Source organism: Clarias gariepinus, chromosome 22 (assembly GCF_024256425.1).
Source record: "Clarias gariepinus isolate MV-2021 ecotype Netherlands chromosome 22, CGAR_prim_01v2, whole genome shotgun sequence".
Taxonomy (NCBI): Eukaryota; Metazoa; Chordata; class Actinopteri; order Siluriformes; family Clariidae; genus Clarias; species Clarias gariepinus.
This window is the reverse complement of record NC_071121.1, coordinates 1,770,641-1,914,819: the sequence shown is the minus strand read 5'-3', so window position 1 is coordinate 1,914,819 and position 144,179 is coordinate 1,770,641. Positions and strand designations below refer to the sequence as shown.

General features: G+C 38.8%; 6 protein-coding genes across 14 annotated transcripts in view; 5 read left to right on the top strand and 1 right to left on the bottom strand.

Moving 5' to 3' along the window:
* Positions 1–2,745, top strand: part of ncoa6 (nuclear receptor coactivator 6) — a 15,271-nt gene extending 12,526 nt beyond the window's left edge. For 5 of the 6 annotated variants that reach the window (XM_053482414.1, XM_053482415.1, XM_053482409.1 and 2 more), the window contains 2 exons: positions 1–145; positions 2,120–2,745. The exon at positions 1–145 is cut by the window's left edge and continues 7 nt beyond it. In XM_053482414.1, coding sequence (XP_053338389.1) covers positions 1–145; positions 2,120–2,172 — 198 coding nt within the window. In that variant the 3' untranslated portion in view covers positions 2,173–2,745. The remainder of the gene's footprint in view (positions 146–2,119) is intronic. The other variant, XM_053482413.1, reaches the window with a different exon arrangement.
* A 2,445-nt stretch (positions 2,746–5,190) lies between these two features.
* Positions 5,191–18,406, top strand: zgc:114123 (uncharacterized protein LOC569174 homolog). Of its 4 annotated transcripts, none has more exons than XM_053483120.1 (16): positions 5,191–5,552; positions 7,071–7,102; positions 7,180–7,359; positions 8,089–8,214; positions 8,906–8,971; positions 9,084–9,248; positions 10,359–10,445; positions 11,559–11,697; positions 12,148–12,293; positions 12,382–12,430; positions 13,593–13,729; positions 13,817–13,921; positions 15,241–15,308; positions 15,400–15,427; positions 17,442–17,569; positions 17,837–18,406. In XM_053483120.1, the coding sequence occupies exons 1-16, from the start codon at positions 5,297–5,299 to the stop codon at positions 18,006–18,008; spliced, it is 1,884 nt and encodes a 627-aa protein (XP_053339095.1). In that variant the 5' UTR covers positions 5,191–5,296; the 3' UTR covers positions 18,009–18,406. The 4 variants fall into 4 exon arrangements, with proteins under 4 accessions (XP_053339095.1, XP_053339096.1, XP_053339094.1 ...); XM_053483121.1 differs by having other exon boundaries at positions 8,906–8,986; positions 12,178–12,293; XM_053483119.1 differs by having other exon boundaries at positions 8,906–8,986; positions 13,596–13,729.
* Positions 18,407–24,902: 6,496 nt separating this feature from the next.
* Positions 24,903–49,190, top strand: top1b (DNA topoisomerase Ib). The gene is made up of 21 exons (XM_053482788.1): positions 24,903–25,066; positions 25,357–25,381; positions 32,829–32,919; positions 35,596–35,698; positions 37,711–37,769; positions 38,376–38,459; positions 39,573–39,669; positions 39,771–39,865; positions 40,007–40,122; positions 40,379–40,500; positions 40,619–40,741; positions 40,885–41,072; positions 41,806–41,950; positions 42,046–42,189; positions 42,493–42,678; positions 43,804–43,872; positions 44,266–44,380; positions 44,908–45,035; positions 45,130–45,224; positions 45,385–45,534; positions 47,081–49,190. The coding sequence occupies exons 1-21, from the start codon at positions 25,040–25,042 to the stop codon at positions 47,181–47,183; spliced, it is 2,265 nt and encodes a 754-aa protein (XP_053338763.1). The 5' UTR covers positions 24,903–25,039; the 3' UTR covers positions 47,184–49,190.
* A 6,768-nt stretch (positions 49,191–55,958) lies between these two features.
* plcg1 (phospholipase C, gamma 1) lies at positions 55,959–113,837 on the top strand. Its single transcript, XM_053481814.1, has 33 exons — positions 55,959–56,278; positions 57,183–57,478; positions 77,174–77,326; positions 77,530–77,623; positions 78,057–78,104; positions 81,247–81,331; positions 82,108–82,191; positions 85,442–85,464; positions 85,560–85,629; positions 86,968–87,069; positions 88,827–88,945; positions 92,626–92,711; positions 93,669–93,789; positions 94,711–94,879; positions 95,718–95,840; positions 95,939–96,040; positions 96,826–97,013; positions 98,756–98,956; positions 99,161–99,280; positions 99,693–99,873; positions 100,974–101,051; positions 101,170–101,273; positions 102,959–103,052; positions 103,303–103,369; positions 103,747–103,910; positions 104,309–104,405; positions 107,099–107,323; positions 107,503–107,651; positions 108,686–108,800; positions 108,881–109,042; positions 110,336–110,424; positions 110,937–111,190; positions 111,491–113,837. The coding sequence occupies exons 2-33, from the start codon at positions 57,262–57,264 to the stop codon at positions 111,534–111,536; spliced, it is 3,930 nt and encodes a 1,309-aa protein (XP_053337789.1). The 5' UTR covers positions 55,959–56,278; positions 57,183–57,261; the 3' UTR covers positions 111,537–113,837.
* A 54-nt stretch (positions 113,838–113,891) lies between these two features.
* Positions 113,892–129,670, bottom strand: zhx3b (zinc fingers and homeoboxes 3b). Its single transcript, XM_053481815.1, has 3 exons — positions 129,432–129,670; positions 117,085–120,625; positions 113,892–114,545 (listed from the first exon to the last, which is right to left on the bottom strand). Exons 2-3 carry the CDS (start codon positions 120,452–120,454, stop codon positions 114,532–114,534), a joined length of 3,384 nt encoding a protein of 1,127 aa, XP_053337790.1. The 5' UTR covers positions 120,455–120,625; positions 129,432–129,670; the 3' UTR covers positions 113,892–114,531.
* Positions 129,671–136,764: 7,094 nt separating this feature from the next.
* Positions 136,765–142,335, top strand: rab5if (RAB5 interacting factor). The gene is made up of 4 exons (XM_053481927.1): positions 136,765–137,000; positions 139,185–139,288; positions 140,137–140,266; positions 141,385–142,335. The coding sequence occupies exons 1-4, from the start codon at positions 136,890–136,892 to the stop codon at positions 141,424–141,426; spliced, it is 387 nt and encodes a 128-aa protein (XP_053337902.1). The 5' UTR covers positions 136,765–136,889; the 3' UTR covers positions 141,427–142,335.
* Positions 142,336–144,179: the final 1,844 nt, after the last annotated feature.

Below are 144,179 nucleotides of genomic sequence, written 5' to 3'. Positions count from 1 at the left end.
AGAGGCCACACCGAAAAGGCAAAAGGCCCCAGCCGAAGGAGCTCACGGGCTGAGAAGGACACTGAAGACGACGTGCCTGACAATGGACAGAGAAAGCGAGCAGCAAGACCAGGGTCGGCTTCTTCCCACCCAGGCAAAGCAGCGGGTACGGATTTACAGGGTTACAATATGACGTTATATTTCTGCCACAATTCTGAGTTTGCCATTTTGAGAGCAGACAAAGCACTCAGCAGCTCGATTATGTGCGTGCAGAGTCTTCCCTGCTCGCTCAACATGTTCTCCGCACACATGCGCCTTCTCAATTCTGTGCGCGCTCGACTCTGCTTGTATGCTTGCTCAACTTTGTCCAGTGTTACAAAACTGCCACAAAACTAGCCCATCACAGACATCCACACAGTACTTCTGATTGGCTGTTCCTTCTCAGCTGGCAATATCGACCGCATAATACAACGAAAGCGTTATAAATAAAGGTTTATAAGTAAAGCGACCAAGTTGTCCGATTTAAATTTTAGTCGATGTAGTCTAACAATGAGCTACATGTATAATTATATAAGTAAATAAACACAATGAACAAATGAAACTGGTATATACTAAATACTTCATTGAATAAAAAAATAAATACTATAATATTTGTTTATAATATTTATAAATAAATACAACTTTATTTATAATTCTTCCCCTATATAATAACTTTTTATTTGTATTCTTATTATATACAATATGATTTTAATTTCTTAATTTTTTTTTTTTTTGGAAAGCTGCTTTGAGACAATGACCATTTTAAAAGCACTATACAAATTATAGTATGCGTCATGCAGTCGATATTGCCAGCTGATAGAGAAGGAACAGCCAATCAGAAGGAGTGTGTGGATGTCTGTGATTGTCCAGTGTTACAAAATTGCCACAAAACCAGCCAAAGTTGAGCGAGCGTACAGGCAGAGTCAGAAAATAAATTTTGCACGCGCATGCAGGTAGAATCGAGAAGTCGCGCATGCACGGAGAACATGTTGAGCTCGCAGGAAAGATGCTGCACATGCACAATCGAGCTGTTGAGCTCGCAGTGGGGACACTGCACGCGCATAGAGTGCTTTGTCTGCTCTCAAAATGTCAAACCCGCGCTCAGAATTGTGGCAGGAATGTAACGCCATATTACAACACCGAGCTGTTGGTTAATGAATTCTGGTTGACAGTTTAAGTTTTCTGACGGCTCAAGATGACAGTTATTAAACTGTTATCGTTTCTCATTTATAAGGTCTTGGACAACGGACGATGCACTGATGTATAAATAGTCTTACGAAAATAAGCATTGATAAGGCGAAGTTTGGTGAACCTTTGTTTAGGATTTATGAAAGGCCTTCACTTTTGGTCTGTGGTTTCTACGAAAGTTTAGATTTATTTTCTACATTCTAAAACAATAATGGATTATTTTTTTTAACTGTATAGTAACACAGCAGCAACATCAACAGTCAGCTGTTCTGGAACAGTTCTCGCAAGAACAGTATTGTCGAGTGCATTTTTTTTTTGCAAAACCCATCAAGCTCCATGATAAAACTGTCTCTCATGAACACCTTCCCAGGAAAGCAAGACCACAACTTTCCTCTGCTGGAGGAAAGGAGAAGTTAATTTAGAGTCACCAGCCTCAGAAATCACCAATAAACAAACAGCACCTCAGATTAGAGCCATTATGAAGCTTTACAGAGCAGTATTAGCAAATACATCTTAATATCAACTGTTCAAAGATGATTATTGTGTACTTTTTTTTAGAAGGTGTGTGCATGACTGGTAGTGTATGTAGAAATGGGATAAGGTGCGTTTTATTTCGTTGGAGAGGCCTGTGTGAGGGAGAATAGGAGTTGTAAGTGTTAGGGTTAGAGTTATGACATGATGTCATATGGATAAAATATTTTTGATAAATGTAACCCTTGTTGTTGGAATATTGAGAATTTTTTTTTGGGGGGGGGTAAAAATTATTATGCATATAATATGAAAAAGCAGGGATTAAACAGTTTTTAGTTTACATATTTTTAACGTTTTTTTTTTATCGTACAGTTTATTGTTAAAAAGGTAAACTTGATCTCAATGTTTGCTCTAGATAACCAATGTTTTTTGTTTTGTTTAGAATCAAACACTGGAGTGAGTCCCACGCAGGCAAAGCGAAGGAAGTCGAAGTGATCATGAAGCTTAACACACCTGTGAAATGTACATTTCTCTCTTGAATCGTTTTATCTGCTGTTTTTCCTGTAATCATTTTGTGTGTGTGTGTGTGTGTGTGTGTGTAGTAGCCATGTACAGAAATGTGTTTTTAAAAAGAAATTAATGGTTTTGTTCCCTTATACTAAGTGATATCCTATTTACAACTCTGTGTGTGAGGGTGTGTGTGTGTGTGTGAGAGAGAGAGAAAGACGTGTTCTGTTTTTATATATATGCTGGATTAATCATGAAGCCTGATGATGGATTGTATAATAATGTTACAAAAATGAATTTACATGTTTTTTTTTTCTTCTCCCTAGACATGGGTTAGTAATTGTCAGCGCACTTCTCACCTCCTTGTTACTTGACTACATTTTTTTTTTTTTTTTTTTAAATATGGAATTTTTTTTTTTTCTTATTCTTTATCTTCTGTTCATTTGGGCAGCTAATTTTTTTTTTTTTCTGTACCATCCTCTCTCACACACCTTCCCCATCCCACAAACAAGAATCTCAATCATAAACCTGAAATTTAAAATAAAAGCTTGATTTGAACAATGTTTATTGTGATTTTAATTTAGATCCTGGTGTTCAAGTCAAAGAGGACATGTGCTGAAATTATTCTTAGAAAATCAAACATCTTAGCTGCAGTAAAAACATTCGAATGGTGCAAAAAGAAGGTCGTACGTCCGTGAATGACGATCCTGCTCGACACGGCTAAGAGACCACTAAAGTCATTACTGTGAACACTCAGCGAGCGTCTGAGCCTTTAAAATCGACGGATAACTTGTGGGAATCAATCTGTGCGAACTGTACACACGTTCACTCACCAACACCATTCGCACATTACAGGAACTTGGCTGGGAGTCATTGCCACATCCCCTGTACGGTCCTGACCTCGCTCCAAGCTGTTTCCACATGTTCCACTAGTGAAACACTGGGATAAGTGCATTAGTATAGCAGAGGATTATATAGATTGGATTGGATTAGATTAAACTTTGTTACTGCACATGTACAGTCGTGGCCAAAAGTTTTAAGAATGACACAAATATTAGTTTTCACAAAGTTTGCTGCTAAACTGCTTTTAGATCTTTGTTTAAAATTTTTCTGTGATGTACTGAAATATAATTACAAGCACTTCATACGTTTCAAAGGCTTTTTATCTGAGAAAATGACTTTGCCCCAGTCCTCAGCAGTCCATTCAACATATTTTCTGCAGAAGATTAATCTGTCCCTGATGTTTTTTTTTTTGGAGAGATGTGGCTTCTTTGCTGCCCTTCTTGACACCAGGCCATTTTCCAAAAGTTTTCGCCTCACTGTGCGTGCAGATGCACTCACACCTGCCTGCTGCCATTCCTGAGCAAGCTATGCACTGGTGGCACTCCGATCCCGCAGCCGAATCCTCTTTAGGAGACGATACTGGCGCTTGATGGACTTTCATGGACGCCCTGAAGCCTTCTTAACAAGAATTGAACCTCTTTCCTTGAAGTCCTTGATGATCCTATAAATTGTTGATTTAGGTCTTAGTAGCCACAATATCCTTGCCTGTGAAGCCATTTTTATGCAACGCAATGATGATTGCACGCGTTTCTTTGCAGGTCACTATGGTTAACAATGGAAGAACAATGATTTCAAGCATCACCCTCCTTTTAACATGTCACGTCTGCCATTCTAACCCAATCAGCCTGAAATACTGATCTCCAGCCTTGTGCTCGTCAACATTTTCACCCGAGTTAACATGACGATTACTGAAATGATCTCAGCAGGTCCTTTAATGACAGCAAAGAAATGCAGTAGAAAGGTTTTTTGGGGATTAAGTTAATTTTGATGGCAAAGAAAGACTATGCACTTCATCTGATCACTCTTTATAACATTCTGGAGTACATGCAAATTGCTATTATAAAAACTTAAGCAGCAACTTTTCCAATTTCCAATATTTATGTATTTCTCAAAACTTTTGGCCACGACTGTAAGTACAAGGCAACCAAATCCACTTAGCATCAAACCAGAAGTGCATTTTTGCAGTGCAGAATAATTTACATACAAAAAAAACAGTATACAGTGAGAGAGGTAAATACAATAAGTGCAATAAAGAAGGTATTGTAAACCATGATAAATTATTTGCATATGTTAAGTGTATACAGAAACGGTTATATACAGAAAGGCTTATATAGACACTGAGTGTCATGAAGCAACATATTGTATACCATGGTTATGACATTGTGGTTGAAAACATTTTGATTCATACATTCACATTTATTTTATTAAACATTTTTTTATTAATAACTTTTAATTGTGTAAAGCTGCTTTGCGACAATGACAATTGGTATAAGCGCTATACAAATAAAATTGAATTAAATTAAATGTGTGTGCAACTTGTTGAGAATGAAATGAGAGAAGTCATGATATACAATATACATACAGTATTTGTGCGACAGTTATAAATAATGCAGTCCTGAGTGTTTAAGTTTATGTGCAGTTGTGAGTTGTGAGCAGCAGTTATGGGTAGTGTAAGTATATTTACAATGTCTGTATAGCAGTTTTTTATGAGTAGTGAAAAGAAAACATGGTTAAACAGAGTGAAGTAGAAAAATAGAGAACTAGTTCAAGTCCAACCATTTTCAGTTCAGTACACGGTGAAACAAAAGAACGCTCCTCCACGACCAAAGTGCTACATACAACATAATTTAACAAAACTAAGATACATAATTAGCTGACTAGCCGAGACAAAACTAATTACTACCACAAATTAGCAGAACTATCTGAGAACTGTCAAAAAGTGGAATGAACACTTTGCTGTTTTAATGGCACGCTACTGTAGGGAAACAATCAGTGTCTGGGTGATGTTACCAGTTCTCAGGGAATCCTTGTGCCTTTGACGAGCCTACCTGCTCCAACACACCTGAGTCACCTCGTTAACTAATTAAGAAGTCACATGATCAAACAAGTCCGCCAAGAGAGAAGCAGAAAGCTTCCTGATTGATCTTGTGATTAAGCCTGAGGAAGACTGGACTAGCCTGAATTTCAGGAGTTGTGATTAATCAAAAGTTTCTACACTGATCTAAGATAAGAATTATTGATTGTTGTCGTGGTTGATGAATCGAAGGCGATGGAGCAGGGTGTGTTTCCTCTAAGCCGCTGTCAGCTCTCTCTGAGGAACATCCTGTCTGTACACAACCAACCGGTGTGTGAGGAGCAGGCCTGGGCGCTGTGCTATCAGCTCTGCTCACTGCTGGAGAGGAACTTCAGTCTGGATGACGAGCAGAGTTACAGCTCCTGGAGGAGTTTCAGACTCCCCGGACCCGAGGGGATTTTTCTCTCTCAAGATGGAAACGTCTCTCTGAGAATAGAGCACGGCAGAGTGGGTAAGAGGTCCAGGGTCCTGGGAAAATACGTTTAAAAAAAAAAAAAAAAGTGTACAAGATGCATTTTAAAAAATCTATTTCTTTAATGTTATAGAAAAACAATAAACATACTCAAATATCTTTGAACTCTGGTGTGTACCCCATGGTTTCCGGGAGGAAACCAACGTGGAAGAACGTCCAAACTCCTCCATACACAACGAGTGGAGATCAGGTTTGAACCCCTGACCCTGGAGGTGCAGGGTAGCTGTAATGACCCCTAAGACAAATTCCCACCCGTTTTATATATTTAAAAGAGCACCTCAAATCAGTTATCCTTTTCTAGTTACATTTGATGCCGTGGAACGTTCCTGAATCAAGTTAGTTCCTGTTCTCACTTGTGCTCTAGCAGCTGTATGCTGCCATTCCCTTAGTATCGTAATGATTTTTTTGCATATATCTTTTTATGGTACTTCAGACATTACCATGATAGGCACCAAGGAACTTTATAGATTACCAGGGTATTATGGCATTTCACTGGGTACCATGGTACCACTATGGTGTATACCACGATACTTTTGTGCATACCACGATACTTATTGAGTACCACAGCGTCTGTAAAAGTTTGTACACACTGTATTATATTACAAGTAGATATGTTAGTACATACAACTGGAATGGCATAGTACAGGCAGTACCATATTGTTGTATATAATACTAGAGGTTACCCTCTAGTATACCTTTTAGGAGTGCGTTTATGGGAATTTTTGACCATTCTTCCAGCAGAGCATTTGTGAGGTCAGACAAACACATTTTGCAAGAGAAGGCGTGGGTCACAGTCTCCGCTCTAATTCATCCCAAAGGTGATCTATCGGGTTGAGGTCAGGACTTCCACGCCAAACTCACTCATACGCATTATGGACCTCGCTTCGTGCACTGGTGCACGGTCATGTTGGAACTGGTGTGGGATTGTGTTTCAGGAGTTGGTCTTGGAGGAGGGTGCCCTTACTTCTAGTGAAAGGAACTCTCAATGCTTCAGCATGCCAAGACATATTGGACAATTTCATTCTCCCAACTTGGTCAGTGTCTGACCTCGCAAATGCGCTTCTGGAAGAATGGTCAAAAATTCGCATAAACACACTTCTACACCTTGTGGAAAGCCTTCCCAGAAGAGATGAAGCTGTTAAAGCTGCAGAGGGGGTGGGGCCAACATCATATTAAACCCAATGGATTAAGAATTGGGTGTTCTTCAAGTTCATATGCATGTGAAGGCAGGTGAGCCAATACTTTTGCCAATATGGTGTATGTACCATGGTAGAACCATGTTGTGCATGTATTCTATCAGGAAATTAGTACCATGGCACCATCTATCATGATACAGGTACCATCAGACTAACATGGTGTCTATACCACGGTAAAATCTCTTATCAACAAAACCTGAATAAATAGAAATCTAGTGAAGCATATCGTATATCCTAAAGATACTCAAGCACTGTGATGATGTCACTCACCTGGCTTTCCCCTCTTCTTCTCTCCATGCAGAACACCAGTTTGTAATCGAGACAGAGGATCAGGTAAGCATCAGATGTCACCTCATGAATATCCCCCCCTACCTTACTGTGTGCACCTCAGTGTTGGTGTGTTTGTGCAGACGGTCGACTACGTGGGTCGTCTGATGTACTCGTGTCTGGACTGGGGTCTTGGTGCAGACGTAGAGCGAGAGCTGGACGAGACGCTGGAGCTGCTGGTGGATCAGATGACCAGGGTGGACATCAGACTGGGTGCCGAACGTTGCCTCCAGCCCATAGGGACCATCTCGGAGGTCCTGCAGGTGCAGATCATCACTTTTGTGTCCAACTGTGCTTTATTTTTAAGAGTTTGGTGATGGTTGAAAGCAGGTTAAATAGAACAGTGAAATTACGGTAATGTGATTTTTTTTCCTTTTTGACTTGACTAATATCCACTCCAGGGAAATGAATTCTCGATTCTGATTGATCAAAAATAATGCAGTTGAAAATGACAGGTTTATTTTGATGCACTCGCTTTAAAACATTATCGTTTCTTTAGTAACAGCTCACACAATCTGATTAAATGTAAGGTGCAATTTTATGTAACGTTGATGAAAGGAGTCTCCAGTCTGAGTGATTTATTGGTGATGTGACATGCTGCAGTTTTATGTTTTTGGTCATAACTTTGAACTAGCTGCTCTAATGTAAGTAAGAACATGAACTGATTTCTTTTATAGGCGTTAATTGGAACCATAAAACGTTCTGTTCTTGAATAAGCAGAAACTTTTTCCTTTTTTGTCATTTTTGTTAAATTGCTGTAGAATTAGAGGAATAAAACACTTGTGGTGGTTATGGTGCTTCCGCTTCATTGCACCACCGTGTCGCTGATGATTTTCCTCTAACAGCAGGACATGGAGTGTTTTATACCTTACACACAGTATATTGTTTCCTCACTCTTGATGTTTGTGGTTGTGTGTAGATTCTGTATGATCTGGTTGAGGAACACAGGAGTAACATTAACGTTTCATTAAACACACTTGATCTCCGGTCAGGTTTGTGAAGAGCGGCTTTATAACCCGAGTCAGGCGGCTCAGCATTACAGGAGTGTGTGCGCTACGCTTTACTCACACACCATCGAGCTGTGCAACTATCTACAGATTATCCAGCAAACCCAGGAGGTGAGAAACACACGGCTAACTGTTAGTTTAAAGCTTCAACGTGTTTCTGAAATAAACACAAGCTTTCGGAGTTGAGCGTTACGTTTTACCAGAGTTAGGATCCTGTACTAAATCCTAAATCTGATCACTTGTTTTTTTTTTTTTTTAGAATGAATGTTTGAACAAATTTTAGGCTTCTGTGTTTATCAATTAAACATGAAGTTGGCAAAGTTCTAATTTGGGCTGATTTACAGAATATCAGATGTGGTTTTAATTAATACACATGTTTTCCTTTCAAGTGAACCAGTATCCACATAAAAATACCTTTAAATTATTATTTTTTTTTAAATATTTGGCATGTAGCATGGAAGGAGTCTCCAGTTTTAGTGCCCTTTTTTGTGTAATAGTCATAGGTGAAGCTGTAACTGTTTAATTATATATAGATAGATATAGATATATATAGATATGTATGTGTGTGTGTGTATGTGTGTGTGTGTATGTATGTATATATATATATATATATATATATATTATATTATATTACAGATATTGACCTGTATAATATATATATATATATATATATATATATATATATATATATATATATATATATATATACAGAGAGAGAGAGTATAGTATTTAATAGAATAGAATATAAAGCTTCATCCTGTGTATTGAATTAACATCACAATTTCTTTTTTCCCCCAAACAGAGTTTGCAGAACCTGATCATGGAATCGGAGAACAGTCTGGTGCCGCCGGACATGACGGCTAACTGGGTGAAGAAAAATAAAGTGAAAAATCATGCTTTGTGACTTTATACTTTTTTTTTAATCAAGTCCCACTTGAGTATGATCTCTGCATGACTGCGCTGTAATCATTTCCATGCAGGAGTTCACCTGGAAGCACCTGATGGACGAGTTGAGCAGAGGCGTTGTCCTGCGTCCTCCGAGGGACAACCTGAACCCCAGCGTCCCTCTGTCGGTCGACACGTCTCCTTTTACCCAACTCCTGCAAGACATCCAGCTCAGACGCTACACGCTGCGCAAAGTCAAGGTCACGTTACAAGAAACAAAACCCTGATGAGCTGTAGTGATCTAAAAGGGCAGAGCACCGAAGTACACACGTTCATTTTGTAATGCATGTAATTTAAGGAACAAACTGTAATTAACAAATATTATTTGTTATTAGAGAGGACATGTTTCTGATACCCGGGCTTGGTACTAGCAAAAAAAAAAACAACAACGTTGGATCAGATATCTGAGAAAAAGTATCAGATATCGGATCCTGTAACGGATAAGATTATAATTGGATTTGGAAAAGGAAAAAAAAAGATTGTCCTAGATTTTACTTCCCCTGTTGTGACCTCATAAATACTAAGGCCACACCCAGGCTCAGTACTTAGCTCCGCCCAGTTCTGCTGTTCTCTAGCCGCCCTTTTTAAAAGGTACATTAGAAGTTTGAGATCCTGTGACCAGAACCTCATCTTAATCCCACATTCCAGACTTAAGGGTAGAGGTGACCGTGCTTTTTCGGTTATTGGTCCGCGTCTTTGGAATGACTTGCCAATTAATATACGAATGGCTCCTAGTTTACATATTTTTAAATCCCTTTTAAAAACCTATTTGTTTTCCCTGGCCTACTAGGTGCTACTGTGCCTATAAGTTTTGTTAGTTTTGTGTGTATCGTGTACTTTTAGCCTTGTTATGATGTGGACGTACAGCACTTTGGTCAGTCTCGTGGCTGTTTTAAATGTGCTATATAAATAAACTAAACCTACATTAAATAAGGCTAGGCTAGGGGGTTAGAGCCTAATGGCTAACCTCTTTATCTGTTCGGGGGAAGCTCATGCTTCTGAAGACACTAAAAGGGCGCGTTTGGGAAAGGAGTGAAACTGAATGAAAACTAAACATGCCAGAGTGCAGGATCGGAGTTGTATTTAAACTAGAACATTAACAAATATGTTTTACTTAAATTTTTCATCTTTATTTATTTATAAAAACGTTTCACTGTGAAGGCATGCAAGGGCTGATTTCTAAGTAGTTTTTTGTGATAGTTGTGGCTGCTGATTGTATTACACCTGCAATAATATGAAATGTGAACATGTTGTACAGTTAAGGTAACTATTTGTGAAATTATCTTGATTACTGTTGGTTTGGTTTGCAGGCGTTGGAGAACGGTGGTGGAGAGCAAAGAGCCGATCCTCACCAAGCGCTGCTGGATGTTATACGGTCGGGGCCTAAACTGCGGCCGGTCAGTGTCTCAATTCCTGGATATTTGATCATAATAACTTGCCATTTTATACGGAGTGCATAAAAGATGTGCAGCAGAACCACGGTATATGAATTTAATTTATTCCCAGAGTCAATTTCTCAAGGCAAAAGTTGGTATTGTAATAAGAAATAAGAATTTTCAAATGAGAAGTAATGTAAATGCAGATAATCTGTTCCAACTGCCCAGAAATATTACCAATATTACCAATTTCCAAAACTATAATAATTTGCGCATGTAATTAAAACATTTAGAAAATGTAAATTAAGTAAAAATATGAAATAAATGGACATTAAGCCACACTTAACCTAAATTTATGATTCCTCTTTAAAAACCAAACTGAAAGTGCTTCCCTTTTCTTCTTGCTACCGTCCTTGATAACATTCTCGCGACCCATGGTGCCATGCCTTCACTAAATCTTGCACAAAATGCAAAAATCCCATGAAAAAATAAACTCACTTCGCTTGTTTTTTACTGACGCAAACAGGTTTTGAATGGCTCCTGGACGTATGGGCAACTTGTCGTTCGGTTTGGTTCAAATGGCAATTCAAAATTAAGATTTTTAGGCAAAGATTTTTAAGGGAGAGCATTTGTATGCCGAGGTTCCACTGTAATTGGCAGTCTGTTTTGGGTTGTTGTTGTATGCTTATATTCTACAGTGCAAAAAATTACCTCTTGGCATGTAAAAATATTTTGAAACTAGTCAAATTAAACAACTATTTATTATGCTTATAAGAAACAAAATGTAAGACTTTTTTAAAGCATAAATTTCTTATTTTATTGGCAGATAATTTTGCTTCTTTTTATAAACAAATGCTTAAATATAGCGAAGCACTTTACACTAAAATAGGGGGAAAAAATAATCATAAATTTGATATGGATATTAACAGTATATGGTTAATCTTAAATTAAGAAACTGTAGATAATTTGAGATACTGTAGATGATTTTGAGATAATTTGACTAGATTTGAGATACTTTCACTTGCCAAGATGTCTTATTGTTTTTTCCCTCTCCAAGTTATCGCACTGAAATAAACTGAATCTGTGTTAGAAAATACTGGATTCCTTCTCCAGAAGTCTCTCCCTGTTGTTCAGGTCTCGGAGCGAAAACTTAAACCGAGAGTCCAGAACCTGAAACACGAGGTCAGTCTGCATGAGCTGCTGATGCAGGAGATCCGCTCCACTGACCCGGTGAAGCTCCTGTCCTCGTGTCAAAGGAGACGGCCATGCAAAGGTTCCGTTGTCTGTGTATTTCTGATTCCTAGAGCTCATAACTTAAAATTTTAAAAGCAAAACCCAACTTGGAATTTCTGGTAGGAAACTTGTTTACTCTTCTGTCCCACGGACAGAAAAGTGAACTCGATGGTGTTTAGTTTTAAGTCAATCAACATACAGTACGAGACCTTGACTGTTCGGGTAGCTATATGACGGTGATTAGATGCACTATTTTGTTTCCTAGCCCTGTGTTTCTTGATGATGTATGTTGGTTAGGTTTAAATGCAATGCATTATGGGTAGAACATGCAGAATCTTGCAGAATAAGTCTAAAACAGTCTTGTTGGAAATGTTATTCTGGTGTTCGATTAAGAAACGCTAAAAATTATCTTTTGGAGTCGGAACATGAACAAGACGTAGATTAAAGTAGGGGGGGAAAACAGGAATGATGTTTTTATTTTGATTTGTAGAAACAGTAACTAGGTCTCCAAATCTGTCAGGGGACAACGGCACGTCGCCTGTGAAATCCCTGACGTCGGTCTGTGAAGATTCAAATGAATACATGTCCTTTCTGAATGCAGTACACAACTCCAGCCAGGAGGGGGCATCATGTCGAGTAAGGCCCAGAGAGTGCTTTCTTTTTTTTTAAACAATATGTTCAGTATTACCATTAAGTAACACTGTAGCTTCTGTTTTTTAAATAGGAAATGTTGTGTAAAGATGGTTCGGCTCCACAAGAGGACAGTTATACAGGTAAAACACACACGGCTCATTTTGGCCTTAATTAGCTTCCGAGTTAACGTCTCATTTACTGTTTCAGCTAGCCGTACTATTAGATCTACAAAAGATGATGTATTGTTCATATATTTTCTCAAATATTTAGGATTTTTTTCAAAATCCAGAAGAAAAAAAAATCCGGTTTCTTGTGATTGGTTTAAAGTGGGCGTGGTTACTTTAAAATCGTAACCTAATGATGTCATAGGAAGGTAAATAAAAGTTCAGCAAGTATATAAATGTAAATAAAAAAGGAGTGAATAAAGAACGGTAACTGTACTTTTGGCATTGGTTTTAAACACAGTACTCAAGTTAATCATGAACACCGTCTGGAATAAATATTTCGTTGGGGTTTTACCCCCGTCCGTAACATTCTCATTTTATTAGCACTTGTCAGTGGATGAGATTTGTACATTAGGCAGCAAGTGAACAGACAGTTCTTGAAGTTGATGTGTTGGAAGCAGGAAAAATGGGCAAGCGTAAGGATTTGAGTGACGAGGGTCAAGTTGTGATATCCAGACAACTGGGTCAGGGCAACTCCAAAACGCCAGGTCCTTGGGGGATGTTCCGTGTATGCAGGGGTTGGGATCTATTAAAAGTGCTCCAAGGAAGAATGCCTCGGGGCCCCGGGGCAGCAAGGGCATGGTCATCCAAGTGCCCATGCTGGCCCGTGTCCACCACTGATGGGCAGGTTAGCATCAGTAGTAACACTTTTGAGAAAATCTGAAGGCTATCTGCCCTCGTCCCCAGAGCGTGGATGCCTACAATTGGCAGGGGAGAGATCGTATGCACCTCTTTCCCAGGGTGCACCATTTTAGCGCTCTTGGCTCCCTCCAAAGGATTTCTGGGATTTGTACTTTTGATCGCATGCACTTTTCTATTGCATCACTCCGGAGTCTACTAAAAAGTTTTGGCTGTTTGTAGGAAGTTTTAATTTCACCTCAAATTCAGGACAAACACCTCTCCAAAGGGGACAGAGCAAAATCGCTTCAGGATCCTCTTTAATTTATTCATCTTTTCATGAGAATGTACCGTGGGTTCATTTTAAAACTATTACACCCGTGACACCATGAGGTAAATAAAATTGAAATTGACTTGAGAAGCAGGAGTGTTGATCTCACAGTGGTTTGATGTTCTTCAGCAGGTTCATGTGTGAAGAATCTCAGTTTCTCTCCTGTCCTGTCCTCCACACCTCTGAGTCTTCCTGAAGAGTGCGGGCTCTACCGGGGGAAACGGCGTGCATGCTCCTTGCCCGGCAACCTGGAAGTCCGCCAGCCAGTAAGTGAGAAAAGTGTGTGTGTGCACGTGAGTGTTCTTGCGGTGTAAGACGGTTTAAAAGTTGATCTCGTCTTTGTTTCTAAAAAGGCACCGAAGAACAAAGTTTCTGTTCCTACAACGATTGCTGATGTCATCAAAACACATTACAGGAAGAAGGGGAAGGCGTCGGGTGAGCTGTACAGGAACTGGCGGGTGAGTCGGGGTTTTCGATTCAGGACGGACGTTCTGCGTTTAAGCTTCTTCTCTTTTACGGGAAAGATTAAAGTGAAACCGACTTTCTGTGGCTTTTCATATCGGCACTTGTTGTGTACTGCTAATAATAATTTATGCTAATTCTCACTGATTATACGGATTTGTAGTTTGATTTATGAACATGAAATAAAGTAAATATAAATAAAGTGTCCAGTATTTTGACATGTGAATCATTTTGAGATTTTGAAATCTAAACTAAAATAAGCTTTATGAATAAATTGCACAATGTCAGGAAGTTCTGAAATGCTGGAAGCTGATTTGGTCAGATTCATACATGAATACATATGAGGCCCTGTTTTTCCAGCGCATGGCTGCAAGAGATGGGAATTTTGCCTTTTTTTTCCCCCAACGAGTCAACTGACTTGATTTAGGGATACTGAAAGAGTCGACTTCTAAACTCTGTCTCACTCGAGCACAGGGAGAACATGCAGACTCCCTCATCGTTATAGTGCTTTATCCTGTATACATGGTCGCGAGAGATTTAAAGCCTAAACCACGTGGGGCATGGGGCGGGGTACACCCTGGATGGGATGCCAGTCCTTTGCAGCACACACACACGTATACATATATACACTATGGCGAATTTGGGAACGCCAATTAGCCTAATCTGGATGTCGTCCCACCACACATGGCGAGAACATGCAAACTTTATGCACACAGACCCCGAGATAGGAATCAAACCTGAACCCTTGCGGTGCGGGTGACGGTGCTAACCACTAAGCCACTGTACCGCCTCTATTCAAAGAAAGACTGAAATTTGGAAATGAACCCTTTTTTAATTTATTACTTCATAAATTGAATAAAGTAAAGTCTTTAAAAGTAAATGCAAGTTTATTGCTTTAAAATGCACTATGCAGTGACGAGTACATTCACAACAAGTCAGACATTTCCTTTGTGTAAATTCCGTACTGTTCCTTCATTGAAGGGGAAGCGTTGGGCTCGGTGTTGTCCTTCCAAAATCTGCATAAGGCTAAACTTTTCAGAAATGATCGACACAGAGCGATGCTAAATGCTAACACGGTGACGCCAAGTTTCCAACTCGGCTTAATTCGTTTAATCAAAGATCTCCTTAATGTTGAGATTTGAATTTTCTGCCAGTCTTCATTAGATGAATATTTATATATTTTTTTTTATTGCAAAATAATTGCCAGATATTTAGCTGATACTGTGCTGGCTAGCAAATCTCTGTAACTGTAAGCCATTAAAACATAATGACTGGGGTTTTCTCTCTCTCTCTCTCTCTCTCTCTCTCTCTACAGATTTGTTCATGCTGCGCAAAGAGAAGTTTGTTTTTCACCTGGCACAACTTCTGCTCTCTGTGCAGTAGGTATGGTTTTCCCTTCCTGTATCTGATTTTAGCAGCGTCGCATGAGGCAGTGTGAGGGAATTTAATGATCTCTGTTTTTATCTTTCCACAGGGTTGTGTGTCCTGAGTGCTGTTTAGAGGTAGGATGTTAGGCATTGGGGGGGACAGTTAAATAATTTGTCACTTATTAACCCAAATGTACTTAAATAGCCAAAACGTCTGGTGTATGAAGTTTGCTTCGTTAGTTTTGGAGGCTAATGTAGCCAGTGTAATGAAACACGTTAAACACGTTAGTACTAACTCGAGCCCTTGCTGTAACGGGTGATGCTGTGACCTCTCGCAGCCGGAGGTCTAGAGAGCTGATTGGCCGAGCTCTCTCACAGGGAGGGATGAGAGGTACTTGGTGCTCCCACATTGATCACGGCTCTACAGCCAATCAGAGGCATTTGTGAGCTCGCGCACGCGAAAGGAGCGAATAGTGCTGTCCTTCGAGTGTGGCAGTTTGAAAAGATGCGGTCGGCTGCCAGGTGGTTTAGAGGAAACACATGATGGTCTTCGGCCCTCCCGACTTGGTGGTAGTAGTAGTCTTAATGTGGGAGCCGCCTAGTGACGGGGAGGAATTGGACATGACTAAATTAGGGAGAAAATCGGAAAAATAAATCCAAAAATAAAAAATACTAACTCGTGGTGGTGGTGATTTATAATAATTATTATCAATGTGTTTTGCTTGCCTACTCTCAATAATCCTCGGCAGACGTGGAGGACATTTCGCACGCACAAAATAAAATGAACAGCGCATCCATGGGCGAACCTGAGAGAAATTCTTTTAGGTCGAGACTACTAAAGGTGACGTTTCCATGTTTTTAGATTTCCTTTCCAAACCCTGTTGTAAACCACGCTTTTAGGAATTTAGCCTCTAATTTAAAGAAACAAGGGAAGTGTTTGGTTTTATGCTAGCAAAGGTTAGCCCTTGAGCAAGAAAGGTTAGCTAGCCATAATCGGGAATAATTTGTGAGCTACATAAAGTACAGTATAAAGAGTTGTGAGGAGATAAAATGGTTTGAAAATGCTCACTACTGAATACTTCAGTGTTGAAAATGAACATCTTGGCAAACTAATCAATTCTGAATCTAGTCAAAGCCATCTACAATTTCTTAAAGTAAGATTTAATTACAAATCAAACGTGAGTAACTTATTTCTAGTTGAAGTTTTATGCGAAAAATGTATTGTTCTTTTGGATTAAGATTAAGAATTTATTTTAATACAACATTCTCTGGCAATAGAACAACAAACTGTTCACTTAAAATTTTAGTAACTTTTGACTAGAAATAAGCTTAATAGTCTTATGTTTGATTAGTTGTAAACTTATTTCAAGAAATTATGCATAGGTTTAGCTAGATTTCGGAATACCTCATTTGCTAAGAGGTCATTAAAATGCTGAATTCTAAATATCTGGGAAGTGAAATGTTGTAACTCTGAATTAAGTAGGAATTCCCAATTTGGCTTGTTTTGGCTTGTTGCTTTCTCCCTCATGTCTGGCATGGAAACTCTGCTCCCTATAAACATTCACAAAACCTCACCCGAGAGCTAGAGGCTGGAATCGTACACATGGAGCCATTTTGGATAACTGGTCTCCGCCCTCTGGTTTAGGCCCCGCCTCCCAAAGTTGTAAGTGAATGGTAATAAAGTTCCACTTTGAACTTCAATGTGTAAAAACAAGTCAAAAAGTATTTGTTTTTATTTTTATAGCTAGAAAAGGTTTCCAATTAGTTTGATTATTACTTGTCCTCCAAAATAAGTGTTAAGTTAAGCTGAAGTTAAACCTATACATGGACTATATACATAGACACTGCTGCACAGTGAAATTCTTTCCTCGCACATCCCAGCTTGAAGGAAGCTGGTGTCAGAGTGCCGGGGGAGCCGTGATACAGGGCCCATGGAGCTGTGGAAGCTGGGGCTTGAACCGTCAACCTTCTGATCAGTAACTCAGAAGCTCTCACTGCACCTGTCGCATCAGTCTAAAACCAAACCACCGATCCGCACCATGCCTGTACTGGCTGCTCGATTGCGTTGGCCTAAATGTATTCATTTTCTATTTCTTCATAATTTGCATGGACATCAATGTTGTTTTGTGTTTGTTTTCCCCAACAAAAGCTGCGTCTACCATTTAAATGGTGCATCAACCTCCCCATAAGCTTCTTCAAGAAGATTGTGCTGAGAAAAGAATCAGAGGAAAGTCAGAGGGACTTCTGGAACGAACGATGGACGTGGGATCCGTCCCGGTAAGTCAGTAATAAAACACACACTAAAGCACATTTTTATCTTTCATGTTTCCTGTTATTTATACACCTTGATTTAACCTTGATGAAAGAGATTATTTGAACTGAAATCTGATCAGTTTGTGTGTGTGTGTGTGCATATGTACCTGATGTTAAACCGATTACTCTGGGTTTATTAAAATCAATATGGAGCATTTCGTTGTCGGGTTTGCATTGTGTCTGCACCAGAGTGATGAATGAATGAATGAATGTAAATGTTGTGGTGTTCAGGATTCCTCTGGTTCTGACATCGTCCCATGTATCCGCTTCCGTCGCTCCTCACACTCTGGCTATGAGAGACTGGCATAATCAGGACATGTGTGTCGGATGTCAGGGGCTTCTTCTGGAGGCGTGCGACTCACCGGCGCCACCTTTCAGGATCAGAGCTCCTCAAGAGGTTTAATCAACGTCTGTCTTTCTCTTTGTGCTCCACCTTCAGCCTTTAATGTATGTACGATATTCCAAATGCAGGACGCTGCGTGATGTGTGTTAGCTGATGTTGTGTATTTATGGGGTATTTTTTTTTTTTTCTTTTTTTCCTCTTTCCACGTCCGACGTTGGCGCTTTTAAGCCCTCTTCCACACTGTTCCTTTAGCCACCTGTCACTGTGGAGGTGTGTGTGTGTGTTGCGTTTATTTATTTATCTATATTTATTTATTTATTTATTTATTTATTTTCTTGATGTTCTGGGCTGCTAAAGCACAGAGGCATTTAATATCACCAGTGTCCTCGCTGTACAGAATATTTAACATTTTTATACCATTTTTAATATCGTAATGGAAATAAATATAGATTTTTTTTTTCATATTTGATATTGTGTCTTGTTTGTTCTCTTGCTGAGGTTCTGTTCACACAAGCACAAAAATGATCAAATAAATAAGTTTTAACACACTACCTTAATCACAAATACTAATATTTTACTGGACGGCCTTTTGCTTTGATTACGGCCATGGCGCTGTCTCGATAAGCTTTTTCAACGTCACATCATTTATTTCTCTCCGAGATCTGATGATGAGAGAGTCGGATCGCTGTGTAAAGCCTCCATCCAGCACATCCCAAAGATTCCCACTGGGGTTAAGGTCTAAAAATTCAGGTTGTCCGCTGACTACAGTATGTATTGAACATCTACTCCAGATTTATTCCTCCTTTTACTGTTAGGATTCCTTCCACTCTTTTCTTCTATGAAGGCTTTCCACTGGATGTTGGAGCGTAGCTGTGGGGATTTAAGGGTTGGTGAGCTCAGGTGCTGATGTCGGAGTTTTAAGGAAGCTCCAGTTCATGGTAAAGTTGATGGAGTTCAGGCAGGGCTCTGTGCAGGACACTCGAGGTCTTCCTCTCCAAAACACACTTAATAACCCATGGAGCTGGTTTTGTGGATCTCGCAGGATTGTCACAGTGGATAAGTGTTTGGGCCTCTTAGTTCTATAGGAAACTGTAACATTGGAGTGAGAAGAGGCATTCTGTATAATTGTGTGCTTTTAACGTTGTGGCAGCATTTTGGAGAAGCAGCCCAAATGTAGATGGTCAGGTGTCCACATACTTTTAAGCATAGATTGTATCTATATTTAGTGCACTCTTAGAAAGGCATTCAATGTTTTTTAATTAATGTATTTTATTTTTATTTTAAAGAGTTCTTTGTATAGATAAGGGTTCCTAAACAGTTGTAACCTTTTCTAAAACATCTGGGTTCCTGGAAGGAACAACAATAAAAAATGTGTTTGAAAACCTTTTATTCTAAGTATCCTATGATTCTTGACCACATGTTTGGATAAATAAGGCGTTCAGAGCTTCATACATGGGTTCTACTCATAATCCTGTCAGACACACTTTTTAAAAGGGGCGTTCAAGTCAAACTGGGATTTTTAATTGTGCAGGATAACTGAATGTAATAAAACAGATAATGTAATGTATGAGAGTAAAAACACCCTTTATTACTCTATATAATCCCCTAAATCACTAATGCACTCATCCCAGTGTTTCACTAGTGCAATAACTCCCAACCGAGTTCCTGTAATGTGCAAGTGGTGTTGGTGAATGATCATGTGGACAGATGCGTCTCTTTCACGGAATGTTCATGGAAACGACTGAGCCATCTCAGCCGGGATCGTCATTCACGGACATACGGTTGCCTTTAAAACGTTTACACCGTTTAAATGTTTTACCGCGACTAAGAGTCTCATCACCGTACTGTGCTTGAAGTCTTCTGTAAATGTCAATCACTTTTACACCTTCATTCTTATGATCATGATTCTTCAAGTCCCAAAGTATTTGTTTGTTTACCTTCAATTCTTTCCTTAATCTTAAAAGGAAAATCATCGCTTTAGATAATTAAGAACCATGTTTTGCGAAAAGAAAGAGTTGGTTAGCCATAAATGCTGATCACAGCTGCTATGACAATTACAGTATATTTCCTTCACCATTACGTAGATCCATTACACATTATAGACGAGACTAATATGGTCATGTTAAAGTTTAGCACTGCAAAAGATTTTTTTGGAAGGTTTTAATCAGACACCTTGTTTCTATTCTACTTTCTATTATAAAAATTTCCTTTATAATAGTTTTCACAGAATGACCTCATTACCTCCACCACATTCTTACACGCGTGTAGACCGAAGGGGATTTTAAAACCATTTTAACACCTACGCGACAGCACTAGTAAAGCGCGGTTCCTCTGTCCTGTTCCAAATCCATTACCAAAATGACAATAAAAATTGTACCTTTAAAGACATTTTGTTATTTGTACTGGATATTTTAGATTGCTCGTAAACTATATCAAAATATACCAGATTATTTATTATCTGATGGGGTATTACAGTACAAATGTTGATGGAGAGATCTTTGTACTACTGTGCTGTTGAATTCTGGTTTCTGATTGGTCAGGTGTTAATTTTTCTATAACGGCTTTACAGTAGCATATTTATGTTAATGTGTTATTTTATTACATTTATCTGTAAGAAAAAAAATAGACACTGCTGAGATAAACAACTGATTACAGCTACTATGACATAAGTGAGAAACTTCAGGAACTGACTTGTCTCACACGTTATACACGTAACGGTACATTAATGTTGTGTAGATGTGGTGTCCTTTTAATAAATTGGTAAATTACTAAAAATCTGGAGGTGTTAGACGTAAATAATGAACTTCAGGATGGTAACAGTAACTTTTTTAAAGATATTGATGAAACCACCACCACATTTATGAAACCTTTATAAATTATTGTACGTCTCAACTCATAAAGGATTAACACCATTCAAACCAGTTTAAAAATTCCAACAGTATAAAATAATTATTATATATATATATATACACACACACACACACACACACACACACGGGCGGACTGGGACCAAAAAGTGGCCCTGGTCTTCCTGGCCCACAGCAGCCCACATCATAATACATTGGCTCATTAATGTAAAGATACATTTTGAACACTAGTTACTAGTATAAAAATATAACACAATACAGAAATCAATGCTATTTAAACATATTATTTGAACATATATTGGGTCATATTAGTAAAACAAAGGAACGAACATCAAGACAAACATCATATAAATCTATGAAGACAATATTTTAAAAAGAATGGCAATAAAACTGAACTGGTAAGCTGAAATAAAATCCGTAGCAGCAATAGCTCACGCTAGTAAACTAGTTACTTATTTGAATTATTATGGTAGTCAATATTAATTTGATATAATGCTGAGAAACATTATTTTTAAATGTTATTGACTATAATATTTACTAGCACAAGTTAATGCTGCTACTCATTTTATTCCAGCTTACCTGTTCAGTTTGATTGTGATTCTTTTCACTTGGCCGTGGCACTGCACATGTAGAAAGAATTGTTCCACTGGGATGAAACTGTGGCAGGTGGAGTTAGAGCACTAAATCATACTAACTTTACACTGATCTGAATAACTGTGAATGATGAATGCTTTTAAACACCCTTGTGACTCATTAAGAGACAATGCACAGAATATTTTCTAACAGCCTGTAAATGATAAATTTTTGCAGTATTGTCTTGCATCTTTTGAAATAAATAAATAAATAAACAATCACAATACTGCCAAAATGTCTCTGTCAAACTGTTTATAAGGGTCCTGGGTCTCTGTAAGACTGGCGCTACTGGTCACTAAAAAAAAAAACTGTCTTTATACGTAGTTTAATATGTTGTTTGACTTATTGTTCTTTCCTTTGTTTCTTTGTTTTATAAATATGACCCAATATACAGTCTGTTCAGTGATACTTTTTTATTTACGTTTTTGTATTGTGTTATATTTTTATACTAGTATGTGGTTTTAAAAATTAATTTCCACTTTAACGAGCCAATGTATTATTTCTGGGTAACTTTTAGCTCCACCTTTTTATTCATAGAAATTATTATTAATTTGCACAGAGAAATTTGCTGCATCAAGAAAAGATCGATATCTCTCCCTCCGTAAATTAAAAGTGAAGGGGTCGGTTCCGTCATTTTTTTATATGTTTGCGTACTGACTGGGTCGAGCCACTCCAGCGGGAAAACTCCTGCTGCTCCAGGTGGCCAGTCCGCCACTGTATGTATATATATTACATTAACTAATTCATTTCTGTAGTTTCATTAAAACTTTGCATTTTGGTTCTACTAATCATGACATAATTAGTATCTCACCCTGAGTTTAAAATAAAAAACATGGAAATTTGTGAAAGTAAAAGACAAATCACAAATACATCATTAAAAAGATAATTAATTAATAAAACAAAGTATAAACCTAAATCCTTGTCACTGGTCGGGGAGTTAGTGTGATTTCTTTCTTTCTTTTTTGCTTTATGGCTCTGTGGTCTATTTAACAATCCTACTGGTTTGGACTTGGCCATGTGCGAGCTCTTTCTTTTTCTTTTTTTTTCCCCCTTTCTTTCTTTCTCTTTTTTTCAAACTGGTAACGCTGATATGCAATACGAGAAAGAATCGACTCGTTTTGAACGACTCCAGAATCGATTCATGAAGAACAAAAGATTCAATGTGAATTTTAAATAAAAATGTGGCTACATTATATTAAATTTCACACACATTAATTTCTTATAAAATAAAAAGACACAAAGTGGGTTACTATTTCACTTTTTATTTCATTATTATTATTAATGTGAAAAGAAATGAACCCCATCCTGGCTGTGTATTTTCCATCTGCAAATTTTATGAGATCAGCTTGAGACTTTGCATTATTTTACAATGATTAATAATATTTTTGGATTTTCATTTAAGTCATAATGATTAATTTCTTGTTTTTATTATTGCATCAATTAATTTTTTTTTATTTCAAAATCAACACACTGTACTATGTAAAGAATGAAGGCGCAAAATTAGATTTTAGAGGTAATATCCCTAAGCAGGGGATCTTCATTCTCTCATCGTCTAACCCTAATCCTAACCCTGGGCTGCAGCCTATCCCAGGAGAATGAATCCATTGCAGAACACACACATATTTCCTCATTCATACCAATTAGCCTGATCTGCATGTCTTTGGACTGTCTAAGTAAACCCGAGGATCCTGAGGAAACCCACCAAACACAGGGAGAACATGTAAACTTTATGCACACAAACCCAAAGGTGAAAATCGAAGCCTGACCGTAGAGGTGCGAGGCGACAGTGCTAACCACTAACCACTGGTTTCCTCCATAAGGTAGGTTAATATTTTACTTATTAGGGCCCAAGCACTATAATGTGTGCAGGACTCCCTTGTTTTCTGGATTTTTCCCCCACCCTTTTGGACTTTTTGGGTGTCTTAACATGCTCAGAATCTCATGAAAATTGGCAGACAGGTTGAAATCTGCTGCCACTAGGATGTCTGAGAGTCACGTGGCCCAGGGCCCCCAGGGGCCCCCACATGAGATTTTGCTGAATAGCTCATGCACACTTTCACATAGGCATACGAATCTCGGTACACATTTAGAGCTCTGCTTGTCCTGGGGTTAACTCAACTGGAGGCCGATGGATTTTTATATACTGCTCCTAGGGAATTTATACGATCGTCACCAAACCGGGCCAATGTGATCTAAAGACACTGAGGATGCAAAATTGCGGAGGGATTTTTGATGTCTCAAACGAGTCAGCCGTGATAATGTCTTAAACTTACACCGAAAAATTATTAATAACTTGTGCTGTGTGGCATTATATTGAGTGACATTATATTCAGTGACACGTCCAGTGACATCACATTGAGGAACATCATAGTGTGAGGTTTATTTTTCAGCATCTGTGGCCTATTGAACACTCATACACATCACAAATGTTAACACTCACACACACACACACACACACACAAACACACTCATACATCACACACATTAAAGTGTAACAAATGTTAACACTCACACGTACACACAAACACACTCATACTCATGTATATCACACATCACAAATTTTAACACTCACACACACACACATCTCTGGCTCATCTCTGGTAAAGAATGAAGGTGCAAAAATGGTTTTAGAAGTAGAATCATTAAGCAGATCTGCACTACAGTATTATCGACTAACATTTAGTGCATAGAGTTTACATGTTCTCCCTGTGCTTGGTGGGTTTCCTCCCACAAGTCCAAAGACATGCAAATTAGGCTAATTGGCGTTCCCAAATTGTCTGTAGTGGAGGTTCCAGATAGATGGATAGGAATAATCTTAATAGCTAAAATTAGTCATAATTATTTATTTAATTCTTATTTTTATTGTTGCATCGCTTACATTTTTATTTTAATCAAAAGATTTTCATGTAAAGAATTTTACAAAGTTAATTGTAGTGCATAGAGTTTGCATGTTCTTCATGTTCTACAGTACAAAGTCATGCAGATTAGGCTAACTGGCGTCCCAAATTGCCTGCAGTGTGTGAATGCATGTGAATGTTCATTAAAGGTCCTATCATAGTTGTTAAAATGGGAATAAATCCAATAGCAATCACCATTGGCCAGGTTCTAGATGGATGGATGGGCATAATCTAAGTAGGCGAGGTCATAATGAATTATTTAATTCTTATTTTTATTATTGCATAGTTGAGATTCTTTTTTTTTTTTTTATCAAAACATATTTCTATGTAAAGAATGAATGCACAAAAATTGATGTTAGGAGTTAAATCCCTAAGCAGATCTGCACTACACTACACTACACTACACTACAGTACTACCATTACACTGGATAATCCCAACTCTGAATCAGAATCTGAGTCGATTCTCTTCAACCGACTCTTTTTTTTTATTTTTTGAAAGATTCGACTCGGTGAAGGGACTTGTTCCGCGCATGCGCAGTATCGCCAAAGCAGGACTTCGTGTCTGAGACTCGATTGCTCAAGTCTCAATTCTGCCGAGCTTTTTCTCGATACCGGCATCTTCTTTTTTCTCTCTCCCTCTCTCTTGTCTCGCTTTTATTTCTTTCCTTGAGCTTTTAGAAGAACTCACGGCACAATGACCGGAGATCACGGACACCACCAGGTGATTTATATCCACATTAAAACTCGATAAAGCCCGAGAATGCTGTATATTCGATGATATTTCCCTTTTTGTTTGGCAGATCAGCTTTGGAAATGTTCAGTTTGGGCTTTGCGGAAAAATAATAATAATATCTGATCAGGAATGAAGTAGACCCCAGTGTTAGTTAATTTTATTGAGGTTTGGTGTAAATCGAATCCATATTGTAGGTGACATTTTTGATTTCTTGTCTGTGTGATAATGTACATGTGGGGAAAAAAACAAGATAATCAAGTTATTAACTCTGTTTGCAGGTGCAGACTGCCTCTCGACTAAACGGTAAGTGCGAAATAACACGAATTATCGAATTAAAAGGCGTTTTGGTGTTGATTTCGAGCCGTATTTCCCTGAACAAGGCGGTGAGACTGTTAGGTTTTTCGAGCAGCGAAATGGCGTCCCAGAGACTAAGTCCCCTCACCCTCACTCACAGCCGCCTATTGTTCAAAACCAGGGCTCAAAAACACACCTTAACAACAAGCATTTCTCAATTAGGATCGCTATTTTGATAGAACTGTAGATTATTTTCACAATCCTGATTGTTAAATCGTCCATTTACGACTCTAACCGGCCTTAATTTAGTGTTAAAAGTGGCAAATGGGGGGTTGAGGACTTAGTCTCTGCGCCATTTTCTTTTCCTTTCCACGAGCCGTGTCTCAATCCGCCGCCTCTTCTGCTAGCTAGTGTGCACCATTTCTAGCACACTAGCTCTCCGGGTAAGCTTCCAGCCCGCTCCCTGCAATCCAAACCGCCTCGGCGTATCAGTATTTCATTACACCTGAAATATTACAATCTCATTTTTACATTTTTCTTAAACATTCCAAGGTTTTAGCTCAAATTAAGCACTGTGGCTCGCGTCCTATTTAGTGGAGTAGTGCGCGATTTGGGACGCAGCCCCCCTCTCTCTGTGTGTGTTATGGAGGCGCTGCAGGGGGAAATGGCTTTCTGTTTAAATGTCTCTGTTAAATTCCTTTTTCAGCAACTCTGTTTAAAAGCAGTTTCCTTCATTTATTTTACTCCCTACAAACTAATACACGTGAACAAGAAAGGATAATAACAGAAAATATTAACTTAATTTGGATATCTGTACACTTTATTCACTGACTCAGAGCTTTAAAAGCATTTTTAAATAAAAAAAACTGGATTTGTGTAAAGTTTCACTAAATATTTTGATAGTTTTAGGTTTTAAACTAGTTCTCACTTCTAGTTTTACATCATTAACAAATGGAAAGTTAAAGCCGGTAACGATACTTAAGCAAATGTGAGGGAATCTTAACATTTAGATTTTCTGTTTCTTTAGTTAAGGTGGTAGTTTTATCCAAAGAAAAAGTTCATCGTGTTAACTTTTTCTGTAAAAAGGTAAACATTTTAGGTAATTTTTGTTTTTTAACTTTTCTTCAGACATTAATAGTTCCCGTAGGCCGAGCTCCAGATGTGCTGCTTTCTGTAATGAGAGTGTACCGCCAATGAAAAGTTTGCTGTACGCGTTCACTTTATTGCGCGTACCATAATGATGCTATGGTTTAAAAGCTACGTTTTTTTTTTTTTTTTTTGGACACAATGTATGTAACTGACAGAAGGACGTTTGACCTTGAATAAATGCCCACTGGATTCCTGTAGTCCGATATCTCTACTTGGGCACGGACATTCTGTTTATTTATCTTTTAAAAATAAATATCCTAAGTCTTAAGCGTTCCCCCGCGAACACGGAAAATCGACAACCTTGAGTTTTTCGTTGTTTCAACACTTAACACATATCGTGAATTAAAGTTGATGAACTGATGTAGATAAAGACATGCAACTTATGTTCATGACACAAAACCTGTGATATTAAAATAAGCGATGTTTAAATTACAATTATTGCAATTCTAGTTTTATAGGATGTGAAGCTCCGGAGCAACCGTCTGATCCCGTAGCCCATCTGATATGACGTTTCTTCGTCAGTTTATTGTTCAAGACTCAAGGTTATAATGTTAAAAGTGTATAGAGGTTAAGATGAAAATACTCAAGTTTGAAAGAAAGATGTGGAGATCGTCTGTTCCAGTAGCAGAGTTGCTAGTACAGACAGCTCGGTTTGCTTATCTGCTGACGAAGTTAATACGGAGCTAGGCGTGGCTGTGACGTGTAATTCTAACACTGCTTGGTTTTCGCTAGTTTCGTTTTAAAAGCTATAGCATTTACCTAATCTGTAGTAACAATTTAAAAAACGACATGAACTCATTAAAGGTCGTGTGTTCAGTTGGAAAATGTTCTCGCAAATATACTTCATCCCATTTAATATATATAATATTTGAGCTTCCATAATGTATCTGCGATTCCGGTCAAATCCGCCACCTTGAACCATTCCTAACATCTACATAAAAAAAAAAGAATGCATGACTATCTTGTAAAGTTTGTCTTTAAACTTTGATCCTTTATTTGCAGGAGATTAAAGTATTGGCACCCTCGGCTGTGCTTGAGTGCAGGAATCGCCTTTTAAACCTAATCGCCATGTCTCGTGCTGCAACACCGCCAAGGGCGCCAATACTTTAATCTTCAGTCAAGGGTTACATCAAAGCTCGGGCTCGAACATCACCTTGCATTTCTTCTTTAAACTTTGATGCCCCCCTACCCCCAAATAAAAAATAAAGTAAATAAATAGAACGTTTTGGCACCTTGCCCCTGTGCCCTCCAGGGACTCCGGTTTACCCGTAACCGTGTCGTCTGGTACGTGACACTGCTTTTACTTTGACAGAAGTCTATTTTGACGGAAGAATTTGCACAGAAACTTGACCTGTCTGTGAATAAATTTGGGTTTAAATTTTGTTAAAGTCTGAAGAGCAAACGTCCCTGGTCATGTGTGTAGAGGCGGTAAAAACCGTCATTGCTAGGCAACTAAGAAATTATAATACGCGGGAGGACATAGCTAGAGTCGCAAGCAAGAGAAACCCATTAGGAATGTCGGCGTTTAATTAATAAATATCCAAATTTAAATTATACCCCAAGACATGCCACATCCCCCACCCCGCCCCCCCCCGTTTAGCATATTGCTAAACAAATTTTTTAGAGTATTATTTTGTATCTTAGCAAAAAAGTATCTTGAATATAGTTGTTTATCTGTGCTTTTTAAAAAATAAGGTTTCAATAAAGTAAATATACAATCATTAAAGTTTTTACTAGGTAGATATACCTAAAATTTAAAGCTAATTTTTTTTTTTGGTTTTAGGACTTTAAAAATTCTTGTTTATTTCTTTAGTTATAAGAATTTCTTTTTAACAACTTAAATATTATATTTTAAATAAGTAAAAAAGAAAAACTCATGGCGTGTAATGATTACTTAGTATTTTACAAAAATATATATCTTACCCCTTAAATATTCTGCATCACTTTATATTTTCATCTCTAGTTACGTTCATGTCCCGCTCCAATTTACTCGCACCGTTACTATAAGTATGTTTATCTACTCTTTTAAAAAAATAAAAAATAAAAAAAAAAAAATATATATATATCACAACAAAGTCTAGCCAAATATTACTACATTTTCAAGTGAAAATTTCTTGTTTTATCAGCGGATAATTTTGCTAGTAATTAAAATTTCTTTGTTGAAATCTTAGAAAGTAACCTGAAAATATTACGCACTCAAGAGTTAAGAACAAACACATATCATGTAATCATTTAGTATTTTATTTAAAGAATCTAAATAAATAAAATTGTGTCACGGTAGCTTTATCATCTGTGGTTACGTTACCTTTACATTGTTTTTGCACGTCCAGTTATATAAATATATTAATATATAGACATCAGCATAGTCACTATAAGCTGTTTATTATTTTTAAGGATATAAGCTAGATTTGTTTGCATTTGGGATTAAGTCTTTCTCTTTGCTCAGTCCTGTGTGTGTGTGTGTGTGTGTTTCAGTAAAGCAGCACTGAGTGTCTCACACTTTCATGGTTCAGTGTGATAAGACATAGATAAAGCTCACATACAAGGAAACTAAAGTACAGCAGTTAGATCTCCAGGCGTTCGGTTCCTCCCTTTTTCAAACAGTAGAGGGCCATTACGGTGTAAATATTATCATCGTCATAAGCACGTCAGAGCCTATGACATCATAATCATCATGGTTTTAGCTTTGTGAAACTGAAACGTTTGCTGTGACACTCTTACATCACCACTGCAGTAACACACTTCCTCATGTCACATCGTGTTGCTTTAATGTGAGGTTGTGCAATTAAACACAACAGTGTTTAATTCTATCACACCAAGCAGTTTCTAGGTGCTGAACAAAAGTGCAAAATGTGGAGTAAATTTGTTAAATGAAGCAGTAAAATCCTTGAAATTAACAGATATGTATCAGTCTGAATTTTTTTTTTCTACAATAGCACGTGATAAAATTTTAGTTTTATTCCTGCTATGTCATTGTGATGTGTCAGCACTATGACATCATACTTTTTTTTGTACTTTAGTTTTAGATCCTACGCTAGCCATAAGCGATTATTACCTCGTTAGCCTCTAATAAAGCAGGTCTTGCTGGAAAAACCTAAAGTTACAGCTTTTTCTAACTCTTACAAAGCTCTGAAACTGGAGACTCCTTCCCAAACTTAATGCTAGACTTTGCTGTTTTAACAAATACACAGTCTTCCAGTCTTCACGCTCTTTCTGTAAACCTTTTATCATCAGCGCCACTCGCCGATTGGATATAAATCAGCCAATCAGAATCCATTCCGGTGTCGAAGTTTGTCGTGATGTGGGGTGCACTTACTTTTGCTTCTCAGAGATAAAAACGAGTGATTACATGAGATCATGAATTTGTAAATGTGGCACTGAAGGATCGGATTGTCAGGTTAGTGTAGATGTTAAAGTACACACACTTACTCAAGGCCTGCATGTTTAGTCATAATCGTTGTCTGAATCTCGCGAGTCAGGACTGAACATGTGGAATTTCATTATGGAGTCTGTGAGGAAGTGATTTGGAAAAATTCATGCAGCGGTGATGGAAAAAAGAAAAGATAAAAATGTCGGGCATGTTTCTTTCCATAAAAAAATGCCTTCAAAATGTCATGATCATCAAATTTAATGACAATTGTATTAAAATAAAAAATAATAGATTTTAAGTTTCCAGACTTTGCGTAAGAGTGTAGTAGATTCGTCTGATTGGTTAACCTTGTGCTCTCTACCAACCAATCAGAGTCCAGCGTTACCGTTCTGCATATCGTGTGAGGAAACTTTTTATTTTTTAAATATTTATGTTTTCAGTATTTTATTTTTTTCAACATTTTTACCTCCCGTCAAGCATCACAACAGCAAGAACCCCCAAACCACACCGTATATTTAAAGAAAAAAGGCTTGTATGTAAAGCCAGTCAATCTGAAAACCCGTTATAAATCAACATAAAGTTCACCAAATATACCTGTGATGCAGTGCGTGTGGGAAACTTTCTGACGTGCAAAACTGCACAGTGACATTTCGAACTTCTAAATATTATTTCTACAGTTTTATACCTTAAAGTAAGAAGTTATTATTGACGTTATAAATATTGTTAATTTACCTTTCATCATGTTTTTGTTCTTGATCCCATTGGATCTGAAGGATTGAAAAAATATAAACCATTACATTTTTGTTACTCATTTCATGTATTTCTGAATGTTTAACTTCTATACTGTAGTGTATATATTACTCAGTTTTAGTGGGAAGAGCATTAAAAAGTCCTGTAGCGTTTATTGAATAGAGCTTTGACTAAAGCAGCGTGAGGTGTAATATTACTAAGTACAGTTTACTCTGTATGTTACACTGTTTATTAGTGTTAGTTACTATAATATACATATTGTCTTTAGTCTTATATTTCACTTGTATTAGAAAATACTTTCATTTCTACTGTGATTATTTTTGTGTATTTAATAATAGTTTTTGTTTTGTATATTGGTGATGATTCTTTGGTGTAAATTATTTGCTAAGTTTGTTTAGAGATATTAATAACGGCGAGTGATGTCTATAGTCTCGGGTTCTGATTCTTATCTCGGTTACTTGTTTATTTCTGCAGTACTCATTATTACTCATCACACTGTAGTACAAACTGTTTATCAGTACCAGCGTTACTACTCAGACTTATTGTTTTATATTACTTCAGTTCCTTATAACGTTTATTACGTCTGCTTTATTTTCATATCCTACTCCAGTTACAGTTACTCCTGTAGTTCCTCGCCACGTCATAGCGATTGTTTTCGCACTCTAGTACGCTTTTTTTTTTTTCATTTCTGCTCACTCGTGTGTGTGTGTGTGTGTGTGTGTGTGTGTGTGTGTGTGTATATGAATAATTTACATAAGATATTTATATTTAGCATTTTATTATGAAACATGTTCAGCGTTAGGACAACTCTGTGCTAATCCAAGCGTTCTGAGCATGCTTATGTCAGGCTAAGCTAGATCTTTATTAACAATTAAATTCATTAATTACAGACTTCCAGCTTACTGAGGGTTAATTATGACATGATGTTGTTGTCGCTGATGTGACTCTAGTCACCTAATATTTTTACATCTATTTTATTATTTGTGTTACAGCTACTTGTTTTGTTAAGTAATAATTACTACTTACTCTCGTGTGATTAATCAGTCATGCGTTTCTCTGGCATTGTGTTTCTCGGTTCTTTAGTTTGAGTTTTGTTTCAGGGTCAATTTGAACTTTCCAAGTTACTTATCGTTTAATTTAACTTAGGAATGTTGATCTAAAAATCGATTCCTTAACATACCACAGTTTTGTTCTTTTCTCCTAGAAAATACAAATCGGTAAAACATTTTTCAAGATTTTAGTGTTCCAGATTATTGCTTGCTTATGGATATTTGTATTATTTTTATTTATTTATTATTTTTTTATGGGCAGTTGAAGGGTAAAAATGCTGCCACCTCCTGGACTGGAGTGTGGAGCAGAAAATTGGGTGTAAAAAAATAAAAATAGAAAGTTGCCAGATCTAAACAATTAAAAACATCTTGCATAGCATTTCAGTCTTTAATAAATAGTTTTGTTTGTTTTTACGAAATTTTAAGGTGTGTGTGTGTGTGTATATATGTTGCTGTTGAAACAAATTAAATGATAAACTTTTTTATGCTACTTGAGTACTTAAAAAATCTATTTAATTCAGTAGCGTTAACGATTAATTTAAATTAATTTAATTTTAATTTACTGTAAGTTAAGGTAAGATAGTAGTAGGAGTAATAATTACTACTTAAAACAAATTAAACAAGCTTTTTAATGCTATTGAATCACATAGATTTTTGATGAAGTGCAATTTTCAATTTGATTCAGTCAATTTTTATTTTTTTTTAAGGACCTGAATAAAAAAAAGTTATAAAATAACTCTACACATGATTTACATTTACACAGCGTTAGATACTACATTGGGATCTGAATTTTCATAGTGTATATTTTATATTCCTATAATTTTTACAGTTATTGTCCCACTTGGATTACTTATTATTATTGATTTTACTTTTATGTTATTTTATTTGTTTATATTTCGTTCCTCTTAAGGTTTATTACCCCTGACATTACTAATAATAGTGTACACTACTGTTCCTAGCGATGCCGTGACGGGTATGACATTCTAGCAGTTATTAACAGATTGTGTTATAGCTTTATCTTTGCTCACGTTAGCATGCAGTGTTAATAGCAGCCAGTAACATTGACGCTGCTGGAGTTCCTCATCACTTACTGTTTTTGTTCTGTTTTTCTTTCTCTCTCTCTCTCTCTCTCTCACAGATTCATACAAACTTAAGCATAAAGACAAAGAACACAGGCACAAAGACCACAAAAAAGACAAAGAGCGTGAAAGGTCCAAGTACACTAACAGGTAAACGTCCGCTCGTTATTCACTTCTTCTTTGTCTCACAGCTTTTTTTATCTTTTTTTTTTATGCAACATTTAAAATAAATCCGGAGTTATTTTTCTTGTTTAAAAAGAAACAGATCACATGTGTGCAGTTTAATTATTATTATTATTATTATCCAGGTTAAGAACTTGTTTCTATAAAACTTGTGATTTCCAATTAATTTTTTTTTTTTAAACTGTGATGTCCAGGATTATGTACAAGTACGTCACACTTTTTTTTATTCATTTATTTTTTTTTTTACTGAAATGTTTAAATATAAATAGTGATGTTCTAATCATATGCCCTCTTGCTCTCTCTCTCTCACCTCGTGTGCTAATGAAGTCCTTTTGTCTGAATTGGCTCTCGATTGCCCTCTCGCGGTGCTCTTTTCTCTCGCCAATGGCTGTTAATCACAGCTTCCTCGACACGTCTGAACCTGACCTCGGAAGTGTCTGATCGTCTCCCTTTGTAGTCCTAACTGTCGGCCCGTTTGGTGTCGAGGCTTTATTCCGGTTCTCCGGTGCCGCGTTCACACCAGGGTGTGGACATCTTTATATACTGATAATCACTGAGAGAGACGAGGGCAAAAACTAACAAAACAAAAAGAAAATAAAGGCTGTTAGTGGTGCTAACTGCAGCTGTTATCTTTTATATAAACCTGTAAGGAAACTTCAGTAGTGAATAAAGTCAGAGAGAGAGAGATTAAAGAAGACAAACCTCTTTGAGTGAGACTTTAGGTATGGTTAAGTGATGTTTTTTTTTGTAGAAATGTAAAGAATGCACAAAAAGGAAATCTGAACTAAATAATAAGTCACACAAATAAATACACTGATTTATTCAAAACGCTCGGTTCCTGAGCTCTCCATGTGCTTTATACATTTACAATAACACAATACCAGAACAAAAGAGAGTAATTAAATTTCTTTGTGTAAATATTTAGTTTTAATAAAATATTAAAAGTTTAAAACTTTCGAATAGAATAAGATTAGTTAGGAGTAGAAACGTGACGAACATAAAAACTACCACAAACTAAACAAAAACTAGTTTAAAAACTAAATAATAAACATTTAAAGGGGGAAAAAACTAAATTGCAAACTTATATTGAAATACAAACTATTTGTTAAACAAAATTTGTTGATTGAAAATAAGACTTCTTGAGCCACGAGAACAATGAAAATAATTTCAATATGTTCTTTATTGTTATTTTTTAAAATCAAATGCATTTCTTTTAAAATGTTTAGTTTATATTTATATACAAAATTTCTTTCGGAACATTGTTTGCTTATATACCGTATATATTATTTCAAATTGTTTTGTTTATATATACACTATTTCAAAACTTTAAATTTTTATATATATATACACAAATATAATATATATAAAATCATTTAAACAAGAATCATGCATGCAATGTTATAAATGTTAATTACATCTAAATAATAAAAACACTATAGTTTAGTAAGTATTTATTCATCTAAAGCAGCTTTATGTATGAACTTAAGTGCTGTACTACTTCCTGGTTTTCCAACCAATCAGAACGCAGTGGGCGTGTCCTAGCGCGTCATGATCAGCAGACTGCAGCATTTTTAAAAAGTGAGCGGGAGTGACTGAGAGGGGTCGCACCGCGCTCCAGGTTTTATTACACAAGTTGTGATTTTGGGTGGAGGAGGAGGTGAGGGGGAGATCAGAGATTGGATTTGTATTGGTGGTGGGTTTGATCGGACATGGACATGGACATGTCGCTCTCAGGAAGCAGTGCTATCAGGTAAGGACATGGTCTGTGAGTAAGTTAGTTGGAAAAAGCTGCGATCTAAACAATTTCTGGTGAAGAAAGAAGAACTGAGAGGACATGTGCATTTGCGAACGGATGTGCGGTTGTTTTAGCGTAACGTGCGTGCATGGAGCGTGTGCGTGAAAAAGTTTGTGTTAAACAAAGTTTTACTAGAATAGTAATAGTTGGTTGTGACCATAAATGTTGAAGCTAACAGGGTGAAGATATCTCGGTTGTAAATGTTTTTACATGCACATATTGACATTTATTAATGAGTTTATTTGTTGTAATTGTTTCAGCAAGCATGTGTTACACATCGTTGACCTTTGGTTATTTATCTGTGTGATTTTTATAAACTTCAAATCACAACACACAACTCTAAAAATAAACAATGACTATCGTAGTCTTTTAAATCCTATAGCTTTGCTTTATTACTTTTGGTTCCTTATTAATTGTAAATAGAAGCGTTTTATGGGAATTTTAAGCCTAATTACAAAATTTTATAAATAATGATAAACTTTGGTTTAAAACCTTTTGTCATCGATGACCTCTCATAACCTCATCCCATCTGCAGTACTCTTGTAGTCCACTAGGGGGCCAGCCAACACTACAGCCAGGAACACTGTTTTGGACAAATACTGCACGCTCACACATAAGCTAGAACACGGTTAAATTTCAGGTTTACTTTAAAAAAAAAAGTTGTAGTAATAAATAATACACTGTTCCTACAAATTATTTGTACTTTTTGTAAAGAATATTTTTATTACCTATTAAAAAACAATTCTGTACATGAATTAAAAATCTAAATAAGAGAAACGATCTTGTTCTTCAGTATCACACTTTGTTCCCCTCACGCGGCTCATCGTGGGATTTTTTTCCCCTTGCAGTGAGCACAGAGACTCATCGGAGAAGAAGCACAAGGACCGCGAGAAAGAGCGCGTGAAACACCGAGAGGACAGCACCGAGAGACACAAAGACAAGAAGAGAGAGGTGTGGTGTTAAGTTTTTTTTTTTTTTTTTAGTGTTTAAGGTTTTTTTCCCTTCTCTTCTTTCTTCTTCCACACTCCCAGTCTGGACCTCCAGGCCAAATCAGGCTCAGGTTTCATTCCCGTATCTGGTTGCTGTGCTATTTTTAATATTAGGCTAAACCTGTGCTCACCTGCTGCACAGCATACACACACACGCGCGCGTGCATGTTAGGGGTCGTCAGAGCGTCTCACTGAGGGGAAAAATATAAAGTAAAAGATCCTGATGCTCGAAATCCTTAAAGCGTCATTTGATAAAGATATACAAGATAAATCTTTTAAAAGGATTTCGAGCATCAGGATCTTTTACTTTGACGCAGGACTCGAGTGTTTAATCAGAACTGAACAACTTCTAAAATGTTCTGTGTCGGATCTGCAGGAATGTGTGTTTTTGTTCTTCAACTTTTATGCTTTGGTTAGTCTTCCTGTCTTTTCCGTTAAATCCCGCCTTCTGCACTGTGATAGGTTCCTCAGCCCGAGTAAAAGTAAAGACAGAACGGAGAGACGTGTTTCAGTTTACTGATCGGGAACTTGAAACAGAAACTGGTCACGTCACCTAATGTCACCCTGACGCGGGGCAAATGTGCAGGAAGAGTTTACACAGAGTCAGACAAACATGTATACACACTTCAGGACGAGAAAAACTTGTATCAATGTTTTAATAATAAATTTATTGCTATACGCTGTATATTCATAAACATGATGATTATAAAGTGATAATATGAATATTTTGTTTATAATATACATTGTACTGTTTTTCTTTTCCTGACGTGTGTATGCGTTTTTTTTTTTTTTTTTGGCTGACTCTGTATGTCCTGATTAAAGCTGATCAAAGGGGCCAATCATCTTTCCGGATTGGGTCAGATTTTGGTCACATGACGCATGTTTACTCGGATTTACGACTGTTGTAAGGGTTAGGTCGGGGTAGCGCGGTTGTTAAGGTGCTGGACCGCTGATCAGAAGGTTCCTGGTTCGAGTCCCAGTCCCACAAGCTACCGGGGCTCAAGCTGGATAACCTCACGGATCCGTACCACATTGTATGTATCACATGAGTGTGTGTTAAACCGGCTACTGACGGCTCTACCAAGCTGCCCTGCTCTAATCTAAGGAAGTTTCACACCATGATTATTCTTGAAGCCCCTCCCAAAAACTAGATTGGTTAATGACCGAAACGCTCCTCCCACAACTGCTCCGTAGTGTTGAGCTCTAAGGAGCCATCTACGACTTTATTCTCTGCCCTTTGCCTTGTCTTAATCACTTCCGTTTGTTATCTGCTCTCAGACAGGACCTTTGCAACGCTTCTTATAGTCGAGGTCGGTATTCAATTCGGATTACACTTGCAGGTTTTTTTTAACAAATACTGTTTAAACTATCTAAAAATGCTGAATTGCTTAAAATATATCATGCAGAAAACGCAAACTCATCCCATCTTCTGCAAGCACTTAAATTTTCCAAGCTTCTTCTTTTTGAGTTTTCGGGAGGTTGGTGAAATACTGCCATCTACTGGACGGGTACATGAAACAGACAGACATGCAGGAGGAAACAAAAGAAAAAAAGTTTAAGTCACGTCTCTGTCAAAACTATCAACACCACCAAACGATACCTGACGTTTCAGTGTTTATTATAGTATGCGAGTTATTAAAGGACATGATTTTATTTTATTTTTTCTTCAACACAGGTTCACGGGACAAAATCAGGCGCTAAACATTAGTGCTATTGAATCAGAATGAAGGCCACACCGCTGTCCCTTCTTTAAAAAGCCGTCAGGTTTATTCTGCTGTTTTTGAGTCTGGTGTTTGTAAATCACTCGGCTTACCTAAAGACCACTTTTATTACTTTTTTGTTCAGCGCAACGCATATGTGCTTTAAGAAAAAGAAGGAAAAAAACGTGCGCCTCAACACTGTGCCTGGTTCATCATGGGTTTGTATACGTGTGTGTATTGTGTGCTTATCATTTTTATCTTTTTTTGTCCACAGATTAAATCCCACAGCTCTAACGGGAAGCATAAGAGGGAGAAGGAGAACGGTTTCGTCAGGTACGGCGACACATTTCCCCTCATGTCCATCCTAATGCTGTGTCTCAGTGCAGAATCTATTGATAACATGTCGTATATATTACAAGATGAATTAATATTATTTTAACACATAGTTTTACAGATTTGGGGGGAGATCGATCCGGTTATGGATCACAATTATTATTTTCTTTATTTATAAATGTTGGCATTTGAGATGGTCAATGTTACAGTTGCTCCAGACACATGACGTCATAGCAAGCGAAATATTTCTGAATCAAACCAATACAAACATTTATAAATTAAAATTACAACAAACCTAATATCAGATGATTATTTTTGGTCAGACGGTAATTAAAAATTTAAGTAAAAAAATCTTATAAAATTTTTTTTATCAAATTGAGACATTTATAAAGCAATGTTTAAAGAATCACAATAAAAATCAAATCCAACTATCGTATCGACTGGTGCGTCCTCCAGTGAGTCCAAGGAATCAGATACTACATGTGATCTTTATTACACTCATTATAACATCAAAAACAATATATTTGTATATAATTGTCTATACTGCAAATATGAATTATTCTAGAACAATCCAGTGTGTGAACTCTTGAACTCTGTCGTCCACAGTCTCATCAAGAAGGAGGAGGAAGACTTCTTTTACACTCCGAAACCAGAGACAAAGACGGTGAAGAGAGAGCGGGACGATGACGAGTGCGTGATCCGTGCTTTACATCCTTTTTTTTAAAATTATTATTATTATTTTTTATTATTTTCCCTCCCACCCCATCGGGTCTATTAAGTATTGCGTAACCAAAGTGCTTGCGTGTTTTGTTTTTCTTATGACACTTGAGTAGTTTCACATTAATGTTTATTAAATCCTTGCGTCCATGACGCTGATGTGTAATGATATCGTATCGTTATATTTCTTAGGATAAAAAAAATTAATAAAAAAAACTAGCATTAAACACAACTGGATTTATCATCAAATCTATTTAGCTGCAGAATCGGCACAGTCATGGAAAAAAAAAATGAAAGATTTTCAAAAGACATTTTTTGTCTTTTATATCAGAATTTGGCCGTCTTTATTAAAAGATTCTTTTTGTCCTATTGAATTTTTTTTTCACATGAAATAAGCCGTGTCAATGTACAAAATAAACACCATGCAGCGTGTTTTTTTTTTTTTCACAAAACTATTTTTGGAATTATTGCTGAAAGTTGATGTATGCAAAGTGTGTAAAAGTCGTCTTTCAGCCTGCCGTCCGTGTGACCTCGGGTCTGATTTAAAAAAAAGACATTAACGCATTAGCGTGATACATTTTATCTGTTCATTGCTTTGATTTTGTTAGTATTCGGAGTTTTATCTTGATTTATAACTAAACTATAGATTTTCCAGTCGAGAGCGGTAAGACGTAAACAAAACGACATGCTGTCTGTTAAAGTCTCGCACGGTTCACTGTTTAAGACACCGCATGAGCTAAACGCATTAAACATAGTTTTGTTTAAACAGTTTTATTATCTGGGTTTAAAAGTTTTTACACGATTAAGCATTTAAATTCACGTTTAAACACTGGGGCTTTAAAATATTATTTATTTTATCAGTGAAACTTTAACGTAAAGGATGTGACACGCCGTCTTTTAGAGTTCTCACCGCCGACTGTAAAATGGAGATAAACTTTAAATAGTAACAAAATCAGCACAATAAACAGATGACATTTAACGCATTAGTGTAATAAAGTTTCATGAATTGTGTTTAGAGTGAACAGTCGTTCCAGTTCTTATTAGTCACGCTTTATTTATTGTTTTTATTTTTATTTCTAAAAACAGAGCCGAGTACAAACCCAAAAAGATCAAAGTGGAAAAGGAGAATAAAGTGAAAAAGCGCAAGCAGGAGGAAGACTTCTTGGACTTCGGAGAGGAATTGGTGATGATTTAAGTCCGGATTTAAAGGTTTTTTTATTATAGTTACTATAAATTATATCCATGTGTTTATAAATATTTTCTTTACTTCATAAAAAAAAAAAGGCCATAAAGCCGAAAAAGAAATTGAAAGACAAGAAAGACGAAACGGCTGGAGGGAAGAAGAAAGGCAAGAAGGAGCCGGAAGAGAAGTGGAAATGGTGAGGAGTTGAGGGACGTTGCTTTAATATCAGACTTTTTAAAACCTAAAGCTGGACAAAAATTTTTTGGGCCGACCCTTTTAAACTTCTGTCTCTCTCTCTCTCTCTCTCTCTCTCTCTCTCTCTCTCTCTCCGGCTCAGGTGGGAGGAAGAGCGATACACAGACGGGTCCAAGTGGAGATTCCTCGAGCACAAAGGTCCCGTGTTCGCTCCTCCGTACGAGCGACTCCCCGAAAATGTTCGCTTTTATTACGACGGTGAGTCCTCTATAGTGTTTTAAAAAATACAATAATAAAAATAATAAAACACCTGTTGTAATGAAGAAGTGACATCACCAGAGTTAGTTACATCGGGTTAAAGTCGATATTCTTTTACTCTTCTAAAGTCTATTATTTTCACCTTTTGACCAATCAGAATCCAGAGTTAAACGCCACTCCCAGTTTTTTAAACCGTTTTCTCCCACGTTTAATCCGATTTCATCATCCAGTCTCCCTCCTCCCTGTGTTTGTGCAGGAAAGACCATGAAGCTGAGCGAGTCGGCGGAGGAAGTGGCGACGTTCTTCGCCAAAATGATCGACCACGAATACACAACCAAGGATATCTTTAGGAAAAACTTCTTCAAAGACTGGAGGAAGGTAAACCAAGATGACGTCAGAGCTCGAGCAGGATGTTTCTCCTTGTCGTGCTTTTTTCCTCCCCCGCCTATTTCTTTAGATTAATGCATGATTTTTTTTTTCTTCTTCTTCTGCACAGGAAATGACCTCAGAGGAGAAGTCGAAAATCTCTGATCTGAACAAGTGCGACTTCACCGAGATGAGCGAGTACTTCAAGGCGCAGTCGGAGGCTCGGAAACAGATGACCAAGGAGGAGAAACAGGTGAGACGTTACCTACCGCTCGGGGAATATAAACACGGGCTCGAAGTGAAGTCGCGTGTCCGTCTGGGAGCCGTTTAAAACTGTGAAGGCCGTGTGTGTGTTAGGGTAAAACGTATTGTACCTAACTGACACTTTTTCTGCAGAAAATCAAAGAGGAGAACGAGCGGCTGGTGGAGGAGTACGGATACTGCCTGATGGACAACCACAAAGAACGCATCGGAAACTTCCGGATCGAACCTCCCGGGCTGTTCCGGGGTCGAGGAGACCACCCGAAGATGGGCATGCTGAAACGACGCATTCGCCCCGAGGACATCATCATCAACTGCAGCAAGTAATAATAACCGAGACGCGCGTGCAGAACTTAACCGACTGAATGATTCACTAATAAAAAAAAAAACATGTAGATTAAGACGAAAAGCCAAAGTTTACTATCAAGCAGGAATGGAAACGAGTCCAGGAAGTGTGTTTCTCAGCTGTGTGTGAGATTCATTCAGGAATTTCTAACAGCGCTGAGTCAGAGAAGGATCGTCCTGCTAGAATTGACACTTTACACTTTATGTATATATATATATATTTTTTTTTTATATATATATATATATATATATATATTTAACTCGTACTTGCGCACTGCTACCACAAGCGGTCAGTGTTTCCTAATGTTTCTGCCTGTATGAAGCGGTTTATTCATTTGTATCGTCTGAGAATAATTCACTCTCTCATCTTGTATAAGAATAAGATTTTTTTTTTTTTTTTAAGATACAGCCTTAACATTTCAGCCAGTACGTCACATCTCTGTTGCTTCTTTTTTAGTTAATAACACACACAAACACGCACGCTTGGGTCTGATCGGCCCAGGGAAAGACAGAACTGTGACACTCGGCCTGATTTATTTATTTATTTTTAGTAACTAAATGATCTGGTTGTGGGTGTGGTTAATTATGCTCCACCCACTTTTTAATTCAGAACTGGAGTTAAAAAGCAGTTTGTCATATTTTAAAGAAAGAAAATCACACTGATGTATATTATCTCTCTCTCTCTCTCTCTCTCTCTCTTTCTCTCTGCAGGGACTCGAAACAGCCCAAACCCCCTCCAGGCTCTAGGTGGAAGGAGGTCCGTCACGATAACAAGGTCACATGGTTGGCGTCGTGGACGGAGAACATCCAGGGCTCGATTAAATACATCATGCTCAACCCCAGTTCACGGATCAAGGTGTGTGTGTGTGTCGCCCCTCTAGACCTTGTGAACTGTCCGTGGTAGACTTAATGTTAAGAGACTTACTCTGAGTGTGTGTGTGTGTGTGACAGGGAGAGAAGGACTGGCAGAAGTACGAGACGGCTCGCAGACTGAAGAAGTGTGTGGAGAAGATCCGTTCGCAGTACCGCGAAGACTGGAAGAGCAAAGAGATGCGAATCCGACAGAGAGCGGTCGCTCTGTACTTTATCGACAAGGTACACACACACAATGCTGTACAGCAGTACCTCAACATACGAAGAATATCAAAACTCATTTTTATGTCCGGGAAAGCCAATCTATACAGGTTACCTTTTTTTATTTTTTGCATTGTGTCCCAAGAATGTTAACACGGGTGTTAATAGTTTTGGACGGCAGGAACGGATTATCTGCATTTACATTATTTCTTATGGGAAAATGTGTTTTAAAATTTTTCCCCCACCTTAGAAACATTATGTCACCACAGTGCTGTGTAAATTGTCTTGTTCACCGCTCGTCTCATGTCCTCCTGTCCCCCCCAGCTGGCCCTGAGGGCGGGTAACGAGAAGGAGGAGGGTGAGAGTGCGGACACGGTGGGCTGCTGCTCTCTCAGGGTGGAGCACATCAACCTGCACCCCGAGATGGACGGACAGGAGTTTGTGGTGGAGCTCGACTTCCTGGGGAAAGACTCCATCCGCTACTACAACAAGATCCCTGTGGAGAAGAGGGTGAGACACAAACACACACACACACACACACACTTGTCTGACTCTCTTTCTGTTCATCCATCATCACAGCAGCTCGATGTTGCCATCTTGGTTAAAGGTGAAGTGGGCGTGGCCAGTCACACCATTACATCGTCACTTACAGTGTACCCAACGCCCTCGTCCCAAATCTCATTTCTTTTTTCTGTATATTTTTTTTCTTTATTTCTTTTATTTCCCTTGTCCTTGCATTGCGTTTCTCTTCTTGCTTTTATTTCTTTTTTCAAATAATTTTTTTCCCTCACATTCTTTTTCTTCCTCTCTCTCTTGCAGTTATAATTCGTTCATGTTAATGACTTTTATTTTGCTGTTCCTTTTCCCGCCGCCTTTCATTACTTCTGCTTTTATTTTTCCTTTTTTTCTTTTTTTGTCTTTTATTCTTTCTTTCCTTGAATTTTTTTTCCGTGCTTCTATTATTCTATTTTGATTTTTGTTTCTTTTTTGGCATTCACTTTTTTCCTTGTTTTCGGCTTTATTATTTTTATTTTTCTTCACATAAATAGCTTTATTCTAAATAATCTTCTCGATCAGTGTGTGTGTGGGATGTTTGCACAGACAGGTGATCTTGGCCAGTAAGGTTTCCCTCTGCTTTGTCTTAAGGAAGATCTGTTTCCTGCTTTTCATGACACAAACACACACACTCTGAGAGGGTAGCAGCATTTTTATAACTTGACAAACAAGACTCTGGTGTCGAACACAAAAGTGATGACGCATCGGTGAGCACGGCCACTCCTGCATGCGGGGAACACACACTCGCACACAAACTCGCACACAATTGTACACAATCTGCACCTTCCTATTAAACACCTGGTGTCAGAGTTAAGCACCGGAAGGATAAACCACCTGGCTGTGGAATGTACACACACACACACACACTCTCTCTCTCTCTCTTGCTCACATCAGATCCATGTTGCAGCTCCAGCTTGGCTCCTTAGAGTATTTTTATGTCAGTGTGATGATGTTGGTCGTGGTGATGATTGATGAAGGTTATGATGGTGGTGATGAACATCACCGTCATGACCACCACCACCAATGGTCATGATATTGGTGGTGATGATGGTGAAGATAATGGTGTTTTCTCTCCTGTAGGTCTTTAAGAACCTGCAGCTGTTCCTGGAGAACAAGCAGCCGGAGGACGACGTCTTCGACAGACTCAATGTAAATACTCCCGCTCTTCTCTTCCTGCAGCGTACGGAGCGCCTAAAGGGTCATGACAGAATCTATAAATAAAAATGTAGCGTGTACAATATATATATATTTAAACAGAGTGTGTTTCGTACAGATCAGGTCAGTAGACAGTAAATAAACTACAGGAGTGAGATGGTCCTCATTTATAAGTCACTAAAAATTATTTACAAGAACAATTAATAAACAGCTCATGACGTGCAGTTAGCAAAACAGTGCTAAAAACACACAGATTTGAGTCCCGTGGTTGTGCTCTAGATCTCCAACCAATCAGAACTCAGGGGGCGGGGTTTCATAACACCGAGATTTGTGGTGGTGTTTTTGTCTCGAGTGTTTAACCCGTCGTCTCTCTGTGACTTTTTGCAGACGTCCATTTTAAACAAACATCTCCAGGAGCTGATGGACGGATTAACGGCCAAAGTGTTCCGTACCTACAACGCGTCCATCACCCTGCAGCAGCAACTCCACCAGCTCACCTGCCGTCAGTCTCACTCTTACTCTCTCACTGTCTGTCTCGCGCTGTCTCACTCCTGCTCTTACTCTCAGACTCACTCTCATCACTTCCATTCTTACTGTCTGTCTTACTGTCTGTTACTCTCAGTCTCACTCTTATTGTCCCACTCCCACTTTCTCACTCTTTCTGTCTGTCTTAAATTCACTGTCTCAATCCCACTCTCACTCTTCCTGTCTGTCTCACTCACCATTTCTTTATCTGTCGCTTTCTATTTTCACTTTGTTTCTCTCTCCCCGTCTGTCTGTCTCACTCTTCCAGTCTCTCTCATGGACTCTTTGTGACTGACTTATAGTCCTGTCTTGCTGTCTCTTTGCCCTCCTCTGTCTGTCTCACTGTCTTGCACTCTCCGTATGTGTCTCTCGCTTTCTGTTCCCGTGACTGTTTGTTTTTCTCTCTCACCCTTTCTGTCACGTGCTCTCTATCTCTCTCCTCTTCATGTTGTGATGTTTGTTCTCATTCACCTTATTAAAATCTCTCTCTCCCTCTCTCTCTAGCTGACGATAACGTACCGGCGAAGATTCTCTCCTATAACCGAGCGAACCGCGCCGTGGCGATCCTGTGTAACCACCAGAGGGCGCCACCCAAAACCTTCGAGAAGTCCATGCAGAACCTGCAGGCCAAAGTATGCCAGTGATCCCTCTAAACCCTGTCGCTCCTTCACCCTCTCACTTCTTCCCTCCTAATGACTCGGTGTCTGTGTTCTCTCGTTCCTGCAGATCGATGCGAAGAAGGAGCAGATCTCTGCAGCCAAGAAAGAGCTGAAGTCGGCCAAAGCAGACGCCAAGGCCATGCACGACGAGAAAAGCAAAAAGTAAGATGTGTGTGTGTGTGCGCGTTTTCTCTAATGGTGCTTAAGAGACTCTTTACTTCTCTTTAATCACGTTATGTCATCAGTGTTTTTTTTACTTTCTATTATTGTTATCACTTTGGTTCTTGCATTAATAAGGTTGTGTGTTGCTGGTTTGTTTCAGGGTAGTGGAGACGAAGAAGAAGGCGGTCCAGAGGCTCTCTGAGCAGCTGATGAAGCTGGAGGTTCAGGCCACGGACCGCGAGGAGAACAAACAGATCGCTCTGGGAACGTCCAAGCTCAACTACCTGGACCCGCGCATCTCCGTCGCCTGGTAACGTCTCCGCCTAAACATCACAACTTCCTGTCCATAATTAGCTCTGTGTATGACGGAGAGACTCTTACTGAACACTTAAGTTTAACGCTATAACCTGCTGATCCTGAAGGTTAGCGTCGCTCACTCTGTGTGTGCGTGCGTGTGTGTGTGTGTGCGTGCCTGTTGAGCAAGCGGATAAGAATCAGAACCTCTGCGTATCTCAAACACGCGTGTCTTATTTACCGCCACCGACTCAGCATTGTATTCAAATGAGCCGTGAAGCGCTTGAGACACGCGAGCTCCAGAGAGGGAAAGTCCTCGCCGTGCATTGTGGGAAATGTAGAACGCAGCCCCGGTGTCGAGCAGCTGGAGGGAGGGAGGGAGCGCCAACAATAGGCTCGTTTACTGTGCCAGAGAGCAGGCCACGTCACACACACACACACACACACACACACACACACACACACACACTCTGTGGGAAATGACTAACTGAAAAATATTTGTAGCTCTGTCTTCACACGCTCGAGCACCTGAACACTGAGACCCTGAACACTGATCTGTGTGTTTTATTTTAACCCTTTTATGGAAAAATGAGTTTTTAATTAAAATCATTTAAATATTATTAAACCTCGTTAGTGCAGATATATCAATAATAATAATAATAATATAGTAAATAAAGCTCTAATAATACATTATTTTTATAATGTATAGAACTATATAGTAAAAAGTTTTACAGATAATCATCTCTGATTTAAAAAAGTTAATTGTTAATACAACAATAATAATAATTATTATTATAATTAAAAAAAATAATGCTAAAAGAATGACTAAAATATCATTTTTTCATAATTATGGCAGCAATATTAGTAATACAAATGTTAATAGTTTATCAATTATTATTATTATATACACATTTCAGGTATAAAATTATTTACAAAAAAGTACAATATTGTGCAACTTTTGGGGAAAAAAGTGTGAGTTTACGCTACTGCAGACACACAGTCTGGGTAAAAGCACAAAATTTAATTATATATTTTACGAATTTACAGGTTTTAATTAGATAAGATTTTTATAGATTTTCAAGTAAATAAAACTTGGAAAAAAATAAGTTTTTTATGTATTTATTAATTTATTTTGGATGATTTTATTTATTTATTGTTTGTGTCTAAAGTCAGTAGAGCAAAAGAGAGAGAAAGTGACAGATCCAGGCGGATAGAGAGCTATAGGAGACGAAATGACTGATGATTTGGGGACGTCTGTCTGTGTGTGTGTGTGTGTGTGTGTGTGTGTGTGTGTGTGTGAGACCAGACCAGGGCTGCCTTCAGGTTTATTTTGGGAGAAATGTTCTCCTGATGACACAATGGCTACAGTAACTCCCTAAACCTAGTCTATACACACACACACACACACACTCGGGAGGGGTGTTCTGTTTTGGAGAGTTTGTTGTGGAAGATGTTTTATTTGTCCCCTCCTTTTGAACTTTCCTCCAGTATATCCATTGTGTATATATGTGTGTGTGTGTGAACAGGATAAACAGTCATGTTGTTTTTTGTCTCCTCTCCAGGTGTAAGAAGTGGGAAATCCCCATCGAAAAGATCTACAACAAAACGCAGCGGGAGAAGTTCGCCTGGGCGATCGACATGGCCGACGACGACTACGAGTTCTAGTGGGCGGAGCTTCAGAGCGCCGACGGTTCACCGTTTTAAACGAGCGTTAGTGTGTTAATCCACCGTGTGAGGAGAACAGTCAGGAAACCAAACTGGACCATTTCAAATCAAATCACACACACACATATACACACACACAACAAAACTGTTCCCTATACATCTGAGTCCTAAAGGTGAAATGGAACCCTGATGAGCCCCTCTCTCACACACACACTAGGCTTTACTCTTGCGTTCGTGGTTTTTAACGTCTAGTTGGGTCTTGGCGCCGGGGTTTATCAATGAATTCTATATTTTAATATAAGAAATAAATCAGAGCTGTTTTAAGAGGATCATCACCAGGAGGGAACTAAACTACAGAAAGTGTGTGTGTGTGTGTGCGCGCGCGCGCAATTTTAAACTTGAGCAAGATGTAGAAATCCATCACACGGATCCACGGCACAGGGATGCACCAATCCAGTCCCCCCCCAAACTCATACACACACGTGTTACCTAACCCCCCCCCCCCCCCCCCTTCTCGCATCGTTTCGTCTCGTTCTGTTTAATTTTTTTTCCTTTTAATGAATTATATTTTATTGTGAATCTCTGAGCCAGAACTCGACGTGGATGAAATGGAATTTAACTCCATTCAGTTTTAAAAATCTTAATTCTTGAGTTAATTTTTTTTAAACCCCTTCAAAAAAGAAAAAAAACATGGTTTTAAACATTTCTATATTACATTAATGCAAGGAATAATGTAATATAGAAATTACTGTTGTTTTTTTTATGATGAATGATACAAAAGGTTAAGAAAATATTTTTTAATCATGGAGTTTAGCTTTTCAATGCAATAAACTCCATACTGTATTATAATTAAATATATATTATATATATATACAGTTACAGTAATTGAACATAAATTATACAACGCTTTCCTTCTCATTTTTAGTTCCTATATAATCAATAAAATTAAGTTTGTTTTTCCTTTATATTTTAATGTAAATGTAGTTGTAAGAAAGCGCAGACAAGTAGCAGATTTTCTTTTCCTTTTTCCTTTTATTTTTAAAACTTGAAACAAAAAAAAAATCTTTGTTACACAATGTTTTTTTTTCTTTTTTTTTTCTGTAAACGCAGCAGTGTTTTCTTAACGCTTTATTGTGTTTTTAACAAACCTTAACAACAGGGGGAAGAGAAAATTCTCGGATAAAAAAAAAAAAAATCAGTCCATTATATCGGATTGGTGCATCTCTACTTTTAGGGTTTTTTTTTTTTTTTTTTCCGAGGGGAAATAAAAAAAAATTCTATATGTATTTTATTTTTTTTTTGTTTCTATCAGGGATGTACATTTTTCTTTCATTATTTTTGCGAATATGTGAAAAGGGTAGGAGCTCCGTGCGTTAACGCTGACATCGTAGTGAATTTTACTTTGTGTTTTATTTTTCTCTTCTTTTTTTTCTTTAAAATTGTGCACAATGATGATTTTTATTTTTTTCCTTGGGCAGTACAGTTACAACACTCTGACTTGAAACATGGCTGGGTGAGATGTACGTATATATTTACATATATATACAGTATATATAATATACACACACACACATGGTGATAAGCCTAACATGAAGAACTGGTTTCTCTATATATGTGAGATGCAATTTTTCTTTTTTTTTCTTTTTTTTTTTTTGCCAAATGATTTAGACAGATGTGTATGATGAACTACAGTGTACATGCAGAAGATTCGGGGTCTTCTTTGTAAAGAATTAGGAACAAAAGTGTCCGAAGTTAACTTTTTAATGTGAGGCTCTGCACTTATTTATAGCTGTTAGAAAGTGTGCTAAAGCTAACTTCAACATTTTTACCACATTTAGCCTTAAGCAATCATGTGTTTATTATTTTTAAATATCAATATCAGTTTTTTTACAAATAATAAATCATGCCACTTATTCTCTCCTTTTGTTTCACATCCTTGCATTCATCCTGACGTCCTGCTTTTGTGTATTTTCTGTTTTCAGAATTTAAATAAACTTTGTATTGCAATATTTTTTTTCTTGGTGTTTCAGTGGCTTTTAAAACAATAAAAACAAAAAGTTGATACACACTTCAGGGGGAAAAAAACTTAAATGTAAATATTTAATACTAAATTTAATGATGTTTATATATTTATATTATATTAATAATATGCATCATACTATTTTTCTTTGCCTGAAGCGTGATGGTTTTTTTTTTTTTGGCTGACTCTGTTTATACAATTACTAAAAATTTGACTAAATAGTTGGAATTATTTTGTGATTTCAATTGTTTCACTAGTTGTTTTTTGTATTAAGCCCCACTTCCAAAAGTTTCAATTCTACATTGTGTAGTTTTACTCAGGCTCCTGGAAGCTGCTTTAAAATTAGTGACTGAGATAATAACCAAGCACACGCTGGCGAAGGGAATGTTTACAGCAGTACTAGATAAAGTTTTTATTATTTTATTTTTTTTACTCCCACCCTTTCTTCAAAACATTTTCTTTACTGGCTGACTTGTTACTTCTCCCATTTTTTTTTTTCTAAAGCAAATTAATCATGTAACCAAATTTGACCCGAATGGCTTCCCATAATTTCAGCGCGGCTACCTGGCACGTTTAACGTGGATAATAAAATGACTGAGGGAAGATCACCAGGTGTACTGAACTGCATGTTTCATTATAAAAAGCTTTTAGATGGGAGTTTGGATAAAAACCAAAGTCGTGTTCTCGAGCTGCCTTCGAGTGGAACCATTTTTACAAGAATACATCAAATGTAAGACACTGCAAAGGCTGTGAAATTGAGACAGTTGGCAGAAGCTACTTTTATGGCACTTACTGGAGACCACTGGAGACCAGTAACTAACCTAAACCACCTCGATGTAACCATGTCTAATCAATGATCCATTCACTCTGCCCATGTTAAACACAGAAAAAAGACATTGTGTCGAAGCACATGCTAAAATTAATCGGAATTATTCAGACTGTGATTATTTAGATAAAAAACTTTAATCGCTTTACAGCACTAATATACAGCGTCAGCTAAAAAATAAATCAGGAAAAGAGAAATTCTTTAGAAGTTGTTCTGGTACTGGTTTCAAAACCACTTAAAGTATAAAAGTTAAAAGTAACGTGAGGGGGGGGGGGGGGGGGGGAGCATTAAGGATAAAAGCTTAGGCTGTGCCACGGGCCTATATACTGCACTAACACCTCATAAAAAAAAAAAAGAAAAATGTGGGTTTTTTTCGGGGTTTTTTTTAACGGCCATAGTGATTTGGGATACTGTATATGGCAATTAAAAAGAATGCATTTTAGTACAATGCAAATACATTAAAGAAGCATATATGTGTACTACTGAGCATTAACATGTTTTATGGAGAAGAAGATAGCTAGAAGATGATAACTAGTTGCCTATAAGTATTTTAATGGTGCCAAAATTTAAACTTCAGAGGCGTGTCATTAGTAACCTTTATTGGAATGTAAATGTACAACCAAGCTCAGCTGCAGGAATCTGTGAGGGCAACATACAAGAAAATTAGTGTACCCAGGGCAGGCTTAGTAACAATTACCCGTGTATGGTTGTCTACAATAAACATTAGTGCTGTCAGAATGAATGATTAATCCAAGTGATTCATCAAAAAATAAATTATATATATATATCCAACCACAATCAAATTCGCTCCATCCGGATGGCGCGATTTATCCAGATGTTTTTTTTGTTTGTTTTTTGAATGACAAGCTGAAATAAAATAGGAGTAACGAGGCTATTTTTAAAATGTAAGGAGTGGAAAGTACAGATAACTGCGTGAAAATGTAAGGAGTAGAAGTAAAAAGTCGGCTGAAAAATAATTATTCCAGTAAAGTATAGATACCCAAAATTTCTACTTAAGTAAGGTAAGGAAGTAATTGTACTTCGTAACTTGACACCTCTGTATATATATATATATATATATACAACCCTAACCCTATATATATACTAAGCAAAATAAGAAACGTCCTCTGACTTTCATCTGTTTTTACTTTCAGTAAACTTAATGTGTAAATATTTGTATGAACACTAAAAGAGTCGACACCATAAGACATAAACTAAAAATGTTTCCCAATGTGTCCCTGAATGAAGGGAGGCTCAAAAGTACCAGTCAGTATCTGGTGGCCACCAGCTGCTTGAAGTACTGCAGTGCATCTCCTCCTCATGGACTGCCTATTGCGGACAGTCTGAGCACTGATGGAGGGATTGTGTGTTCCTGGTGTGACTCGGGCAGTTGTTGTGGCCATCCTGTACCTGTCACGCAGGTGTGATATTCGGATATACCGATCCTGTGCAGGTGTTGTTACACGTGGTCTTCCACCGCGAGGATGATCAGCCGTCCTTCCCGTCTCCCTGTAGCACCCATCTTTCTTTGGGTGTTTTTCACAGTCGGTAGACAAGTCTCTTTAGTGTCCTGCGTTTTTCGAACTGTGACCTTTAATGCCTACTTTCTGTAAGCTGTTAAGGTCTTAACGACCATTCCACAGGTGCATGTTAATTAATAGTTAGGGTTAATTGAACATGCATGGAAAACATTGTTTAGTCCCTTTACAATGAAGATCTGTAAGGTTATTTGGATTTTTACAACAGTATTGTTGAAATACACAGTCCTGAAAAAGGGACTGAAACGCCCCTTTTTTTGCTAAGTATATAGCAAAAAATATAATGTATATATATATAACTGCCAGGCAGAAGATCTAGAGGAAGACCAAAGATATATATATATATATATATCTTTGGTCTTCCTCTAGATCTCCTGCCTGGCAGTTCCAACCTCAGCATCCTTCTACCGATATATTCACCATCTCTCCTTTGAACATGCCCAAACTACCTCAATCTGGCCTCTCTGACTATCTCCAAAACATCTAACATGGGTTGTCCCTCTGATGAACTTATTCTTGATCCTATCCATTCTTTTCACTCCCAAGGAGAACCTCAACATCTTCAGCTCTGCTACCTCCAACTCTGCCTTCTGTCTTTTCATTCAGTGCGACTGTCTCAGTGCGACAATGCGTCTGGCAGCTCTTGCAGTTGAAGGTAGGTGGGCATCGCTTTCCTCCGATGGTGTTACGCTGACCCGTGGCACTGCAGAAGGAGTGGTTTGGAAAGAAAGTTTAGCCGGTTCACACGTCCACGAAAGAACTTAGTTACTGATCTAACCTGCGGTAATCCAGCTTTATGTTTGACTCTTACAACGCACTGACACTAGAGACTCCTTCCGTTAAACGTCACAGTATCGACAGTGTCTATGAATGTGCATTGGTTTGCAAATTTGGGACACACCCTCATGTTCCTACATTTACATTTATATGTCATTTGGCAGACGCCTTTATCCAGAGTGACTTACGTTTAACTCATTATAAAACTGAACGGTTTGAGGTTAAGGGCCTTGCTCAAGGGCCCAACAGTGGCTGTTCCCAATCTGGAAGTGCTGGAGTTTGAACCTGCAATCTTCCAATCAGCACTTTCACCACAGCGCTACATCTGTTCTGACATCACAAACCACCCAAAGTTACCAACAGATGAACATCGTCATTCGTGTCATTCATCACTGTTAGAACGCTCTGATACTGGAGACTCCTTCCAGACATGTTAATAAACACGTTTTAGTTTGCCAAATAATTAATTCCACTTTCTATCATCTTTACACATGGTTTTATAATAAGTTTATGTAAAGTTCTTGCGAATAAGCTGTTGCTATAGAAACAATAACAGTGCAGATGCAGTATTGTACTGGAGAATAAATCAACATCTTCTGACTGAACAGATCCAGAATTCCACAGCGACGAACCCCCAGTTTGGTAACGCAGCAATACAGTGTGTCTTGCACTCAGAACCTAAACAAGACTCCCTTACTGCACCTTTAACGGAATGTGATGATTTACAGTAGCACAGTGTCAGTACAAAAAAAAAAAAAATCCTGATCGTGCATCTGGCTTTAGTTAAGAGGCCCTTCTTACCCCGAACATGAGATTTTCTCGAGTCTGATATTGAAAACGTCACTCTGTGGCTTCACTCCAGACGTTTTTTATTGAGCAGATCACACACAGGACATGATACAGATGGGAACCATCTTTTTTCCCTGAATCTTTTTTCATTTTTTTCTCTCTTCTCTCTCTCATCTGCTCGAGTTTCTATTCCTCCGTTTTATATCTGTCTTTACGACAGGGCGAGGACGTGAGTGAGTAAGAGACGCCTCACATTCTTTCCTGTGCAGGTTCCTCACTGCACATTTTTGCAAACAGTTCTCACAAGAAGCAAAAACCAAACCACAACCGCCGCAGCTTTTCGGCTTGAAGTTAGTTTCTGCAGAGAAGTGGCACAGATAACACCGAAACATCTTATCACATTATAAGGTGTCACGTGGCCGTACATTTATCTAATATCACGCTAGCTTCCTGGACCACAGGGATCCTGAACTCTGGATACTAATTCATCTGTTTAGTCACTTGTTTTCTATCAATTTATACGTAAAAAATTTTACCGTTTTTATAGCAACGGCTTATTCACAGCGACTACTACAGCGGAGGCTTCGCATGAGAAGATAAAAAAATATCATTAATAACATTAATGAAAGGAGTCTCCAGTGTCAGCGCTTTGTAGCATTTGTGAAAACTGGGACTGATGCTAAAAAAAAAATTATTATTTTTTTTTTATGAGCAACATGCTAGCATGCACAATAGTTCATGATGATGTCATGGCATCATAGTGGGGGGTGTTTTAAATGACGTATTCATACGTATTCATAAATCCATGCATTTTATGTTAAGAATTTTTTTTATACATTTTACTTTTTTTAAATAACTGCAGAAATGCATATTTTGCTACAGATTATTTATTTTTTAAAAATGACACTGGGACATGGTTTAACAGCGAACACAATAGCGTGTTTTCATTCTGCAGAGGAACATTGCAGAGTTAGTGGGGAATTCCAGAATACAATCATTCTAGAACCTCCTTCGGTTAATGTACAAGGCCATGTGGAGGTTTAAGAACATGATACTTTTAGAACATGACAAAGAATTAGATCTAATTTTGAATCTTTAAAGTACATGTAGATTACCGTAGAATTGTTTGCAGGGACGCATCTGAATGGACAACTAATAATTTGTATAGTTCTAGAATAAAACCCGTTAATAGAACCTCTATCAGTGTTATGTGTGTCGTGTCTCTGTAGACTCTGGGTTAGAGCTGAATTTAACCCAGACGAGTTGCAGTGCTTGTGGTTTGGCTTTGGTTCTTATAAGAACTGTAAAACTGTAAAGTAGGCGTGTCTGTACATTAAAAATATTTGTGGAAAAATAATTTGGTAAGATGAGTAATAGAACACATCAAGATGTTTTTTGGAATTTTTGACTGTCTGTTTGTCTGTTCGTTTGTGCACACATCATGTAAAAACTACTGAATGAATGTTAATGTGATTTTCACAGGTGTATTTGGACAAGTTTAAGGTTTAGATTTATCGCAATAGAGAGTGAGATAGGAGAAGAGAAGATATGCTACTTTAAAATTTAAATGGAAAACGTCCTTATATCATAAAAAAAGACCTTGAAAAAATCATTAGTTCATCTCGAAATTCAACAGATGGCACTGTACATTTTTTAATACGCCCTTTTGTGTGTGCAATTAAATTTCAGGCAAACAAAGTCCAGCTAATTCTAGAATAAAATGTTTTTTAGGTAAAATGCTTTTAAAAGTAAAATATCATTTGAAACGTTCATATTATTTAATTCTAGAATATATTAAGGGACGAATAAATGTTTTAGAGACAATATTATTAATCCACAATTTAATGTATAATTTAAACAATTAATTAAAACTAATTTAGAATTGAATCATTATGTTTCAGAACCATCATAATCTCCAATGTCCAAGGTCATTCTAAAACTTGTGTTTGTGCGAGTGCATGTGTGCACGTTTGCATCTAGACATTCTAGAGCAAGAACATTTTATTAAATATGATGTTTTTAAAACAATTATTAGCTCTTTATTTAAAAAAAAATCCAGAATGTTAGCACCTCTAGACTATGATGGTTATGTGGGGTGTTCTAGTGTGGACGCTCTACATTTACATTTAAGCATTTGGCAGACGCTCTTATCCAGAGCGACTTACATTTTTATCTAGAACCCGAACTTGTCATCAGAACACTTAAGAATATGATGCACCAGAACTTATGATCTGGAAGCTCTGGAATAGGACAGTTCTGGAACAAACATTTTTTTCAGAGTAAAAATTTTTAGGTCATGATCGTCTTGTGTTCTAGAGTTGACACTCAATAACATGACAGTTGACATTCTGTCAATGGGATGCTCTAGGACATAATACACACTTTTTAAATGTTCTTTTCAGAATATGGTGCGCCATAACTCATTTTTTGGAAAGCTCTTTTGGAAAATGACAGTTCTGGAGAAAAATCTTCAGAGTAAAACAGACAGTTGACACTCTGTAATATGACAGTTATGCAGTTTACACTCGAACGAGAACCCGCCATCGGAGCGCTCTAGAACATGATGCTGATGCAGACTGTGCCACACTGGAGATTCAAGAACCAGAACTCATCATCAGGAAACTCTGGAATATGACGGTTTTAGAACACGAGTAACATTTTTCCCCGCGTGTGTGTGTGTGTGTGTTCCAGGTACAGTAGGTGTTTTATACAGTAATGGGTGCTCTGCGCCTTTAAGAGGCCGCTTTGTTGGAAGTGAAGGGGACTCGGATGGGGGAAGGGCCGCAGCGGCCGCGTCTCAATCCGAGCAGCTCAGGTTTTTTTTTTTTTTGCTTCTGGGCGCAAACGCGGAGGAAGCAGCGAGCAGAGAGCGGCAGGAGCGGAGACGGAGAACCGAGGGAGAGGGAGAGAGAGAACCGGCTGGAACCCGGGCCTGAGACGCCTCGCCCTGCGCAGGAGACATGTTGTGATTACTGGACGGAGCGTGACAGAGAGAGATAGATAGAGAGAAATTTATATATAGAGAGAGAAATAAAAAGAGAGAGAGAAGAGCGATGTGCGGCGGCTCCGGAGATGTGCAGCGGGACTGAGATTGCGCCGAGACTCCGCCGCGTCTGTCCGCCTCCCCGCGCTTCATTACCGCACGGTAAACACCGGAGCCTTTCTGCTCTTTATTCTCTCTATATATACATAAAATGCAGTCAGGTCTCCCTGTCCCTAGCTCTCTCTCTCTTTCTTTCTTTCTGTCTCTCTGTCTTTCTGTCTCTCTCCTTCAGCCATACTCCTGTGCGTGCGCTCGGCTTCTTTGAAATGTAACAGCGCGCGCGGCCTACACGCAGTACCAGAGTTACTTTGTATCCATTCGCGTTTTCAAAGAAAAACAAACAAACAAATCAGATCAAAGCGAGCAGAAGCAGGTCCCGGGTTAGAAAGGGAACTTCTCAGGAGGTAATGTGGACCTGGAGCTCATCCAGACAGGCTGGGATCAGGTTAGCTGTTAGCTTAGCAGAGTGTCGGCTTTCACACAAAAAAGCAAACAAACTAAATGATTATTATAATTATAGCAATGATAATTAAAATGCTGATCATTGTCATTAGTATAATATCATTAAAGTGACGTGTTTGACTTTACAGATAACGAACAACAGGGTGGCTGTTCTCTCTTTGTGTTTGTATTTGCGTGAGTGTGATTTCAGGTTCGAGTGTGTGTGTTTTTCTTTTTCTTTCTCACAAACCTGATCTTTTTTCATGTTTCTGGAGATTGGGAGGTGTTAAATACCTATGACTTTACTTTCCATACACCACCCAAAATAATGCAGCTCAGACACGCAAAGAGACAAAAAATCTTTTTGTTTGTTTTTTTTTTTAACAAAAAAAAATGTAGGTGTTGTCCAGGCTGGCTGTATTCCTTCTTCTTGTCCTTCTTCTTCTTGTTCGTAATACCTTCTTGTTGTGTTTGTGTAAGAGAGAAACAGACCCAGGAGGCCGTGAGTTTAATTTCGGCCCTCTCCCCTCCCGGCCTGGGTTTTTTTTTTTTTTTTTTTTGGTAGGTGTCCCATTCAGGAGGAGGTGCAGGAGCCACTAAATTGTTCTGAAAGGGGAAAAGGAGAACAAACAGGGGAAGTGGCCATGGCTACAGCTGCCTCCTTCTTTTCTAACGGACCCGGGCCGTGGACGCCGAGTGACACAGAGATGAACAACGTCTACCGAGACCTGGAGCTCGGCACTGTGCTCACGCTGTTCTACTCGAAGAAATCTCAGAGGCCCGAGAGGAGGACGTTTCAGGTGAAGCTTGAGACGAGGCAGATCATATGGACGAGAGGCACGGACAAAATTGAAGGAGAAAGTGAGTAGTAAGCGGTTTGTGTGTGTGGGGTGCTTGTTGGAGAGCAGGGCTGGATATGATATGACGTTATATCAATATTGTGATTTATTAACGTCATGATATGGTTACAGCAGATATCTAAATGCTGTCAGTAAAAGGCTGGATGATTCCATAAGATTTGCTGTATCTCGATACTGATCTCTCAATAAAAGTTACCATGAGCACATGTACCATAATAATTGTTTGACAGGTGTGAGCTTGGATGTAATTAGATTTGACACAGTGAATGAACTTTTTTGACATTCTACATCTAGTAGAATTGATGTTGCATATTGTATATATATAATTCTTTGCATTTTAATGGATCACACTACAGAGTGAATTGGATGTTACAGAATGGAGGTTGGATTTTGTAGATTAGACCTGAGAGATTGGAAATTATAAATAAAATGTCACAGAACTGAATCAGAGAATGGATTGGATGTTTTTATACAATAGACAGTAGAGATTAGTTGTTTTAAGATTGATGATGCCACTGAATTGATGTTGGAGATTGGGTGTTAATGTTAACAATGGATATTAGAGATTGGACTTTATATTGGAGATTACAAAATAGATGTTTGATATTGTGGATTAGTCATTATGTAATAGACACTGAAGATATTTATATTATAAAATTTATGTCACAAATTAGATTGTTTGTTCTATGATGGATTATATATTTATTTTAACAATGGATGTTCGGACATTAAAATAGATGTTACAGAATGGATCTCAGACATTGGACATGCACAATTTAAAGAGATTGGATATTAAATGTTAGTCCTAATTTTTTAATAATGGATTAGATGTTAGGGAAGAGATTTGTTGTTACTCAATGGACAAAGGTTAGACATTAGATATTACTGAACTGATGGGATGTTAAAGGTTGGACGCTGCTTAGTGGAAAATAGAGGGATTAATGAATGAAGATCAGATATCAGACCATAAAGAAGAGACTAGATGTTTCAGGTCAGACGCCAACGAACAGACATTAAGGAATAGATATCTGATCATGGATGTTTGAGATTTGACATAATGGGTCAGATATTCCAGGCTTAACATTAAAGGTTTGGCGCTAATGATTGTGTATCGCTGAATAGATTGGACGTATATATATATTTTTTTTAATTCATTTATTTATTTATTTACATATGTTAAATAATAGAGGCTACAGATTGGATGCTAGAGATTAGACAATTTAGAATTGGCATCAGGGAGAATGCATTGCAGAATGGCTGTAAGAGATTAGACATTGCAGAATGGCTGTAAGAGATTAGACGTTGCGAAGCTGGTGTCCGAGATTAGACGTTGCGGAGCTGGTGTCCGAGATTAGACGTTGCGGAGCGGGTGTCCGAGATTAGACGTTGCGGAGCGGGTGTCCGAGATTAGACGTTGCGGAGCGGGTGTCCGAGATTAGACGTTGCGGAGCGGGTGTCCGAGATTAGACGTTGCGGAGCGGGTGTCCGAGATTAGACGTTGCGGAGCGGGTGTCCGAGATTAGACGTTAAAGAACATGATACTTTTTAGAAAATTTTGTTTTAGAGCTTAGACTGGAAAATTATTTTTTAAAATGAAAGATCACAGATTGGACATTAAAGAATTTGCATTGGAGATTGGTCATTGTTTCCCTTCCTGGATTTGTGCTCAGTGTTTAACAACTTCGCTTTGGAGTTGCTTCTTTGCTAGGTAACTGTTACAGCAGTAAGGTAGGAGATCAGATAGACAATAGGTCATTAAAACCATTTAAAAAAAAAACTTTTGCCTGTTTCTAGCTAAATCTTAAAATTACCAGTTTCATTTAGCACAATAGTTTGACAAAATCTGAATAATTTGTGTCATAAGTGTGTAAGTAATTTAATGTAGTACTTTTCAAAAAAAATCATTAAAAAGCATAAAATCGCTGATGTGAAATAAGCGTCTTGTTAAAGCCTCAGGGTTTGATTAGCTGAACTCGGGCCTGTCTGTGTTTCAGTGGTGTATTTTTCTCACTTGGGTTTTGTCTTTCTTTGTTGTGTATGTGTGGCTTTATTTGCTCATTAGCAAGTGAGGTTTAACACACACAGAGGTGATGATGATGATGATGATGATTGAATGTCTGTCTTTCATTGAAAAGTTTCCACTTGTGCGCGTCAGACTGATCTGGTTAAAAGTATGCCTTTAAAATGTCTTTAGTTAGTGTAGAGTTTAGTTTAGTTTTTTAAAGAAGAGTCAGGTAAAGAAAAGTTTTATAGAAATAAGTGTTAAATACTAAATACTGAAATTAATGAGTAAAGAATAAAAAAATAATAGAAACTAGAAGAAATGAGAGGACATGAAGACATCGTTAGTTCAGTGAACAGTGAAGTGAAGTGGTGGCATGTGTCTGTATGTCCTCATTGTTCTTCTTATGTCCAGATGTGTTGATGTGGAGGACATTAGAGTGAAAACCGTGTAAAATATACAAAAACATACAGAGAACAAAGGCTAAGTTGTTTGGGAGATCACAGCACCAGCTGCCTTTGTGGTGATTTGTGCTATTATTCTGTTAAAGGAAGTGTGGCAATAAAATGTGGCAATTCATACATCATCACAAATTAGATTAACTATTTCGTAATTTGTATGTGTCTTTAAATTTGTGGTGATAAAATATTGCAGTTCCTCTATAATCTTACAGGTGGCGTACGCTAAACTATTGGCAGGCAGCACAGGGTTCGGTGCAGTAAGAGTGAATTATGTGCTAACTTTGTTTAGAATTCGGGCTGTTTAGAAAACACTGATGCAGACAGAATCGCAAAACAAATCATATCGGCAGATCGCGGGAATCACGATGACGCCTAAGCGGCCAGTTCCTGGAGTCCCGTCACTACATTCCATAAATTGGACATCTATATATTTCTGTATCATTGTCTGTACTGATGGTACTGATCCGATACCCAGGATTGCAGTCAGGACAACAACAAAACTGCAGGACTGGATATCGGGGAGGAAGAAATCATTTGTTCCGGAAGTCAATGCAAAAGAACAAGAATTTAATTTGGAAAATTAGAAGCTGTAAATATTTAAAGTTGAACAAGCGGGATGGTTTTATTATATTTGTTGTATTTAAACTTTGTCATACGTTGCAATTTAATTCATTCGATAATTTCAATAAAGTCGTGTTTTCAGCTGCTGAATTTTTTGGTTATTAAAATCCCACCAGAGCTGAACAGTTTTTAAAGAAATACTTGTTTAACCAACAGCTGATACTCGGCGTTTCATTAGCGCTGTATAAAGGTAGGGAGCTGATACTATGGAGACGCTGTGATCATGCATTTTCTACTTTTACATCTCAATAGAAATTGGGGTAAAATCCATTCAGTATCGCTGTTTTTTGTGTATTGATACATGTTTAAAATTGTAATAAAATCTAAAAAACAACTAAAAAAATCATGATAAAATCTTGACGCAACCTCTGAACCCGCGCTGTGTTTAATTCTTGCTTGTGTGTCGCTTCTCTCGATCCAACATGGCCGACGGTGACGCGTGAATGGCGTCTTGGTTACTCGCACGTCCTGTTCGAATTTGTTCTTTTTAAAAGAAGACGTCTGACACGATTATTGTATGTGATAAAAAAAAATGTATACAGCATATCAGAAAAGACAAAAAGTTAAGAACTAATCATTTTATATGATAAAGTTTATTTATTTTATATCGTACAGACCATGAGGCGTCTGTGCTGGGAAGAATAAATGAAAGTAATTTATAAGAAATAAGAGAAAATTCTGAATTTTGACCATTTGAGCTATTTATTTATTTTTTTGCTCTTGAAAAATAAACAAGTTTTCTTTGAATATCAGCTTTTGTTTTGTAGTTGTTTATAATTTTTTTTAATTGCTAAGAAACTCTGTGTATCTATAGATGGGCAAATTGGTATTTTTGGAGACCAGGACAAAATCTGTAATATTTTAAACCTAAACCTTTAGAACTTTAGAAATTTTTTACTTGAAGTTGTCAACTTCAGCTACTATTTATTATTTAATAAATTAAATTAAAATAAAATTTTTTTTTTTTAAATGTAATCTAAGTTTATGTTGAGTTTTCTTTAAAACAATTGAAGCTAGTTGTTTGGTAATAATTTGTTATTACAAATTTAAAGACGAAAAGGTTTAATGCATATATAGAAAAATTTATAATAATTATGAAAATTGGGATAATTGATAACGAACAGAGATCAACCTAAGATGATAAGATAATTATTTCTTCTTTATTTTTTCTATTTAATTGCTGTTAGATGTGAGTTTATGTATATCGTAAGAGATGTTACTGTAGCCGTAATGTAGGATTTAAAAATTCGTTTAAGAAGTTCAGTAGTTTAGAGCGGCGACAGAAATCCGAGTCATTAAAACGCACATCGCTCAAATTTCATTTTGTTTCTATTCGATGTGACAGAAACAAGTGTTTTCATTCACTCTTTCTATCATGACATTTTTTTGGTGTACCGCGTGTAACCACGCTGCTGTTGGAGCTCGACTCTGTACCGCGCAGGCAGTGAACGTCATGTGGGCCTTTGTGTAGCAGCTGTCTGTCCACACACACACACACACACACACACACACACACACACACACACACACACACACACACACAGAAAGCAGGATGCCTCACACACAGCTGCACTCTGCTCCGGATGCAGCAGCCGAGCAGGAAAATTGGCCCGCGCGAGATTTTCTTTCCCTCCTTTCTCTCGGCTCACGGCGCTCGGCGAACGCTGGGGTCACGTGGTTTTTAAAAAGATCATTTAAAGTGAAATAAAGCAGAGCCGCGCTGAGCGTCTGTGTAGCACGTGGCCTCACCAGGCTGGATCAGTCTCATGAGACAAGACGTTACAGAGAGAGAGAGAGACGCCTTGTCCCTCATTCACAAGGGCATTTTATTTTAAGGTTCCTTATGTATGTGAGCTCTTGGTCAAAAAAATCGAATTATTTTCTTTTTCTTTTTATGTTTTCATGTTATATTATTTATATATAAAGCGTCACTCTACAACCTGTCGATTTAAAATTACATCAAAATAAAAAGTAAATCTTTTGAACCAATCTGGAATGATTGACACTTGCATAAAAACCTTTTGGAAGCTTCGCCCCTTCCTCCCTCTATTTTTTTATTCATTTATTTTTTAAAACATAGGAGGAATGAGTAGAGAGCACTGACAGAGTGGTTAGCACTGTCGCCTTGCACAGGGTCGAAATTCGGTTCCGTCCTCGGGGTCTGTGTGCATGGAGTTTGTATCTGCTCCCCGTGTTTGGTGGGTTTCCTCTGGGTACTCTGGTTTCCTCCCACAGTCCAAAGACCTGCAGATTACGCTAACTGGGGTTCCCAAATTGCCCATTGTGTGTGTGTGTGTGTGTGTGTGTGTGTTCTGTAGTAGATCAACACCCTCCTTCCAGGGTGTGTACCCTGCCTTATTCCCTGAGGTCCCTGAAATGGGCTCTAGACCTCCCGCGACCCTCTTTCACTAACGTCGTGTACCTTAGGGAACGGTAAATAGGGAAACGTTTCAAGGTCTTTACCATGAAGTAAAATCTATTAGCACACATTTAGTACTGATAACATTAAAATCATAGATCTATACCTAACATCAGTATGTTTATATTTATTTAGCTGGAAAATTATTAAAAAAAGGCACTTTTTATTTATTTGTTTATTTATTTTTTTTATTTAATCAGAAGGAGAACGAGGGATAATGGTGTTCACCTAAAACCTCCAGTCTGGCATTTCATGAATAACCAATAAGGGGGATGAGGAATGGTTAATTCCCTTTAATTTTTATTTTTGTAACTGAAAACGAAAAAACACCTAAAATTCATCAACTAGCTTGTTTTTTTTTAACCACGGCTCCACAGCTGGTAATATTATCAGGCCCCGCCCGCCGCACCCAACCCTCTCCCCCCGTCAACCTGAAATGGTGGAAATGCTCACTTTCCTGTCTCAGTCTCTCTCTGTCTTTTGTTTTTAAATTTTAGACTAAAATTGTTTAGCATAATTACTTAAAAGGGAAAATCACCAGCACGGGGAAAACTCCATATCACACAGAGCGCTCGCACCACCTCGACACTTTCACACGCACATTATTTATTAACACGTCTGACTTCTTTACACGTTTGTAACGGCACGTTGATGTGGTCTTAAACATGTATTACTCATATGGTATTAGCACATGTTTAACAGTGCTGAGTTTAAAGAAAGGAGAAAGTGTTATAATGTAGGTGCGTAAAAATAAGTGTAATAAAATAAATGATAAAAAAGCATTTATACAAAAATCTTTTAGAAAAAATTTAAGTAAAAGAGGTAAAGTTCTTGAAAAATTTAACTTAAAAAAAGCGTTGATTCATTGTTAGGTATTCGTTTATTTAAGTATTTTTTTCATTATACGTGTATATATGTGTGTAATATATTACACACATACATGTACACTCATACATACAAAATATCTGTATTTAAAAAGTGTAAACACAACAATGATACAGTAGTGTTACGGTAATCTGACAGTTTTATACACACACACACACACACAATACCACAGCAGTATAAAGTTATTAAACGGTGCGTGAGCTCTAATTTTCGCGCGCCGCAGAAGGAACCCGACCGTGTGGTGTTCCTGCGTGTATGTGGAAAGCTACGCGTCACTGTTCTTTATTCGGTGTTTGTGGCTCGCTCGGTCCTGAGGATATGAAAGGAGAAGTGTTACAGCGATGGCTAGTTGAGGAAAATGCGCTGTGTACAGGAGCGCTGCGTCTCACACGGAGCTGTGTTTTTAAAAAAAAAAAAAAAAAAACGTGTTTGTTTATCCTGGCAGCTTTAGACATGGCAGAATGTCAGACGAAGTTAAATAAATAAGTAAATAAATAACGAGGTAATGGATGGAAAAAAGGTTTTGGTCCGTGCACCTTTTAGTCATTTAGAAAGTCGCTACTTGTACAGACAGGACTTAAAATAGCTTAGCATGCGCGAGGTGCGTGCTAGCAAACAGTTATTCACTAATATTACTTGTAGTTTGTCTGCTGTGTAGCATTTGCTAGCGACGTACATTCTCCAGATAGCGCACACTGACAATCTACTGCTGCTACTTCTTCCCAGGTTTTTTAATGAATTTTTTTATACTCGTAACTTCTCCGCCCATTTTTGTTCATCATTTTTGTTTGTTAGTTTGTTTATTTATTTATTTATTTGTTGATTGATTTAAACAGTAAACAGGAAGTGGAGTTATAGAAGGAAATCTGAAATCCGGAGGAATTGTTCGAACTGATCGTTTTAAATCTGATTATAAAAGGATGCGTGTTGTTCGTATCGCGTCTCCGTATCGCAAAAGTATAAAAGTATGAACCCTTTTGTCTTTCACTGGTTTCTAGCAGATTCTTCTTCATGTTTGCCCTCTGGTTTTGTGATTTTGATAGATTTCTTGTAATATTTGTACATTACGTTCTTGCAAATCTCCACAAGTAGTGGCCTGAGTTTTGGACTGAAATGTGCCCCCTACAGGACACATGATGCACCGATGTTTATAAATAGCGCTGATTCGAGGCGTTAGCAGGTTCGTCCCTCGCTGTCTGTGTTAGCCACGGCTTCTGTTTTTCTTTCTGTTTGTTTTAGTTTTTGTCGGTAAATAGCCGTTCCTCCTTGTCATTGGCACACGGCGAGCTGGCGGGGTTAGTGACACTTTGCTCCTAGTGCTAATGTAGTAACAGGAAGTGGCATTTCCCGACAAAAACTCCCCGAACTAAGCGGGTGGAGTCACAAGGTGTTTAAAAGTGAATCCTGCTGTGTGTTTGTGTGTGTGTGTGTGTGTGTTAAGGATTATTGTAAAATTATTGTAAAATAGTGCCACAACAAAAAACAATGTAGAATGACTTTGATATTAATATGGCAATAAACATTATCTTAAATACGGTTCAAAAATTGTTTGGCTAATTGACTCATAAACACGTTTTATATAATAAATATAAGTATTTATATAAATATTTAAGTGCTTTGTTTGATAAATATTAAGATTTCTCAGGTTTATTTTAATGTTTTATTTATAAGAGATAAGATAAGATAAACCTTTATTAGTCCCACAAGTGGAAAATTTGTTAATAAAAGGAAAATAAGAAAGAAGCTCGGAAACGAGCAGAGCTGCCGTTGCAGGCTGCCACACAGGGGGGCGCCGCAAGTAGAACACATTATTTAGAAATATATAATGTATTTATAGTGCAGAAATGTAATTTTTTTTTTTTTTTTTTAGGGAATAATAATTTTTTATATGTAAAAACTTTATGGTTCAGAGTTTTTTTTTTTTAAATCAGAGGCCTGTATATGAATGTCAAAAACTTTACAAATTGAGACTTTTTTAGGATGCTTTCTTAAAAGATTTTTGCATTCTATTATGTAAAAAAAAAAAAAAAAGCAGGATTTTTGATTGTGCTGAATAACAGAACCCAGTTCTAGGAGTAAAATCTCCCTTTATTTTTCTATATAATTCTCTGCTACACTAATGCACTTATCCAAGTGTTTCACTAGTGCTTGGACACCATCAAGGTCGAAAGTTTTCTTCCAGAGTCATGATCATACAGCCTGCGTCACATCTTAAACCCTGGCCTCCCAGGAACTCCTTAATGACCCAAACATGTGGAAATGTGTTGGAGCGAGGTCAGGACTGTATGGGTCATGTGACAAGTTGGCGATGTTGAACCAGGCATTTCACTCACTAAATGTTCACAGTGTTCATAAGTGTAGTGGGCTTTAAGCCAGTTCTGATGGGATCGTCATTCACTGATGTACAGCCTCCTTTTTAAAAGTTTGCACCTCATCACTGGTGCGAAGTCTCATCACTGTACTGTGATTAAAGTCTCCTGTACATGCCTGTTTGACACCTTTTGTTCACCATAAATTTCAGCACCAGTCCCGTTTTGACTTGAACACCCCCCTGTATTCCGGTACCTCGAGTTTCTTTCCCATATTAACGACACGGTCACAGTAACCGTAACAGGACTGTTTTTTCTTCCTGATTATTAAGAAATATTTTTTCAGAGCGATGCTGGTCACATGGCAACCGTACTGTAAATGACAGACATGATCCTCGCACGCGTGGTTGCTATGGTACCTGCGTGCTATTAGCTACGGCTAATCTAATGAAATAGTTTTGTGGCACGGACACGAGGCAACAAAACCCAAAACATAGTACTGAGTCATGCTTGAAAATGGTGAAGTTCATTTGAAATAGAAAAACCATGAGTGGAGTTCCCTTCAAGCAGAAGTTGGCTTAAAACCACATGAACCTGTGTGTGTGTGTGTGTGTGTGTGTGTGTGTGTGTGTGTGTGTGTGTGTGTGTGTGTGTGTGTGTATGAGAGGACGGGGTGGTGGTGGTGTCTCTGGATGGTACCCAGGTCAGAGTGTTCAGTAGAGTACAGGTGTACGTCTCTCCGCGCTCGGGTCGCGCTGCTCTCTGATCTCGCTGTTGTTCTGCCAGGTTCAGCTCGACTAATCGTGATCAGCAAATGAAGGCTGTAGTTTTACTAAAGAAAAGTAAAACACGGACACGTTCTTGATACGGATATCTCTGGGTGACGTTCAATGTTTCGCACTAGGAAGAAACAAATCTAAGCTTTGGATTGGTTGCATCTTGCATGGGTCAAGGTGGAATTGCCTTATAATTAGGTTAGAACAAGATCATTATAGTCCATATGGAATAAGAACACATCTGTGTTTGAGATCTTTTCTGTCGAGTCAGAGTAACACTACGTCAAGGGGTCTAGGACGCGGACTCGAGCGAAATATTCAGAGTTTGTGTTTGTTTCCAGTTGTGTCTTCTATGATGAGCAATAAAACAGCATCTGTTATAAGCCTGGACATTACAGGAGTGTCAGTCTGTTATTGTACGTGACTATTGTAAGTCTCGCCCTTTCCAAGATGGTGGACTTGGGACCCATAGAAGTTGGAAGCCCTGACCAATATGGACGCGCTGTTACAGAACTGTGCTGGTGAAGAGCCGTGTGTGTGTGTATCAGTTAGCTAGACGTGTGTGTGTGTGTATCAGTTAGCTAGACGTGTGTGTGTGTGTGTCAGTTAGCGGGACGGCTGTGTGTGTCAGTTAGCGGGACGGCTGTGTGTGTCAGTTAGCGGGACGGCTGTGTGTGTTAGTTAGCGGGACGGCTGTGTGTGTGTGTCAGTTAGCGGGACGGCTGTGTGTGTGTGTCAGTTAGCGGGACGGCTGTGTGTGTGTGTCAGTTAGCGGGACGGCTGTGTGTGTGTGTGTCAGTTAGCGGGACGGCTGTGTGTGTGTGTGTCAGTTAGCGGGACGGCTGTGTGTGTGTGTGTCAGTTAGCGGGACGGCTGTGTGTGTGTGTGTCAGTTAGCGGGACGGCTGTGTGTGTGTGTGTCAGTTAGCGGGACGGCTGTGTGTGTGTGTGTGTCAGTTAGCGGGACGGCTGTGTGTGTGTGTGTGTCAGTTAGCGGGACGGCTGTGTGTGTGTGTGTGTCAGTTAGCGGGACGGCTGTGTGTGTGTGTGTGTCAGTTAGCGGGACGGCTGTGTGTGTGTGTGTGTCAGTTAGCGGGACGGCTGTGTGTGTGTGTGTGTCAGTTAGCGGGACGGCTGTGTGTGTGTGTGTGTCAGTTAGCGGGACGGCTGTGTGTGTGTGTGTGTCAGTTAGCGGGACGGCTGTGTGTGTGTGTGTGTCAGTTAGCGGGACGGCTGTGTGTGTGTGTGTGTGTCAGTTAGCGGGACGGCTGTGTGTGTGTGTGTGTCAGTTAGCGGGACGGCTGTGTCAGTTAGCGGGACGGCTGTGTCAGTTAGCGGGACGGCTGTGTGTGTGTCAGTTAGCGGGACGGCTGTGTGTGTGTCAGTTAGCGGGACGGCTGTGTGTGTGTCAGTTAGCGGGACGGCTGTGTGTGTGTCAGTTAGCGGGACGGCTGTGTGTGTGTCTGTGTCAGTTAGCGGGACGGCTGTGTGTGTGTCTGTGTCAGTTAGCGGGACGGCTGTGTGTGTGTCTGTGTCAGTTAGCGGGACGGCTGTGTGTGTGTCTGTGTCAGTTAGCGGGACGGCTGTGTGTGTGTCTGTGTCAGTTAGCGGGACGGCTGTGTGTGTGTCTGTGTCAGTTAGCGGGACGGCTGTGTGTGTGTCTGTGTCAGTTAGCGGGACGGCTGTGTGTGTGTCTGTGTCAGTTAGCGGGACGGCTGTGTGTGTGTCTGTGTCAGTTAGCGGGACGGCTGTGTGTGTGTCTGTGTCAGTTAGCGGGACGGCTGTGTGTGTGTCTGTGTCAGTTAGCGGGACGGCTGTGTGTGTGTCTGTGTCAGTTAGCGGGACGGCTGTGTGTGTGTCCCGCTGATGCTTGCCTACAAAGCCAAAAATGGCCCAGCACCCACTTACCTCTCTGCGCTAATTACACCACGCACTGCACCACGTTCCCTCCGATCCTCCAGCACTGCTCGCCTCATCCCACCATCTCTCAGGGATCGAGGGCGGCATTCATCCAGGCTCTTTTCTGTTCTGGCACCTAGATGGTGGAATGAACTTCCTCTAGATGTCCGTACATCAGAGACTTTGACTATCTTTAAACGACGACTCAAGACGCATCTGTTTCTCCAGTACTTGGACTAACCCCCCCCCCCCCCCCAAAAAAAAAAAAAAAAAAACTCTTCTCAGTTGTGTTGGACTAATGGTACTTAGTTATTAACCTAGTTAACCCAGTGTAAGTATGTATCCAATGTTGTAAACATTAAAGCACTTTTTGTAAGTCGCTCTGGATAAGAGCGTCTGCCAAATGCCTAAATGTAAATGTAATGTAAATGTGTCTGTGTCAGTTAGCGGGACGGCTGTGTGTGTGTCTGTGTCAGTTAGCGGGACGGCTGTGTGTGTGTCTGTGTCAGTTAGCGGGACGGCTGTGTGTGTGTCTGTGTCAGTTAGCGGGACGGCTGTGTGTGTGTCTGTGTCAGTTAGCGGGACGGCTGTGTGTGTGTCTGTGTCAGTTAGCGGGACGGCTGTGTGTGTGTCTGTGTCAGTTAGCGGGACGGCTGTGTGTCTGTGTGAGAGAGAGACAGGAAAGGCCTCAGCTGCACTGTGCAGTTTTGTTTCCTGCTTTTCCCTGCTCCGACTGGTCAGTTCACCCGCAGACTCTGTGTGTGTGTGTGTGAGATGGAGAGTGGTTTCCTCCCAATTTAACTCAGAACATTTAACAGGAGTGTACTGCATTTTTCTCTAAATTTTCACTATAGTTAGCTGCAGGGTTTAGAGAAAAAAATAAATGTGGTGTCCCGTTTAACGTTCACTGTGGCTTTATGAGAGGAGGAAGTGTGTGTTTGTGTGTTTCAATGAAGAAAGAAAAGGAGACAGGAAAAGCGTTATTAGCTTTACACTTTCTTTAGCCAGCGAGTTTGGAAAGTCGCTCACCCATGTGTATCCACACACACACACCCACCCTGCCCTCCCCCACCCCCCATTCAGACAAGAATTAACTAAAAACAACATGTGAATAAAGTTATTTTGGTAGGTTTGCAGACTTTTTCAGACAAACCTAGCAAAACGTTTAGTTTGTGTTAAAAGGAAGCTCTGTTCTGTTCTCACAAAAATATAAGATTTTTTTTCGTCACAAATCAGAAAGAAATTTCAGGATTGATTATGACGCACCAGAGTTATGATGATCACTTCTAATTCCTGATTAGATGAAATGCAGTCCTTTTGTGTTCTCTCTCTGTGTGCGCGGTCCTTTAGTCAGTAAGAAGCCGCTTGGGTCCGAGAGCGTCTGGGCTAAGTGGTGTTGGTCAACCGCAGTACGAAATCGATTCAACTCTGAATCAACTAACCTAAAGGAAGTGAATCAGAAAATCAGATACGCTGTGTGTTATGGATTTTGGTGTTTTTTTGCTTATATTTTTTACACAAGGTGCTAAACTGAACCAGAGTACAGAGCTGTAGTGCTGCAGAAATGCAAAACGCTACGATGTTAAACTAGTGCAAGCCAAAGAGCAAACGGTCCAAAAGTATCAATTTCACTCTGATTCAGACCTAACACGCACATAAAAAGGTGTGAAAACACACTGAAAGTTGTCAGTTTGTCAGCAGGCCATTACCCTAACTTTAGAACGGTTAAATTTGTGGTCATTGCTATAAAAAAAAGTTTGCATGATAATTTTTAGAAGAGGTTAATATTGTGAGTCTGTGCGGTGTGTGTGCATGTGTGAAGCTGACACAAACACATCTGTATGTTGAATGTGATGAAATGTACCACTCGCACCTCTCAAGACTCCAGATGTGGTTCATCATGTTTTTATGCTTCTTTAAAAAGTACAATTATTTTACTTTTACACTGGAAATACAATGCTAATGTAGTAAACACGTTAAGTTTAGCCTTAAGTGACCTAATCACATAACTCTCACACATACGTTTTTAGTTTAGCTTTATACTAGTATTATAAATTAGTTTAATTTTACACTTTTTGTGTAGATTTAAACTTTTTGTTTAGTGTTTAGCTTTACACACAAGCCTTACTTTTGCATTTAAGTTTTTATTTTGACTGTAGTACAGATCTAAATACATTTATTAAAAGTATACTTTACTTTTTAGAGGTTTTTGTTTCGTTTACACCTTACACTTTAGTTTGTGTTTATTTTGCTTTTGCCTAGTTTAGCTCTACACTTTGTAGTTTAGTTTTACAAATTTTATAGTTTTATGCTTTGTTCTAACTTTTGGTTGTATGGTTTAACTTTACAATTTCATTTCTAGTTTGGTTTTACACACTTAGTACCTACACTTTACACTTGTAGTTAAATTTTGCATAGTTTTGTTCAGATTTTTTTAGTGGAGTTTTATACCCCGCTACAATTGGTATTGTGTAGTACACTTACACTAAACCAAGACATGGTTTAGTCTTTTGTCTACACTTTGTTTCACTTTTCTACATGCAGTTTAGCCCTAAATTTTAGGTTGTAAATTAGTTTTACACATTTGTTCAGCTTTTGTTTGTTGTTTAGTTTAACCGCAAACTAATTTGTAGTCTTATACTTTGTTCTTGTTTATGGTTTTAGTGTTCTGGTTTGTGTTGTAGTTTCTAGTATAGTTTAACACCTTGGCTTAGTTCAATTTATCTTTAAATTAGTTAATAGCTTAGGCTTTTAAGTTCTTTTAGCTTTTGTTTGTTGCTCTTTAGTTTTAACACTGTTTTTGTTTAGGTTAGGTTTACACTTGGGTTTGCAGTTCAGGTTTATACTTTGATTCGGCTTTTGTTTGTTGTTTAGTTAACTTTACACTTTAGTTTGTAGGTTAATTTAACTTTTTTCTTAACTTGTGTTTGTGTGGTTAATGTTCTTGCTTTAGTTTGTAGTTTTTGTACTTTAACTTTTTAGTTGAGTGTTAGTAATGAAATGACATCACATTTATACTTATTTAAAAACAGTGAGGGAACAATAACAGATTTTATTGAGCAGACTTGGTCTTTTCCCTTCTTGTTTATTAGATTATTCTGTATGTGTGTGTATATGTGTGTGTGCCGTACATAATCCCACATGTAATCTGATATGTAGCAGTTGCTGGCTTTCTGCTCGGTCCTGAACCCAGCTGACAGCGTCGACTTTCAGTTTCTTTGATGCGACTTGATGAGATTTCGATTGCGCCTTTTGCTTTCCAAAGTACAGAAATGAAAACTAAAGCCACGGCGCTGTGCATGCACGTGGCTGCATATTATAGCCCTGTGCAAGTTTGCTCTAAGCCTTATTTGGAAGAGGTTTAAAAAACACACTTGCACTTTAATGCAGTAAAACTCTTGTTAACTTTCTGACCTTTAGTGGACATTCAATCTGGCTACACGGATAACCAGTTTTTTTTTTTTTTAAACCAATAAATAAATAAATAAATAGGTAGATATGTAAAAATTAATTTATAGATAAATAAAATAGATAAATAAATAGATAAATAAATTTATAGATAATAAATGACCTGTTCTAAAACAACGCTTGTGGTGTTTGTGGTTGTCGTCAGGCGGTTAGTAAGGTGTCGCTCATCAGTGAATTGGCTCTGGTTGTTTTTATGGAATGTTAAGTGTTGACTCTTGTATGAAGTTAGACCGAGCAACTCAGAAACTAATACTCTTCCCACTGTGGTGTGTTTATGTGCTGGCCTCTTAAAAACAACCTTGTCCGTAAACGACGAGGACAAACAAAAACTCCAAAACAATCTTTATTTAATCATAATCGAGGTAGAACGTTCAATTAATCGTGATATTGATTTGTGGTCAAATTGATTGATTGATTGATTTTTATTGAACGTATTGTTTTATTGTTTGCTATTTTGTGCTATTTGCTTCGGTCTAAGAGAAATAAAGTCCACTGTTGGTGTTCTAGCAAACTTCACAAGGTTCCAAATCTTTTTGCACAAGGTGTATGCATGTGTGTGTTTGTGTATGTGTGTAGATAGATAGATGGATGGATAGATAGATAGATATTTCCTGTTTACAAATTCAAAGTCTGCTTATCGGATGAACTGAGACAAACGCAATATTTTGTGGCGTTTGGATGTTGGAGAGAATTGAATTTTGTTTAAGGAAACCGTTTTGATTTCTAAGATTTCTGTTTTATTTTGGATTTAGAGGTGAACAGGGAATTCTGGAAAAAATTGGGTTGGGTTATTTTATTGGCTTCTTTGTGCACACACACACACAACTTGTTTATCTCGGGGCCATCAAGATGCCAGTTTTCGTTTGCACCTATGTGTTATCTATTGATCTTGCTAATTTAAATGTTTTTTCTGTTTCTATGGAAGACTCTTTACTTAGCTGTGATGGCTTTCTTAAATACGCTCACTCACACACATACTGGTCTGTGGTTGTAGGTGTTGAAGTGCAGGAAGTGTGGTTAGAGCGGCAGGTGAAAGAAGGAATAAGGAAGAAATGACACTTTATCTGCAGTTTACAGTTTAATATAAAAAGTTGAAAGTGTTCTATCCAGCAGCCTTTAACACGTGTACGCTTTTTTTGTTTTTTCCCCCCAAAACACACTTTCTCCGTGCGTCTGGTTTCAGAAGGCGTGACTGTGTTAATCACAAGCTCAGTTAGTAATGTCACAGTTTGATCCGATCACATCGGTAAATAGTACGGTAAAGTACCTAACTTATATGATGTAATATAAGTAAATTAGAAGACATTGTAGTTATGGTTACGCTATATTTTGACAGGATTGGCTGACGAGATCTTTAAATGAAAGTTTTATACTGGTGGACATCTTTTGGCCATATTTACACAACAAAAGCCCTGAGCTTAAGTTACAGCCAGTCAGCATTAGTGTGTGCACGCATACACACGCATACACACGCATACACACGCATACACACGCATACACACGCATACACACGCATACACACGCATACACACGCATACACACGCATACACACGCATACACACGCATACACAGGCAGACTTGAGGTCAGATCAGGTCATGGTTTTCATGTTAAACTGCTTTCTATATGAGGCCTACCTACCTGTATTCAGACAGAACCCCTTTGTGACACACACACACACACACACACACACACACACACACACACCTTTCTCAAGATGATGTGTTTCTTCTATGGGACACTTGCTGAAAGGCAGGCTGTGTGTGTGGCACTTTTGCTGCCAGATGTGTGTTAACACCTCAGCACTGAGGGACACACACACACACACACACACACACGCACACCCTACTTTTCTCTTAAGTGCTTTATTGAAACTGTATAGTCCTCAATCATATACTGTTTTATTCTAGTATATTATTTCATTGGTACTATACTTGCAGTTTACCTACTGCTAGCTATCTAGCGTTAGCGATAAAATTCAGAATTTCTATAAATGTAACAAAAATCCTGTCAGAAAACATTACCTCATGTCTCATAGCATTATTAGCGGTAAAGATTATGATCAGTTGTAAATATTGCGTTTAGGAATCCTGTTCAGTTTTTGCGTTTTAAACTGCAAGCTAGTATTAGCTGTGAAGAATACTGTTGTCTACAAATGTAGTGGTAAAATCTCCCATCAGCCAACTAACTTAATTTATATATATTAGCATTAACAGGGAAGAGTAATGACATCTATGATTATGGCTTGAAAATCTTAAGTCAAGGTTTGCTCATGTTGAACAGCTAACTAGCATTAGCAGTAAACAGTGTTTGAAATTCCGGTCAGCAATTAAATCTGGTTAGGTCTTGACTGTGAGGTAACTAGTAAAGGAGATAGGGTTACAAACATCTCTGCAATCTGACGTCCCAGGGCGGGAAATTGTTTGTTAACAAACAAGCATTATTAGAGATGATTAAAATCCTGTCAGGAATCCTGTCTGGTTAGGTATAAGATAGGAATTTAGATGTTATGAACATTTTTAGAAACGTTTCTGTCAGAAAAACTGGCAAGAACCTGACATATAACTGGCTCAGCTAGCATTAGCTTTGATAATTACCACTATCAATTAATATTGCTTAGAAATGTTATAATGTTAGCTTATGCTAGATAGTTCGGTACACTTGGGAAGGAAGTTAAAGGACATAAATATGGCCTAAAAATTCATTCAGCTTATCTTAGCTTGTTAGCTAGCCAGGTAGTTTTTTAAACATTTTGCAAGATTTTAGATCTAGTTACACTAGCTCGCATTCCTCAAAGTAAACTATTTTATTTAGAATTAACAGTAAAAAAAAAGGTAATATAAAATAAAATGTATAATATAGAAATAAAAGAAAAGTATAAATACAGATCAAGAAAATCCTGAAGTATGAAGTGATGTCAGGAATGCTCATGTTAGCTTGCTCCCTAGCATTAAAAATAAAAGATAAAGATGGTATCTTGTGTGTTTGCTAATACTCATAGTGAATTAATGCTGTCAGGTTAGCTTAGATTAGCCATATCATTAGCATTTGTTCAGTGAAAAGCTAATGAATAATGTTTGTTAGTTAGTATAATTGATGTCTTTTATTAACATATTTCAGAATTCCTGTCAGCTAATGTTTGCTAGCTAGCATATTATTGTATTATTTTCAGTTGTCCATTAACATTAAGTTGTTATTTTAGTGTCTAGAATGTGTGGTGTAATAAGAATGTCTGCAAGATCTGATTTAATCTAGAATATTTAAAAAGAATGTGTAACAAAACCATATAGCGTATGTACTGACGTTGTTTAAAGGTTCTTTCTTATTCATTGTGGCTCATTTGGCTTATTAGTTCTTTGCATGATGAATGGAAAAAATGTTTTTGGTGTGTGCTAGTTCAGTGTGTCCTAGTGTTCAAGAACAGCATGATGTGTCTGAAACAGACTCATCTTCTCTTGTTTCTATGTTTCAGTAATTTCAAATAAATTCTTGTACTCCAACAAGACCCGCTCACTTTCTCTCACCATTGTTTGTGGTACACCAAAACAATTCGCCAGAAAGTGGCAAAGAGACTCAGTCACACAGAAACCTTACTGCCAACTAGAGGTTTGTCGGTGTCGTTGCGGAGTGACAGGCTCTGCATAGACTAGACACAGAAGTATAAATCAGGCTTAACTATGGTGCTTGTTCTGATAGTTTAATATTTCTATGGTAACAAGTTATAACGACGTAACCGCAAATTAATAATAAACTGCTTCACAAAACATTGTTGTTTAACATTAAGTTAATTTTGTAATGTCTGATGTGTTGCTATTGTTTTCCATTTTTAGGAAACGTTTATAGAAGTCTCTGTTGTTAGTGTAAGTTTCTTAGCATGGGAAAGTGTTCAAGAAGGGTGAAGTTTACACCTTCTGGTTTCTCAGGAAAATGAAAAGGTTGCATCTTTTTTAGTGAGTGATCTGATCGAAAGAGCGATAGATGGAGAGATAAAGAGAGTGAAAGGTTGGCGATGGAATAGACGTGTGAATCACAGGTAAACTGTTGATTGGATTCGGTTCAGTTTTTGAGAATTGCAAGTTCCGGTTGTTTGATTTTGTAGCACTAACTTCTGCTGTCCCTGATTTGTTTCAACCAGCTCTATTTTACTGTTTTTCAATTAGTTAAAAGTATTTGAGCAGTTAATAACTTTGAAATGCTGTGTAACTTGACGAGGTGGTGGTGTTATACCAACAACACATAAACTTCAAAGATGAAAATGAGATACTCTTGCAAAATTCGAGTATTTACACAGGATGTATACATTCATTTGTTTTTGATCATTTAACATTTTGTAAATGTACCTAAATAATTTTAAGAGTGTGAACTTCTAAATCAAAAACAAAAGATAGATTAAATCAACAGCCCTATAAGGTACTAGGGAATGACGTTAGCAGATATAGAGCAACTGAGCTTAAATAACTAATTATAAACCACATAAATAAGCAACTTGGAATTTGGTAATAAATTAAACGTTGTAATTATTGGTTAAATGGAATGACACCCGTCAGACTGTGCTATTGTACACAATTAGCGCATCTGGGGTGAGAGGGTGGGGTTATATTAACACGCCTGTTCTAATAGTATATGGTTTGTCTGGTGCACTATACGAATGCAGTTTGAAATAACGCACACCATTGTTTCTGCCTGTAAGAAGGTATTTATAGAACATAGGCACTTCGGAACTCAGGGGTCTAAAACTTTTATTTCTAGAACCTAATAGGCTGTGAGATTTAAGTACATATAGCTAAAAAGGCAACTTGTTACCTTTAAGTATTAAACCTGTGCTATTTTTTATTTTTTTTCTCTTCTATCTTGTGCAGTTGATATTCGGGAGATTAAGGAGATCCGGACGGGACAGAAGTCTCGGGATTTCGAGCGTTATGTGGAGGATTCGGCCGCCAGACCGGACCAGGCACACTGCTTCGTCATTCTTTATGGCACGGAGTTCCGCCTTAAATCACTCAGTCTGGCAGGTAGAGACACACACACACACACACACACACACACACACACACACACACACACACACACACACACACACACACACACACAAACAAAACTGTCAGACATTTTTGTGAGGACATTTGGTTCTTGCTAAGTCTAAAAACACGTCTTCCTGCTGATCATAAGCAGTGAATGTGTGTAACACCTGTGTGTGTTTGTGCGTTTGTTTTAGCCACGTCAGACGAGGAGATGTCCATGTGGGTAAAGGGTCTGAACTGGCTTGTGGCTGACACTCTGCGCTCCCCCACTCCTCTTCAGATAGAACGGTCTGTACTACCTACTGACGTCTGACCTCCAATCATTTATTCATCTTTAAAAGGAGTAGTTCAGCCAGTCATGAGATTTTACGAATGCGCACACACACACACACACACACAAAAAAGGACATTTGTTTGCAGTTTCCACCTTTAGTGTTGAATTAGTGCAGACTGCTCTCGATAAGGAGGCAATTCATGTATTTTGAAGCTAGATTTAGTGTATTTATATATTTTTTTCACATTTATTGATTGTTTAATAAAAGATTGTGCCGATAAGTAACTTTTGAGGAGAATGTGTGATGCTAAACTGGTTCCTTTACTTGTTAGTTAGATTCGCCTTAAAGCACCTGTGCAAACTTAAGAAATGTAATTATGTTTCTTAATATTTAGTACATGGATATAATGGCTATATAATGCATTTTCTTTTTCCCCACCCATTCAGCTGGTTAAGGAAGCAGTTCTACGCCGTCGATCGCAACAAAGAAGACAAGTAAGTTCTGTCTCCAGCTCTTGAATTATTCACTCCAGTGCTTTTAAAGCTAAAGATTATTTGGCCATCAGGTTTATTAATCTGAACGTGTTTAGTAGACCAGAATAAATCAGACGATTCTTTATTGCCAGTGTAAGACGTTTGGCCATCTCTCTCTCACTCTCTCCCCCTGTCCAAAGAGCTTAGTGCTGTCTCATTTTATTCATAATTCATAACTTTAAGTGAATCCCCTCCTGAGTGACATATGGTTCGATCTCCTGGGTTTTGATTATGTTTCTCGATACATAAGCACAAATTTCATCCTCATGTGCTTTGATGCATTATTAAGGAGCTGCTGTTAATGTGTGTGTGTTTTGAGGGTGATGGGGTTAAATTACACATGGCTCACAGGATCATTCACTCATCACTAGACAGCGTACGAGAACTTATCCTGGTTAAAGCAGAGGAGATATTTCTTCATCACTGCTCAGTTCAGTATTCGAATAATGTCAGTAGTTTTTGTTTCTATCCAGAGAGGAATGAGGGTTCTCCGGTGTTCCTTAGCCTTTCTCCGCAGTCCTTAGTGCTCCTTAGAACCATACAATGATTTTTAATGCTTCTTAGCATTCCTTAGTGCAGTTCCTTAAAACCATATAATGGTGTTGCTAAGGAACACCTTTATGGTGCATTATTAAGGAGCTACAGTAGCATTGAATTGGGGTTCTTAACATTTCTTAGGGTTCCTTGTCGTTATCCAGTGTTACTCTGTGTTCCTTATTCTTCCACAATGTACCTTAGCATAGTTTCTCAACCATACAATGATTGTTAGTGTTGCGTTCCTTAAAGTCCCCTATTGCAGTTCCTTAGAACCACATAATGATGTTGCTAAGGAACCATTATGGTGCATTATTAAGAAGCTACAGTAGTTTTAAATTGGTGTTCCTGACCCTTCTTGTATCCTTCGCATCTCTTCGTGTTCTTCACACTTCCTCAGTGTTCCTTAGTGTAGGTCCTTAAAAAAAATACAATGATCTGATTCTCAGTGTTCCTTATCCCTCTTCATCCTTCCGTAGTGTTCCTTAGCATTGCTTGGCATAAGTTCCTTAGAATGTTTCTCAGTGTTCTTTAGCAGTTGGCAGTGTTCCATGGAGTTTCTTAGCATTTCTCAGCGTTCCTCATGAAATTCCTCATGCTGTGTGTCTGTGGTTGCTGATGTGCTGCAGTGTCTGAGCTGTGTTAATTAAACTCCCCTTTTGTGGAGTTTTGTAGGTGTGGCTAAAAAAAATCTGTTTGATAAAAAAAAGGTCATCAAAGGTCATCGGTACAGACACGAATGTGTATAAAGACGATGTTGGAGTTAAGTGTGTGTGTGTGTAGTGTTACTCTACAGCTCATTCCTCATCAAGGTCACATCTCTCGGGTGAAATTATTCATGCTTTACTCCCATGTGAACATACTGTATTTACCTGATGATTAATGTTAATGTTGTGTAATAACGGTTGTCATGGTTACGTTCCATCGTGCTTACTTGGTAGCAATGTTGATTTATTACTTTTGATCGATGTTTGTTTATTAAAATATCAGTTTCCAGGAACCAATCAGAAGCAAGTATTTCCTATGGTGTTGATATAAAATCTTTAATAGGCAAATTTCAGGGGAGTGTGTGTGTGTGTGTGTGTGTGTATGTTTCCTGTCTTCATGAAGCCTTTTTGTACTATGTTAAGCTTTTGCACTGCGAGGAGGTAAACTTGCTGACTCGGTGCTGAGGCCTTATCAGCTTTGTCTACACACACACGCAAACACGAACACACACATGCACACACTCAGACCTGTCGGGGGAGAGAGGTAGAGTGCAGATTCTCAGCTGGGGGCCGTGAGCAGCTCCACATCCTGCGACAGGAAGTAAGGCTTAGAGAAACGAGCGTGCACCTTCCTCTCGCTCATCAGCACAACAACACAGCCGGAGAGGAAAGAAAGGAAGGCAGGAAGAAAGGAAGAGCGTCGCAGGGCCGGTCCTCAGGGGGTTCAGTTTGTCTTGGTCTTCCTGGTTTAATGTCAATAAACACATGCGGTGTCCGCTGCCTCTTTGTCTCTCTGTGTGTGTGTGTGTGTGTGTGTGTGTGTGTGTGTGTGGTGATATAGTATAAATCAAATAAACTCTGTAAACTTTAATTGTTTTAAAGTAGCTCAGAAAATTATTTTAAACAGAACAACACTGACCGTAAATATATCTCGCACAAATAAATCTGATCTAAAAGACAAAAATGTTTATTTTTGTAAAAACATTTTTTACATAACCATTTGAATTGTACTTTTATAATAAAAAAAAACATTAAACTATATTGTATACAATTATCTGTATTTTTTTTTATTAAATGATATTTTTATAGATTAAATGAAATAAAAAATAGAATAAAGTATTTTTTTGCTTTACAAGCAATTTCATTAGGTATTTTGTATTTGGAAATAAATATAACAATATAACTTTTATTTTTTCAGCATTCTTTGTAGTGATTTAAGTACATCTATGTTTATAGCTGCGTTTTATTTTTTTTAATTAGTAATTTTTTTAATTAATAAGAAATGTATAAATATTAACTGTGTTAACATAATAAGCAACTTTATAATTTAAATTTCTTCGATAGTAAATTTAAATTATGAAATATTTTCTAAATGGTTTATTTAATATTTATGTTGGGGTATTTTTTGTAGAAAATTTGAAAGACTTGTCTGCATTACATGTGTGTGTATATAGATCTATAGGTGTGTGTGTGTGTGTGTGTGCGCACCATACCAATAAAGCCACCTAAGGTTTTGGGTTTCCCCTGTGCCCCCAGGCGGCTCTGGCCCCTCGGGTCGTGGCTAACAGGGCCTCTGGGGGGCGCTGTGGTTTCTGGCAGGATGTCTACAGTGGATCCCTTGGGTGCTGTGGGTTGCAGGGCGGGGCCGCTGTGAATTAGACTTGATTGTGCAGAGCGTCCACTGGGTGTTCTGGTGGCTTTCTATCGCACCAAGCTTTGACTTTATTTGGCGATTATTAGTCCAGGTGTATAAAAAGTCATTATTTTACATAAATGTTCCCCATGCTTATGAGTAAAGAAATGAATTGAATGCAATTGTTTTATTTATTTATCTATTTATTTGGTTGGTCGTTTTTTTACAGAATTTCCTGTAAGGATCTGAAAAACATGCTGAGCCAAGTCAACTACCGAGTCCCTAACATGAAGTTTCTACGAGAGAGGCTTCCGGTAAAACCACGCACACACACGCGCACACACACACGCAGTAGTTGAGTTGATTGTTTTTCAGTAAGTGTGCATCCAATAAAAAAACACACTCAATAAGTGTTTTATTCCCCTTATAATATTAGGATTTTTGTTAGATTTTATTTTACTTGTGTTATTTACGTGTTAAGCTGCATGTTTGTTGTTCTCGACGCTTCCGTTACAGCAGCTGTACACACTCGTTCCCTCAGCAGCCTCTCTTTATCTCTCTTCACCTTAACAAAAGGAAAAAACAGAACAGCTTGTGATGTTACATATACACACACACACAGAGCACCTTTTCCCATCCTGACTGTTCCAAATGTTCCTCTGCAGCTCACTTTATATCTGCTCGGTGTTTACATTTACATTTAGGCATTTGGCAGACGCTCTTATCCAGAGCGACTTACATTTTTATCTCATTACACATCTGAGCAGTTGAGGGTTAAGGGCCTTGCTCAAGGGCGCCACAGTGGCAACTTGGTGGTTGTGGGGTTTGAACCTGGGATCTTCCGAACCGTAGTCCAATGCCTTAACCACTGAGCTACCCCTGGCCCAAAATTTTTATATTTGAGTCTGTATTTGTTTGTTTTTTAAATGAAAATGTTAAAATGATGCGAGCAGCGAAAGCTTTCAAAAGTGATTTACGGTTAGAACAATGCTTCTTTTATTTGTTTAAACAGTAATTAGCTAAATAATTGTTAAATTGTAAAACCTTTCTACAGTTGTTGTTGTTTACCGTGCTGTGTGTTGTGTTTCAGGACGGCGAATTGAGAAGCGGCGATGTCTCGTATAGTCAGTTTGCGCAGCTCTACCGTAACCTGATGTTCGACGCACAGAAATCTGTAAGTGTGTGTGTGTGTGTGTGTGTGAGTGAGATAGTCTGGGGTAATGGTAAGATAATCATGTTCAGCCCCCATAACTGAAACCCTCTCCAGCTGATCTCAGTTTGAACCGCATCACTGTGTGTGTGTGTGTGTGTGTGTGTGTGTGTGTGTGTGTGTGTGTGTGTGTGTGTGTGTGTGTGTGTGTGTGTGTTCTCAAATGACCACTGAATCAATACCGGCCCCTTAAAAAGCCCCAACATCCCTCTGGTGAAAGCCATTAGCCTGTCATGAAACACACACACACACGCTGAGATGACCTCTGAGTCCACTGACTAAACAATTCAATCCCATGAGTCTCTCTCTCTCTCTCTCTTTTTGTGTGTGTGTTTATCTTTCATGATTTAATCACTGCTGTGTGTCAGACGTATTATATGATTATTTGCTCATATTGATCCAGTTCACTTGCCCTACAAAGGGCACCTAATGAGTGCACTAGCTTTATAACGTCTCATTGTCACTCTAAAGTCTCGTCTCTGTTAGGTTAGTAATCAGCCCGGCTAGTGGGCGGAGTTTAGGCATTTTATTTTATTTATTTATTTATTTTCCTTTTTTGGTCCTTATCGGTTTTGATGATAAAACGAAAAACTTTAAATATTTCCAATCTTGGAATTATTATTATTATTATTTTTTAAGCTTCACTATGCGTTTCATTTTACTAAACATTTCCTGTATACGTCCATAAGAGAGATTTATTTCACAATAACGGCTAAGAGAAGAGGTTTATTTTACTTTGATTTACAGTATCAGGTTTTCGGTGGCTCGGAAGTTGACATACGCTTTTAATATTTAATTTGTTATTGTTGCTGCTGGCTTTTAATAACTCGGGCTTTGGATTGTAGCTCTCTCCTCGCTCTCACATACTTTTTGTAGGGTTCAAGTTCATGTTTTTTTTTTGTTTGTTTGTTTTTTTGATGACCGCTTCGGTCACCATGCCATGCCCAGGAACGATTGCTCCCTCCTCCTATTATTATTATTATTATTATTATTATTATTATTATTATTATTAATAAATAGTTTTTTGGGATTTTCTCCCGATTTTCTCCCTAATTTAGTCGTGTCCAATTCCTCCCCGTCACTAGGGGGCTCCCACATTAAGGGTGCTACTACTACCACTCAGCCGGAAGGGGTTAAAGAAATGTTTCCTCCGAACCATGTGACGCCAGCCAGCCGCATCTTTTCGAACTTCTTACTCACGCACCGTTAGGGGCGGCGTAACATGACAGCGATATCCGCTCCCTCCGCGTGCGCGAGCTCACAGGCGCCCCTGATTGGCTGTAGAGCCCTGATTAATGTGGGAGCACTAAGTACCTCTCATCCCGCCCCTCTGTGAGAGCTCGGCCAATCAGCTCTTTCCAGACCTCCAGCTGTGAGAGGTAACAGCATCACCTGGGTACCGAACCAGCGATCTCCAGATGATAGGGCGAGCACTTTACCACTGCCCTACTCGGAGGCTCTTATTATTATTATTATTATTATTATTATTATTATTATTATTAATCTCCATACTCGGGTACACTTGCATATTTTCACTCTGATACAGCAGGTTGCAGTATGCCCCTAGTTAGTTTGTAAACCGGCATTTAACACACACAAAAGAAGAGAATGAGGGACTCAGTTTTTAGAATATTTCTAATATTACTCAGGAGGTTAGAAGGTCCTCTTGTACTCTATCTCTTTTTTGAGTTTATTTGTGGCTCATAAACCAAACAATCGCCTTAGCATACTGCCACCTGCTGTGTCGGAAAACGTAAATACACAGATGTACTCGGGTACGGAGCAATATCACTAATCTGCACTCTGACCAGCAGGGCAAGCGCAAAGGGACGTACAAAAAATAAAAGGTGTGCATGATAAGTTTGACCCACTGGAATTCTGATCTAGATCTTCAAGATCTTCTGTCTGGTCTTAAAGCTGAAATAAACTTCTGTAATCTGACACTTGTAATAAACCGGCCACTATAAATGACATAACAACATAAAATGTGAGAAGCTGCGTGTCAGACGTATTATGTGCCAGTCTGAGACTGATTATCTTTAGCACAGAGTGTGTGTGTGTGTAGATGTGTAGGTATGTGTGTGTAGGTGTGAAGTTCTTATCTGGATGTAGCTGTGATCGTTTTTTGTACAACACATGACCGTTGATTTTAATAAAAGGAAGCACATTTGTCTCTTATTTAATATGGTTTCAGCGCTAAACATGTCCTTATCTCACACACTACAGCAATTATGGGAAGCCATTAGGGTCAAACTTGATCATATGATTAAGGTGTGTTACATTTTTTTTTTAATGCTTTAAAATTTCTAGATTTTATATATATCTATATATATCTATGTATATATTCATATATACACATACATATTTTATATTGCCAAAAAGTATTCACTCTCCTGCCTTCATATGAACTTGAGTAACAACCAATTTATAATCCATAGAGTTTAAGATGATCTTGGCCCTTTGCAGCTATAACAGCTTTAACAAAGGCGGGCAAGCGAATACTTTTGGTAATATTGTGTGTGTGTACATGTATAGTATATATGTATGTTCTTCTTGTAGAAGCTTAATATTTTTTGATGGTCTCGTACGACACCTGGAGACGAATGTATGTAGGACAATAACATCACTGCTGTACTGTGTTCCACTTTAGAACAGGGATTGTGTCCCACAGTAACATCCTTGCCTTTAAGGCAGCGTATTAAAGCTCTTTTCCTTTTTCAACACCTTAAATAGTTAATGTTTCTAAAAGAATAGATTTTTCTGGCTTGGCCAGTTTTTGCAGCTAGCGCAAAGATCGTTACGCTAAGTTTAATCTTTATACTTGGATTTTTGTTTTATATTTAGAGGGGCACTGGGACAAAAGCCCGGACAAAATGGGAGGGTTGTGTCAGGAAGGGCATCTGGCGTTGTGTGGACCGAGTGTTGTTGTGCGGACCACGTGTCCGCTGTGGCGACCCCTCGCTGGGAGCAGCCGAAAGACCAACAACATTTAGTTTTATAGTTAGCTTTTGATGTTTTACAGACACTTTCTACTTCAAATTACTTTGATTATTGTTAATAATCTACTAACAATATGTGTTGATGTGTTTATGTTGATTATTTTACCAGTAAATGAGCATGATGTCGATATTACATCAATATCAGAACTGATGCGTGGAGTTAGCTTGTTAAATTTGATATAATCCTGATTTCTGTCTCTCTCTCTCTCCTGCAGATGGATATCCCCTTCCTTCAAAGGTATCCTCTCTCTCTCTTCCTCTCCCCCTTCTGTTTAACTGCCCTCTGTTCTAACCCCACATGGTGTTAGTAACTCTCTGTGCCGTTCTTCGCAGCTTCATCGAGAGACCCGAGCAGAGGCTCACGCTGGAGGATTTCCAGCACTTTCTAATCGAGTATCAGAAGGTGAGACGATGTTTTCTCTGGTTTGCGATCTATCCACAGATTACCCGCTTATTGAAACAATGGTTTTCTCAAGACCGGTTATCTTTTGGTCGAATCTCAAAGTCTTAGATTTTGTGAAGACGAACTGAAAGACTGTGGCTTGGAGATGCAGATCAGTCTGAAGTGTTTGTCAGGAAACCGTGAGAAAATTTCGAGCCTTTAATACCTGAGCACTTTGTGTCATAATATAAGATCAATGTCATGTCATACCTTAATTTTAACGTTTACACGAGGAGCGTTCGAGTCAAACCAGGACTTTTGATTGTACAGAATAACAAAACTCAGTTCTGGAAGTAAAAACTCCCTTTATTTCTCTATATAATCCTCTGATACACCAATGCACTTACCCCAGTGTCTCACTAGAGCTTGGACACCATCAGGGTGGAAAGTTTTTTTTCATGCCATGATCAATCTGCCTGCTTCACGTCTAAAACGCCGGCCTCCCAGGAACTCCTTTAATAGCCCAAACATGTGAAGAAGTCTTGGAGCGAGGTTAGGACAGTAAGGGGACGTGGCAGTAACTTTCAGCCGAGTGCAAGTGGTGTTGGTGCGGTCGTGAACTTCATGAGCAATCGGTGAGCTTCGCGCCTCTACAGCCACATGGTCATGCACTGATGTACGCCCTCCTTTAAAACGTTTACAGCGGTCAAATGTTTTACAGCGGTGAAGAGTCTCATCATCATACTGCGCTTGAGGTTGTCAGTCCTGGTTTGTCTCGGACGCCCCACGTAGTTGCATTTAATGTTGTGAAACGTCCACAAACCAAGTTCCTGTTCACTTGTGTCCCATTGACCGACACAATACAATAGAAACTATAACAAGGTCAGAACGAGTCCATTGATCCAAACCTGCAGGAAACTAATCAACAGTTCTTATATTTATTTAATTAATTACATTGTTTACATTGACCCAGAACACCACTGCTGTAAAGTTGCTAACCGTCATGCCCGTCATGCAGCTATTGCTGTAACCATGGCAACCCGTCCTACGCTGCTGACATACTGTACATGTACGCATCGTACTGGACACGTGCGCTCTGTTCGTCTCAACATTAGAACGCTGTCGATTCCGACTGTTACTTTGTTTTTCTTGCCTGTGCCTAAACGTGTGATTTGATTGGTCAGGAGATCAACGAGATTAACGCTGGTGCCTGTTTTTTAAAATGTATTTATTTTTCATAAACCTGTTTAAAACTGGTTACATTCTGTCGCCTTGGGTTGTAACCTCTGATACACATTTCTTATAATGCTGTAGATCTGGTTAATGATGGTGTGATGTGTGTGTGTGTGTGTTTTTTAGGAGCTCTGGGCTACAGACAATAACAAGGTTCAGGAGTTTATGTTTCATTATCTGAAGGATCCACTGAGGGAAATCGAGCAGCCTTACTTTTATCAGGATGAGGTAACATACACACACACACACACACACACACACACACACACAGTATTTGTGGTTTTTCCAGTTTATTTCCGTAAAAATGATGGATTCTTGCTTACGTTTCTCATGGGTCACGTGACCAGTCTTATGGAGTTATGTTACTTTCACTCTAATTATGATTTAATTGTAGACATATTGTAAGACAGTGAAATACGTATGTATGTAGCATTGCCTGTTCGTCGGGTTCAGTAACAGTAAGTAGTCTCAGTCTCGTAGTCTCAGTTTTGGATCTAAACCCCGTCGTCGTGTCGTGTAAATGTAGGTCACCGCAGGTCAGCTGTGAGTTTGCTCTTTCTGCAGCGTCGCTCCGGCACGCTCCGCGTTCTTCACTGAGGTTTTGTGGCTCTCTAGTTCGCACAAAAGTCTGACCTCAATCCACCGCTTAGTGTCGTTACTCTGCACGTTGATCTTTTAAAAAGTAATTAATGCAGAGACTTCAGTGTTGTTGTTCTTACGTTAATAACAGCAGCGTAAGCGTCTGTAATAGTTCGGAGCGCAGGAGCTTTGAACGTGGACCACAACGGTTTCACTTGTACACTCGGCCTTTTTGAAGTTTCCTCCACGAAACCCTTCAATCAGAAGCGCGCTCTCGTGCTTGAGCGCTGAGCCGCGGCCATCGTACCGCCATCCATCGAACCGCAGATTCATCCGCCGGAAAAAGTAGTTCCACAAAGTCAGAGCTTCTTTTACAGAAAAACATTCAGGTTTTAAAATGGAGGAAATGAATAACTGAACAAATAACTAAAGAGAGGAAGTGAAGCAAAGTCAATAAGTAAACAAGCCATTAAGTACACAAGTAATCAACAAAATAAACAAACAAATCAGGTAGTTTTGGACTTAAGTATGGGCACTATTCAAAAAGTAAAGGTGTTTATTATATAAATAAATAAATAAATGTGCATGCAGTTATTTAAGTTATCTACATAAGTCAATAAACAAACTAAGAAAATAAGTAATAAAAATAATACATTTTTAATACTTATTAATTATTAATACTTTTTCAATTTGTAAACAAGTAAGCAGATAATGAGCAGGTAATAATTATGTAAAGAATTAAATATATTAATATTTAAATAAGTAGAATATATAAATATGCGGCACGGTGGTGTAGTGGTTAGCACTGTCGCCTTACACCTCCAGGGTCCGGGTTCGATGGAGTTTGCATGTTCTCCCCGTGCTTGGTGGGTTTCCTCTGGTTGCTCCGGTTTCCTCCCAAGGAATTCCCTGTAATCTGTGGGTGTGTTCACGTGCCCTTAGTCTCCTGGGATAGGCTTCAGGCCCCCCATGACCCTGAATACAGGAAAAACCGGTATAGACAATGTGTAAGTGAGAGCGGTAAATAAATAAATACATTTGTAATGAATTAAGTAATTATTGGGCATCAGTGTGTACATACGTAAATAATTAAGTAGACAATGTTAACAAGTAAATAATTAAGTTAAGCAAATAAATTTTGTGTAAAATGTGAAACAAAGGATTGATGGAGCCCAATAATTTGAACGTCTGAGATGGTGGTCAGGTGGTGTGATGTAAGAACCCCAGTACATCAGTGTGTTTAATTCGAGTCATGAACGCTCCACCGTGCAGGAGTTTAATCTTCAGGATGCTCTACACAGCTTCGTACTAAAATATTTCAGCTTTTGTTTTGTCACATATTCATCTCTCTCTCTCTCCCTCTCTCTCTCTCTCTCTCTCTCTCTCTTTCTCTCTCTCTCTCTCAGCTCCTCACGTACCTGTTCTCCAAGGAGAACTCTATCTGGGATTCCACACTGGACACTGTCCGTCCTGAGGACATGAACAACCCTCTGTCGCACTACTGGATTTCTTCCTCACATAACACGTAAGGACACACACACACACACACACACAAACACGCACACGCACACACAGTACAGGCTTACGATTCATAAGTGCTCGCATAATGTTACTCCTAAACCCACTTTTTTTGCCTAAATAATATTTCTGTAATATTTCACATTAAACCTAAGATGGACAAAGCTTCGTCTGTGCTAAAAGTGGCGGCGTGTTCCTGTAGCAAACATTTCCGTGACCGAATAAGTATCAGGGCTAAATTTGCACAGTCAGCAAGGGGCAGGGCTACAAATAACGCAAGCTGCTGATTGGTCAGTCATGTTGCTCAGTTTGTTCTGACATCACAGTTTTGGCAAACGATGTAATGTTTTACGGTTTATTTATCGCCTGTAATGTATTTCTTCTTTTCTTCCGTAGATTCTGCTCGCTGCACGACACACAATGAGTTTTATATGTTCTAGAAAACGTGCAAGGTTTCTATCATGCTTTTCTTTAAGTCTGGACTCTGAATGGTCAGAAACTGTTGATTAGTTTTCTAGAGCAGCAGTTCAGACAGTAGCGCAGGGTTAAATTAAAACCCTCCTTCTGATATGGTATCGTTTCCATAGTAACAGATCGTTTACAGAGGGATAAACCACCACGCAAACAGTTGTGATGCAGGTACGGTATAGACGGTGTTTATATGTTGTGATGCAGGTACGGTATAGACGGTGTTTATATGTTGTGATGCAGGTACGGTATAGACGGTGTTTATGTGCCGTTTAGGGAAGGAGTCTCCAGTGTCAGTGATTTACACCGGTCAGGTTTAGGAAAGCTATTTTTTTTTTCTTTGTTAATAGTTGGTGCAGTGTGAAAAGCATGTGTGAACAGCCGTGTCAGATGTCTAGGATATCTAATCTTTCTTTCTTTCTTTCTGATTGGTGTGATGTAAGATTCTCTGTTCAGTGTGTTTATGTAACATTAATGGAAGTCTTCAGTGTTGGAGATTTGGAACAGTCAGGTTGAGAAAATGTACTGTAATATTTTTTTCATTCTTTCTAAATGATTAATATAACTGGTTTAAGAGAAATGAAAAATGTTTCGTTACACTGAAAATGATGATGAATCTAAAGCCCCTTCTCGTCCCCCCACACCTGAGTGACGGCGTCTGAAAGTGAAAGCCGGAGCATTTATGACGTTTGCAGTAAATCAGGTGATTTGTGGCATGAAGGTGCGAGCTGGGCTGGACGTCACGAGCTCGCGTGTGTCAGCCGATTCTCACACGGTCTCTCGGAGGTTTCGTTTCTGCTGATGTGGCATGGTCACACTGTGGTTTTGCTTTAAATCTTCCATGGAAATCACATGAGTGTTTTGCTTGTGTAGACCACCACCGTGGTGATGTCTCCTGAGAAGTCTCCTGAGACCTGCTGACTCCACCTCAGTTCTTCCTGTAACGTGTGCTGAAGTGCAGAAGCTTTAACCGCTCAGTGTTTCCAGTTCTGTGATGATCTAAGCCTCGGTCAGTCATAAGCTGCTGACTCAGTCGAATTTGTCGTGCAACAGTGTAAGCGTTTCTTTAGTTCTGTCTTGAGGTTGCTAAGTTGCTTCTGAGTTTTGTTCCCCTGATCGTGGTTTTATATCATAATAAATCATTTAATCCTGAAGGACCGTTATAAAACGGAGCAGCTTCAAAAAAGGTTTAAAAAAAAAAAAAAAAAATTGGGAACTTTTTACAAGAGCACATCAAATGTAAGAATGATAAGACGGCCAAGACTCTAGGTTGTTGATTTTCATGACTGATTTTCAGCCCCACTCAAACCCGTTATTTTTTATTTAACATTTGCATAAACCTGAACGTTATTATATGTGCAGTGTAAGATGTTTGTTTTTGGATATTTTTCAACCTTTAGTTTTTTTAAATAAAGCAATAATGTGTGAACATAAAATCAGCTGATGCTTAAGGTTTATATTGGAATTGGGACTTGGTCATCTTGCTCCATAGATCTGCGTTAACACTTATTTAATTTAAACTAATGCTCTGGATCGGATTGGATTGGATGGTTGGACCATCCATCCATTTTCAGTGGGAAGGTTTGCTGTGTTTGATTTTATACGCTAGGATAATTTTTTCAAAGCATCTGATTGGCTCACATGGCTTTACAGTTAGGGTTACACCACCTCCTGCTGTTTTTTTGCATTTTCTACATGGACATGGGAAAAAAAATACCTGTGATGTTATTGCGGATGTGTTGGATCTAAAGCTGAACATTTAATGGCATAAAAATCACAATCTGCAATACAAACCTGAACAGTTTGTGTGATGTGAACATAACATGGCTGTGGGTTACTGGGTTACTGATCAGAAGGTCAGGGGTTCAAGTCCCAGCACTGCCAGGTTGCCACTGTCCAGCCCCTGAACCCTGTCAGCTCCAGGGGGCGCTGTATCCAGGCTGACCCTGCGTTCTGACACCAGCTTCCTAACTGGGATATGTGGAAAAAATATATAATTTCACTGAGTTTTAAGGTACATGTGACAAATAATTGAATCTTAATCTAAATTAAAGTTTTTTTTAAAAATCAAGATAAATTTTTTTTTAAATTACTTGGGTTAATTTAAAGTTAAATATTGGTTTGATGGTGAATTGGGTAAAATGAATGTATTTCTTTAATTTTTATCACACGCTAGGATAATTTTTTATAGGTATCTGATTGGCTAACATGGCTTTACAGTTAGTTCTACCGCCTACTGCTGTTTTTTTTTTTGGCATTTTCATGCGAACATCATAAAAAAAAAAGAGGCTAAATCAAAGAAAACGAATATATTTTACTGAAACTATATTGTATGTGTTTATGGAGGTTGTAGTGTATAATGCTAGAGAAATTTAAATTGTGATACAGACCTGTACAGTTATCTAATCTAATAAAAATAAATTGCAGTTCATTCATGCAGGAATGGTCAATTATTTATTAATTAATTTATTTATTTGTACAGTTAGAAAAAAAATCATTATTAATTGAATCGTGCAGCCCTGGAGCTAACCTCTAGCCTTGGCGTCTTTCTCTGAAGCTGGTGTTTTATACGTTGGGATGTTGAGTGTGTTGAGCTCCGGTGACGAGATGCACCCTGATGCAGACGATAAAAACTGATAAATAAAGCCATCAGAGTTTCCTGTTGTACAGGTTAAAATAAATCTCTTTAAATAGTGGCTGTGATGTTCCTCTATCAGTAGATTCGGGTTTAAATGCGAGTGTGGGTGTGTGTGTGTGTGTCGTCCTTCACTCGACTCAGATCTTTAAGGTGTTAAGGTTTAATACAAACTCGAACACATCTCGACCTGAAGTCAGGAGAGCGAAAATAGACCGCTTTGACCACACAGAGGTGTTACAGCGGAAACGTCTTTACTGACAGAGCCAGGCCTTTAGAGCTGCTGCACCCCCGAGTGTGGTTTTACTAAAAGTATGTGCACCCTGGTTAAAGGAAGCTGCTTTCTGAAATTTGAGTCGGGTCTGAGTGGAGTCGGATCTGCTGTGACAAAGAGCAGATTGTTTTGTAAACAGAAGCCGACACACACACACACACACACACACACACACACACACACACACACACACACACACACACACACACACACACACAGAGATAGGGAGTGAGAGAGAGGTGGGTGTGCGGGAGAGCGTTTTACTACAGCACACACATTTCCTGGCCCTGACGCATGTGTCTGTTTTTAGCTACCTGACGGGAGACCAGTTTTCCAGCGAGTCATCTCTGGAGGCGTACGCCCGCTGCCTGAGGATGGGCTGCAGATGCATCGAGCGTGAGCGTGCACACATATACATACATACACACACGTATACATATACTGTGTGTATATATATATATATATATACACACACACGTATATACAGAACCGAATATATATATATATATATATATATATATATATAAATATACACATACACACAGACAAACCTACAAGCAATGACAGAGTAAAACATCAATTTAAGCCATAAAATTCTTTGTTCTTTTCAGTCTATAATAACATAATAGATCAGCTTGATAGTGTCATGGTAATTATTAAACTAATTAGTAATCTGATATGCCTCTAGTTTGCACAAGATTTTATTTATTTTCTTTCCAAAACATCATAATCATGTGACCGGCATCATTAACCTGCACCATAATTCAATTAATTGTAAAAATCCTCAAACGTTGAAAATGTTTAAAAAAAAATTTCTTAATTAAAATTGTTACTTAAAATACCAATTTGATGTTAAAGTTGGAGAAATGTAAAAATTTAATTCATAAACAAAAGGCAGTTTGTTAAAAGGTTGTTATTAATACATTTATTTTATCTATCTATTTCTTTATTTAATTAATTTTATTACTGTTTAACTTTTATTTGGTCAGAAACAAAAGCTTAATTCATCTTTCTGCACTCCTGAAGACAAGTAAAGTCATTAATGACTAAAATCCTTATAATAATAATATATTAAAAATGTATCAAGCAACAAAAATCCTCCGGGGTTATTGTCATAAATAAATAAATGTTAACAATATTACAATACTTAATTGAGATGTTTATTTGTTATAAGAAATATGGGGTTATATTAAAAAATAAAGAAATAAAATGTATGTAGGTGTAATTGATAAATTATATGAAGATTTACTTACTTTGATTAAATAAATATAAATAATAAATCTGGTTCAGTTTAATAATAATTATGCAGCTTTTAGCAGAACCTCATGCTTATGGAAATCATGTGCGTTGCAGTGGACTGCTGGGACGGTCCTGATGGGATGCCGGTCATCTATCACGGACACACACTCACCACCAAGATCAAGTTTTGTGATGTTCTTATAACCATCAAAGAGCACGCCTTCGTCACATCCGAGTAAGTGTCCAAGATGTGGAACTGCCCTCATGCAGTGTGTGTGTGTGTTTGTGTGTGTGTTTGTGTGTGTGTTTGTGTGTGTGTGTGTGTGTGTGTGTGTGTGTTTGTGTGTGTGTTTGTGTGTGTGTGTAAGAGAGAGAGATTGGTAGCATGCATAGTAGCATAAGAACTTAATCAATCGGTTCAAATGTAAATTCTTTGTTTTTATGATCAGACTAAAATCTATTTATATGCGTACAGTGGAACCTCGGATTACGAGTAACACAGTTTGCGAGTGTTCTGCAAGACGAGCAAAGACTTTTAATGAATTTTGACTTGGAAAATGAACAAGTCTTGGTTTACGAGTACCGAGTATCACACATGCGTTTCTTGTTTTGACGCCGAGTGTCACGTGATTACAACTGAGCTAACGTTCTTTCTCTTTCTTGTGCTACGGAATTGTGGGTAATCGTCTCCCCTGCTGGGTCTTAGTGTGCGTCTCTTACATTCATTGATTACTTAAGTTTCCATTATTTCTTATGGGAAAATTCTATTTGGTTTACGAGTGTTTTGAAATACGAAGTGCTTCCGGAACGAATTATGCTTGTGATCCAAAGTTCCAGTGTACTTTCAGATAATGTGATGAATGATTTTAAATGAAGTAATTGTATTACTGCAGTATCCAGCAGGGGGCAGTGGGAATAGATTTTATGTTAGAAGTATAAAAAGTTTAAATCCTGTTGTTGATATAAAGTAACACCATAAAGTTATCATCTCACAAAGACGGTAAAAGCACATCTAGTGTAATCGAGTTGCAGTAGAAGTAGGTGTTTTTTTTTTTTTTTTTTTTTTATTTGTTTTTTTAATTTTTTTATTTAGACATTTGTTTCAGCTAACATCGCTGAGTAAATCTCATCTCGATTTGTTTTCTTTTGCTCGTAGATTTCCCATAATTCTCTCCATCGAGGACCACTGCAGCATCGTGCAGCAGAGGAACATGGCGACGTACTTTAAGAAGGTCTTCGGTGAAATGCTCCTGACCAAAGCAGTGGACATTTCTGCAGACGGACTTCCATCACCCAATCAGCTCAAGAGGAAGATTCTGATCAAGGTTAGCACTCGGTGTGGAATTATGGAAAAAAATATTTACTTGACCTGCGGATAACTGCATGGAACCTGGAAAAAACCCTAATATTCAGACACTGTACAAGATATAGTTATGATGATATCAGGGGTCTCAGATAATTAATTAATAATTAATACAACCTAGCAACCACCTGTGGAAACAGTAAGTTTCTGGGCGCTAGTTGCAGCCCCGTGCAACATGCCTGCAACCAAATTAAAATAACTCATGAACCACCAAGCAGCATAACTCTCTCTAGCAAAAGTTATTAATATTATAGCAACCACCTAGCAACTAAATGTAATGCTATAGCAACCACCTAGCAACAGTCTAGCAACCGTTAGTAATATTATAGCAACCACATTTACATTTAGGCATTTGGCAGACGCTGAACCACCCCTGACTACTATAGGATCCACCTAGCGACACTCTAGCAAACATGTGTAATGCTGTATCAAACTCCTGGCAAAACTCTGGCAAACTTTTGTAATATTCTAGCAACCATCTTGGACTCAACCCCTTGGAATACCATAAATAATCATCATGCAACAGCTTAGCAACCACCTGGTATAACCTAACCCCTGTAACCAAATTAATGGTTTATATTTCAAACCTTCATCCATCTAATGTTTTAACATGAATGAGTGACGTTGTGTAGTTCTGTTTATATTTCGTAGTGTGTTTGGTGGTCTTTCTATTCATGTGTTTGGTTTTTGGTGTTAACCACAGAATTGCTTCCTCTTTATCTTGTCTTGTCTTTGCCTTGTTTTCTCACTGTCCCTTTTAATAACATCACTCGTTACTACACACTTGTTCACATCAACAGCACAAGAAGTTAGCAGAAGGAAGTGCGTACGAAGAGGTTTCCACATCCACGCCGTACTCGGAAAACGACATCAGCAACTCCATCAAGAATGGAATCTTGTTCCTGGAGGATCCTATCAACCACGTAAGAACCTGGCTCTGTTTCTCCTTAGTCCAGAACCATGTTTCTCATCATCCTTAACACTGGAATTGTCTAAAAGCTTGGTTCACTTTGCGGTGCAGGAGTGGTACCCGCACTTTTTTGTCCTGACGAGCACTAAGGTCTACTACTCGGAGGAAACCACCAGTAACCAAGGCAACGAGGATGAGGAGGAACATCGCGAGGTGAGTGGACTTTTTAAAATCTTCTTATCTGTGTGGTGATGGTGTGAAGTGAATAATAACAGTTTAAGGAATACAAAACAAAAAGGAAATTAATCAGTGACGAGGTGATGTAATCAAGCGGATCCACTGTTACCACAAAGTAAGCGCACATCCAGCAACAAACGTACCACAACAACTTGTAGATTTTTACACAATGCACTTTGTAAATGCACCATTTATAGTTACCGTTTTTAAATTTTCATCTTTTTTTGTCTTCTTTCTGTGTCTTTAAAAAAACACCAATCCTTTTTATGTTATCTAGTAACCGCTAGTGAACTAGTAAAGTTCACCTTTGATTGTTCACTTTACTTCTGATTGTTACAAAACACTGATACTGGAGACTCTTTCCATAAATGTTAAATAAATTAGTTTTTTTATCCATTTACACTGAGAAATTATTATAATTTTAACTTCTGACTGAGCCGTTGCTATAGAAACGAGTGCATTAACATAAACCTGCAGTTCTGCCCAAATAGATGTTCTAGGAAATTAATCAACCATTTTTGACCAATCAGAATCCAGATCTCAACAGTGCTGTGTGTATAAAAAGTTATAATCATTCATAACTTTACAAGAAAAAGATTCTATCTGAAGTTAGTGCTCTAAAATCCACACAGTTGTCAGATAAGCCCTTTTAAAAATCTAAATTCTCCAGGAAGGAAATCTTTCTCAGTGAGAAACGCAGCCAGTGTCTCTCTCATATTTGCCGTCCTGACCTCTGTGATCTCCTGATCCTGCCTCTCCAGGTTGGGAACGGTATGGATCAGCACGTCAGCGAGAAGTGGTTCCACGGAAAGCTGGGCGCGGGCAGGGATGGCCGTCAGATCGCCGAGCGTCTCCTCTCGGAGTACTGCCTGGAGACCGGCGCTCCGGACGGATCGTTCCTGGTTCGGGAGAGCGAGACATTTGTGGGAGACTACACTTTATCTTTCTGGTAAGATTTCACATTGTGATCATCATGAATTGCACACAAGTTAGTTAGACGTTCCACGAGTGATTATATACAGCATAACAGCACTGAAAGGTTTAACTACAGTCATTAATTACACTAACTGGCGGTGTAGCTTGGAGTCTAAGTAGGTCTGTACGGCTGTGATTTGGTCGTTGGCACGAGGACGCGTCCGAAGTACTGAAGATGTCACAGCTGTGCTGATATTCAGCACGACAGCATGACCTGGAGTGTGACATTACTTTTATATGACAGCGTTTATCAACAACAGATTATGATTAGTTTCTTTATTTAAAAAAGTTATTTTGCTGCTAAGGCAATAGAAGCTGCTGTTTGTAGCTGACGAGCGACAATTATCAAGTGTCAGTTAGTGTAATTAACAGGAGGTGAAGGTAGTTTTAAACATCTACCGCTACTGTGTAGCCAAATTGTAAGGAGAATAAACCATGAAGGTGCTGGACAGTCCTGAGTTCAACACACCAGGTAGTGCCCTTGATCAGGGGTTGGAGAGGGATTTGGGATTCAGCGTTGTTGTTGTTAGAACTAGTAGCCTTGTAGCCGTAAATAAAGGAGCAGTGATGGCTCAGATGCGACTTAAAAGTGATTAGTGCAGAGACGGCGTGTTGTTTAAGACGACATAACGTTATCAGATATGTGTTCTTACTGAAAGTGCTTCTGTGACTGGGTGTGAATGTGGGTTTAGTCAGGCAGCTGCTCTCTCCTCAGTACTGCGGACCGTACAGACCTACTCTCACCTAGAATCTCCTATGGATTCTTAATGAAATTTGAGAAACTTTTTATTGAAGTTTAGTAAAATTTATCATACTAAATATTATTTCTTTTTCTTTTTTTTTTTTTACAATAAATTTTTTTATTTATTTTTATTAAAAAATTAATTTCATGTCTCACTCAGGGGTTCATACAAAGCTGTAATATGTAATATAGGGCTGTAGCTATCAAATATTTTAGTAATCGAGTATTTCACCAAAAAGTTAATCGATTAATAGAGTAATCGGATAAAATGTACTTTTGCTTAATTAAACAGCAGTATAAAATATATAAGAGAAACAAAGATTAATTGTGTTTTTTTCATAAATCAACTTTTTATTTTTTAAATGAACACCGCATTTTATAAAAAAATCAACGTTGTCATTATTAAGAATACAAGGAATAGCTTAAAGTAGACAGAGTGCCATACATTTTTATTTTAAAGCCTATTTTAAATGATTTAAGTATCAAAAAACTAAGGCAAACATTAAAATAAATAATTATTAAAAAAACATTAAGTTGTGCAACAAAACATAAGCCTTGTCATTTTCTCTTGCTGATTTCTTCATTTCTTGGTTTGCTGATAATTGTTATCGCTCCCTTACATTTTGCGTTTTGTTCGTTCCCGCACCAGAAATTAATACACAGCTTACTGTTTGCGTCTCCTTCCACTTTGTGGGTGACGTAAGCGCTTCTTCTTTAACGGTGTTTACTGGCGGCTTGCACCCGGAAGTGCGCGCTGTGTCACGCCAAACAAATAATTGAGCAAAAACATAACGAGAAGCTTTTAAAGTTAATTAAAAGAAGCTTCGAGGCAGAAGATTTTGCGTTGATCATTTTTAGTAATAAAAGTACTTGTTATTCGAAAAATCGTTTCAGCCCTAATGTAATTTACTAGTTGTTTAATTATCCGTGTGTGTGTGTGTGTGTGTGTGTGTGTGTGTATTGGTGCGCCCCAGGCGTTCAGGTCGTGTTCAGCACTGTAGGATTCACTCTCGCCAGGAAGCCGGAAGCCCCAAATTCTACCTGACGGACAACCTGGTGTTCGACACGCTCTTCGCCCTCATCACACACTATCAGCAGGTGGCGCTGCGCTGCAATGAGTTTGAGATGAAGCTGACGGAGCCGGTGCCTCAGACCAACGCTCACGAGAGCAAAGAGTGAGTCTGACGTGCTGAAAAGCCGCGGCGAGGTTTAGAGAAAGAGTGCCAAAAGTTTATCTTTGTCAATCTTTTATTGTTTATTCTAATTCTTTAAATTAACGTGGTATTGGCACGCTGTTGGCTATTAGCGTGTTATTAGCGTGTTATTACCATGCTATTAGCGACAGAAGTGTGCTGTACTGACTGTCTCCGGTGTTCCAGGTGGTATCACGCGTGTCTGACCCGGAGCCAGGCGGAGAACATGCTGATGAGGGTGCCGCGTGACGGAGCCTTCCTCGTGAGGAAGAGGACGGAGTTAAATTCCTACGCCATCTCTTTCCGGTAAATTCTTTTTTCCGTCTCTATTTTATCACTCTCTCTCTATCTCTTTCAAACTTTATAGTCTTATTAAAGAGCTCCCTCTCTTTCTGTCTGTCTTTGACATTTTGTCTTTCTTTCCTTTTGCTTATTTTTCTCTTTATTTTTAGTTGATCTCTTTTTCTTTATCCCTCTGTTTTCGGTAATTGTCTCTGACTTTTTGTCATTTTCACTCTTTTCTTATTTTTCTATCTTTATCTCTCCGCATGTCCCTCTGTGTTTCTGTCCTGGCTATTTTTTGTGTCTCCTTTTGTTCCTCTGTCTTTCGTTATGTCTCTCTCTTCGTGCCCTCATCTATCTTTCTCTCTCATTTCTACTCTTTCTCGATCTTTATCTTTGTGTAATTCTCTCTCTCCCCCCTCTTTCTTTCCCTCAGAGCGGAGGGGAAGATTAAACACTGTCGTGTGCAGCAGGAGGGACAGACGGTTGTTCTTGGTACCTCAGAGTTTGACAGTTTGGTGGATTTGATCAGTTACTATGAGAAACACCCGCTGTACCGCAAGATGAAGCTGCGTTACCCCATCAACGAGGAGACACTGGAGAAGATCGGCACTGCTGTGAGTGACACACACACACACACACACACACACACACTTTCTCCTACAGGTTATATTTGTTGTGTGTCTTATAATCATGAGCATTTTTTGCAAAATTAATGTGGAACAGAATGGTGTAATGACACTAAAAATTTGTCTGTCTGTGCTGCGTTCCTTCTGTTTGTCTGTCTGTCTGTGCTGCGTTCTGTCTGTCTGTCTTTCTGTCTGTCTTTCTGTCTGTCTGTCTGTCTGTCTGTCTGTCTGTCTGTCTGTCTGTCTGTCTGTCTGTCTGTGCTGCCTCCCTTCTGTCTGTCTGTGCTGCCTCCCTTCTGTCTGTCTGTGCTGCCTCCCTTCTGTCTGTCTGTCTGTCTGTGCTGCGTCCCATCCGTCTGTCTGTCTGTCTGTGCTGCGCCCCATCCGTCTGTCTGTCTGTCTGTGCTGCGCCCCATCCGTCTGTCTGTCTGTCTGTGCTGCGCCCCATCCGTCTGTCTGTCTGTCTGTGCTGCGCCCCATCCGTCTGTCTGTCTGTCTGTGCTGCGCCCCATCCGTCTGTCTGTCTGTCTGTGCTGCGCCCCGTCTGTCTGTGCTGTATCTCCTTGTCTATTTGTTTGTCTGTACTCCCTGCATGTTGTTTTCCTCATGTCTGTTGTCTGTCTGCTCCACCTGCGTGTCCTATTGTCTAAATGTCTGTCTGCTCTCTTTGCGTGTTTGTGTCTCTACTTAAATGTTTGTCTTCTTGTCTTAATGTCTATCTGCAACCTTTGTATGTCTTCCTTTTTGTCTACATGCCTGATTGCGCCCTCTGCGTGTCACCTGCTTCATCTTCATGTCTGTCTTCATTGTCTGTTTGTCTTCCTGCACGTTCTGCCCGCCTTTTTGTCTGTGTGTCTGCGCCCTTCGTGGGTCTGTCTGGTCTACCTGTCTGTGTGTATTTGTCTCCACTTCTCCACTTACGTGTCTGTCTCCTTGTCTAAATGTCTGCCTGCACCTTCCTCATGTTTTTGTTTTTGTCTGCTTGTCTTTCTACGCCCTTCGTGTCTGTCACCTTGTCTGTCTGCGCCCTCCGTGTCTGTCACCTTGTCTGTCTGCGTCTGTGCCCATCTATGTGTATCTGTGTACAGGAACCGGACTATGGTTCCCTGTATGAAGGACGGAACCCGGGTTTCTATGTGGAGGCCAATCAAATGCCTACATTTAAGGTAATTAATTTTAAATTTCAGTTTTTCGAGTTGTTTGTTGTGCTTATTTAGAAAGGTTGACTCACTCTGTGTGTGTTTGTTTGTGTGTGTTTGTTTGTGTGTGTGTGTGTTTACATAGTGCACTGTGAAAGCAATGTTCGAGTATAAGGCTCAGCGCGATGACGAGCTCTCTTTCAGTAAAAATGCCATCATTCAGAACGTAGACAAACAGGAAGGAGGCTGGTAAGTGAGACGTGTCATGGTTTTCTTCATGAAACAGTACATCACTTAAAAAAAAAAATTAAACTATAAAACTAAAAACAAGTCGTCTGGAAAGTTTATAAAGTCTCGTTAAAAGTCTTTACGAAGTCTGGAGGTTTCTTGTTTTGTTTTTGTTTTTTATGAGATGAGAGTCAGGACTCTGAGTGTGTGTGTGTGTGTGTGTATAATGTCACCAGAAATACACCAGCTCATTCTGCACTTTTATTATTTTACTAACTCTATCGTATCATCCGTGACATATTGTTCAGTATTCTACCGTATAAATGTTTTATATTTTATCGCATAGTGTGATGTGTATAGTTTTATGTAGATCATGCAGTGTGTAGTACAGTGTAGCATTGTGAAGCATGCAGTATAGTGGAGTACCATATTGTGTAATATAAGATAGAATAATACTGTGTAGTATCGTGGTACTGTGGTATTATAGTTCGGTACATTGTTGTGTTATATAGTATTTCTTTTAACTGTGTCAAGCTGCTTTGCGACAATGAAATTTGTTAAAAACGCTATACAAATAAAATGTAATCTAATTAAAGTATAATGTGGTATTGTGTAATAGAGTTTGGTGGAGTACTGTGTAGTCCCATGTAGTACCTTGAGGTGTGGTGTAGTACTATGAGCTGTAGTACAGTATGTAGTATAATACACTATATGGTGTAGTACTTTCTGATATAGTCTAGTATGGTGAAGTTCGTTGTACTGTAGGTTAGCATGGTGTAGTACCATGAGCTGTAGTACAGTATGGTTTAGTGCTTTATGGTGTAGTATAGTATGATGTAGTATAGTACAGTACATTATGATGCGTTACTAAGTAGTGCTGTATAGTATGGTGTAATATGGTGGGGTACCTTGAAATGTAGTACAGTGTAGTGTAGTAGAGTATGGTGTAGTAGAGTATGGTGTAGTACCGTGTAGTGTAGTATGACAAAGTAGCCACCTTGTCGTGTGGTACGTGTAGTACCTTAAGGTGTAATACGGTATGATGTTGTGCTGTATAGTGTAGTACCGAATGGTTTATTACTTTGTGGTGTAATATAGTACCATGCAGAATACATTGTACGTTACTGTGTAGTGTGGTATTTTATAGTGTAGTATGGCGGGGTGCCTTAAGATGTAGTGTAGTATGCTTTAGTACCATGTAACGTAGTACTTTCTGGTGTAATACTGTTTAGTGTGGTACAGAATGTATAGTAAGTAGTAGTACACACAGTAGTAGTACACACAGAAGTAGTATAGTATGGTGGTGTACCCTGTGCTGTAGTGCAGTATGGTGTACTATCGCATAGCGTAGTGTATTTTATGGTTTCGGTGATTAAGGTGTATTGTAGAGTATAACAGTGTACTACCTTATTATGTAGTATTGTATGCTATAGTGTAGTGTGGTATTACAGAGTGTAGTGTTGCGTTGAGTAGTATATTAGTGTGTGTGTCTATTACAAGTGGGGGGGGCTCATTAAATAAATGACTGTAAGCTTCAGCACCGTGCCGTACACACACACGCGTCAGACTAAGGATAAGAGCTAAAGCTGCCTTTAAACTGATCATTTTTACCAGCTGTGTTTATAATAGGCGTCTTGTTTTCTTAGGTTTGTGTTAATGTGTGTGTGTGTGTGTGTGTGTGTGTGTGTGTGCGCTGCTGCCCACAGGTGGAAAGGTGACTTTGGGGGAAAGAAGCAGCTGTGGTTTCCTGCTAATTATGTAGAAGAGATCAGCCATACGGCACTGGAACCGGACAGAGGCGTGAGTTTTAGACATACACACACACACACACACACACACACACACACTGAGAGGGCAAAGGAAAATACTTATTTATAGTTCGGTCGCATAAACTCTTTAAAGTTTAAGTAATTTTAAAGAACAGTTTTTTTTTTTTATTAGGTTTATTCCATGTGCTGTTTTTAATTGTGGCCTCACCCTGTGTTGTTTTGTTCTTTGTCCTGTTTTATACACACACACACACACACACACACACACACACACACTGCAGGCGGCAGAGAACAGCCCACTTGGAGACCTCTTGAGAGGAAGTGTGGACGTGTCTTCCTGTCAGATCGGTGAGTTTGTCCTTCTTCTCCATGTCATGGCGCCCTCTAGTGGAAATTGTTAATTTTTCAATACAACATCACATTAGTGGTGTATTAAAACAAGTGCATTAACGCAAACCTGCGCTCGTGTTGTGAAGACTTTAACATAAGTGATTAGAGCTGCTGTTAAAAAGAAAATGGAAAAATCAGACCAATCAAGATTAAGCAGCACTGTGGTGTGAATTGCTTTAACATACAGACTGTTATAAGCAATTTCCCTCTGGGATTAATAAAGTTATTTGAATCTTGAATTATTATTATTATTATTATTACAACGACTCCTCACTATCTCTCCCTCTCTCTTTCTCTCTCTCTCTCTCTCTCTCTCTCTCTCTGTGTCTCTGCAGTGGTGAGGACTGAGGGGAAAGGCAGCCGGCCCTACGTGTTCTCGTTGATCCCCATGGGCTCTCCGCGCTCGGGCACCTTGCTGGACGTGGCTGCCAGCTCTCAGGAGGAGCTGAAGGACTGGGTGACGAAAATCCGTGAGGTCACAATGACATCAGAGGCCAAGGTTAGAAAACTTACAAATGACGTGTAAAAAGAGAGAAACAGGCAGAGAGACAGACTGAGGCACAGACGGACTGAGACAGGAAGACCCACTGAAAGAATGACAGGCGAGAGTGATGCACACACAGTCACACTGGTGTGTGTGTGAGAGAGAGGGAAATATCACTGCACAGAGACACAGGGAGGAGAAAAGATGGACAGACAGACTTAAACTGAGAGTGAGACAGACGAGGAGTTCCAGTGGCTGTTGTTTATCTAATCGTTCAGACAGAATGTAGGCTTTGATCAAAGCTGTAACAAACTATTTGACTCTAAAGTGAGTGAAGACTTTAACATAAGCGATTTGATGAAAGTGAAGTAAGTGTGTGTGTGTGTGTGTGTGTGTGTGTCTCTATTTCTCAGCTGGAAGAAGGGAAGATGATGGAGAGGAGGAAGAAAATCGCACTGGAGCTCTCAGACCTGGTGGTGTACTGCAGACCCGTTCCCTTCGACGAGGACAGTAAGGGCTCTCACACACACTCTGAAGAAACACTTCAGCTTCAAAAACACATTTATACACTTCTCTATTGAAGAGGAAGTGTGGCCTAAAGTTTGGAGGCGGAGTTGGAGGGTAAAAAGTGATTAGGGCTGAATAATATGATATGAAAATATAATATCGCTATAAGGATAAATTCTCATAATACACATCAGAGATCGCACTGGTATTTGTATTTAATATTTAAATATATTTTTAAATAATTTTATTAATATTACTGGAAACAAATTATGATTTCATGAAAAGAGTTGCTACTTTTATTCTTATCAAATGGTGTGATTTTGAATCGAAAGAACTTTATAAAATAAAAACTAAAAGAGATGCATTGAGGTGGATAATTTTTTTAATAGCAAAAAGTCATTTGCTAAATTTAGATATTATCTGATTAATAAATTCTGTTTTTTATTTAAATATTGAAAAGTATATATTTTTCCAGATACAAGATGATACATAATTAGGGTCAGCTTTAATAATTAAAATTTTCTCTCCTGGTAGTTTGATGCGCCTCGTATTTATGAGTTCTTACAGTAACATCATGTCATAGTTTTTTGTTATCATGCCATTTTTAACTAAAAACTACAAAAAGTTTAAATGTTAGTACTGTGAATAAACTGGTAGCTACAGAATATAGTTTGTACTTAAAACAGTCTAGAAATACTGTAGGTAAAAATCTTTGATAAATCTAAGTGAATAAAATTATGTACAACATTAAAATATATGTTGTAGGTAATTTGATGAGATCTGAGAATTTCACTCACTTAAATGGTCTTTATTTGTTATGTTTTTGCAAATTGCAACAACGTTTTCAAAAATATATAATCAGAATTAATGGCTCCTACAGTCAAAATATGTGCGAAGGGTTAAAAAGATTAAACAAACAAAAATGTGAAGCCTGATAGGACCAATAAACGTGTAAGTGATAGCATAAAAGATCATATTTCTGGATCAATATTTATGTCGATCTGTAACGACATACAGTAAAGCAGATAATTAAGTGGGTCAACAAGAAAAAAAATTAAAAACTGTAATAAATCTAATAATGAATGTGATCATCACCGCCTCTACCGCTCCTGTGTCATGCTCCATACAGGAGACCATACGCCCCCAGATCATTCAGACTGATAAAACTCTATTTAATTCTCTGTCCTGGAAAAAAAATTACATGTACAGTGCCAGTCAAAAGTCTGCACGCCCCCTCTTTTTTGTTTGTTTGTTTATTGATTTATTTGCTACATTCTTTAAGTTTAAGCCTTTATTTGTCACATATACATTACAGCACAGTAAAATTCCTTCTTCGCGTATCCGAGTGTAACAGGGGTCAGAGCCCAGGGTCAGTCATGATACAGCGCCTCTGGAGCAGATAGTGTTAAGGGCCTCGCTCAAGGGCCCAACAGTGGCAACCTGGTGGAGCTGGGGATCGAACCGCCGATCTTCCAATCAGTAACACAGTGTCTTAGTCCTCTGAGCACCACTATAATTCTAGAACAATACTAAAGATTTCAAATCCAAAACTATGAAATAGCACATACTGTGTGGCATTAGGTTATCCATTAATAACAGAAACAGTCAGATGTTATTGTAAGACACGAGGGTCAGCTGTTCTGGATCAGTTTTTACAAGAACAGTATTGTGTCGAGTGTGTTTGTAAAACCCATCAAGCTCCATGATGAAACTGTCTCTCATGAAGACCTTCCCAGGAAAACAAGACCAAAACTGAGCTCTGCTGCAGAGCAGATGTTAATTTAGAGTCACCAGCCTCAGAAATCACCAATTAACAACCAGCACCTCAGATTAGAGCCGTTATAAAGCTTTACAGAGCAGAAGTAGCAGATATACATCTCAATATCAACTGTTCAGAGGAGATTATTGTGTGTTTTTGATAAACGCCTTCAGTATTGTTTCACAGTGTAGAGAGAAATAAAGATAAGGAACGACCATGGAATTAGAAGGCGTGTCCACACTTTTGACTGGCAGTGTATAAAAAATATTTTCCTAGCGTTTTTTTTTTTTAGTTTAAACCTGATGGTCAGTACGTCATTTTAAATAAATAAATACTCGGTATAAACTCGGTTCAGCTCAGCTTGATTCTAGCTGACTTACTGCCTTAGATCAGATAGATAAAGAGCAATTGTTGCAATTCATACATCATATATTCACACTGACTCCAAAATCTTTTTTTTTTTTTTTTTTCATGTATTTTTAATTTATGCATTTGCATTTAAGTGGTAAAATGCTGCACAATCCTACAGGTGGCGCTGTAAATCACTTACACATTGCCAGGGAGCACAGCTAAGCCTCATTATCAGCCTTTTTACACAGTGTATTAATACTTTATCCCATTATATATTTACATGCTACTCATTTTGCGCCTTTAATTTGTCAAAATGAGATTATTGCGTGATTCAGCTTAAATAGTTGAATAATGATCTAGTTGTGGGTCCGAGCCAGATGTGTCGCATGATGATGATATCACAATAGATTAGGGACTCGGTTCACTCCCTGTTTTGGTGGAGGATCAAGAACACTGCAAATCAATCAATCAAATCAATTAATTATGTCTTAACACTGAACACAACAAAGTAACAGTAATACAACAAACACGCATACTAAGGAGAGTGTGATGTTAATGATGTGATTATGGTTTGTTTGTGTTTCAGAGATCGGGACGGAGAGAGCGTGTTTCAGAGACATGTCCTCATTCCCGGAGACCAAAGCTGAGAAATACGTGAACCGGGTGAAAGGGAAGAAGTTCCTGCAGTACAACCGTCTTCAGCTGTCGCGTATCTACCCCCGCGGGCAGCGCCTCGACTCCTCCAACTACGACCCCTTACCCATGTGGCTTTGCGGCAGCCAGCTGGTGGCGCTCAACTTCCAGACAGCAGGTAACTCCAGGACTGAGATGAGGAACATTAGCGTGAGGACGGTTATAGAACGGCAGACTTATTCAGTAACGTATTATTTATACCTGGTGAGAGCGCAGTGCTGAGGAATCCTGCGTTCTGATTGGTCAGAAGGTGTTTATATATGTTCTCTCTCTCTCTCTCTCTCTCTCTCGGTGTAGATAAGCCCATGCAGATGAACCAGGCTCTGTTTATGCTGAACGGAAAGAGCGGTTACGTCCTGCAGCCGGCCATCATGAGAGACGACAACTTCGACCCTTTCGACAAACACACGCTGAGAGGAGTCGAGCACGTCACGCTCATTATAGAGGTGAAGAAAACACCTGCTTAAACAATTCAGCTCATTAAGAAGAATGTTATTGTTTTATTGCTAAATGTAAGGTACCTGACATTGGTGAGGTTTTTGCATGAAAGGAAAGATGACTTTTTTTTTTATTGGTTTTTTTTATTATTTTTTTTATTTATTGATGGTCATTAGTGAGACAACGGCAGGGAAAAAAAAGAAACGATTTCCATCACAAACTAACGGAACTACCAAACTAACTAAGGGATTTACTTTGGTGGAAACATCAGGATCTGTGCAAATGCTAGAACTTTGTTTAAAAATAAAGCAATAAAGCCTGTTTATTCATTTTCAGTATTTAACAGAATTGTTTTTTTGTTTTTTTCTATATTTTAAATTGTATTTTTGATAATTGATTTCTTCAATTTTGCCTTTTCATCATTAAAAAAGAAATATTTATCTATATTATTTAAATTTACAAAGATTAAAAAAAATATATTATTTAATTCTTACTTATAAATAGATCTCTCCATGATTCACTCTATGGTCCATATAAAGATAATTAAATATAAAATTTTAAATATCTTGTTGCATTCTTATTCACATTGTTTGAATTTAATAATCAGAATTAAAAAGAGAAAATGTACGTTTTACAATAATACGATATTTAATTTTATGTATTATATAAAAGTATGTTGTAGGTGTTTTTATACTGTATAATTTATCTTGGCTGCACAGTGAAATAATATTTAATGCAAATAAAATCATATAATAAAATACAGTAAGACCAAAGGCTTATAAGAGAGGCCTCAGAAAGGGAAAAAAAAATTGATTAAAAGTATAAATTGTGAAGAGAGATTAGTTTCAAGGTCTGCAGGTTTTAGGAAAAACAAGAAGAAACACCTGATTACATAACTTAATATTAATGAGGGTGATGATGTAAATGAATGAATATGTATGTTTTAGAGCTGAAGTGAATTTTTCTCTGAAAATTTCTGAGAGAAATTAAGTATGCTGTTTTTTTAATTAATTAATTAATTTATTTATTTGTTTATTTACAGGTGTTGGGAGCGCGACACTTACCGAAGCACGGGCGGGGCATTGTGTGTCCGCTGATCGAGATCGAGGTTTGTGGCGCAGAATACGACTGTAACAAGCAGAAGACAGACTCTGAGGGTAAGTGAGGAGTGTAGCTGTGTGTGTGTGTGTGTGTAAGTTTTGATGGATTTCTCACGACCTCATTCCCTCTCCTGCAGCGGATAACGGTCTGAACCCCACGTGGCCGCGGAAGCCGTTCCGCTTCACCCTCTATAACCCCACGTTCGCCTTCCTGCGCTTCGTCGTCTACGAAATCGACATGTTCAATGACCAGAACTTTCTCGCTCAGGCCACCTTCCCCATCAACTGCCTCAAAACAGGTGAGAGGTCACGCAGGAGGTCCTGGACATGTTTTACCGCAGTACCTGTTATTCAAAAAATTATTATTATTATTATTATTTTTTAGAAATGTTGTTCACATATTTTTTCTCATGCTTTAATTTATATTTTTTTCCCTGCTTTAATTAATTGATTTAATGTATACAGTATTTATAATAAATCCCAGATCATTATAAAATTACAGCAGTAACTCATTTAAAAATATTTTTATAAATAATTAAATGGTAACATATACTATAACATAAGGCATTATACACTGTACATATACAAATGTGTCAGATTTTCATATTAAATACTAGCGTTAGTACGCGTCGTTGACTGTTAGCGTCAACTCTGTTAAAGAGAACTCTCTGTCTAACTTATTAATACAAAGAAATCCCATTCTGTAAGGTTGAGTATCTTACGCCTTGTTTACACTAAGTTGTCCTTCTTTGGTGCTCAGACAAATACACTCCCTGTTCGGTAATCGGAGAGTGAATCACAGATGAGAAATGGAAAAAGTAGATCAAAGGATAAAGATGAAGTTTTGTCTTAAAACCACTCCAGCGTGTTAAAACTCACTTATACCACTTCAGCGCTGTTATTTCAGCCAAAGTGAAAATATGAACTAATCCCAGTAAAAATATTCACTTTATCTTTTCTAATTAATATCTATTGGTGCAGGTGTTTGTTTACATTGAGACAGTAGCGCATTAGTAGATTATTATAAAGTAGATTATTAAATCCCACACATAACTGTTCATAACATCACTTTTACTCCACATTTAGATTCACTGATGGTGCAGGTTAAACTTCAGGTAGAGATCTAAGGACTGAAGGAGATTCAGTAAAGTCTAGACAGATAGTTTAACGCATGCAGTCCGCCATTAAAACTTAAGGTTTATAGTCTGGCACAAAACTGCTTATAACTTTACCTCTCCTCAACATTGTTACTGGATTTATGGTGCAGGTTAAACATCAGCCAAATGCTGAAGGACTGGCAAAGTTTTGTTAAATTCTGTTAAATTCAGACCGACAGACTGAGTCTCTGTTTCCTGAGGCTGGTTTTAGGGGCTCTAATTGTATGAAATGTAAAGATCATTGAAAGAGCGAGTTCTAAACTAATGTACAGACAAAACCTTTTTTTACTTCTATAGATTACAAATTGTTATAAATTAGAGATTAGAAAAGATTAGAAACAGCAATCTACTTATCAGGAGCTAGCATGCAGTTCCTTGCATGACGTACGTGGTATGTGTGTGTGTGTGTGTGTGTGTGTGTGTGTGTGTGTACAGGTTACAGGGCTGTGCCGCTGAAGAACAGCTATAATGAGGATCTAGAGTTAGCATCGCTGCTTGTTCACGTGGAGATCAGCAGAGGAAGAGTGAGTTTATACACACACAAACACACACACACACACACACACACACACACACACACACACACACACACACACACACACACACACACAAACATGTTAAAAACCACCTGCCTATCTCTCATTCTAAATGTACATGTCTGTTGGTCTCTCATAAGGAATTAGAGAGACAGGCAGACGTCCAGACACATTAGGAACTGGAGAGACAGAGTTAGGGTAGACGTCTAGACGCATAAGGAACGGGTGAGACAGGCAGACGCCCAGACACGTAAAGCACGAGACGGGCACGTTTAGAGAACGAGACAGAAGCATAAGCGTATGGGACAGACGGATAGATAATTTTTGATTAAATAAATACAGACCTGTAGATGAATGTCTCTGTTCTTTCCTTGCCATTCTTCTATCTATTCTTTTATTTCTTAGTTTGTTTTGTCTCCTCTTCTATTTCTATAAGAATTTCTCTCTAAACTTGATTTTTATTTATTTCTAAAACAGCCTTTATTCATCTCTCTCTCTAGCTTGAGAATGGAGAAATGTTGAGTCCATTCCTCGGGGCGATGGGTGTGATAACGGCAGGGAGGGAGCGTTTAGGGGACAGCGTGTCCTCCCTGTCGTCCCTGTCCTCCATTTCCCCTATGCCCTCGTCCCCAGCTCAGGCTCTGGGGTATCGGGGCCGCGAGGGCTCGTTCGAGTCGCGATACCAGTCTCCTCTGGAAGACTTCAGGGTGTCGCAGGACGTTCTGCTGGACATGGACCCACACAACAGGTCCAGGTATGTGTGTGGCTTATACGCCCCACTTCTCACTTCCTCTGACACTGGAGGCTCCCGAACATCCACCACACACACACACGACAGTGAATAGACTGTTAGCATAAAACCGAGTGTATATTAATATAAACCTATGCAACACTTTCGAGACACGGTTACAGGAAAACAATCAACTCCTCGGTGGTTACAGGACGTCCCCTCCATCACACCATCCTGCTGTTGATTATTTTCCCATGAAGCCACAACACTGTCATTAATTTCTTCATTAATGATGACAATGATAATGTTTCCTTTTTCCTGCAGAAATGCGATCCGAAGACCCCGAGTCAGCGGAGACAATCGTGTGTAGCTGTTCTACACTACACACACACACACATACACACACACACCCACACACACACACCCACACACACACACACAGACACATTGCCACCCAGGGTCCGGCTCAAGTGCTGATGATGTCATGGACTGCTGTGAAACCTGTTTCTATGGAAACGATGTCGCCAGCGCTTATGGCCTACATTTCAGGCAGAACTCCCACCTCTCTCTCTGTGTGAGATGAAGACGGTGGGAGGGACGTGCCAGGGTCACGTGGCGTAACGAGACACCGTCTGAGCGACGTGTGCATGCGCGGGATGTTCAGTAGCATGAAGGACTGAAGAAACGTCGACACCTGGGACGGGACTCTCTTTAAAACTACTTTTATTTTCTTTCCCTTTCAGCTCTCTTTCTCTCTCTGGTTATACAGAAATATATATATATATATATATATATATATATACATAAAATTTAAATATATAAATATATAATATTTATTCTGGCTCTGCTGTGTACCGGAGAACAGCTGCAGCTGATCCGCTCTCAAAGAGCTCCTCCTCCTCCTCCTCCCTGTGTGTCGTTTATTTAAACGCCAATTTTTAACTTCCATAATGTGATCTCCCTTTTTCTCTTTTTTTTTTTTTTTTTTACGTGTCTAACACAAGGGCTTGGCTTCTTCTTCTTCTATTTTCTTTTTCGTGCTCTCCTCTTCCATTAGACTGAAGCGTTCACCCCCCCCCCCCCCATCATGTTTTCCTTTCTTTTCCTCTTTTCCTTTTTTTTTTTTTTCTTTCCTCCAGTCGAGCGGAAATCCCGGCAGCCGTAAAAACCGAGAGCTCAGGAAGAAGCAACCCCGGCCTGATTTTTTTTTTTTATTATTATTATTCTGGCAGGCTTCAGAAAAATGGGACCAGGCAGAGGCTTTTAATTTTTTTTTTCATTCTGTACGCATCATCTTTATTTTTATGTATCCTTATGATTGTTTTTTTTTTTTTTAACCAACTTAAAGGGACCAGGACGTTAGAAAGGAAACCACGTTGTTGTTTTACGTCACTTCGTTGGGAATCTGCTCACGTTTCATTTTTAAACGTCATGTGAACAAAAACTTTATTCATCTCAGCTCAGTTTTTTCGTTTCCTGTTCACACGGGACTGATAAAAATAAATATATATTTGATTTCCCATTTTGTGCCCATACACGCTCTCCAAAGTTACAAACTGCACCTTTAACCTCGTAATCATAAACTGTTCATCTTCCTGACCCTGAAATTAGCTCCGCCCCTTTCACCCTCACTGCAACGTTACATCTAGTTTCTTGTAGCAAAACGAACAGTTCTCATTTCCTCACGTTGTCATTTCAAGCATCGCTCACCTCGCAGGCACTACAGGGCTGTAAAAAAAATCACACACTGCTCCTTTAAACCACAGCTCGTTAGCGTGTGTATTCATAATTTATTCCACTAAGATTAGCGACAGAATGTAAATCCTGACTCGGGTTCACGCATTTTTGATGTGTTAAGGATTTTCCAGGACTGTGAAACATTATGTTGTACAAAATACACTGATTGCCGCTTTAATCATTTTAGTGAGGCATTATTATTATTTTTTTACCGAGGACCAAATGGAGCGCGACACTGTAAACTATCCGCGCTCGCTATATTTCCGAGCGAATTCAGTAACACGAGCGCAAGCACTCGGAACGATGGGATTGGGTTAAGTTTAAAACGCTGCTGTTTATTATTATTATTCCTTCTTAATCAATGAGCAGGAAAGGAGGCGGGGCTTTGGTTCTATACGGTTTGTTTAAGAGTAATCAGGAAACAGGAAGTTCGTTATAATGATGTTGTTCTTCACGTGAGATTCTGTTCGTGTTTTGAGCTCCGGGTTGTTGCGTAATCCTGATCTTCAGCTGAAACAGGAACAAGAAACGTTCCACTTCCTGTCTGATCTTGAGGTGGATGAGTTTAAGGGAGAAAGAGTTTTTTTTTTTTTTAACCCCACTGTTATTTTCTTTGTAGTTTCTGATCTAAACTTCTGCGCTGTGTAAATCTCTCCCTGCATCTCTCTCTCGCTCCAGGCATCTGCTCTGACGTGAGAGTGTGTACATACAGTATATATACATATTTATACATTACTGACAGACGGACATGTATGCTTCATTTCAGACATTTTGTTACGACGATGCTCTTATTTACAAAACGAAGCCTTTTTTCTGTAATGTGCCTACGCTATATTATATTATATTGAGATGGGGAACGGAGGGGGAAACATTTTAATTTTGCCTTTCATATGGAACATATTCAAGCCTGATTAAATAAAGTATTCAACAAGGATGGCTTTTGTGTTTAATTGTACTTTAAAAAAAATATGAAACACACAAGTTTTTAAATGTATTTATTCTGCAAATATCTGTAAAAATTATACAACCCTAAAGAGTATTCATAACGCTGAAACACTTTAAACAATCATGATGGTTTTTCTTCTTTTTTCTTCCTCCTCTTCGTCTTTTTTTATTACTTGCTGTCAGGAAAATGTACACAAAGGCAATTGAACTACAGAATACGGATAAACGTCTCCTAGGTGTTCATGATTTGTTTTTTTAATTTCTTTTTTTTTTTCTTAAAAAAAAAAAATTCTGTCCAGCTGTGCAGCATGAATCATTCAACGTACCGCAAACCTACACGGATGACTTCTGTGCCCCGTTAGCACACGTCCGTACGATCCGTCACTCCGTCCTCTTTCCGGTCTCCTTAGACCTGAATAGTCCCTCTCGCTCAATTTAAAAAAAAAAAAAAAAAAAACGGGGCGTAGTGATAAAAAGAATCTCATGACACATTTTGTTGGGTAAAAAAAAATAAAATACACAAGGACGTCACATCGAGTGCTGGATTCTTCAGCGATCTACAGTAAAAAGGCCTCCTGTGGTGGACATCCTACAGCGAGACGTGTCTGTCACTCTCTCTCACACACGCACGTACGCACACTTGCTCGCTCACTGGCTGGCTCATGGTCCCGCACACGGCCGCTCTACTCATCACACTCTGAAAAACAATCAGAACAGACGTTTATTACTAAACAAGCGACAGGATTACGCATCGGCATTCTCAAAGGCATTTACACACACACGTACATCATAACTTAAATGTCTACAGAGTTTCAGATCTCATTCTTAAACGCTTTTATTGTAGTAACATTGCTGATAAAATAATTTTAACTAGAAATGTTTAAAAAAAATCCTCTGTAAGCGTCTTTGACATTAAGCATCAGTTCAGAGTCAAACTTTTGTCCCCTTTTACATTAAAGTGAGCCAGGTGAGAGTTCATGTCTGGTCCTAGTTGTGTCGGTTCAATAGCGAACCTCCTATGCCATAAACCTCCTATGCACTGGCTTTGTTTTTCCATGCCGTCATTACGTCACTGTGTAGAGACGACTCTACTTTTCTAGTGGCAAAAAAATGCTAGCTGCAAACCCAACAATGGTGAACTTCACCATGGCTTTAAGGCAGTTCTCCTGTCCTTATTATTACTAGAAAGCATTTGAGCTGCCCATTGCATATTTAAAAGACGGCGATCACAAACATTTATTTGGCTACGATAATCCCGCCCCCGGCCCGCGACATAAACGGTTCTTTGTTCTAGCCCACCAAAGTGTTGGTGCCGCCATGGAAACAACACTTTTTTTTCTGATTTTTTTTCCCCCTAATTTAGTAGTTTCCGATTCCTCCTTGTCACTAGGGGGCTCCTACATTAAGGCTACAACTACGAGTCAGCCAGGGAGGACCAAAGACTATCACGTGTTTCCGCCAAACCGCATGACGTCACTGACCGCATCTTTTGAACTGCTCACTCGCGCACAGCGCTATCCACTTGCGTGAGCTCACAGACGCTCGTGATTGGCTATAGAGCTGTGATTGATTGAGAGCGCTATGTGCCTCCCATCCCACCCCGCTGAGAGAGCTCGGCCAATCAGCCCTCTACAGGCCCTTGGAATGGAACCAACACTTTGTCTGAAAACAAAGAACTGGTCGAGATCGGGCACGGCTCTGAACTGGCTCCGGACCCGCTTTGGTGGAAAAAAAGGGCATGAAAACTGAGCATGTGGTATTCTGTTTAAGCCTACAGTCTGGGCATTTTTGTGCTTCCGATGATTAAATCATGTTTTTCACACACAAGATTTTTTCCATTAGTATTATCGACACTTGATTGCGTAAGCCAAAGAGCCTAATTTCCTTTAATAAACACTCAGGATCTCAGTGATGGAAATGGATAAGACTTTCTGATGAGGTGTGTGTGTGCTTCCAGGTTTTACTCACCACTTAAGTATGTGTTGCGTCACATACTTAGATTTTATGTATGAGAAAAAAAATCTAAAATGATTTCATCCAGATCAGGTTTGGTTTGAGACATTAAAAGCTATAATGTTTTATTGAATTCAGTGTTTCTACCAGCAGCGGGTCGTGTCCATCACACACTGTATACGCTCTGAGCACCTTTTAAATCCTGATGCGTGTACATAATGTAATTTTTGACTTGCCTTTCCTAACGCAATGCATTTTCCAATTTTTTAATAAAACCAAACTTAGATCTAAAATAAAAACTTTTTTATGCCGCCCGTTATTTTCATTTGAATCTAAAGATAGCGCTGTAGAAAAGAGAGAAAAAAAAGGATTTTATATATATATATATATATAGTATTACACACACACTGCCTGGCTGAAAGAAAGTCACCATTTCAAAAAGCGCTCAATTAAGTGTCCTGCATCAAGCAAAGACGACAACTAAGGAAACTGAAATGACTGGAATTGGGATAAGATCTATCCAACACAAACACAACGTGAGGAGAACTCTCAGGATTTGGACTGAACAGCTGTGTGTCCCTAAGAAAACCACTTGTTATTGAGACTCATCAGGAAAAAGACTTCAGTTTACTAGGGAGCATAAAGACTGGACTTTGGAACGATGGAAAAAGGTCATGTGACCTGATGAGTCCAGACTGACCCTACACCAGAGTGATGAGCGTGTCAGGGTAAGAAGGCAAGCGCATGAAAAGATGCTCCCATCATGCATAGTGTACAAGCCTCTGGAGACAGTGTTATGATCTGGAGTTGATCAGTTGCTCAGGTCTAGACTCAGTAACGTTATGGGGCAAATAAAATGAAGTCAGCTGACCACCTGAATGTACTTAATCATCAGGTTATCACATCTATAGAGGGTTTTTTTTTTTTTTACTGATGGCACACGCCATATTCCAGGGTTAGTGGTTTAATCTGCCAATTAATCTATGGTACTTGTATAAAAAATGTGTATTATAACTACATTTATATATAATTATCCCTGAAGTGAACATATACAAATCCATAAATGAAGATAAATTAAACTACTTTTATTTATTATAACAGAAATATAACTATTTTTGTGACCTTTTTCCATAGAGACAAGTAGATATAACTAGGCTAAAGTTGGGTAAATATTAATTGCTTATACATGTATATTTAGCTTTATTGTGGAAAAAAACAAAACAATCCAAAGACATTTCTTTAGGCATTCTTTTGAAATCCAATCATGACCAAAATCTGCTTACCTGGCTCATCGCTGGTAGATACATCTTCTCCAGTTATCTTCTTCGGGGTCTGATCTTTACTAAGGTCAGTCGCTGTCAGCTCCATCGGTTCCCCTTTCTCGTCTTCATCATCTTGCTGAAGTGACTTTAAGGCGGCTTTGCCTTTGGTTGTGCAGGGCGGAAGTTCCACGTCCTCAGACTTCCTGTCCTCGGACAGCGGGTGTGCTTTTGTTTGTTTTGCAAACCATTTCCTGACCAAGTCCTCGCTCAATCCACTGGACTTGGCCATCTCCTCCAGCTGGTTCTCCACCAGATTTCCATAGAGGTTCAAATGTTCCTGGAGAATAGTGATGTTGCCTTTCTGGAAGTCCTCCTCATCTACGATTGACTGGTAGCTTTCGAGCCACTTAAGCTGGCCGTTCTTTAGGACGTATCGACAGTCCCCGAACCAGCGCACCACCTCTGGGCGCGGCAGTCCAGTTTTGGCGATTAACTCGTTGTACTGGGGGCTGCTGGGCCAGTGGGTGCGAGCAAACGCCTGTTTAAGTAGATGGAGCTGTTCTGGTGTCTTCTTTCCTCTGTTTGATGTTTGAGATGGTGGTGGTGGCAGTGGTGGTGGTGGTGGGGTGGAAGTCTGAGAGACAGGAGAAGGCACTTTAGTCATCTCTGGTTGTGGACTACCTTCCATTTCACCTTTTCCATTGGCTTCGGTGACTTTCAGCATTTTGAGATTGATCTTTATCGGGTTAACCTTCGGAGCAGTTCCTGACATATCCTCCTTGACTTGCTGGTTTGTTTCTGATGATTCCTCATCGTCGTGTTTTTCTTCTGCCAACTCTTGTTTATCCTTTTCACCCACAACAACTTCATTGTCCTCGTCATCATCATCATCTTCCTCCTGCTCTGCACGTTCCAACTCCTCTTTCTTTTTCTCAGCTGCCACTCTCTTCCGCCGCTCAGCAAACCAGCCATGGATCTCACGTCGAGTCATCTTGGTTTCTGCGCGTAACCTGTCCACCTCTTCTTCGGATGGATCAGGATCTTGGGCGAAGCTCGCCTCGAGGGCTCGGACCTGGTGGGGCTCCCTTTCTTTGTACCTTATTGCTGTAAAGTCTGGGGACGGGGGCCGAGGGTGACGTCGCGTAGGCGTTGGTGGCGTCGTCTGTTGTTGCCTTGAAGGACTCAGTGGTACCTGCTGAGGAGTTCTAGGCCTTTCCAATGACACGACATTGTCTCCACTATCACCAGAGACACCGGACACTAAAGAACTAGTGGCTGTTGATGTTTGACCACTGGTGCTTGATTTTGAGCCCTTGTGATTGCGAAAATGGTAGCGACGATCACTAAACCACTTCCGTACCTCACGAACTGTTAGACCAGTCAGACTTATAAGCCTGTCCACCTCCTCTTGACTGGGGAATTGGCTGATGACGAAGCTCTCCTTTAAGGCAGACAGCTGTTCCTGAGACTTTTTGGCTTTATAAAAGCTGGGATCCAGGAAGCTAGTGGAGGGGAGAGTGCGAGAGTTAGCAGATGCTGGTGACGGGGAATCGGACTTACTCGGGGTGCCATCACTGGTGGTTGTGGGAGTGGGACTGGAGCTGGCTGTAACACAGGGGCTATTGCTTCGGCTGCTCTTGCTTTCATTAGTGTTTCCTTTAGTATCAGTGCTGTCTTTAATATCAGCGCTACTTTTTGCTACGGTATTTTTAACGGTAGTGCTGTTTTTGTTCTCGTTAACCGTCTTGCTATTGTTGTTGCTAGGTGTACTGCTTCTGCCATTAGTGCTAGATGTGCTGACCTTATTGTTGTTGCTTTTTATTTTACCGTTGCTGCTGATGCCCATGCTGATTACACTGGTGTGATTACTTGCACTACTGCTGTTTGTGCTAACACTACTAATAATACTGCTTGTGCTGCTGCCGCCATTACCGCTGCCTCCAGTGATGCTACTGCTACTAATGATGGTGTTATTTCCACTATTGCTGCTTCCAACACTGCCCACCACCATGTTTAGCCCCTTATCAGCCACCAGGGCAGCAGCAGGCTTCGCCTGCATCGTGGGCTTGGCAGCAGCCTGGGGCTTGGGTGTTACAGCCAGGGCAACAGGGGCGCTGCTGACCTGTATCCCATTACTAATCATGGGCTGTGTGACGATCACGCCTCCTTGACTGACCAGGCTGCCTTGTAAAATGTGAGGGATGCTGGATGTACCCAAGGATGCCGGAAGGACTGTAATGGTTTGCTGAGAGGTGCTATGCTGAGTCTGACGATGTTGACTAGCAGGAGGCGCTGTCTGTATGATGGTGTTGAACATCTTCCTGCGGGCGTCCTCTATCTCCTCTGGTGACCAGCTAATTCCTTGCTTAAGCCTCTGTGCGGTAAACCAGATTTTGATCTGCTCTTCGGGATACTTGGTAACTACAGTGAGATAGCACAATTCGGCCTTGGTTGGGTACGGAAACTTGCTGAAGGACGTTTTTAGGAAGCTGCTGTTGTCCATGGACGCATTGTAGGTGGGAATGCTGCTTAGAGGAATCATCACCTTTGGTAAGTTTTTGGAGCTTGAAGTGGAAGAAGTTGAAGTTGATAAAGACGCCGAAGATGACTGCTGGTTGACGCTTCTGTTCTGTACTACAGAAACAACTTGGGTGATGGCCGTTTTGAGCATAGGAAGGGCTCCGGAGCCATTTACTATCTGTATTGCGGACGGCAAAGTGACTTTGCTTGCCGCGCCGTTGTGCACGATTGTAGGAACGTGGGTGACTGATACTACTGGAGAATCGGCCGTCTCAGCTTGCTTCACAGTTGTAGATTCATCTGCGCCTGGATGAGAAACGGCAATCCTCTTAGGCTCCGATTTCCCTTTGAGCATTTTCATAATGGGCGTCTTTGTAATGGAGATCTCCGATTCCTTATAGCTAGTGCTTTCACCAGGACCAGCGATGACGCTCTGCTCCACAGTGACTTTTCTGTCCTTCCTCTTTAGCTGTAGTGTAGTGGTGACGGTACTAGGGTGCACTCGGGCGTTGTGCAAAGCAAGGCCTTCGAATTTTGCCGCACTCACCCCACAGTCTACACAGAAAAAGCAAGGGTCAGTGCGAAACTCAGGATGCCCGCTGTAGACGTGATCGAGGAAGAGATTCAGGTCATGTGTTTCAAAGTTACATGGCCTGCAGGTGTAAGTGCCATTATCCTTTTGGGCATTACTACCATCTTGCCCTGACGATTCACATAAACCGTGGAAGGCTTTTTCGCCTTGCTCCACTTTGTGGGAGAAACCAATTTCCTTGGCAGCGGGAGACAATGCGCCCTGCTCAAGATCATCCTGTAGATGCATGGTTTTTAAAGGAATCATGCAGGGAATCGTGGACTTCCTCTTGCTAGCCATGGTTCTTGATATGGTCGCTCTGCCAAAATGCCTCTATATAACCAGGGGTCCACTTCTATAAACTGTCCATGGAGAGGAAGCTGGTGTGGAACATGACCATTAGCCCACGACGAGTACTCCTACTCTTTTATGGGCATGTCAGGATTGTGTTTAAGGCATCCCAAAACTGGCCTGTGAAGAAGAAAAAAACAACTATAAATAAAGACCCAAGTGATATTTAATTAGTTTTTTATTATTAAAAGAGTCATGAACAGAGCTACCAATCTATTCCAGTTTTGTTCCAGCTTCTGGCTCAGATCAGATATTGTTTTAAGCAGTGTAAACAGCTTCAAATTAGACACACCAGAACCTTTTACGGCCTCTTTGAGTTTTTCGAGTGCTTGCAACTGGCCAGTTCCCTCCTCCTCTTCGCCCTCCGCCTCCTTCCCATTGTTCCCACTTTCCCAATACAAAATGAAAACCTAAAAAAGGACTGTATCTCGCTAATCACTCAAGCACAAAGTCTGAAGAGCTTATACTTGACTAATTTAAGTTATACAATGAGCTGAAAGGACAGACCAGCAGACCTTATTGCTTTATTTATTTTTTTTATCTTTCAGCCACCTAATAGTAAAGCACTTTAAACAAAGTGCTTATGTTTAATCCAGGATGAGGTCTTTAATCTTAATTATCACTGATAGTAATTATGTTTAAATGTTGGCTGAATTACCTGTATGGGTTCACTGTATGAACAACAAATACAAGACAATGGTGGCTATGATTCTTTCCAGACCAGTATTTTTTCATTAAAGAGAGTCTATTAGACAAAATTTAATATTTAGTCATGTTTGGACATTTAGATGTGTCTCCAGGGTGCACAGACAAGCCACAAAAAAAAAAAAAAAAATACACAGGCCCTGCTTTTCCTCCTAATGTGACCTCATATAGGAAGAGCCGCTCAGCTCTGGTGCTCTCTGCAGGGGTCGGGTCTCAGCCAGAGCGCATTTACATAGACAGTGTGCTTTAGAGGAAAAGTGCATTTTCTAAAGGGGTATTTTAGCTGGGGCATTAAGACACAATTAGGTGGAGCTCCGAGACCTGTGTTAACTTGTTAAAAAAATATTAAGATGGGGAACATTTAATAATACGCATAAAGCACAGTATTATAGAGTAACCCAAATTTCTATGTGACTGAACGAGGAGGATGAAGCCTTTAAATAAAGGTATAACAGCCCTGGAAACCTTTGTTTGTTCAATATTGAAATCGGACGCGAGTTGTCTGTGTGCGTGTATGTAATTGAAACACAACATGCTCCTTGTCCGCTAAAATAAATTAAAGGTGTAAGAAAACTGTTTGTATTACAGATTTATCATTCACCTTAATTTAATCATCATGAAGTTACGCGAGAGGTTTACCTTTCGAAGCTAAGCTGTAAATGGTAGTGGTGGACAATATGACAAAATTTATTATGCTACTCAAAGACGATTCTACTAGAACACTATATGTTTCATGATAGAACATAATTTTTCCAAAATAATTTTTTTTTAATTAATTTCTAATTTATACATGTTGTATTTGAGGTGGTGAACTATGGCATTTCCTCTGTAATCCTACAGGTGGTGTGCTTTAAACTATTCTCACATTAAGCCAGCATCGCTACTCGTCTGCTAATGCTCTTTAAAATCTGTTTTAAAATGTTTTATAAACCGAAGCATTCTGCAGTTAAACTCCTAAAATCAAAACATCTTTCTGTACACACAATCCTATCTACATTTTTTGTTTATCTGTCTGATATCAGTTCAGTACCAGTGCTGGGTACGGGATCGGTGCCATGGCCAGTGTTACTCTGATACTCAACGCAAGTCAGTACACATTAGTAACCAGGAGCCCAACGAATACGACTTAACGTTGACTAAAATCGACACAGAATTAGTTGCTGATTTAATAGATTTTTTAAGGCATGGTGTGTTTCGCTTACGCAGAGCACTCCAGCAATAAAACTAACACATTGGCATGAACACGTTGAAGCGTTTCCCGCCAAACCTGTCCAAACACATTGCGAACAGGTGGTGGTATAGCTCCATGGTGATAAACACTTATCCTTTTGAGTTAGTTAGCTAATTTTTGTAGCTAGCCAGCGCTTGACATGAACACCTGCCCAGGTGCTTGAAGCTTGTTTCAAGCCTAAACATCCGGAGAACCGCATGCTTGTATGCTCAGACGTTTTTCATTTTATTTATTTTTAATATTTTTATTTCACATCCAGAGTCCTTCAAATCTAACAATAGAAGTAAGCCAGACGGCTCGTGTTAGCTATTGCTAGCTCTGCTGTTAAATCCTTGCGCTGGTGACATCAGTAAACGCTCTACGCATGGCCAGAGGCAAAAAGTCTTACAAATTCTGATCTACCTGTTCTATGTCACATGACCACGCATAGGATGGACCCAGGTCCGACTCTGCAAATCTAAGTCATTTATTCTATTAAGCTCCAGTTTATACTGTCAGTTTAATGTGACCCATCTGATTTTTTGCTCATATGCGACATATCGGATATGTTTTATGTCCATGTAAACAGAAAAAAAACGCATGCATTCCGATATTTCGAGATCAGTTTCACGCCTCCTTTATATGTGGAAATAAATCAGATACGTGCTAATGTTATGGTCGTGTAAACAGACAAATCGTGTTTTCTGAGGCATTGTGTTCTGTAATGTTATTCTCCGGTGGAAGCGCGTGTGGGATCATAACCTCGCAGGCGACATGGAAGAAGAAAAAGCCCCCGCCTTGTGTTAATGCTTATTTAGGCTAAATAACATTAAGAAATCAGTATTTAATAAATGAAGCATTTGCACAGGCTGCAGTTATGGTGTTTTTCCCCCTCCTCCTCTGTTTCAAAACCATAGTGACGTTTCGCAAACTTTGCATATATCGCAGAGGTAGCATCAAACATATTCCGCCTTTGAACCTCCCTTTAAGTATGCGCGATGTTTCAGATGGTATGGCAAGTGTAAACACTTAAATCGGATATGGGTCATAGTTGAAAGAACGTGTAAACAGACGGTCCAAAAAAAAAAGTCACATATAGGCAACAAATCAGAATTGGGTATTGAGATCTGCAGTGTAAACGAGGCTTTAGACACCTCTTGGCCTCTGGATACAGAGTTCTGGGCCGTGCTGTAGATTATATAATCCTGAGTGAATGTGAGATTGTATAATTATCAGTACAGAATTAAAATAAAATAGCGATAAAGAATAGAAAACTTCATTATGATTGACCTGAAAAGTTAAACGGATTCATCCGACCTGCTGCTCTTCCCTCGGGTGAAGGGACAGAAATGCAAAACGCTTGTTTTTCATTAAAAAAATAATAATAAAAAAAAACGTTACTCACGTTTTGCATGCAGTTAACTGATTTTAATTTCACACACTCGGGTACAGCCAAAAGTACGCAGACTATCGGATACCGCGATGCTGTGACCAGTAGCACGAATTAACGGCATTTAGCTCTCTCCACCTCTTAATATAAGGTCAATTTCAACTTAGCCTATCATTCTGCCCTTAGGTGTGATATTTGCATGGGAATTGTGTTTTGTATTGCCTGAGGTGTGTGTGCGTTAAACATAAATGAAAACGAATAATAAAAAAATAATACATCTCTAGTGATTCCTGTCCCTACTCTATGAAAGTCTACAAAAACTATTTTTTGAGTCAGTATAAACCGATCAGGATCAGCCAGGTTGGTTACATTTTTTTTTATTAAATGTTAAGTTTTAAAAAACCTTTTATTATGGGATAGCAGCACGCTATTGGCTGTTGAGGAGATTCACATTCACACACACTGACAAGTTCAACACACAGAATTAAATTACAACTCATTTTACATCATACAGCTAGACTGACTTTTCCCACGTGAACTTTCTTAGCAATTTTATATAACACCCCCCCCCCGCGTGTCTCTTGTACGATGTGACAAAACACGTAAATGCTACGGGTAAACTTTTAATATTACATATTAAAGCATGATGATGATATTGATTACTGGAACATGAACATTTACGAACATACTCATCACGCAGTAAAAAGGAGAACATTAGCTTACATGTCATACATGAATCATTTCTGAAACATACATCATAGCGACGGATTCTCTAGCGTTTAGACAGCAGAAAGACTTGTAGCTGACATGCTTAAGATTAGGCAAGATGTGGTAAAGGAAACTGCGCTCTTGTTTCCCTAACCCAAAAAATAAAAAAGAAAGAAATGACCCAAATGAAACAAATACGTGTTTGGAATTCAGCTCGGCAAACATACGGTGCGAGTTGTGGCTGCGTTCTGGATGAGCATCTGGATAATCGTAATTCCACTCCGACATGTGGGCCAGATGAAGTAAGCGAAGGTCGCCGCTGCAGGACTCCTCGCCTTTCGAACATAGACGTTTATACGAATGGAGAAACGTCTTGACCGAACAACAGGAAGAAACTCGACTTATAAGTGATATATAACTCATAGCTATATAAAGGACTGACAGGATGTTTTGGAAATGATTCACTCTAATTAGTTTGCACAAACGAATAAATCTTTATGAAGGGTTGAAACTCTTCAAAGATGGAGCTCGTCTCAGGGACACGTTTCGCTACAAGACATCACGCGTACTCCGGTGAAACACTCCGACTGTGTGTAGTCATCTATTTTAAATGCTTTTTGCCCGACTTTAATGTCTGGACTCAGACTGTCATTACAAGTGATTGATCAGGACTGTCAGGTGGTTACACGAGTAATTCTTGCTAATTCATCGAAACTGTCTCTCGGATGATGGCGAAAGAAGCTGGAGTTTTCCAGATCAAACAGACGCCATTTCTACCAGATACAGATCAAGAAATGGACCGTGTAACACGTGACCGCTCAGAGTTATTTCTAGAACGAACCAGCCTGCGGATTTTCGTTCTGTAATCCTCTTTCGGCTGAGTTACAATCCGCGCGGCTTAAGAAACGAGCGGAGGGAGGCCCGGGATCCGTTACGACGGAAGCAGACGAGCCTTTTACTTTCTTTACTCGGGAGATGGAAATGCCCGAGATTTTGGGCCTCGCTGCCGCTCAGTTCTGCATGACAGGGCATGGCCTTGCCAAGCCTGCAGGGTCACATGACCGACACAAAAGGGGGTTGCGGCGTGGGCAGAGCCTACCGTCGATCACTCGGGTTGAGCCCTGAGGGAGGAGGAACGGCGGAGTGGGGGGTTGGGCGGATCGGCTCGGGCTGGGGGAACCGGAGTGTGTGTGTGTGTGTGTGTTAGCGGGGGTTGTTAACTGTCACCGGGCAGAGGAAGCGCTGAGGTGTTCCTGTGAGGAATTTTCAGCACCCGATGCCCCCCCTTCAAAAAAAAAAAAAACCCTCTCGCCACACCCACCTACCCCCAGTCAAACAATCTCACGCTCTCTCTATCTCTCTCTTTCGGTCTCTGTCACTCCCTCCCTTCTTCTTCTCCCCCCTTTCTCCTCCTCCTCTCTGGCACAGCGCGAAGTCTCTGGAATGTTCCGCCTTGGTCCGTTCAGCCGGCAGCCAACCTGAGAACCATGCTGCTTGTTTAACAAAATCTACCACACACACACACACACACAGGTACCGGGCTTTACTGGAAATTACAGACGTGTGTGTGTGTGTGTGTCTTAACTCATGTCTCATTTTAAATGCAGCATAAAACCCTTACGCTAAAGTCTCTGCCGAAAAAAGGTACCCCCCCGTAGTTCGTATCATTAGTTTGAATCACATTGTTTCTGATCGTATAAATACAACGTATCACATCCCATCACATGTCCCCCCCCCCCCACCACCACCACCACCACCAGACCGTCCCACCTATGTCTGGGCGAGTTACAAATTCTGTCCTATGTTCTCCTAAAAACCACAAGGTGACAAACGTAAGAAGACCTTTTTGTATGTAGCCACGCCGCCTGTCCCCAAATAGGCCCAGTCATGTCTCGCACATCTCCCAAGCGCCATGCTGACCCGAGCCACGTGACTCCGTTCCCTCTGTTACCCCGCTGATCTATTTTAGAAAGCGTTCATCGGAGATCTACAGGCCAGACGCACAGATGGACAGACTGACAGGTTTAAGGTTGTCCGACTGTGTATGTGTGTGCGTGTGTCCATGTGTCCGTTAGACCAAGAGCGTGAAAACACCCCCCCCCCCCCCAAAAAAAAAAGACGACGAAGAAGACGACGGCTGACTCGTTCCCTTCCCCCACCTTCGCTTCGCTCTCTCCAACAAGTTCGGCCCAGTCTGCAGGGAGACAGGTCGACTACGCCACTGGTGTGTTACTGTCCCTATGGCAACGGGCCACCCTCAACCCCCCAGACTCTCCCTCTCCCGTTTCTTTTCGTCTCTCTCCCTCCCTCTCTCGCTCACACACACACCATCACGTTCCTGGCTCTCACTGGCTTGTTTTTTCCTCACGCTCCTGTGAGCTCAGAGTCCTGTCCCTGCTCCTATTTCAGCGCGGTGTCCATGTCTCCGAGGTGTGGCTCTAGCCGTGCTGGTCTACAAACTTATTGTTGATGATCGTCCTGTTTAAGCACCTCACGTTTTATTTTTTCTTCCCCTCACCAGCCTGAACAGAGTTCACATGCTTGCACAAAAGCGTGTGGCCTCATTCCATCCACAATTTTATTTTGTTTTATCTTTCTGAGCTTTCAAGTGAAAACTACCTAAAAACTAAACACTTTATTTTTAATCACTTCATTTGAGGTAAAAAAAAAGTAAAATAAAATAATCATTGCGCCCCTGTTTCCTTTCACTGACGCCTTCATTTGCTTTTCAATGAGCGAGCGCGGCGGTGTAAAAGCTCCCAGAAGAGAAGATCGTCAGGAACACCGCACCTAACGCCGGTTCAAAGGTCCTGATTAACGTCGGGCCGTGGTGATCAGACCGAATCACTGATCTTCAGTCTGGGAAGAGAATCTGCTCTTCCCAGCACCCACGGTGTTAAACCTCAGTTTTGGAAGGAAGGAAGAGGAAAAAAAAAAAGAGAGACAGAGAGAAATGAGGATGAAAGGAGGGGGAAAAATGGCGGCACACCACGCGCTGTACGGTCCAACCTAAAATGGCTGACATCACAGGCTCTTACCCAGCGAGGCAGTGCAATGCCAGTGCTGGAGCACAGGGGCCCGTCGTGATTTTAAGCCCCGCTGAGTGAGCCCTACGCACTCCCTCGCTGTTCACTCACTCATTCACTCCCTCACTCGGAGGAAGCTTTTTCAGGATCTTGTTTGGAGGATTGTTTGTAGATTTGCACTCACCTACCCTGAACTCTGGAAAGAAAGACGAGTCCAACAAAAATAAAGCCTGCACAAAACACACACACACACCACTGAGGAAAAAGAAAAAAAAGACAAAGTGTCCCGTTTTCGCCGCACTCGTTCTTTAATCAGATTCCTGACGGCTTTATACCGCGAGCGCGACGTTGTGCAACACGGCAGCCCGAAACACGTCCGGATTCACCTGATATCTGAGGCTGGAACGAGGTAAAAATAACCTGTGATGGATATCTCTCTCGAGGCAGGGACGTCACTTCTCGCTGGGAGGATCTGGCGCCGGAGCTTTGTATACGTTCTATCTTGATAGAAATAAATTGGCGTAAGATATCATCATCATCATCATGATACACAAGTCGGCCATTTTTGTTCTACTTCCTTTAACCTTACATTCTGTCAAATAACCCGAGCAAACCTCAATTCTCAATTTAAAAGGTGTTGATTAGTTTTAGCGCAGGGTCATATTAACGTGCTGCATGGTTTCTATAGCGACAACTCATTTGCAGGGACGCTCTGCGTAAACTTTTGTTGTTGATACGACAGAGCTTTTTGTAAGGAGAGGCACTAAGCGTGCTTTACACGTAGCTGCGAGAACCAGGAACGAACCTGCTTCAAAGAACACAGCCTTTAATGTAACTAGAAACAGATACATTATACAGAACATTGTAACGCCTGCGGTGGAAGCGGAATAAAACACCCTAGACACGCTGGGTGCGCTGTTGATTATTTACCTGTTACAGTACACCATGCGCGTTGATTATTTACCTGTTACAGTACGCCATGATGGGCTTGATTCCTTGCTTAGCGTGTCAAAAACGTAACTAAGTCATGTAACGTGAGCAAGTTCGTTTGAGGTCAAAACCCATGTGAATTTTTTTTATATTATTTCTTTCCGTCAACATATGATCATTTTGGTATCGTTGAACTGCCATGCGAGTGAGTGAGCATGTGTGTGTGTATGAGGGATGGCCTTATTCCCAGTGCTCACACACATACACAATAAACGTCATGGCAATACTACCGCTCATTTAACGCTTCATTTACCATTTCAGCAAGGTGAGACACACATGCACACATACTAGCGCAGGATTTAGAAGGATTTCTAAACAAATAGGTGCGAGAACACCTGAGAGCTCAGCTTGCAACTCCCAGCCAGGTTTGTAAAACGAGAAATGATAATAATAATATAATACTAGTGCATTATTATTGTTATTTTTTATTCTTGTCATGACCATTTTATATAGAGCCCTGATGAGAAATGAGGTGATTAGTGCACTAATTACTAGTTTGACCATCACTAACATGTCATGCGTTATTATAGAGGCATGAAAACTAATTAATTTATTAAATATATTATGTCATAGAGATCAATAACTGGACAGATGATGAGTTAGTTTTAAAGATTAAACACTCAGAATGATCCGTGTTTGTATATAAAAACAATCTCAGACCCCCCCAAAAAAAATCTGGCTTATACCCCCATACACACACACACACACACCACACACACACCTCCTGTCGCCATTTTCCACCACACACTCCCTGCACTGAACCACACCACAACCAAAACCAGGCGCATACACACAACTCCATCTCACTCACTCACACACACACACACACACACACATATATATATAAATACACACATCCACATAAACATAAACACACACTTTTAAACACAAACTTACCTACTGCGCGCGCGCTCGATTGTAAAGCGCAGGTCAAACCCTTTGAAGTTCAGCGATCAAAAGCGTAAACTGGAATTAATAACGTGCTGCGCGTGCGAGCTCGGAAAACGGCCCGCGAGCGGGACGCACAGCTCTGCGTGACCGGAGATGTTGGAGCGATACGCACACTCGCACACACGCACACGCAGAAAAAACACCCCCTTTTTGCTTTCGCGTTTATTCCAATCGGTGTCGCTTGAAAGCAGGGAAAAGAAACTACGTGCGTGCGTGCTTGCTTACGTACGGACGTAAGCTGGTCACGTGGTTCTCGCGTCACTGATTCGCTCATGGAAACAACAAACGTCATACTATTTACTAGCATACTACGCAGCACGGGAGAGTAGTACGTGTCCCTTACTGTTCACGCGTACCTTTTAGTACGGTAGTAGGCATAGCTAACTGTTGAAGCATTGAGTAAGGATGTTGAAATCGAATTTAAACCGTCATTTTAAATACCATCTAGTATGCAAGTATGCGTGGCCGTTTATTTATTACCTAGTAAGCTAGTACGGATCACTAAAATTAGCTTTATTAAACTTTCTTCTGATCATATTCTTATAAAGTTAATATCAGACAGATTGTGTTATAATATACGCGTGGCTGTGTAGTTAAATCAACGGCGTGTTGTGTTTAGCACACTATTTAGTACACTAGTACACACTATGGGTTAGAATAGATCAACGACGGTTATTTATACTATTTAGTACGATAGTAAGCGTAGCCCGTTAACGCTATTTTAAACAGACGGCGTGTTTGGAGCACTGTGTAGTACGCTAGTATGGATTACTAAAATGATATTCAAACTGTATTTTGATCAAATCAATGAATAGTTTCATACTATGTAGGCTATTGGAGAATACGTAGATGTAACTTTAAAGACTTTGCGTGTGTTATAGTACTGTTATACTGTATAATACTACTGTTATACACTCACCTAAAGGATTATTAGGAACACCACACTAATACAGTGTTTGACCCCCTTTCGCCTTCAGAACTGCCTTAATTCTACGTGGCATTGATTCAACAAGGTGCTAAAAGCATTCTTTGGAAATGTTGGCCCATACTGATAGGACAGCATCTTGCAGTTGATGGAGATTTGTGGGATGCACATCCAGGGCACGAAGCTCCAGTTCCACCACATCCCAAAGATGCTCTATTGGGTTGAGATCTGGTGACTGTGGGAGCCATTTTAGTACAGTGACCTCATTGTCATGTTCAAGAAACCAATTTGAAATGATTCGAGCTTTGTGACATGGTGCATTATCCTGCTGGAAGTAGCCATCAGAGGATGGGTACATGGTGGTCATAAAGGGATGGACATGGTCAGAAACAATGCTCAGGTAGCCCGTGGCCTTTAAACCATGCCCAATTGGCACTAAGGGGCCTAAAGTGTGCCAAGAAAACATCCCCCACACCATTACACCACCATCACCAGCCCGCACAGTGATAACAAGGCATGATGGATCCATGTTCTCATTCTGTTTACGCCAAATTCTGACTCTACCATTTGAACGTCTCAACAGAAATCGAGACTCATCAGACCAGGCAACATTTTTCCAGTCTTCAACTGTTTGGTGAGCTCGTGCAAATTGTAGCCTCTTTTTTTCTATTTGTAGTGGAGATGAGTGGTACCCGGTGGGGTCTTCTGCTGTTGTAGCCCATCCGCCTCAAGGTTGTGCGTGTTGTGGCTTCACAAATGCTTTGCTGCATACCTCGGTTGTAACGAGTGGATATTTTAGTCAAAGTTGCTCTTCTATCAGCTTAAATCAGGCGGCCCATTCTCCTCTGACCTCTAGCATCAACCAGGCATTTTCGCCCACAGGACTGCCATACTGGGTGTTTTTCTCTTTTCACACCATTCTTTGTAAACCCTAGAGATGGTTGTGCGTGAAAATCCCAGTAACAGAGCAGATTGTAAAATACTCAGAACGACCCATCTGGCACCAACAACCATGCCACGCTCAAAATCGCTTAAATCACCTTTCTCTCATTCTGACATTCAGTTTGGAGTTCAGGAGATTGTCTTGACCAGGAATACACCCCTAAATGCATTGAAGCAACTGCCATGTGATTGGTTGATTAGATAATTGCATTAATGAGAAATCGAACAGGTGTTCCTAATAATCCTTTAGGTGAGTGTAGTATACTATGTAGTATGGGTTTTATATGAATATCTTATTTTTTATTTTTAATCAGATGATATGATGTAGTCATTATGTCTGGTTAATTATGTCAAAATTTTGTATACTAATTAGTGGGATAGTATACAAAGAATTTCAGACGGTTGACCTGTTTATGATTTAGTACACTAATACAATCTACTGAACTTGGTCAATTAAACTTAATTTTTATAAGATTACTGACTGTTAGTGACCCTTTTTTTCTTTTTTAAAATATTATTTAGTATGGTAGGACGTGTTATCGTTATGAAATTTCAGGGTAACTAGATTGCATGCTGCGACATACTGTAACAGTAAAGTAGTAGTATGCATACTATCCGGTGAAGTAGTACACATGTTTGCTTATTGACATTAAAACTTTGAGTAATGTACTATTTTGACACACTAATAATAATAATAATAATAATAATAATAATAATAATAGGCATGCATATTTAAGAATGTTATTATAAAGAAATATGCAACAACAAAAGTATATTTAAAATGATAAACTGCTCAGTGGTCATATACATACTATTTATACTCAACATTTCCTACAGCAGTAGTAACATCATAGACACGTTTCATAGTTCACAGTCAAGTATCATAGACTGTAACTTTAATTTCCTGTTTAGTAAATATCTTGGTATTGTCTTAAAATGTATTCGACTACAAGTAAATGGATACTACTTCAGGGCCCGTATTTACAAAGCTTCTTAAGCCTAAAAGTTGCTCCTAATGATGAATTTGTAAGCGGATTCTTAAAATTATGTAATTTTCATCTTAAATTTAGGACAATCTTATTAAAGATAAAAATGTTTCACAAAACATCTTAAACCTAAAACCACTTCTAAGGTAAAAACTGTAAAGTGTAGAGAGGAGGACTTTTAAGAGGCTAAGAGTTTCTATAGCAGAGGACAAAAAGGCAGAGAGAAGAAATATTCTCCAAACACAAAGTGTAAGAGTAAATGCTCTTACTTCCAATTTTGTTTTCTTCTTCTTTTACTTTCTTCCATCTCTCTTGGATTGTTGGCTACATACCATCCAAAAATGCAACTTAAATAGACTGTCCTGCTATTATGTAAATTGGTAAAAGTTAAGCTATTTTGCTCCCATCAATCTAAAATGGATTACAAGCAGGGTTGGGGGACATTACTTTTTAAAATAACTAATTACAAAAAAGTAATCAGTTACATTACAGCATTACCTTCTAATAAAAGTAACTAGTTTAAGTACTTTTCCATTGCAGAAAATGAAAACTCCTTTGTAAATCCTCATGCATGTTGTTTTAGTCAAGACCTTTATAATTATTCTACCATCATCACTCAGCGAAGTATGAGCCATAACCTGTAAACACCTAACAGCAGAAATGACAAAGGGGGGCGGGTTATCAGGGGGGGGGTGGGGCTTGTAGGTGTTCCTTTTACACACACACACACACACACACACACTGAAGGAATCACTGCTGTCTGGCTCACAGGTTACATAAATTGTCTGAATAACGGATTACATTTTTAAAAATATAACTAAATAACTGAGTACTTAAATGGTGGACATAATGCGTTAGATTACTCATTACAAAAAAAGGAAACCAAGTTACTTTGTAACGCGTTAAACCCAACACTGATTACAAGTAGTAACATCAGTATGGTAAATAAATGTAAGAATATAGTAACTACTGTGTGGAAATCGGTTGCTTTAAAAGTAGACACATTTTCAATATTTGGTTGTTGTAATTTACTTTGCATTAAGTAGTCGGCGTTCAAGATTATACAATGTCTTTATATACAAACATTATGATTTCACTGTCTATTCTATTATCATATATTCTGTTTTCACAAAGAGTGCATTTTAAGATGTTTACAGATTTTTTATCAACCAATCACAGTCCTTGAATTGCTGCATCATCCCTAGCAATGAGGTCCACCACACCCCCTTATTAAGATAAAGGTTTTTGTACTGTCCTTACTCAGGGTTGCTCTGAGAATTTTCCTAAGTTACTTTTAGTCTAAGACTCCCAGCTAGGACTTTTTTAAGCTAAGATAGGAGCTCTCTGAGAGAATTCTAAAAAGCTACTCAGGTTCAAATTTAAATTTTATTTGTCACATACCCAGTCATACACAGTACGATATGCAATGAAATGCTTACACGACCGCTCGTGACCTCAAAAAAAAAAAAAAAATATATATATATATATATATATATATATATATACTCAGCAAAAAAAGAAACGTCCCTTTTTCAGGACTGTGTATTTCAACAATAATGTTGTAAAAATCCAAATAACTTTACAGATCTTCATTGTAAAGGGTTTAAACAATGTTTTCCATGCATGTTCAATTAACCATAATCAATTAATTAACATGCACCTGTGGAATGGTCGTTAAGACCTTAACAGCTTACAGAAAGTAGGCATTTAAGGTCACAGTTCTAAAAACGCAGGACACTAAAGAGACTTGTCTACCGATTGTGAAAAACACCCAAAGAAAGATGCCCAGGGTCCCTGCTCATCTGCGTGAACGTGCATTAGGCATGCTCTAGGGAGGCATGAGGACCGCTGATGTGGCTAGGGCGATAAATCGCCATGTCCGCACCGTGAGACGCCTAAGACGGCGCTACAGGGAGACGGAAAGGACGGCCGATCATCCTCGCGGTGGAAGACCACGTGTAACAACACCTGCACAGGATCGGTACATCTGAATATCACACCTGCGTGACAGGTACAGGATGGCCACAACAACTGCCCGAGTCACACCAGGAACACACAATCCCTCCATCAGTGCTCAGACTGTCCGCAATAGGCAGTCCATGAGGAGGAGATGCACTGTAGTACTTCAAGCAGCTGGTGGCCACACCAGATACTGACTGGTACTTTTGAGCCTCCCTTCATTCAGGGACACATTGGGAAACATTTTTACTTTATGTCTTATGGTGTTGACTCTTTTAGTGTTCATACAAATATTTACACATTAAGTTTACTGAAAGTAAAAACAGTTGAAAGTCAGAGGACGTTTCTTTTTTTGCTGAGTATATATATATATATAAAAAATATTTAACAAGAATAAATAACGAGAAATAGAAAAATAGAAAAGAGGCAAGAAATAAATATTTAACTATAACAAAGTTAAACAAAATATACAATTTTTCAAGATATAAGAAATATAAACCTATCTGTAAAGACAAGAATAAATTTAAATACAAATAATATATGGAATGAATGAAGTGTGCAATTGTCCTGAAAGGTAGAAGTATTAGAAGTAAGTCTGACTCATTTTCCGATAAATAGTTTTTTTTTAATTATTTTGTTAATGCTGTTGATAGCATGAATGAACATGAATGAAGTCTAGTAGAGATTGATAGCAACAAGATTTAACATTAAAATTGTTAGCATCTTTCATTACTTTTGTAGCTTAGGTGCTATCATTGCTACCCTGTATAATCCAAGTAGTCTATGCAATTAAACCTGGGCTTACTGTACACAATACAATACAGTTAAATGATGTGCCAAAACATTATCATTTTGTTATTTCAATTGTTTGTTAAAAACATTGTTATTGCATGGAGAATAACAAAATGTTGTGAGTAGAAGTAAAACAAATCACAATAGGAAAAACAGCAATAAAGTACAGTCTGAAATGAAGAAAAATATTACCATTTTGTCATCTGTGAGTTTATTTGTCCTGAAAGAAACTAACATAAATACTATTAGCATGTTGATTTACCACGGTATGCGTAAAGTACAGTAAGTGTTCGGAGTGTGTGTGTACCACCTTGGTGTAGACAGTGTTCATATTGTTCAAGCAGATTCTAAAACATATCCATATACTCAGCATAACTGTGTTAATCTGTGCCGTCTTATTAAATCTCTCTTAGAATTGTTCTGTCACCTTTTTCAAACTTAGTCTCTGTTCACAACTGTTTCTGCATGAGTGAAAATAATACTCAACTATGATTACTTTTACCTACATCGAGGGACCCATTTCCAACAACAACTGCACAACACATCTTCCTTTTCAGTACTTGGAAAATGTGCGACTGGATCTATGCCCCGTCGACAAACTCAAATGCGCGTTTGAGATGCGTAAGTTTTAGTATTGTATATTTTGCCACATACCGTAGGCTATTTGTATTTTGTTTCTCTTCCACCTCTGGTTAACATACCAGAAAAAGAGAATAAAATACCAAGAGGGGTCCTTTGGATTCTTCTTGTCTAATGTCAAATACGCACACCATTTGTCAGAAACATTTAACTTACAAAATTAGTTCTTAAAAAGAAAAAAGTTCTTTGGAGAGCTTTTGAAATCTATGAATTCTATTTTGATTTAAAAAAAAAAAAAAGACTTTACTCAGTCAGCCATGTTTCTTCTTCAAACGTTATATAATGAGTGCTAGTCACGTGACTAAGTCTTTTTTTTTTTCGAAATTTCTGTGAACAGTTTTGCACACATTTTCGGGAGGATTTGTCAATTTTGTGTTAAAATTCACTTATACCACTTCAGCAGTTATTTCAGCCAAAGTGAAAATATGAACTGATTCTAGTAAAAATATTCACTTTATTTTTTCTAATTAATATCTATTGGTGCAGGTGTTTGTTTACATTGAGACAGTAGCGCATTAGTAGATTATTTTACAGTAGATGATTAAATCCGACACATAACTGTTCATAACATCACTTTTACTCAACATTTAGATTTCACTTATGGTGCAGGTTAAACTTCAGGCAGAGATCTAAGGACTGCAAAAGTTTCAGTAAATTCTGTCTAGTGGTCGATTTAACGCATGCGCAGTACCGTGCGGTTTATAATCTGGCACAAAATTGCTCATAACTTTTTCATGGCGCATGTTTAACCGAACTTAGTACTGCAAAAGTCTCATTACAGTCAGACAAAAGTTTTCCAGAGACTGGTTTCAGGTGCCGTAATGTATGAAATGGAAAGATATCATTAAAAGAGCGAGTTCTTTTATTTATAGGTAAATAATTCAGTTTGTTACAGTAGTGACGCCTGACCGCTGGATGGAGCCGCTCGTTTCCCCCCGCTAGATTCATGCTGTAATCTGATTGGCCAAGAGCGCAGACGTCGCACTCGGTGATTGGACGAACCTCCAAGGATCAAGCCGGTTCTGCGCATGCGCAATCTTCTTCTCAAAGCGTCAAATTGAAGCGTCAGCACTGTTAAAGCGTGTGAGAGAGACCAGAGAGAGAGAAGACTGATTAAACTCCTGGTGTTCGGGTAATAACAGAGTTACGGAGAGACAGAGGATGACTCAGGGCTCGGGGAAGAAGAGAGAAGAGCTTCATGTGGCGAACGGAGGACTGAAACAATCCACATGGAGCAAAGCGCTGAGCAGCAGAGCGGTGTGGGAGGACAAGGTGACACACACACACACACACACACACACACTATATATATATATATATATATATATATATATATATACACACACACACACTACACACAACACACAACACATTGCAAAAACGGCTTTAAACCTCTTCAGTAAAGTTTATCTTGCAGTCATTGCTAAGCTAACTGGCTAATTAGCTTCAGCTGCTACATTAAGCACTATTGCAAAAGAAAAGACGAATATTCGAAATAATAAATAATAACGTTCTACGTAACAAAACACAAATCGATCCAATTATAATCTCTAACTGCATAACCAGAAATAGTCTTAATAACAATAATAATTCACAATTTACTGTTTTTATTGTATAAGAAATGTAGGATAAGTAAGAAGAAAATTTATAAATGGGTTATTCAGTGGAAAATAATATTATAAAATTGGTATGTTTCTAAAAGTATATGACCTGTAACATTTTTGTTCAAATGTAAGCATTCTGTGTAAAATTAAGTACTCCCTCTTAAAAAAATAATAAATGATTTTTTGTTTAAATGCTCTATCCAAATTAGAGACACATCTCATGTCATGTGACCAGACAACATAGAAAACTATATTTTATTAAATTAAAATAGCTTTTTGTTAAATAATAATTTTTACATATACACATATATCATCATTACATATATACCATTAAAAGTCTAGGGCTACCTCAGTGCTGTGCATGAGAGGTTTTTTGGTAAAAGCTTGAAAATCAAGTTTAAGTTGAATAATTAAGCAATAAAAACTAATATTGCTTTATATTAGTTAAGCTCTAAAAGATCTAAAAATCTAATAATTTTAATGATTTATTTTATTTTTCTAAGCAAGATTTACACTAAGTGAGATTTAATCTTACTTTTAAGTAATTTTTTGTAAGGAAAATGTGCAGCATTGTTGTAGAATAAGGGGTGTAAGGGAAAATTGATGTATAAATTACATTAAACATCCTAAGTTTTTTTTATTTTTTTTTTATTTAATTTAAAATTAAATATTACTGTAACGGAATCTGATGTTGCTGTTATGAAAAGCATGTCAGAGAAGCATGTTAATAAACAATTGGTTTAGTTATTCAGAAAGAAACAAAATGACTCTGATTTTCTCAAATCATCAAGTCAGAAATGTGAATATATATGAAAAAGAAAAGTAATAATAAAAAAAGTTGTAATGTCCTAACGTGACTGTGTGTTAATACTGTACGAGTGCATCGGCGATGCAGACATCGTTCTCTCCTGTTTTTGGTATCAACACAGTTAGTTTATGAAGCAGTGTGTTAACCGTCATGATCATAAGGTCCAAACTTTGTGCACCCCTGACCATCACACACGTGTTTCTTCTACAAACTAATGTTAAGGGTGTATTGGAGTGAAAGAACTTAAGTGTTGTGCGCAGAGCCCTGACTGAGCGCAACCCAAACTTAACAACCAGTTTGTGATTGAAAAACAGTTAGGAGTTACTTTTGGTTATATTGTGATGAATTATGTGCTGTGTCACAGAATGTTGATTCAATTTGGGTGTTTAATGGTTAATGGATTTTGCGCTGAGCACTGATTTTCTTTTTTATAATAATAAAATTCTGTATATACCTGAACTAGAGTTTAGTTTATATATGCATTTTATTATTATTATTATTATATATTTTTTAATTGTATCAATTTAGGCACCAAGTGGCAAACTTTACACAATATAAAAACAATAATGATAATTATAATAATAAAGCTGCAGTACATATTGTAGGAAAATTCATAAAGGGTTATGAGACGAGTAGAAATTGACTTTTTGGAAAAATATAATTTTTTCTAGAAAGTTATGTTTTTAAAAATACCATATTAACTGTATAAAAAAAAATACCTTAAACAAAAAGGAGTTGCTTGTAAAGTGTCAAATAAAAGGCTAAAATGAAACAAAATCAAAGTAAAAAAACAAAAAAATCAAATGAGTTTTTAAAAATTTTATATACATGGCCCTGGCTTAAGCTGGTATATACTTTTTGGGAGTTTTACATAAAATCCACATTTATTTGTGCAAGTTAGAGAGTTGTAAAATTATTTATTGCACCTTTAAGGCCTGTTCAAGCTAAAATAATACAGACTTTTATGGATTAGATTTCTATAATGTCAGATGACTTTATTTTTCCTTTTTTCCCCCCACTAAACTGTAAAGTTATTTTCTGCAGGATGAGTTTTTAGACGTGGTGTACTGGCTCAGGCAGATTATCGCCATTATCCTGGGAGTCATCTGGGGCATCGTCCCGCTCAAAGGCTTCCTGGGAATCGCCATGTAGGTGTCTCTCTGAGAATTAAATTTCTGCTTTAATTCATTTATTTTTGTTCTAAAAAATTTAACAGAAATATGACGTTACGATGCTCGAAAATATTTGTCCTGCATGTTAAGCGTCACTGTACGTGTGTGTAAAAAAAAAAAAAAAAAAAAAAAAAGGAACTAGTTCTAACCTGGATTTCCCTGGAAATATTTTTGTTATTTAATAGACACATAGTTGGTTGTTAATTGTTCGTAAAATTACACATAGTGTGGAGAAAGTGAAGTAGGAGCGTAATGGCTGAAGGCCTCGCAAATAAATACCGCTAAAAAAGAAAGTAAGCTGTGAAGATTGACAATTTTTAGGAGTAACACAGAGTGCTGTGTTCATTTGGGACGATAACAAGGTGCTGATTGGATTTTATAAGTATTTTGTTCAAATTCTAAACAAACAGCAAATAATTCTAATGCTGTGCTGCCTGCTAATGAATAAACCTGTAGGATTATAGAGGAACATTTCACCACCTCAAATGCAAATGTATGAATTTAAAATGAATTACAAAAAAACAAAATCTATATTCTGTAGTCAGAGTGGTGATAAGGAAATCATGAATCGTAATAGTAGATTTTTTTTGTTCCTCGTTTTTAGCGCTCGTTTACTAAACATGTGTTAGTAAAGGTGACCACGCTAGACCTCTGCTAAATTTCATTTACTTCTATTAACACTTCTCGCTAATAAGTGAAATATTAATAAAGTAATTAATAGTAAACCTGATCATAGATATTTTTACAGATACACACTGATGATTCTATTGAATATTTACTAATGTTCTCACGTTCTGATGTTCTCACTTTCTGACCTTGCGCAGCTTCTGCATGCTGAACGCCGGCGTCCTGTATCTTTACTTCAGCAGCTTCCAGCAGGTGGACGAGGAGGAGTACGGAGGAACCTGGGAGCTTACCAAAGAAGGCTTCATGACTTCATTTGCTTTATTTCTGGTAAATACACTCGCACATCCTGCCTCTTACTCACACTCACACATACACACAATATATTTCTGTTATGTTTAATGTTAGTCCATAATCTAGTTTTTTTTTTTTTTTCTTGTTAATGAGTATTTAACAGTATCGTATATACAGAGAGAGAACTTGCCATGTTTAATTTGTTTGTTGATTTTTTTTTATTTGTTGATATACACACAGTTGAACTTTTTGATCTTTTATGTGGATGTATTATGTTTTTAAACAATCAGATTAGTTTTCTTTAATAATATACCTTTTAATACACTTACACAGATTCTTTTTTTTAATCAATGTGTACTCTTTTTACAAAAGTTAAGAAGACGTTTTTATATATTCATTATTTCTTTTTAAATGAATTTTTTTTTTAAAGGATAAAATATTAAATGAGTTTTTTTTTTTTTAAACAATCTATTAAATGTGTTTTTTCCCCCTCTAGTTTATTAGTAGTCTTTTTTTAAACAAACATTCTTAACAAAAAAAAAAAAAAATATATATATATATATTAACTTTTAAAAAACAAATTAGTATTTTACAAGATGCAGAACATCATACATTATTATATATATTGCATTTTTATATTATTTACTTCCTTCTGCATGAAATAGACATATTTGCAAAAAAAATTATTATTTTACAAAGGAAGCAGATCAAACAAAAGTTGTTTTTAATATATTAAGATATCACAATATTTATGAACATTATAACAAAAAGTGTGCATGGATGTTTCCACTCTCTCATACACACTCGAGGTGCTAAAGCATCCTCCCTATAGTCCTGATCTCACTCCATCAGATTTTCACCTGTTTGGTCCCCGGACAGCAGCCCTACGAGGCTATACACTATTTTAAATTAATTTAAATAAACTCTACAGCCAGGTTTTTCTGTAATGTGATGTTTGTTGCACATTGTACTGTATTTACATGTAGAGAAGAGCGATTCGTCACTTTGGAATAAACAAAGTTTGGAAATTAAGTAAAATGACTGTTGCATCATGCTGATATCCATGCTTCAGTTTTTCTTACTTGTTTACTTCTACAGTGAGGGAAAATTTGAAAACTGTACACCTGTGTGTGTGTGTGATTTTGTGTGTGTAGGTGATGTGGATAATCTCCTACACGGCGCTGCACTATGACTGAGGTCCGGTGGAGGACCCGCTCTAAAGCAGCGCGGTGCGCTCGGCAGGACGGTGGGGTCCGGGGACGGGCCGCACACGGCCAGCACTGGGCTTCACACACACCAACAGCAGCACACCTGAGCCTCCTGACCCAGGTGCATCGTGGGTACTCTGCTCTGAACCACTCACTTCCTGATCGGCGGCTCATGGAGTTTCAAGCTAACGCCCGTCCAGTGCGCTGCCATGTGTTCTGATTCGACACTACTCTCTCTCTCTCTCTCTCTCTCTCTCTCTCTTCCTCTCTTCCTCTCTTTCTCTCTGTGAATGTCTTTATATTTAGTTTGTAATTTAAATTTCATTCATTTCCTATGACTCTGGTCTTGCCTCATAGGTCTTGCTAATTTAAAATTGAGTGTAAATTATGTATAGTTTCCATTTTAAAGCTGTGTTTTTTTTCCTCACTTTTTTCACTAGTTTCTCACCTGATGAGATTTCTCTACGTCTCAGTATTTTAGAGAGGAGATTATACGAACGCAGACGAACTTGGTGAGGTTTTGGTGCCGATACCACAAGGTGTTACGCTCAGATTCAACCTGTCAAATCCCCCCACCCCCACCCCACAACAACATGTTCTAGAGCGAGATTAATCCCACATCCGCAGGGTATTAAGCATTAAGATTTTGGAGTGCATGCAACTTATAAATTAAATTTTTTAATTTTTTTTTTACTTGACATTTTCCTTCTGAAACAGTCCGGTCGTTACCGTGTGCATGCTTTTTCCTCATTTCATTTGAAAAAAATTGTCACAATGTTTCCATTTTTCTTACACGTCTTTAGATTCTTTAACGTTTGTCATTGTAATAAAAACTGTAATTCACCTGTAAAATGCCTTCGAGTTCATTTAATAAATAAAAAAGAAGAATAAAACTAACGAGCCATTTAATCATCGTAATGCACAAAACTTTTATATTGTTATATTAAAATGTTTTGTATTACATATCACAAGCACGGATCAGACTGAAATACACTTACAATAGCGTATATAATGTTAAAAATAAAAGAATTCTGGATGGATTTTAGTCAAGTGAGTTTAAAGCTCAACTAAAATAAACGTTTATTTACAAAAAAATAGTTCTGTTTACAATGTGAAAAAGTTAAATAATTTGTCTCTCAAGCTGTAGACCCCCTTGTAAATCAGACACTATACATCAAAAATGTTTGACTCCTGTTTCTGTGCTTTGCTTTTGATTTTAGACTTGTAGTGCCCCCCTGAAATTATGAGTTTAAGTTAAAAAAAAAATATCTGCACTCTGGTTATATTTAAACTCCTGTCTTATCTGCACTTTCCGTTCGTGGCTACTGTCTCCCCGGTCACTGCTGTTCAGGTGTTACATCCGTTTATTTGAAACTGCAGTGTGAGCGAAGAGGACCGCTATCCGAGGGCTTTGTGATCTTGGATGACGATGCACGTCTGCACACTTTTGCATACACACTTGAGGTGCTAAAGCATCCTCCCTATATTCCTGATCTCAACTCCATCAGGTTTTCACCTGTTTGGTCCCCGGACAGCAGCCCTACGAGGATGGAGAAGTGAAGACACTATTTTAAATGATTTAAAATTAATTCTACAGCTGAGTGCGGATCATTTTTAACTGAGAAAGTCATCATTAGAGCTCAGAGGTTATTGTTTCCCCTTTTCAAACATACTGCAGCTAGTGTATTTTTTTGTAATGTGATTGTTGTACTGTATTTACATGTAGGGAAGAGAGATTCGTCACTTTGGAATAAACAAAGTTTTTAAATTGAGTCATATGACTTGCATCATGCTGATATCCATGCTTCAGTTTTTCTTACTTGTTTACTTCTACAGTGAGGGTTACACACCACCAGGAGGAAAAGGTTAGGTTGTAAATACTTCTTCAAAATGGCAAAAGAAGAAACAAGAGCAAGAGAAACTTAAACAGGCTGTCCATCAGCTGATCAAAAGTTTTAAACCATAGCATTTAAAAGTTAGAATCTGTGCAAAAATATGGCTTTAATGTCATTGTCCTTCAGACACTCACACTGTCACGACCTTCTGATGGCAAAAGCAAAAAGCCTTTCTGTTGTTGAACGTGGCAGATGTGCTGAGCTGCACAAGCAAGGGCTCTCGCAACACACCACTGCGGCCGAGGTTAGACGCAGTAAGACAGTCATTTTAAAGTTCCTAAAAGATCCTGAGAGTTATTGGACAAAAAAAAATCTAGTGGTAGACCCCCCCCAAAAATGTCACTTGTACTGAGATGGAGGATCTGACGGGGCTGTCTGTAAAGGATGCTGACTAAAGCCCAATAACCATAAAACGGCATCTGTGAGAGAAGCCACGTCTCCTCCCACACCACAAACTTGCCCGTTTGGAATTTGCAGGGGAGCATCAAACATAGGACATTGAAAGGTGGAAGACATTTTTATTCACGGACAAAAAAATAAAAAATAAAGAATCTGGATGGTCCTGATGGTTTCCAACTATACTGGAATGACAAGGAGATGTTTTCTATGTGGCACAGTGGAGGAGACTCCATCATGATCTGGGTGCTTTTTCCTTCAATGGGAAAATAGAGCTCCACAGGTTGTGAAGAGACATGTGGACATGTTGCAGCAAGCATCCCTCTTGACTGAGGGCCCAAAACAACCTGTTTGAGTTTAAATGCAGTTTTTAATAAATTGTCAATCCCTGATCTGTGTTCGGCTCTCTGTCTCCCCCTGGTGGCGAATCGTTTGTTTAACAGTCAGCGA

Bases quoted from the DNA above. Each gene is read 5' to 3' on its own strand.
- zhx3b (XM_053481815.1), bottom strand. From the start codon at position 120,454: ATGGCTAGCAAGAGGAAGTCCACGATTCCCTGCATGATTCCTTTAAAA.
- plcg1 (XM_053481814.1), top strand. From the start codon at position 57,262: ATGGCTACAGCTGCCTCCTTCTTTTCTAACGGACCCGGGCCGTGGACG. The intron at 97,014-98,755 runs GTAAGATTTCAC...GGTGCGCCCCAG, and splicing joins GACTACACTTTATCTTTCTG to GCGTTCAGGTCGTGTTCAGC. The intron at 98,957-99,160 runs GTGAGTCTGACG...CCGGTGTTCCAG, and splicing joins AACGCTCACGAGAGCAAAGA to GTGGTATCACGCGTGTCTGA.
- top1b (XM_053482788.1), top strand. From the start codon at position 25,040: ATGACCGGAGATCACGGACACCACCAG. The intron at 40,501-40,618 runs GTAAACCAAGAT...TCTTCTGCACAG, and splicing joins TCTTCAAAGACTGGAGGAAG to GAAATGACCTCAGAGGAGAA. The intron at 42,190-42,492 runs GTACACACACAC...TGTCCCCCCCAG, and splicing joins CTCTGTACTTTATCGACAAG to CTGGCCCTGAGGGCGGGTAA.
- rab5if (XM_053481927.1), top strand. From the start codon at position 136,890: ATGACTCAGGGCTCGGGGAAGAAGAGAGAAGAGCTTCATGTGGCGAAC. The intron at 139,289-140,136 runs GTAGGTGTCTCT...GACCTTGCGCAG, and splicing joins GGCTTCCTGGGAATCGCCAT to CTTCTGCATGCTGAACGCCG. The intron at 140,267-141,384 runs GTAAATACACTC...TTGTGTGTGTAG, and splicing joins CTTCATTTGCTTTATTTCTG to GTGATGTGGATAATCTCCTA.
- zgc:114123 (XM_053483118.1), top strand. From the start codon at position 5,297: ATGGAGCAGGGTGTGTTTCCTCTAAGCCGCTGTCAGCTCTCTCTGAGG. The intron at 5,553-7,070 runs GTAAGAGGTCCA...CTCTCCATGCAG, and splicing joins AATAGAGCACGGCAGAGTGG to AACACCAGTTTGTAATCGAG. The intron at 9,249-10,358 runs GTCACGTTACAA...TTTGGTTTGCAG, and splicing joins ACACGCTGCGCAAAGTCAAG to GCGTTGGAGAACGGTGGTGG.